Source organism: Leptodactylus fuscus, chromosome 9 (genome assembly GCF_031893055.1).
Source record: "Leptodactylus fuscus isolate aLepFus1 chromosome 9, aLepFus1.hap2, whole genome shotgun sequence".
Taxonomy (NCBI): domain Eukaryota; kingdom Metazoa; phylum Chordata; class Amphibia; order Anura; family Leptodactylidae; genus Leptodactylus; species Leptodactylus fuscus.
In genome coordinates this window covers 36,625,735-36,749,439 of record NC_134273.1, presented here as the reverse complement: position 1 = coordinate 36,749,439, position 123,705 = coordinate 36,625,735, and the positions used below count along the sequence as shown (strand labels likewise).

Here is a 123,705-nt window from a genome sequence, read left to right as displayed (position 1 = left end):
TAGTGCTATTAATAAATGCACCCATACACCTTTAGCAGTGTTTTGAGTGATTTCTGGGTGTCTCTGGGAGCTTCTGGTATCTTCTGCATTTGTTTACTTGGTTCAACTTCCTGCTATTTAACTTTCATGCTAGTTACCTCTCACCTCATCCCCTCTTCCTCCCTCCCATACACCCATTCCTGTGCCTATATCTATCCCGCTCCACTACTAGCCCTTCCCTACCTACTTAGCTCAACTCCTTACCCCATTATATACTTACCTATGTTCCATCCAGTCTTCCTCCTGTGGGATGGCCTGTCCTTCTTTTCTGACTGCCAGTGTCTACTATAGACCCAGCGCTGCTTTGTAGCCCATGAGACACCTCTACTACACAGGTCTCTGATGCTTCTCCCACACCTGCGCAGTAGAGGTGGATTATCGACTGCACAGAGCAGTGCTTTCTATAGCACGTGCCGGCAATCATAAAATGGAGAGGAGCCATCCTGCAGAAAGAAGCCTGGAAGAAAGCAGAAAGGTAAGTGTGATGGAATGGATGAGGGGGGAAAATGTAGTGACATTCCGTTTTTGGAAACGGATGGTCCCTGGATAACCAGGAAATGTCCCTGGGGCAGCACATGCCAAAGGCTGGACCCTCAGAGTGGATGTCCAGATGATAATAGTGAATGAAGGTAATTGAAGAGCTCCAGGAGGCAGCAATACAAATATCCAGGATAGATACATTTTGAGCCCATGAAGTTGTTGTGGAATGTTTAGGATGTGTCTTTGTGCAGTTGATAAAGAAATGTTTGCTATCCTGTAAGCCTTGAAAATAGTAGGCTTCATCCATCTAGCCAATGAGTCTTTCGAGGATTTCATCCCCTTCCTAGCGCCTGAAAAAAGTACAAATACATTTTTTGGTTTTCTGAAATTCTTGGTTCCATCCAAGTAGGTCAGAGTAGTTGTTCTAAGATCTAAGGTGTGAAAACCTATTTCTTCCTCATTCTCAGAGAAGGAAGTAAGAAGGATTTTTTTTATTAATATTCTGAAAAAAAAGGAACTGTAGGTATAAAATCGGGCAAAGTGGAAAGATTCAAATGGATGAGATGTCATAGCATTGAAAACAACAGATACGTCCCAGACAGGTACAGGAGACCTAACTTCCGGCCTCAGATTCCTAATTGCTTTGAAACATCTTGACACTAAGAGATGACTAGAAAATCTTCCATCAGTAATGGCATTAATTTCCATGTGTACTTTAGGTATTAAACTTAGAAATTGCAGAAGACTTGGTATTTTTACTGAATGAAATTCTGAATCGCTGAACCAGGAAAAAAATTTAGACCGTATTTTCTGATGTCTTATTTGTAGAGTGCTTATGGGCTGTTAGAAGATGAATTGGGAATGAAATGGCAATTGAAATTGAATTCCCACTCTGATGGTCGGAGAGTCCAGCAGGGCTTTGAGTTCCACCCTGCTTGTAAAAATAATAGGCCACTACCTGGTTGTCTGCTTGACTCCTAGAACTGGAAACTTTTCCCCTTTTCTAGGTTGTATGAATTGAGCCACCATTTTAAATCTTACCATGTAGCTTGGTATAAACTTATCTTTGCACCCACATCCTCTTCAGATGTCCAGTCCAATGACAAAGCATATGGATGTACCATAGCCCAAGGTAATGCAGTGACTTATTGTGGACTTCATTAGAGCAGGTAATGGGCCCTATTTACTTACAGATCCCCGCTCCTGCTCACGGCCACTTCTGCTTCCCCTTCAGCCCTCCAGGAGGCCCTGTGTGTCCTGTCCCATATCACATCACTAATGCTGGAGCATTAAAGGGGAAGCAGAGGTAGTCATGGACTGGTATTAAAGCCATGTACCTGCAGCAAGAGTATTTATTGGGAAGACAAGACAAATCTTGCGAGGTTCACCTGGTGGATTCATTCTGACTGAATACGCCAGAACCAAAACTACTATCATTGGGTCTCTTCATTCCTCAGAGTATAATGAGCAGAGGCCCAGCGGAGGTTAGCAAATATATAAAAAAAAGTGTTACTCACCTCTCCTGGGCCCAGGCACTACCGCCTACTGTCTTCGATCCTCTTCGATGATTTCCTAGACGTCACATGGGTCAGGCCGGTTACCCACACCAGATACTGTGTAGAAGGGACTACTGTAGAACATTAAACTGAAAGAAGTGATTTTGTAATGGTTCAAATTTCATTAATGTCATTCTGGGTTATAAAGGTCTGTTTGTTTTAACCAGAAACCTTGAGAGAACGGAACAAACAAACTTTTTTAAAAAAAAACATTAGAACAGGCTCTGAATATAACATTGTTCACAAATGTGGGTGCAAAGTGTAAGTTCAAAGTATTGGTGGTTACTCCTTTTTCCTTCTATGGACAACCGGTTCGCAAGAAGAGCTGTTCAGGATTTGTTTGTAGTCTGTAACTTTGGAGACATCTGAGTCTATATAGGAGATGTATACTTAAAACAGTAGGATGTATTAATCCTTCCCTACTGGCGCCACTTTTAACCATATGATGGCTTATTTTCTGTGGGACAGTTTTTATTTTTTAATGCCATCATTTTTGGGTATGATATATTGAAATACTTTGTAAAAGGTGACGCGCTGCGAGTGCGGCCATTTCCAGATTCATCACCATTTACATCAGTTTTCTGGTATATATGATGATTGAAATCTACTCTACACCAAATCTATGACCTGTGCAGATCTCAATACTGGAGGATGATCCTAATTTATGATGAGCTCCGTCCCTGGCACAGGAGTTATCAAAACTAGCATGGAATATGCCAGTTTTGATAAATCTCCCTCATTTCCTTATTATGTGAGTCAATATGATTTCAGTGATTCCAAATTAATACAGTTTTTTGTAAACATTTTTACTATGTTTTGTACAATAAAAAAAACCCTTTAAAAATCATTTGTTTTTGTGCTGGGTTTTTTTCAATTTCTTTTCATCAAATTTGTATTTTTACTACTTATTCACAAAAAACAGACTGTAATTTATATTAGCTCCATTTTATTACGGTAGTTTTTAATTCCAATTTTGGGAGGCAGAGTAGATAGAACAAGAATGTGTGGATTATTATAGTTTTTTTTACGGCAATGATCCTAGATATTAAAGGGGTTTTCCCATTTCAGCAGTCTGTCTGCAGTCTCTTCTCTTCTGTATTTCTTCTCCCTCCCTCTTGCTGAACGGGCCTGAGAAGTATCACAATACTTATGCAGATCAGATAATATGCACACGCTTGTAGAGAATGGACTTAGTGTTATCTGTGTGTTTACATACAGAAATGATAGACAGGGTGGTATAACCAGCAGTTTAACTAAAAAAAACAGTAAATAATAAATAAACAATAACCTGCAGAGCACACTGGGCTCTGAATCGCAGAGCAACCCTAGTGTGAACAAGGCCCGACAGCATCACTGCCTGGCTACACCACCATCTGGGTAATTCTCTGTTAACTTCACATAGATGGGCTCTGTAGTACAGAGCAGCCGCTAAAGTTATAGAGACAACCTAAGACTGTGTGCCCGCAGTTCCTACAGGGAGCAGCACCAACAGCAGGTACCTACTATAGCTTAATTAGCCAGGTACACTTGCAGAGAAAGGAACTAGAATAAATTGGGGAAGAGAGACCCACTTCCACAAACATAAAAGACACACCCTGGATGCAGGGTCAAACAGGCAAGACCCAAATGCAGCTAACACACACACACTGCTGTAGGGTCACACAGGTAAGACACTAGTGCAACTAGCACACCATTAGCTGCACCCACAATAACAGTTATTGAATTGAGGCTAGGGTAGCGGGCTGACAAACTAGGCTCCTTAAATAGAGTAAGGGCGGTCCCAATCAGCCAGCCCAACTGCCTAAGCCAGGCGCTCATGGGCTGACACCACTGTCAGTCAACTGACCAACCACACCCACCAGCTGCGCAGGAATTAACCCCTGCGATGCTGGACTGCCAGCAACAAGGAGGAGGTGACAGCCAGCAAGATAATACGATAGAGAAACATGCTGCGACCCAATCCCTTGGCCGCTCCTGCCGCACAGTCCTAACACAGGGCTTTATCAGCAAATTGCAATTAGCTGAACTAATTGTCCTAGCAGTGAGTGAGTAACGTCACTTGTCCTATAGGTCCGTGGTTATAGAAACGCTGTGTAAACAACGGCAGGAACAAGGTCACATAGCAGGCAATCAAAGCAGCATTTCTAAAGCAATATATTTAGGAAAAGTCTTCAATTTACATAAGCTACCAATATAGATAGGATTGGAACTGGAAGTTTGGGGCAGTCACTTTACAACCGACAGGGACTCTTTATACTTTACTGTGCTGTTTGACGCACACATTGCAATGTCATGTTACATGTTTATATTACTCTTCCAAGCATTGACTTCTGTATATACTGTTTCCCTACGTGGGTGATTTACTGTTTAGTCTCGAAAGCGTTTATATGAACAGAGAATTAGCAAATGTTGACCAAATGGTCACAAACAATTACTTAACTCAATGTTACTTATTAACATGGTTTCTCATACTGTTTTTTTATAGTTTGGTTTGTACCTGACAATATTCATAGTCAACATGGCTCGCCTTCTGCTGGTTCTTATTTTGCTGTTTTGTGTCTTATTACCAATAAACAGCGACTTTGTGATAGAAGGAATAAGAAACATTCAGGTTTGTACAAGTAATGTGTTGTATCTTAGGCTTATTATGTAATGCTGCAATATTTAAGAGGATGTTATCATATATGGACCATTGGGTTAGTAGGTAATATTAATCAATCTTGGATTGTAGGATTTTTTTTTTAATACATTAATTTTATACATTAATAAAAAAAACAAATAGAGAAATATATGTATTATATTAATGATTACTATAATGATTAAACTGCAACAAGTATTGCTATAGATTTCAGAGAGTCTGAAAATAACAATCTACTACAGAGGAGCACAGATGTGAGGGGCAAATTTCTAGAGCCTCTAACACTGCCCTTAAGACACTTCACAGTCAGGGCTATGTCACTGGTGTGTCAGCCTGCTCAGACTCCTGAAACCTATGGTGTGAACAATGTTATTATCTGTGCACTGTATAGTGTATAGCGGTATTATTTGGACAGTGTATAGTGGTATTATTTGGACAGTGCATAGCAGTATTATTTGGACAGTGCATAGCAGTATTATTTGGACTGTGTATAGCAGTATTATTTGGACAGGGTATAGCGGTATTATTTGGACAGTGTATAGCGGTATTATTTGGACAGTGCATAGCAGTATTATTTGGACTGTGTATAGTGGTATTATTTGGACAGTTTATAGTGGTATTATGTGGTAGTATAGTTTACATAGATAATTTAATTTTTTTTTTTTGTTTCGTTTCCTTTACAGAAAAGAAGCACGGAGAAGGTAAGATGTTTAAGCTCACAAAACATCTATTTGTAATGCTAAGTCTTTCAATGGCTTTTATTGTGTCCTTTATTAAGATAAACTTTGTTGCATTGTGTACATGGCTGTTGAAGTGGTTTCCACATTAATTACATTTATTGCCTATCCATATCCAAATAGACCAATACTGAAGATCTGTTCAATGCTCAGATTAAGTTGAGTGGCATTAAACTGGTCATATACATCAAATTTTGTTGGCCATTTCGGATGACAATTACAGTCCTATGAAAAAGTTTGGGCACCCCTATTAATCTTAATCATTTTTAGTTCTAAATATTTTGGTGTTTGCAACAGCCATTTCAGTTTGATATATCTAATAACTGATGGACACAGTAATATTTCAGGATAGAAATGAGGTTTATTGTATTAACAGAAAATGTGCAATATGCATTAAACCAAAATTTGACCGGTGCAAAAGTATGGGCACCTCAACAGAAAAGTGACATTAATATTTAGTAGATCCTCCTTTTGCAAAGATAACAGTCTCTAGTCGCTTCCTGTAGCTTTTAATCAGTTCCTGGATCCTGGATGAAGGTATTTTGAACCATTCCTCTTTACAAAACAATTCAAGTTCAGTTAAGTTTGATGGGGCCCTGTAGTGTATGGTGCTTGTACCTATAGGCTGCCAGTTGAAAGTTGGAAAAGCGATCAAAGTCCATGTTTATATTAGGCTTGCAAATATAGTATAAGATGGAAAAGCAATCATAGTCCTGCGACACATAATGAAGCACTAATGAAGTACCGCACTTCCTACAATGGTCCTTGGACAACAAGTCCTGTTCTGGCAAAAAAGAGAGCAGGCCTTAAGAAAACTACAAGAGGAAGAAAGTCAGCTGCATGCACAGGCACATGCTTGAGGCAAAAATACAATTCCTTTTTGCCCATTAGCAAAGCTAAATATGCTGATTTGCAAGTTTTGAAGAAATTCTGTGGTCAGGCTGCACAGGACTTCTTCAGAAAACTTCCCTCTGGTGACAAGGTTAAGGATAGCAGTTCTGAGGATGAAGCCTAGAAATTTTAAAAACAACATTTTTGAATGTTTTATGACAATATATAAAAGTTTCAACAAGAAATTTTGATAAGAAGTAGAGTTGTAAGTCTCCAAATATTATAACTGACTTTACTTAAAATTTACGTTTTTGTACCTTGACCGTTCTTCCATCTGACTCTTCAATTGCCACTAAAATTTGAATAAAAAATTATCAAAGTAATAGACATTCCCTTAATTAGTATAAATAAAAAGTACACCTGGCTTCGCAAAAAAGACATCCTATACATCCCTGTTAACGGCAACATAAAAAAGTTACGGGTGTCAGAATATGGCAACAAATATTTTTTTTGCAAAGTTTTACATTTTTGTTAATTGGTTACAATGTAAATAAAACTGTATAAATTTGATATGCGCGTAAATGTAACAAAACATAGAATAAAGTGGCATTTCAATTTGACTGCACAGTGAACGCCATAAAAACGAAGCCATCACACAAATGCACTTTTTCTCCAATTCTATCCCATTCAGAATTTTTTTTTTCCAGTTTCCCAGTACATAGTACAGAATAATAAAGGGTATCATTATGGTGAACAATTTGACTTACAAACATTAAGCCATGGGAAGAATATGCAAATCTGTCTTCCATGATGTAATCAGGAAGTCAGAAGCTGCCTCAGTGTTGCAAACCAATAGAGGGCGCTCACTTGAATGTGCAAGCCTGTCTTCCCTGATGTAGTTAGGATGACAGAATTCCAGTGAAATAACCCAATAAAGGCTGCTCCCTTTCGCATCATGCTCGACCTTCCAAGAGGCCTTTATTTTGCAATGACGCTGGGATTATTACCAGGTATAGTCTCTCAATCGAGAGACCTGGTAATAATCCCAGCGTCATTGCAAAATAAAGGCCTCTTGGAAGGTCGAGCATGATGCGAAAGGGAGCAGCCTTTATTGGGTTATTTCACTGGAATTCTGTCATCCTAACTACATCAGGGAAGACAGGCTTGCACATTCAAGGGAGCGCCCTCTATTGGTTTGCAACACTGAGGCAGCTTCTGACTTCCTGATTACATCATGGAAGACAGATTTGCATATTCTTCCCATGGTTCCTTGCGAAGTGGAGTGCTAAAGGCTTAATAAATCTCCACACACCTATATGGTGGTCTCTCCCTAAGGAGTGACAATATCCCCTTAAACATTAAGCCGTAACCTGGCTCTGCGAATGGAAAAATAAAAAGTTATGGGGCTTGGAAAACAAGAAGTCAAAAACAATAATCGAAAAATGGCACTGGCAAGAAGAGATGAAGAGGTTTGCCCGAGATTATAAAAGTAAGCAGGCAGCAGGGGATGGGTAACATGTAAAATGCATTCATTCCTGCATTGTCCTCTCCGTTTCTCCGCTGGGCCAGAGTGGCTGCAGCAGTGACATCACGTTGACAGGACTGTGGCAGTCGATCACTGCTCTCAGGGTTTAATCCCAACTCTACCTCAAATTATTGTATTTTCTGACCATAGTAGTTATAGAGATAAACTTGTCTTATAGTTTTAGATAACTACTTGTAATTTCAATTATAGCTTTTGGCTAGAAGCAGCATACAATGTGACTTGCACAAAAGCTAAAATCCAAAATCTAGAAAGTTCTATACATTAATTTGCAGACATAATGATATACACACATTTATCTATTTTGTGTCCTGCAGCCGGTGGATGATATAGAATTCTACAGTCTCACTATCAATGGTCAGGTGACATCTCGCTTTGCCCGCAATGTCATCACAAGCAGAGCCGTTAATCGAGCCAATGTGTCCAAAGAAGCCATCTTTAATGTGGATCTGCCGAAAACAGCTTTTATTACAAATTTCAGCATGTAAGTGCAATATTTCTTCAGTCCCCCCCCCCCCCCCACCATGTATGTCTGCTGTATGATTTGGCTAGATGAATGTCAGTCTGGATATCAAACAAGTGTCATCTACCTTGGTATTTAAGAGGCATAGAACAACAGGGATTAAATAGGGGGACCCCTTAATGTTTTCAAGGTGTCTCTTTTAGTCTCCCAGAGATCTTAAGTAAGAAGATCCTTACTCTTACTTATAAGAGTGTAAAGCCAGACCAGACCCGGCCCTCTAGCTGTCTCTGGCCGGCCCCCATGGGGTGTAGGATAAAGGTAGATGCTTTAATGGCAAGTCAGTTAAAGGACCTTTGATGATGTCATCAAAGGTCCTTTAACTGACTAGTATATGATGAGATTCATTAGTGGGTGGAGCCACATGGGACAGTTTGGTTGTGTTACATAAAGAGCAAGCTGCTGGGATTGAAAACTGATGGAAGAAAAAGAGGAGAGAAGAGACAGCATGCATAAGAGGAGGGAACTGCGGGCAGTTAAACTGAAGGCAGATGGAGGGTGACATTAAACTAGGGGACAGCTGGAGGGGGACATTAAACTGGGGTCCACTGGAGGAGGATTTTAAACCAAGGGGGTAGCTGGAGGGGGACATGTCTGCCTCTAGTTGCCCCCAGTTTAATGTCCCCGTCTAGTTTCTGCTATTTTAAACTGGGGCACGAGGAGATGGACTTTATACTAAGGGACATTTGGAGGGGAACATTATAATGTGGGGGCATATAATGTTCGGGTGACTGCAGGAGCATTATACTTTGTGAGAGCAGAATGGGTGGAGTCAACGTAGAAGTGAGCGGAGCTAAATTTGCCACAGTGCGTATATCCCTCTAGAACCGTTTCAATTTCTCATGTTGTCCCATGGGAAAATTAATTGCCCACCCCTGCCCTAGACCATACATATATTTCCTGGTATTCAATAGACAGTTCTGGATAATTGTCCCCAAATGCAGGGATGCTGCCCATATATAGCAGTTGGGATCAGAAGCTGCAAGCAGAGGAAAGACTGAAGAGCTGAAGTGACATACTCAATAGAGAATTACTCAGACATCAGACCCACTTGTCATCACAGCCTTCTCTGCAAAATACACTGATATCCTCCCCTGGACCCTATGTTCTCATTCCAGCCTGTCAGATAATAACCAGCTGAGCCCTGCACAAAATAGTGCTTGTGAAACATGGGTCTGAGTAATTCTCTATTCAGTATGACATTTCAGCTTTTCAGCCTTTCCTTTGCTTGCAGCTTCTGATCCCAACTGCTATATATCAGCTCACACATGGTTGCTGACTATTGTGTCTGTGAGCTTGCTAAACGTTTCTCCTTGCTTTGTATTACTGATCTCTGCTTTTTGGCTTTTGACTTCTCTATGGATTTCGATTTGGTACCGGTTTGACCCAGCTTGCTGACTCCTCTTCTGTGTTGTTTTGTCTTGTCCTGTTCTGTGTAACACTTATCTGGAGAAGGGACTGTCGCTCAGTTGTCCTCTACCGCCACATGGGCTGGGTCAAGTTTTGGAATCCCTGTCTTTGTCACTCCCTTCTTCCAAGTTTCAGCAGCAGCCACTGGGGAATTGCTTAAAAGACAATTCCATAACACTTATGTTACTATTCCTGGTCAGGATATACTAGGTTCAGCTTTCCTATCTTTTTAAGGGTGCATTCACACTGAGTAAACGCTAGCTTATTCTGAACGTAAAACATGTTTAGAATAAGCGGCGTCTAAAGCAGCTCCATTCATTTCTATGGGAGCCGGCATACGAGCGCTCCCCATAGAAATGAATGGGCTGCTTCTTTCACTCCGTGCAGTCCCATTGAAGTGAATGGGGAGTGCCGGCGTGTACGCTCCGGCATGAGCAGAGCTTGCCGTATACGCCGGCACTCCCCATTCACTTCAATGGGACTGCACGGAGTGAAAGAAGCAGCCCATTCATTTCTATGGGGAGCGCTCGTATCCCCGCTCCCATAGAAATGAATGGAGCTGCTTTAGACGCCGCTTATTCTGAAAGTGTTTTACGTTCAGAATAAGCTAGCGTTTACTCAGTGTGAATTCACCCTAACATTTGGAAGTTCCTTTATGATATATCAATAAAAGTTAATACTTATTTCCTTTTTTCACTCAGTGACATAATTTGGGACGTGGAAATACCCCTCAGTGATAGACTTTCTACTAGAGATGAGCGAACAGTGTTCTATCGAACTCATGTTCGATCGGATATTAGGCTGTTCGGCATGTTCGAATCGAATCGAACACCGCGTGGTAAAGTGCGCCATTACTCGATTCCCCTCCCACCTTCCCTGGCGCCTTTTTTGCTCCAATAACAGCGCAGGGTAGGTGGGACAGGAACTACGACACCGGTGACGTTGAGAAAAGTAGGCAAAACCCATTGGCTGCCGAAAACATGTGACCTCTAATTTAAAAGAACAGCGCCGCCCAGGTTCGCGTCATTCTGAGCTTGCAATTCACCGAGGACGGAGGTTTCCGTCCAGCTAGCTAGGGCTTAGATTCTGGGTAGGCAGGGACAGGCTAGGATAGGAAGGAGAAGACAACCAACAGCTCTTGTAAGAGCTAAATTCCAGGGAGAAGCTTGTCAGTGTAACGTGGCACTGACGGGCTCAATCGCCGCAACCCAGCTTTCCCAGGATCCTGAATGGAATACACTGTCAGTGTATTCCCGTATACCCGATATATACCCCCGATACCCGTTCCAACGGTGTGCCCCCCCACCTTCACCCCAGAAATACCCTGCAAGTCCCCTAGCAATAGAATTGGGGCTATATACACCCACTATTTTTGCTACTGCCATATAGTGCCATTGTCTCACTGGGAATTCAAAGACTATATTGGGCTTACATATAACTTCAATTCCAGGGAGAAGCTTGTCAGTGTAACGTGGCACTGACGGGCTCAATCGCCGCAACCCAGCTTTCCCAGGATCCTGAATGGAACACACTGACAGTGTATTCCCGTATACCCCATATATACACCCCAAATCACCGTTCCAACGGTGTGCCCCCCCCACCTTCACCTCAGAAATACCCTGCAAGTCCCCTAGCAATAGAATTGGGGCTATATACACCCACAATTTTTGCTACTGGTATATAGTGCCATTGTCTGACTGGGAATTCAAAGAATATATTGGGGTTACGTGCACCCACAATTTTTGCTACTGGTATATAGTGCCATTGTCTGACTGGGAATTCAAAGAATATATTGGGGTTACGTGCACCCACAATTTTTACTACTGGTATACAGTGCCATTGTCTGACTGGGAATTCAAAGAATATATTGGGGTTACGTGCACCCACAATTTTTACTACTGGTATACAGTGCCAGTTTCTGACTGGGAATTCAAAGAATATATTGGGGTTACAAATACCCTCATTTCTTGCTACTGCCATATAGTGCCAGTTTCTGACTGGGAATTCAAAGAATATATTGGGGTTACGTGCACCCACAATTTTTACTACTGGTATACAGTGCCATTGTCTGACTGGGAATTCAAAGAATATATTGGGGTTATAAATGCCCTCATTTCTTGCTACTGCCATATAGTGCCAGTTTATGACTGGGAATTCAAAGAATATATTGGGGTTACGTGCACCCACAATTTTTACTACTGGTATACAGTGCCATTGTCTGACTGGGAATTCAAAGAATATATTGGGGTTATAAATACCCTCATTTCTTGCTACTGGTATATAGTGCCATTGTCTGACTGGGAATTCAAAGAATATATTGGGGTTACGTGCACCCACAATTTTTACTACTGGTATATAGTGCCATTGTCTGACTGGGAATTCAAAGAATATATTGGGGTTACGTGCACCCACAATTTTTACTACTGGTATACAGTGCCAGTTTCTGACTGGGAATTCAAAGAATATATTGGGGTTACAAATACCCTCATTTCTTGCTACTGCCATATAGTGCCAGTTTCTGACTGGTAATTCAAAGAATATATTGGGGTTACGTGCACCCACAATTTTTACTACTGGTATACAGTGCCATTGTCTGACTGGGAATTCAAAGAATATATTGGGGTTATAAATACCCTCATTTCTTGCTACTGCCATATAGTGCCAGTTTCTGACTGGGAATTCAAAGAATATATTGGGGTTACGTGCACCCACAATTTTTACTACTGGTATACAGTGCCATTGTCTGACTGGGAATTCAAAGAATATATTGGGGTTATAAATACCCTCATTTCTTGCTACTGGTATATAGTGCCATTGTCTGACTGGGAATTCAAAGAATATATTGGGGTTACGTGCACCCACAATTTTTACTACTGGTATACAGTGCCATTGTCTGACTGGGAATTCAAAGAATATATTGGGGTTACGTGCACCCACAATTTTTACTACTGGTATATAGTGCCATTGTCTGACTGGGAATTCAAAGAATATATTGGGGTTACGTGCACCCACAATTTTTACTACTGGTATACAGTGCCAGTTTCTGACTGGGAATTCAAAGAATATATTGGGGTTACAAATACCCTCATTTCTTGCTACTGCCATATAGTGCCAGTTTCTGACTGGTAATTCAAAGAATATATTGGGGTTACGTGCACCCACAATTTTTACTACTGGTATACAGTGCCATTGTCTGACTGGGAATTCAAAGAATATATTGGGGTTATAAATACCCTCATTTCTTGCTACTGCCATATAGTGCCAGTTTCTGACTGGTAATTCAAAGAATATATTGGGGTTACGTGCACCCACAATTTTTACTACTGGTATACAGTGCCATTGTCTGACTGGGAATTCAAAGAATATATTGGGGTTACGTGCACCCACAATTTTTACTACTGGTATATAGTGCCATTGTCTGACTGGGAATTCAAAGAATATATTGGGAATACAAATACCCTCATTTCTTGCTACTGCCATATAGTGCCAGTTTCTGACTGGTAATTCAAAGAATATATTGGGGTTACGTGCACCCACAATTTTTACTACTGGTATATAGTGCCATTGTCTGACTGGGAATTCAAAGAATATATTGGGGTTATAAATACCCTCATTTCTTGCTACTGGTATATAGTGCCATTGTCTGACTGGGAATTCAAAGAATATATTGGGGTTACGTGCACCCACAATTTTTACTACTGGTATACAGTGCCAGTTTCTGACTGGGAATTCAAAGAATATATTGGGGTTACAAATACCCTCATTTCTTGCTACTGCCATATAGTGCCAGTTTCTGACTGGTAATTCAAAGAATATATTGGGGTTACGTGCACCCACAATTTTTACTACTGGTATACAGTGCCATTGTCTGACTGGGAATTCAAAGAATATATTGGGGTTATAAATACCCTCATTTCTTGCTACTGGTATATAGTGCCATTGTCTGACTGGGAATTCAAAGAATATATTGGGGTTACGTGCACCCACAATTTTTACTACTAGTATACAGTGCCATTGTCTGACTGGGAATTCAAAGAATATATTGGGGTTACGTGCACCCACAATTTTTACTACTGGTATATAGTGCCATTGTCTGACTGGGAATTCAAAGAATATATTGGGGTTACGTGCACCCACAATTTTTGCTACTGGTATATAGTGCCAATTTCTAACTGGGAATTCAAAATGCGCAAGGCTCCCGGAAAGGGACGTGGACGAGGCCGTGGGCGAGGTCGGGGGAATGGTTCTGGGGAGCAAGGTAGCAGTGAAGCCACAGGGCGTCCCGTGCCTACTCCTGTGGGGCAGCAAGCATTGCGCCACTCCACAGTGCCAGGGTTGCTTGCCACATTAACTAAACTGCAGGGTACAAACCTTAGTAGGCCCGAGAACCAGGAACAGGTCTTGCAATGGCTGTCAGAGAACGCTTACAGCACATTGTCCAGCAGCCAGTCAGACTCTGCCTCCTCTCCTCCTATTACCCAACAGTCTTGTCCTCCTTCCTCCCAAAATTCCCAAGCTTCACAGAACAATAACCCCAACTGTCCCTGCTCCCCAGAGCTGTTCTCCGCTCCTTTCATTGTCCCTCAACCTGCCTCTCCACGTCACGATTCCACGAACCTAACAGAGGAGCATCTGTGTCCAGATGCTCAAACACTAGAGTCTCCTCCATCTCCGTTCGATTTGGTGGTGGATGACCAGCAACCCACCCTCATCGACGATGATGTGACGCAGTTGCCGTCAGGGCATCCAGTTGACCGGCGCATTGTGCGGGAGGAGGAGATGAGACAGGAGTTGGAAGAGGAAGTGGTGGATGATGAGGACACTGACCCGACCTGGACAGGGGGGATGTCAAGCGGGGAAAGTAGTGTGGATGTTGAGGCAAGTGCAGCACCAAAAAGGGTAGCTAGAGGCAGAGGCAGAGGTCAGCAGCTTAGGCGAAGCCAGGCCACACCCGGAATCTCCCAAGATGTTCCAGTTCGTACCCAGCCCCGAAAAACTCCCACCTCGAGGGCACGTTTCTCGAAGGTGTGGAGTTTTTTCAAGGAATGCGCCGAGGACAGATATAGTGTTGTCTGCACAATTTGCCTCTCGAAATTGATTAGGGGCTCTGAGAAGAGCAACCTGTCCACCACTTCAATGCGCCGTCATTTGGAATCCAAGCACTGGAATCAGTGGCAGGCAGCAACGGCAGGACAAAGGCCGCCTGCCGTTCACGCCACTGCCACTGCCTCTGCCACTGCCTCTGCCTCTGCCACTGCCACTGCTGACTGTGCTGGCGATGCACTCCAGAGGACGAGCCAGGACACCACTTCATCTGCCTCCGCCACTTTGTTGACTTCTCCCTCATCCTCCCCTGTTCCTGTCTTATCTCCTTCTCCTGCACCATCAAAGGCAACATCAGGCGCTTCTTTACAACAACCCACCATCTCTCAGACATTGGAGCGGCGGCAGAAATACACTGCTAACCACCCACACGCGCAAGCCTTGAACGCCAACATCGCTAAACTGCTGGCCCAGGAGATGTTGGCGTTCCGGCTTGTTGAAACTCCCGCCTTCCTGGACCTGATGGCAACTGCGGCACCTCGCTATGCCGTCCCTAGCCGTCACTACTTCTCCCGGTGTGCCGTCCCCGCCTTGCACCAGCACGTGTCACTCAACATCAGGCGGGCCCTTAGTTCCGCGCTTTGCACAAAGGTCCACTTGACCACCGACGCGTGGACAAGTGCATGCGGACAGAGACGCTACATTTCACTGACGGCACACTGGGTGAATGTAGTTGAGGCTGGGACTGCTTCCCAAACTGGCCCGGTGTACCTCGTCTCCCCGCCTAACATTCCTGGCAGGGACACGAGAAGAACACCCCCCTCCTCCTCCTCCTCTACCGCCTCCTCCTCCGCCACCGCCTCCTCCTCCGCCACCGCCTCCTCCTCCGCTGTTAGATTGACCCCAGCTACGAGTTGGAAACGTTGCAGCACTGGCGTTGGTAGACGTCAGCAGGCTGTGCTGAAGCTGATCAGCTTGGGGGACAGACAGCACACTGCCTCCGAGGTGAGGGATGCCCTCCTCGATGAGACGGCAATATGGTTTGAGCCGCTGCACCTGGGCCCAGGCATGGTCGTTTGTGATAACGGCCGGAACCTGGTAGCAGCTCTGGAGCTTGCCGGACTCCAACATGTTCCATGCCTGGCCCACGTCTTCAACCTAGTGGTGCAACGTTTCCTAAAGAGCTACCCCAATGTTCCAGAGCTACTGGTGAAAGTGCGGCGCATGTGCGCCCACTTTCGCAAGTCGACAGTAGCCGCTGCTAGCTTAAAATCTCTCCAGCAACGCCTGCATGTGCCACAACACCGGCTTTTGTGCGACGTCCCCACACGCTGGAACTCAACGTTTCAGATGTTGAATAGAGTGGTTGAGCAGCAGAGACCTTTGATGGAATACCAGCTACAAAACCCTAGGGTGCCACAAGGTCAGCTGCCTCAGTTTCTCATCCATGAGTGGCCATGGATGAGAGACCTTTGTGACATCCTACGGGTGTTTGAGGAGTCCACAAGGAGGGTGAGCTCTGAGGATGCGATGGTGAGCCTTACAATCCCGCTCTTGTGTGTTCTGAGAGAATCCCTGATTGACATCAGGGATAACTCAGATCACACAGAGGAGTTAGGGATAGCATCCGATCCGTCACAGCTGGAGAGTAGGTCCACACATCTGTCCGCTTCACTGCGTTTAATGGAGGAGGAGGAGGAGGGGGAGGAGGAGGAAGAAGAGTTGTCCGATGATGTGATGGTGATACAGGAGTCTTCCGGGCAACTTCGAATCGTCCCATTGTTGAAGCGCGGATGGGTAGACATGGAGGATGAGGAGGAAATGGAGATTGAACTTTCCGGTGGGGCCAGAGGAGTCATGCCAACTAACACTGTGGCAGACATGGCTGAGTTCATGTTGGGGTGCTTTACAACCGACAAGCGTATTGTCAAAATCATGGAGGACAACCAGTACTGGATCTTTGCTATCCTTGACCCCCGGTATAAAAACAACATCTCATCTTTTATTCCGGTAGAGGGGAGGGCCAATCGCATCAATGCTTGCCACAGGCAATTGGTGCAGAATATGATGGAGATGTTTCCAGCATGTGACGTTGGCGGCAGGGACGGCAGTTCCTCCAGTAGGCAACCAAGTTCTCACCGGTCCACACAAACGAGGGGCACACTGTCTAAGGTCTGGGACACCTTGATGGCACCCCCTCGCCAAAGTGCCTCCACGGAGGGTCCTAGTGTCACCAGGCGTGAGAAGTATAGGCGCATGTTGCGGGAATACCTTTCCGACCACAGCCCTGTCCTCTCCGACCCCTCTGCGCCCTACACGTATTGGGTGTCGAAGTTGGACCTGTGGCTTGAACTTGCCCTATATGCCTTGGAGGTGCTGTCCTGTCCTGCCGCCAGCGTCCTATCTGAGAGGGTGTTCAGTGCAGCCGGTGGCATCATCACTGACAAGCGCACCCGTCTGTCAGCTGAGAGTGCCGACCAGCTCACTTTGATAAAAATGAACCACCACTGGATAGAGCCTTCATTTTTGGGCCCACCTGTGTAAAGCACCCCAACATGAAACTCCATGTCTGTACTCAACCTCTCCAATTCCTCCGCATCCTCATACTCATCCACCATAAGCGTTGCACAATTCTGCTAATACTAGGCTCCCTCCACCCTGATTTCCCCCAACTCTGCTGGTTAGAGGCTCCCTCCACCCTGCTTTCCCACAACTCTGCTGGTTAGAGGCTCCCTCCACCCTGATTTCCACCAACTCTGCTGGTTAGAGGCTCCCTCCACCATGAATTGGTCCAAACTGGGCTGTTTAGCGGCTCCCTCCACCATGAATTGGTCCAAACTGGGGTTTTTAGAGGCTCCCTCCACCATGAATTGGTCCAAACTGGGCTGTTTAGAGGCTCCCTCCACCATGAATTGGTCCAAACTGGGGTTTTTAGAGGCTCCCTCCACCATGAATTGGTCCAAACTGGGCTGGTTAGAGGCTCCCTCCACCATGAATTTGCCCAAACTGGCCTGTTTAGAGGCTCCCTCCACCATGAATTTGCCCAAACTGGGCTGTTTAGAGGCTCCCTCCACCATGAATTGGTCCAAACTGGGGTTTTTAGAGGCTCTCTCCACCATGAATTGGTCCAAACTGGGCTGTTTAGAGGCTCCCTCCATCATGAATTGGTCCAAACTGGGGTTTTTAGAGGCTCCCTCCACCATGAATTGGTCCAAACTGGGGTTTTTAGAGGCTCCCTCCACCATGAATTGGTCCAAACTGGGGTTTTTAGAGGCTCCCTCCACCATGAATTTGCCCAAACTGGGCTGTTTAGAGGCTCCCTCCACCATGAATTTGCCCAAACTGGGCTGTTTAGAGGCTCCCTCCACCATGAATTGGTCCAAACTGGGGTTTTTAGAGGCTCCCTCCACCATGAATTGGTCCAAACTGGGGGTTTTTAGAGGCTCCCTCCACCATGAATTTGCCCAAACTGGGCTGTTTAGAGGCTCCCTCCACCATGAATTGGTCCAAACTGGGGTTTTTAGAGGCTCCCTCCACCATGAATTGGTCCAAACTGGGGTTTTTAGAGGCTCCCTCCACCATGAATTGGTCCAAACTGGGGTTTTTAGAGGCTCCCTCCACCATGAATTTGCCCAAACTGAGCTGTTTAGAGGCTCCCTCCACCATGAATTGGTCCAAACTGGGGTTTTTAGAGGCTCCCTCCACCATGAATTGGTCCAAACTGGGGGTTTTTAGAGGCTCCCTCCACCATGAATTTGCCCAAACTGGGCTGTTTAGAGGCTCCCTCCACCATGAATTGGTCCAAACTGGGGTTTTTAGAGGCTCCCTCCACCATGAATTGGTCCAAACTGGGCTGGTTAGAGGCTCCCTCCACCATGAATTTGCCCAAACTGGCCTGTTTAGAGGCTCCCTCCACCATGAATTTGCCCAAACTGGCCTGTTTAGAGGCTCCCTCCACCATGAATTGGTCCAATCTGGGGTTTTTAGAGGCTCTCTCCACCATGAATTGGTCCAAACTGGGCTGTTTAGAGGCTCCCTCCATCATGAATTGGTCCAAACTGGGGTTTTTAGAGGCTCTCTCCACCATGAATTGGTCCAAACTGGGGTTTTTAGAGGCTCCCTCCACCATGAATTGGTCCAAACTGGGGTTTTTAGAGGGTCCCTCCACCATGAATTTGCCCAAACTGGGCTGTTTAGAGGCTCCCTCCACCATGAATTTGCCCAAACTGGGCTGTTTAGAGGCTCCCTCCACCATGAATTGGTCCAAACTGGGGTTTTTAGAGGCTCCCTCCACCATGAATTGGTCCAAACTGGGCTGTTTAGAGGCTCCCTCCACCATGAATTGGTCCAAACTGGGGTTTTTAGAGGCTCCCTCCACCATGAATTGGTCCAAACTGGGCTGTTTAGAGGCTCCCTCCACCATGAATTGGTCCAAACTGGGGTTTTTAGAGGCTCCCTCCACCATGAATTGGTCCAAACTGGGGTTTTTAGAGGCTCCCTCCACCATGAATTTGCCCAAACTGGGCTGTTTAGAGGCTCCCTCCACCATGAATTTGCCCAAACTGGGCTGTTTAGAGGCTCCCTCCACCATGAATTGGTCCAAACTGGGGTTTTTAGAGGCTCCCTCCACCATGAATTGGTCCAAACTGGGGGTTTTTAGAGGCTCCCTCCACCATGAATTTGCCCAAACTGGGCTGTTTAGAGGCTCCCTCCACCATGAATTTGCCCAAACTGGGCTGTTTAGAGGCTCCCTCCACCATGAATTGGTCCAAACTGGGGTTTTTAGAGGCTCCCTCCACCATGAATTAGTCCAAACTGGGGTTTTTAGAGGCTCCCTCCACCATGAATTGGTCCAAACTGGGGTTTTTAGAGGGTCCCTCCACCATGAATTTGCCCAAACTGGGCTGTTTAGAGGCTCCCTCCACCATGAATTTGCCCAAACTGGGCTGTTTAGAGGCTCCCTCCACCATGAATTGGTCCAAACTGGGGTTTTTAGAGGCTCCCTCCACCATGAATTGGTCCAAACTGGGCTGTTTAGAGGCTCCCTCCACCATGAATTGGTCCAAACTGGGGTTTTTAGAGGCTCCCTCCACCATGAATTGGTCCAAACTGGGCTGTTTAGAGGCTCCCTCCACCATGAATTGGTCCAAACTGGGGTTTTTAGAGGCTCCCTCCACCATGAATTGGTCCAAACTGGGGTTTTTAGAGGCTCCCTCCACCATGAATTGGTCCAAACTGGGCTGTTTAGAGGCTCCCTCCACCATGAATTTGCCCAAACTGGGCTGTTTAGAGGCTCCCTCCACCATGAATTGGTCCAAACTGGGGTTTTTAGAGGCTCCCTCCACCATGAATTGGTCCAAACTGGGGGTTTTTAGAGGCTCCCTCCACCATGAATTTGCCCAAACTGGGCTGTTTAGAGGCTCCCTCCACCATGAATTTGCCCAAACTGGGCTGTTTAGAGGCTCCCTCCACCATGAATTGGTCCAAACTGGGGTTTTTAGAGGCTCCCTCCACCATGAATTGGTCCAAACTGGGGTTTTTAGAGGCTCCCTCCACCATGAATTGGTCCAAACTGGGCTGTTTAGAGGCTCCCTCCACCATGAATTGGTCCAAACTGGGGTTTTTAGAGGCTCCCTCCACCATGAATTGGTCCAAACTGGGCTGTTTAGAGGCTCCCTCCACCATGAATTGGTCCAAACTGGGGTTTTTAGAGGCTCCCTCCACCATGAATTGGTCCAAACTGGGGTTTTTAGAGGCTCCCTCCACCATGAATTTGCCCAAACTGGGCTGTTTAGAGGCTCCCTCCACCATGAATTTGCCCAAACTGGGCTGTTTAGAGGCTCCCTCCACCATGAATTGGTTCAAACTGGGGTTTTTAGAGGCTCCCTCCACCATGAATTGGTCCAAACTGGGGGTTTTTAGAGGCTCCCTCCACCATGAATTTGCCCAAACTGGGCTGTTTAGAGGCTCCCTCCACCATGAATTTGCCCAAACTGGGCTGTTTAGAGGCTCCCTCCACCATGAATTGGTCCAAACTGGGGTTTTTAGAGGCTCCCTCCACCATGAATTGGTCCAAACTGGGGTTTTTAGAGGCTCCCTCCACCATGAATTGGTCCAAACTGGGGGTTTTTAGAGGCTCCCTCCACCATGAATTTGCCCAAACTGGGCTGTTTAGAGGCTCCCTCCACCATGAATTGGTCCAAACTGGGGTTTTTAGAGGCTCCCTCCACCATGAATTGGTCCAAACTGGGGGTTTTTAGAGGCTCCCTCCACCATGAATTTGCCCAAACTGGGCTGTTTAAAGGCTCCCTCCACCATGAATTGGTCCAAACTGGGGTTTTTAGAGGCTCCCTCCACCATGAATTGGTCCAAACTGGGGTTTTTAGAGGCTCCCTCCACCATGAATTTGCCCAAACTGAGCTGTTTAGAGGCTCCCTCCACCATGAATTGGTCTAAACTGGGGTTTTTAGAGGCTCCCTCCACCATGAATTGGTCCAAACTGGGGGTTTTTAGAGGCTCCCTCCACCATGAATTTGCCCAAACTGGGCTGTTTAGAGGCTCCCTCCACCATGAATTGGTCCAAACTGGGGTTTTTAGAGGCTCCCTCCACCATGAATTGGTCCAAACTGGGGGTTTTTAGAGGCTCCCTCCACCATGAATTTGCCCAAACTTGGGCTGTTTAGAGGCTCCCTCCATCATGAATTGGTCCAAACTGGGGTTTTTAGAGGCTCCCTCCACCATGAATTGGTCCAAACTGGGGTTTTTAGAGGCTCCCTCCACCATGAATTGGTCCAAACTGGGCTGTTTAGAGGCTCTCTCCACCATGAATTGGTCCAAACTGGGGTTTTTAGAGGCTCCCTCCACCATGAATTGGTCCAAACTGGGCTGTTTAGAGGCTCCCTCCACCATGAATTGGTCCAAACTGGGTTTTTTAGAGGCTCCCTCCACCATGAATTGGTCCAAACTGGGGTTTTTAGAGGCTCCCTCCACCATGAATTGGTCCAAACTGGGGTTTTTAGAGGCTCCCTCCACCATGAATTTGCCCAAACTCTGCTGGTTAGAGGCTCAATCCACCCTGATTTTCAAAACAAATGTTGGTGCCAACCTCAACTTACTACAAGGGCCAAATTCACTGCTGGTGACAAGCTCTCCTCACTGCAAGTGCCAAATACACATGTTTCAAGGTGTTTTCCTACTGTCAGAGAGGTGGTATTGAGTGTGTAAAGTGTGTAGTTGTTAGGCTGTGATGTTGGGGTAATAGAGGGTCTTTGGTGTGTTAGATGCCCCCAGACATGCTTCCCCTGCTGTCCCAGTGTCATTCCAGAGGTGTTGGCATCATTTCCTGGGTTGTCTTAGTGGACTTGGTGACCCTCCAGACACGGATTTGGGTTTCCCCCTTAACGAGTATCTGTTCCCCATAGACTATAATGGGGTTCGAAACCCGTTCGAACACACGAACATTGAGCGGCTGTTCGAATAGAATTTCGAACCTCGAACATTTTAGTGTTCGCTCATCTCTACTTTCTACCTGGTAGCATTTAGATTAATGATACATTTCTGTGGCAGAGGAATCTTTGTGTCCCTCTCAAATCCCAGGGCCCAGTAGCAACTGGTCCCCCTGCCACTAGACCTTCTTGATAATTCAGGCATGCCTTGTTTTAAATCTGCCCCAATTTATTTTATGGGAGCCTTTTAAGAGCTATTGTTATTTAAGCTATTGTTAAGACTTGATTTACAACTGCACAAATGGCTAATGATAACTATCCCATACATGTAAATACTAATTGTTAGGATAATAGATGGAGTGACATATCCGGGAGAAATCAAGGAAAAGGAAGCCGCTAAGAAACAGTATGAAAAAGCCGTATCAAGGGGCCAAACAGCCGGACTTGTCAGGTAAATGTTACTTCTCTTTGTGGTTGGTTTTAAAATAATTCATAGACAGAATTTGGTAATATTAAAGGAAAACTGTCCTGAAAAAAATGGCCTGTTATTTAAATATGTTTTATGACAGACATAGGATTTAAGAATTTTTGGTGATTCTTTTTTTGTAGATTTTATATATTAATATCTAATTAAAAGAAAATCCTGCAGTTTATATTCTGGCCACTGTCTAATGTCTAATTTTATTTAGTAAAAAACAAAAAACATAGATGAAACATTCCTTTTAAAGGGCGATGACTGGAAATAAGAATCGGAGGTCATGTTTACTTTGAAGAATTGTGGAATTAAAATTAGTGTAAAAATATAGCTAAAAGTTGAATCATATAAATTGGTAGTTTCCTGTTTTTGGGGAGCCATGAACCCCCAAACCATTCCAAAATCCCATCAAAGATTTGCAGGCCATTCTTCATAATGTACTGCTGCACGTAAACCACCTGTACTAGAGGTAACAAGTCTGCTAAATCACAGAGACCTTTCTTTTTGAGGAACTTGAACTTTCACAGAATCAGCATTGCTGAAATATCCTTTACACAACGTCACAACATTTTTCTTGGCGTCATTTATGATATGGTCTACACAGGGCATCCGGAAGGAAGACGGAGAAATTTACTGTGTCAGTTAACGTGGCGTCTGAAAGTAAAGTCACATTTGAGTTGGTCTATGAAGAAATGCTGAAACGGAACCTCGGAAAATATGAGATGTTCATCAAAGTTCAGCCTAAAACTCTTATCAGAGAATACAAGGTACAGTTATTGCCATAACATTTTAAATGGGTCAATAAAATTCAATGAAATAATCACTTCCTATAAATGTAGAACACGTGGCACACATTCTCAATCCTGTGACATTGTTAATGTATAGTGTTGGTTTAAAGCCTCTACATAAGAGCAAGTAAGAAACCTGGTTGTTAGAGACAGAAATTCATTGCGCACATCAAGCTTAAAGAGTAACTAAACTTTAGGACAATCTTTGATTTTCTGGCAGTATTTGTGTCAAAAATAAATTTTATAATATATGTTTTCAAGACATTTTGGATCCTTTCTGTGAAATCCTATAATTTTTTCACTCTTTCCCTTGTTTCTGTATTGAGAGCTGTTCCTGCCTCTCACTGAATGTTACTGTGAATGGAGTTCAGGCTGTGTAAGATGTAGAGAAAATGAGGTTAGGGGAGGGTCATTCAGGACTTCACAGAAAGGATCCAAATTTTTTTAAATAAAATATATTAAAGTACAAAATGTTTTAGTGACACAGATACTGCCAGAAAATCAAAAGTTGTCCTAAAGGGTTTTTTTTTATGCTTGAAAGGATACCTAGACTTTCATATAACTTTTGATTTTAATAAATATTGTAATATACTTTATTAGAACATTTTGTCTTTCCATTTAATCTTTCATTCAAATTCATTTCTGTCCCTTCTGTAATCTTTCATTTGTACCTCTCACTGGCTTCTCACTGACATATGGGGGGGTAAGGTCTCTATTATAAAATGTAGAACTGTGCTTTAGGTGCCATATAAAGAACGATGACACAACATGACACCAAGATAACAGTTTTACCAACAGTTTCCCTTCCTCCAACCCTTCCCCCACCCTGTATTCCATCAAGAGGAACAAGGCAGGGGATAGAAGTGGATTATAGAGCAGTTTTTCAAGGAAATGAGCAAAAATGTGTTAACATATTACAATACATTATTGATGACATAAATGCTGCCGTAAAATCAAAAGTTGTTTGAAAGTTTAGGTACACTTTAATGAGTGTTGGACCCAATGATCAGAAGTGTGATAGTTGCCTTGTGCTTGGCATAACTGATGGGAAAACAACAGAAAAACACAAACAAAAAAGTACACCGCCTTGGAATCCAAACTATTCCTACACTACACCCAAATAACTGTAACTAAATATACTGAGCAGATTTTTGACAAAAAAAAAGTCTAAAAGCAAAATTGTCATTGTTACCCTTCGCAACCTTACATGGACTAGAGTTCCAGAAAATAAGCCATGCTAGATAGAAAACCATCTAAAACTTAACCTATAATACCTATCCCCTGTAATCAGAAGAACTAGAAAACCTAATTTTAATATGCTTATATGCAATAGTATATTTTGTTTTAGGTAAAAATGCAAAATGTCCTTTTTTCTTACATTTTATAACATTCTTCTATGCAACTTATTTAAAGCCTTATGTGTCCTGAAAAAACATGGCAATAGTTGGGATATGCAAAGCCATTAAAAAGTTTAAAATATATTGCTGTTCAAAGCAATTCATACCAAAGTGCTAAATTTGGCCTGAGCATTGGCGCCTTGTCCTAAAAGCGCTAATATGTTTTTTGGAAGCCAAAGACTGATAGACAGATAGACAGATAGATAGATAGATAGATAGATAGATAGATAGATAGATAGATAGATAGATAGATAGATAGATAAAATTATGGTGACTTCAATAGTCGGTTCCACTGAATACGATTCCTTTAAATAAGTAACATTTCTATTTGTGTTTCAGATTGAAGTAGACATACATGAGCCTCAAGGTATCAGCTTTCTAGACGCACAAGCAACTTTTTTAACAAATGACCTACTACCTACAATACAGAAATCTTTCTCTGGGGAAAAGGTAATATTTTGTGTTGTAGTGGATTATACATGTACAGTGTCTGTAAAGAAGCTTACACATTAACATCAATGTTTATATAAGTCTATAGTGTCCAATGTAGTACCTAAGCAACTATTATGCTTTGCATGATATGTGACTGGCGCAACTTCTGGCAAGTAAACATTAATGGAGCTAGATGCTCTGCCGTGATCCTGGGTGTCAGGCACTTGCACATAGTAGTAATAATAATAATAATAATAATAATAATAATAATAATAGATTTTATTTATATAGCACCAACATATTCCGCAGTACTGTACAACTTATAGGGTTTAAGTGCAGACAAAAAGATACATTACAAAGAAATAGTCACTTCACACAATGTGGGCCCTGCTCATAAGAGCTAACAATTTATGAGGTAGAGGGGGTGACACAAGAGGAAGCAGAGGTGACATCGGAAGTAGCATTGCTTATACAGTGGTCAGATAATTTTGTAATAGAGGTTACTGTCATCACACAAACATAAAACTGTATGAGCCGTCACCAGTCGTGTCCTTTAATGTGCAGATGGTGCCTGGACATATAAAGTTAGCCTGAAAGGCATCATATCATGTGGGGTAATGTGGGAGTGTGAATAGAGGAGGGTTCGCTATTGGGATCCTAATTATGGTACTGAAGGGTTTACATTAGGAATTGTGATAGGCCTGTCTGAAAAGATGTGTCTTTAGTTTGCAACTGAAGCTGTAGAAATTGAAAGTTAAACTGATTGTCCGGGGTAGAGCATTCCAGGGAAGTGGTGCAACTCGGGAGAAATCTTGTATATGAGTATGGGAGGTTCTGATGATAGAAGATGTACACTCACCGGCCACTTTATTAGGTACACCTGTCCAACTGCTCGTTAACACTTAATTTCTAATCAGCCAATCTGATGGCTACTTTCAGCAGGATAATGAGCCATGTCATAAAGCTGGAATCATCTCAGACTGGTTTCTTGAACATGACAATGAGTTCACTGTACTCCAATGCCCTCCACAATCACCAGATCTCAATCCAATAGAGCATCTTTGGGATGTGGTGGAACGGGAGATTCGCATCATAGATGTGCAGCCGACAAATCTGCGGCAACTGTGTGATGCCATCATGTCAATATGGACCAAAATCTCTGAGGAATGCTTCCAGCACCTTGTTGAATCTATGCCATGAAGAATTGAGGCAGTTCTGAAGGCAAAAGGGGGTCCAACCCGTTACTAGCATGGTGTACCTAATAAAGTGGCCGGTGAGTGTAAGTCGTAGGCCATTGAGTGAACAGAGAACACGGGTTGGGCGATAGACAGAGATGAGGGAGGAAATGTAGGGAGGTGCGGCATTATGGAGAGCCTTGTGGATGAGGGTGATAAGTTTATATTGTATTCTGTAATGAATAGGCAGCCAATGTAGCAACTGACACAGACCAGAGGCATCGCTGTAGCGTCTAGCCTGATAGATGAGCCTGGCCGCTGCGTTCAGAATAGATTGTAGAGGGGAGAGTTTAGTGAGGGGAAGACCGATTAGTAAGGAGTTACAGTAGTCAAGGCGAGAGTGAATCAGAGAGACAATAAGGAATAAGGAAAAGGCATATTCTGGAGATAAATATATAGAAAAGTATTTGTATTCAGCTCACCATATATAGTCTATAAACTTCTTTGATCCTGAGAGCTAGGAACAACGGCATGGACTCCAAACAGTGGTAAACGTCATTTCCAATAAAAGGTTTTCTGCTCCAATCAGGAAAGAATCCAAATTAATGAATAAACATTAGCTTTATTGTTGTCCAACAATTAAAAAAGCTACATTGTAACTGCAGTGGTAGATTATGTCATGATAGAGCTACGCTTTTCAGTACAATCTTGTGTCATGAGGAAGGCACAAGGTTGTACTGAAACGCGTAGCTCTATCATGACATAATCTACTTCTGCAGTTACAATGTAACTTTTTTAATTGTTGGACAACAATAAAGCTAATGTTTATTCATTAATTTGGATTCTTTCCTGATTGGAGCAGAAAACCTTTAATTGGAATTGATATTCTGGAGATGTTTTTGAGGTGGAGGTGACATGAACGTGCTAGTGATTGGATATAGGGGTGAAGAAAAAGTCTGAGTCAAACACAACTCCAAGGCAGCGGGCATGCTGCATAGGAGTTATAGTAAGGCTGGAGATTGCAATGAATATATCAGGGACAGATCTATTAGATGGTGGAAACAGCTGTAGATCAATCTTTGTGAGATTCAGTTTCAAATATAGCAAAGACATGATATTTGAGACAGCGGAGAGACAGTCACTGGTGTTCTGTATTAGCGCAGGGGTGATGTCACAGGAAGATATGTATAATTCGGTGTCATCAGCATAAAGATGGTACCGGAAGCCAAATCAGGTGATGGCTTGTCCAACAAGGGCTGTGTAGAGAGAAGAGCAGGGGGCCAAGGACTGAGCCCTGAGGAACCCCAAAGGTAAGGGGAATTGGTTGAAGAAACAGAGCCCGCAAATGATACACTAAAAGTGAAGTCTGAGAGCTAAGAGGAGAACCAGGAGAGCGCAGTGTCATTGAGGCCAACTGAGCGGAGCATAGTGAGGAGGAGTTGATGGTCAACAGTGTCAAATGCTGCTGAGATCCAGAAGAATAAGAAGAGAGAAGTCACCATTGGATTTAGCAATGAGGAGATCATTGGAGACTTTTGTGAGGGCTGTTTCAGTAGAGTGCAGAACGCGGAAACCACATTGTAAGGCGTCAAAAAGGAAATTAGAAGAGAGATAGTGGATGAAACAAGAACAGACCAAGCGTTCCAACATTTTAAAGATAAAAGGGAGGTTAGAGACAGGTCAATAGTTAGCAGCACAGGATGGGTCAAGGGAAGATTTTTTCAATAGTGGGGTTATGACAGCATGCTTGAAAGAGGATGGAAAAATTCCAGAAGAGAGAGAGATTAAATATTTTAGTATAGTAAGTTGGAACAGCAGATGGGTTATTATTAGAGATGAGCGAACACTAAAATGTTCGAGGTTCTAAATTCGATTCGAACAGCCGCTCACTGTTCGAGTGTTCGAATGGGTTTCGAACCCCATTATAGTCTATGGGGAACATAAACTCGTTAAGGGGGAAACCCAAATTCGTGTCTGGAGGGTCACCAAGTCCACTATGACACCCCAGGAAATGATACCAACACCCTGGAATGACACTGGGACAGCAGGGGAAGCATGTCTGGGGGCATAAAAGTCACTTTATTTCATGGAAATCCCTGTCAGTTTGCGATTTTCGCAAGCTAACTTTTCCCCATAGAAATGCATTGGCCAGTGCTGATTGGCCAGAGTACGGAACTCGACCAATCAGCGCTGGCTCTGCTGGAGGAGGCGGAGTCTAAGATCGCTCCACACCAGTCTCCATTCAGGTCCGACCTTAGACTCCGCCTCCTCCGGCAGAGCCAGCGCTGATTGGCCGAAGGCTGGCCAATGCATTCCTATGCGCATGCAGACTTAGCAGTGCTGAGTCAGTTTTGCTCAACTACACATCTGATGCACACTCGGCACTGCTACATCAGATGTAGCAATCTGATGTAGCAGAGCCGAGGGTGCACTAGAACCCCTGTGCAAACTCAGTTCACGCTAATAGAATGCATTGGCCAGCGCTGATTGGCCAATGCATTCTATTAGCCCGATGAAGTAGAGCTGAATGTGTGTGCTAAGCACACACATTCAGCACTGCTTCATCACGCCAATACAATGCATTAGCCAGTGCTGATTGGCCAGAGTACGGAATTCGGCCAATCAGCGCTGGCTCTGCTGGAGGAGGCGGAGTCTAAGATCGCTCCACACCAGTCTCCATTCAGGTCCGACCTTAGACTCCGCCTCCTCCGGCAGAGCCAGCGCTGATTGGCCGAAGGCTGGCCAATGCATTCCTATGCGAATGCAGACTTAGCAGTGCTGAGTCAGTTTTGCTCAACTACACATCTGATGCACACTCGGCACTGCTACATCAGATGTAGCAATCTGATGTAGCAGAGCCGAGGGTGCACTAGAACCCCTGTGCAAACTCAGTTCACGCTAATAGAATGCATTGGCCAGCGCTGATTGGCCAATGCATTCTATTAGCCCGATGAAGTAGAGCTGAATGTGTGTGCTAAGCACACTCATTCAGCACTGCTTCATCACGCCAATACAATGCATTAGCCAGTGCTGATTGGCCAGAGTACGGAATTCGGCCAATCAGCGCTGGCCAATGCATTCTATTAGCCCGATGAAGTAGAGCTGAATGTGTGTGCTAAGCACACACATTCAGCACTGCTTCATCACGCCAATACAATGCATTAGCCAGTGCTGATTGGCCAGAGTACGGAATTCGGCCAATCAGCGCTGGCTCTGCTGGAGGAGGCGGAGTCTAAGGTCGGACCTGAATGGAGACTGGTGTGGAGCGATCTTAGACTCCGCCTCCTCCAGCAGAGCCAGCGCTGATTGGCCGAATTCCGTACTCTGGCCAATCAGCACTGGCTAATGCATTGTATTGGCGTGATGAAGCAGTGCTGAATGTGTGTGCTTAGCACACACATTCAGCTCTACTTCATCGGGCTAATAGAATGCATTGGCCAGCGCTGATTGGCCGAATTCCGTACTCTGGCCAATCAGTGCTGGCCAATGCATTCTATTAGCTTGATGAAGCAGAGTGTGCACAAGGGTTCAAGCGCACCCTCGGCTCTGATGTAGCAGAGCCGAGGCTGCACAAGGGTTCAAGCGCACCCTCGGCTCTGATGTAGGAGAGCCGAGGGTGCACTTGAACCCTTGTGCACCCTCAGCTCTGCTACATCAGAGCCGAGGGTGCGCTTGAACCCTTGTGCACACTCTGCTTCATCAAGCTAATAGAATGCATTGGCCAGCGCTGATTGGCCAATGTATTCTATTAGCCTGATGAAGTAGAGCTGAATGTGTGTGCTAAGCACACACATTCAGCTCTACTTCATCGGGCTAATAGAATGCATTGGCCAGCGCTGATTGGCCAGAGTACGGAACTCGACCAATCAGCGCTGGCTCTGCTGGAGGAGGCGGAGTCTAAGATCGCTCCACACCAGTCTCCATTCAGGTCCGACCTTAGACTCCGCCTCCTCCAGCAGAGCCAGCGCTGATTGGCCGAATTCCGTACTCTGGCCAATCAGCACTGGCTAATGCATTGTATTGGCGTGATGAAGCAGTGCTGAATGTGTGTGCTTAGCACACACATTCAGCTCTACTTCATCGGGCTAATAGAATGCATTGGCCAATCAGCGCTGGCCAATTCATTCTATTAGCGTGAACTGAGTTTGCACAGGGGTTCTAGTGCACCCTCGGCTCTGCTACATCAGATTGCTACATCTGATGTAGCAGTGCCGAGTGTGCATCAGATGTGTAGTTGAGCAAAACTGACTCAGCACTGCTAAGTCTCTGCATTCGCATAGGAATGCATTGGCCAGCCTTCGGCCAATCAGCGCTGGCTCTGCCGGAGGAGGCGGAGTCTAAGGTCGGACCTGAATGGAGACTGGTGTGGAGCGATCTTAGACTCCGCCTCCTCCAGCAGAGCCAGCGCTGATTGGTCGAGTTCCGTACTCTGGCCAATCAGCGCTGGCCAATGCATTCTATTAGCCCGATGAAGTAGAGCTGAATGTGTGTGCTTAGCACACACATTCAGCTCTACTTCATCAGGCTAATAGAATACATTGGCCAATCAGCGCTGGCCAATGCATTCTATTAGCTTGATGAAGCAGAGTGTGCACAAGGGTTCAAGCGCACCCTCGGCTCTGATGTAGCAGAGCTGAGGGTGCACAAGGGTTCAAGTGCACCCTCGGCTCTCCTACATCAGAGCCGAGGGTGCGCTTGAACCCTTGTGCAGCCTCGGCTCTGCTACATCAGAGCCGAGGGTGCGCTTGAACCCTTGTGCACACTCTGCTTCATCAAGCTAATAGAATGCATTGGCCAGCACTGATTGGCCAGAGTACGGAATTCGGCCAATCAGCGCTGGCCAATGCATCCCTATGGGAAAAAGTTTATCTCACAAAAATCACAATTACACACCCGATAGAGCCCCAAAAAGTTATTTTTAATAACATTCCCCCCTAAATAAAGGTTATCCCTAGCTATCCCTGCCTGTACAGCTATCCCTGTCTCATAGTCACAAAGTTCACATTCTCATATGACCCGGATTTGAAATCCACTATTCGTCTAAAATGGAGGTCACCTGATTTCGGCAGCCAATGACTTTTTCCAATTTTTTTCAATGCCCCCAGTGTCGTAGTTCCTGTCCCACCTCCCCTGCGCTGTTATTGGTGCAAAAAAGGCGCCAGGGAAGGTGGGAGGGGAATCGAATTTTGGCGCACTTTACCACGTGGTGTTCGATTCGATTCGAACATGGCGAACACCCTGATATCCGATCGAACATGTGTTCGATAGAACACTGTTCGCTCATCTCTAGTTATTATAAAGATTGCCCATTAATGTTAGTCCCTTCCTGACATCCGTTATACTATTATGGCAGATACTTGGTATTTGCGGCGCTAATGTCTGCAATCAATGTCTGTACTTATCGCAGGAATTATGACCTCCTCTACCTTGTTAGAAGCTGAAGGAGGCGCCATTTTCCCAGCGGCACATGGGTGCCACCACTTTTGAGAGGATCGCTGGTCAACTGAACAACATTTGGGGCTGCTGATCCCCAGCCATAACAGCCGGGAGCCTTTTGAAGGCTCCCAAGATTGTCTGGCATTAACTTCTATTACAGGCTGATCTATGCAGCCTGATCTATGCAACCTGTCATAAAAGTGCTGGTAATTTGCAATGCATTGCACTACATTAGCATTATAATGTATTGCATTAGTCATTAAATCTCCTGGGGTTCAAGACTCCTAGGGGTCTAATAGTTACAGTTAAAAAAAAAAAAAAAATACACATTAGGTATTACTTTGTCTGAAAATGCTCGTTCTACAAACTTATAAAAATATTTTTTCCTGTACTGTGAATGCTATAACAGGAAAAAAAATTCAAAAGAGCCAAAGAGTCATTTTTTTCACTGCTTCGCCTCTGATAAAAATTTCAAAAAAAGTGACCAAAGTAATAGACATTCCCCAAAATAATATAACTAAAAAGTATGTCTTTTAAAAAAAGACACCATATGCATCCCTGTACATGGAAATATAAAAAGTTCTGGGTGTCAGAATAAGTTTACTCTAATAAAAAAAATCTTTTTGTTTTGGATTTTTAAGTGGTTAAAACATGAATAAAAAAATATATAACTTTGATTTCCCTGGAATACAGGTGACATGTCATTTTGGCTGCACAGTCAACACCATAAAAACGAAGCCTGTAAGAAAATCGTACAAATACACTTTTTCTCCAATTCAACCCCATTCTGAATTTTTTCCAGCTTTTCAGCAGGAAATAAAAAAGCAGATAGCAAGCTAAGAGAAGATCACTCCACACAGAGAACTAAATGATCCTGAAGTCTTTCTTTTCTTTTTAGTTGCTATGACTCCTAGTATATTTTCTATCTGCTATGGACTTGTATGTGTTCTTTTCTTGTAATATATTACTGTTTTATCCATGCTGCTGTAGCACACTGAATTTCCCCATGGCAGGACTATTAAAGGAGTATCTTGTGTGATGTTTAGATTCAAAGAAAGGTTGTCCATTTTATGTATATGTGTTGGCATACAGTCATATGTAGGTCACAATAATTATGGCTTCATGTCTTTGTTGTCTTCAGGGCCATGTCTCTTATAAACCCACAATCGATCAGCAACGATCCTGTCCAAACTGTGATACCACATTATTGGATGGAGATTTTACTGTGACCTATGATGTTAATAGAGAAACCCCTGGAAATATACAGGTAAGGCTTATATGGCAGTGTGTACCTGCAAATTTAACTGAAATTGTATGGGAGTGCTGACTAGTTTTGCTTAACATGGGTGAGAAGTAATTTTCACAGCTGACCATGCACATTTAATTCATATAGGGTCAACCTGATGATTTTGGTGAGAGTTTATGTAAATGAGAATGTTTATGAAGCAGCATATCAATTCCAGAAATACAGTGGCTCATATTTTCAGGTTGGATTCCACAGCAATCTACCTGTCAATATATTTGGATGTAGTTTAAAAAATTTAATGCATAAAAAAATGAGGGCATGCAGATTTTCTATTATGTAACTGTAGGGCTAACAGCTTATGAATGCTGTAGTTGTTCCAATCATCACACCCTCGACTTATCCACATCAGTCTTCCTCCTAGCTTCACCTCAGTGCACATGGAGTGTACACACTAGGTCTCTTGGACCCTCAAAGGGCATGTGATTTTTCTTCCCCAGCCATTCCCTGACCATCAGGATCTATTTATAAGGCATTCTATGCCTGTGCAATATACGTACATCACTTGTTAGCTGGTACAAAGGTCTCCTGCTTCTGAGTTTGTTTGTCTACTATGTCTTTGACCCTTGGCTAGTTTTCAAACTCCATCTAGACTCTGACTTTGCTCCACAGATCTCCATGTCTAACCTTGGCTTATTAGGTTAGATGCTTTGATTAGTTACTTGCATTGACTTACAATTTAGAGAGCATTCAAGACAATCAGTTTGTAAGGAAGGTTTCTAGACTAGCATTGTCCATCCAGAACACTGTCCACCCTCAACACTTCTTCCACTGAAGCGCATAGATTATGTCAAACGTACATCCCAGGGTGCCAGCTGTGAAGCCAGATAGACTTTTGCTGAATTTGGGGTCCAAGTTATTCCCACACAAACAGTACAAGAAATATATGCTCCACAATCTGAAGTCAAATTATAACCCATGATAAACTTTTAAAGCAGATCGGAATCATTAGGATAAATCAGAAAAGTGAATACCCAGACCAATACTTAGTTCAGGGAATAATGTGAAAGCCAAAATCAGGAGAAAAATCGTTTTTCAGTTTTAAGCCAAGAGTCAGGTTTCTAGAAGTTACATCATGCAAAGAATAAGCCCTTACATAGCTATGTTGACAGCTATGTCAAAGTTTTATCTAAAACTTTCCTATTGCATCTCTGTGTCGGATTATCTGCCTCTTGGTATCCATCTATTTCCCTCCTCTTCTTGTTCAGTTTTGTTTAGACATTATTATTTCTTACTTGGCTAACATGATCATTAATAAGAATTTTAATCTTTACATATGATATATTTAACCCCTTCCCGCCGATGGCATTTTTTGATTTTCGTTTTTCGTTTTTGACTCCCCTCCTTCTAAACCCCATAACTTTTTTATTTCTCCGCTCCCAGAGCCATATGAGGTCTTAATTTTTGCGGGACAAATTTTTCTTCATAATGCTACCATTAATTATTCTATATAATGTACTGGGAAGCAGGAAAAAAATTTAGAATGGGGTGGATTTGAAGAAAAAATGCATTTCTGCGACTTTCTTACGGGCTTTGGTTTTATGGCGTTCACTGTGCAGCCAAAATGACATGTCCCCTATATTCTGTGTTTCGGTACGGTTCCAGGGATACCAAATTTATATGGTTTTATTTACATTTTGACCCCTAAAAAAAATTTTTTTTTCTAAAAGTCGCCATATTCCGATGGCCGTAACTTTTTTATACGTAAGTGTACGGGGATGCATAGGGTGTCTTTTTTGCAGGGCCGGGTGTACTTTTTAGTTCTACCATTTTCGGGAAATGTTATTGCTTTGATCACTTTTTATTCAAATTTTTATCAGAATCAAAACAGTGAAAAAACTTTCGACTATTTTTCCTGCTACGGTGTTTACCGAACAGGAAAAATATTTTTATAGATTTGTAGAGCGGGCGATTTTGGACGCGGGGATACCTAACATGTATATGTTTCACAGTTTTTAACTACTTTTATATGTGTTCTAGGGAAAGGGGGGTGATTTGAACTTTTAATTCTTTTTATATTTTTTTATATTTTTTTTAACTTTTTTTTATTTTATTTTTTTTTTGCATTTATTAGACCCCCTAGGGGTGTTGAACCCCAGGGGGTCTGATCACTAATGCAATGCATTATAATGCTAATGCATTGCAATGCATTGCAAAAAAGCATCCTTTCTTTTGCAGGCTGCATAGACCAGCCTGCAAAAGAGAGGCTTTGCAGACAAGCCTGGGAGCCTGAACAAGGCTCCCGGCTGTCATGGCAACGGGACGTCAGCCCTGGAGCATGCTCCAGGAGCCGGCGATCCCGGCCAAAATGGCGGCGCCCATGCGCCGCCGGGAAAATGGCACCTCCGGCGCCTTTGACCGCGGCGCCGGAGGGGTTAATGCCTCCGATCGGTCCGGGGACCGATCGGTGGCATTAGAGCCGGTTGTCTACTGCTTAAAGCAGTAGACACCCGGCGGCTATGGCGGCCGCCCGGCTCCCGGGCGGTCGCCATAGTTACAGACCCGACATGCGCCGTACTATTATGGCGCATGTCGGGAAGGGGTTAATGCAATTTGCTCGGCATGTTATATATATGAAATATTAATTGTCTGACTTAATTGTTTTTGGACACAAGCAATGTCTTACAACTTACTGTAACTTTCACTTTTATTCTCACTTTAATTTTCTTAATAGCCAGTATTTGGCAGAGGCCCAGAATTCTATAAATGTTTTCCGAATGAAAAATTATGAGCCGGAACTTTTTTACTTTTAGTTCATTGTGACATATTGTTTTCGTCTTGTATTATATTGTTTTTAGTTGTATAATTTGAGCTGGTAAATTAAGTCACACATTGCAACTCTTGGGATACAATACTGTATGAATTATTTTTTATTTATCTTGATATGATAGTACACTACTGTGATATACAATATTTTGTTGTCTACAGAGCCAGTATTCATACTATTCAATATTTTTTTTTTTGTTTCTTTGGGTATGAGAATAAACTGGTTTTCTCAGTACTCCAAACCCGAGGATTTCTCATACCTGCAGCCATTATCCTCTGAAATGTACTGCAAACCCACAACATTTCAGAAGGTTATTGCCATGCTGAAAATTCAGGCAAAGCCACTATTGATTTAATTGCTGATCAAGACACGGTCTGATGGGAATGGAGAGTGTTCATTTAATGGGGCGTTAAATCCAGCTGTCCAGATTGTAAAGCTCATATTAGAGCTAAGCTCAATTCCTGCACCTTGATAATCTGCTACTAGTCCATACTGACCTGACAATGATGATGATCTCCCGAATGTCCATAAGACACCCGTCCAACCATCAGACTTTTAACTTCATTTTAAACCCATGACAATGATGTGTCATAACTATACAGGTCAGGTCAGCAGAGTGGATTAGTCAGGTAGCGGGTTGGCCCAGTGATTAGCAGTACCTGGGTTCAAATCCTTAACTGGGCTTTAGTCTGAGTGGAGGTGAGAATGAAAGAGAGGGAAAGAAGTTGTGGTGGCAGTGAAAGAGTTGAGCATGGGTGGAAGATAGAGGTGATCTATGGGGCTTCCTGTGAGGTGGGAAAGGGGTCCCTGAGTAAAATAGGGGGAAGAGAGTGACAGTGGTTGGTGTAAGATAGGGGATGATCCATGGGGCAATAGGGATCATCCAGGTATTGCAAAAAGCCCTGTGATTTTCTACTTCGATACTTCAAATAGAACGGCCAATGAGCCCCTTATTTCTTCCCCAATAATGAACACCTTGAAAAAAAAAGCATGATGAAGGCAGAGATTACTGGATTTTTTTGGCAGTACTGTACTGCAAACTGGCCTGTAATTTTAGACTTGGAACAGGATGGCGAGTATGCCACTTGTCTCTTTCTCCACTAATAAACACTTTTAAATAAGTGTTAGAATAGCCACTAACTGCAGAGATTAGTGGTTAAGAATTACTGATTTTTGCCATGACTGTATTGAGAAATGGCCTGTAAATGTATACTCTGCACAAAAAGGCTAATTTGCCCCTTATTTGTGTCTCCACTATTAAACACCTTTAAAATAAGAGTGAGTATAACCGGTAACTGAGGAGATTGGTGGCTAAGAATTTTTTATTTTTGCCACAACTGTATTGAGAAATGTCCTGCAAACGTATAATCAGAACACAATGGCTAATGAGCCCCTAATTTCTTTCTTCATTATTGAATGCCTTTAAAAAGGCATGAGAACACATATGTTCAGGTATGCATGGATAAATCACTGTTTTATTGCTGCAATGCAGTGTAAAAGGCTTGCTGTGTTCCGCCTTGAACACACAGGTATGATTAATGAGCAGCAGTATACTCTGAAAACAATGGCTAATGAACCCCTAATTTCTTTCCCCACTATTGAATGCCTTTAAAAAGGTGTACTGACCTCAGTGCGGGTATTCGTTGATGATAATTCACTGTTTTTGCTGTAAAAGGTTTGTTGTGTTCCATCTTGAACACACAGGTATGAGTAATGAACACCAGTATAGCGGCAGTGAGTGCTGCAATGTGTATTAAGTTTCTTTCTGTTAATGACGCTGCAACCACCCCAAATTCTTCTTTGATTTCCTCCCTATACTATCTCTTCACTAGCAATCCACTTTTCCTGAACTTCTATCAGTTTTCTAACACTGTCCGTAGCTCCTGCTGATGTCTGTCCCTGCAGTAACAGCGATTTGATATGACTGTGCCTAAAATGGCCGCTGGTTTTTATAGGGCTGTGACATCACTGGGGTGGCTGGCTGCTGATTAGCTGCACAATTGGCATTGTGGGGGATCCTGCATATCCAGAGTTTCCTGCCCCTTGTCCTAACATGTACAGCGGCCATTCTATTAAAAAAAAATGTGATTTGATGCATCGAAGCGTGAAGAAATCTGGATTCTAGGAGAATTCAATTCCACTTCTGCAGAATCGATTCACTCATTCCTACACATAATATTTCATTAGTGTGTGCAATGTTCTCCATTTTTTTTTGCCTCATTTTGCTCAGTAAATCTCCTTCAATAGACAATGACATCTTCTTAGTCACTACTAGTGGTTTTTAAACTTGAGGAATCTCAACAAGTTGATAATCTGTGGTTGGTCATGAAGTATATTGTAGATTCACTTTTTTTTTATTAATTCACTTTATTAAAAAATAACTTTGCTTTTTCAGGTGGTCAACGGATATTTTGTTCACTTTTTTGCTCCCCCTAAATTGTCTGGTGTTCCAAAAAATGTAGTTTATGTCATTGACAAAAGCGGATCAATGTATGGTAGAAAAATCCTACAGGTAAGGCATCATTTTGTATTTTTGTTATGCGCTGTCAAATCTATAGCAGGTGTCTGCTTTATGCAATGGAGGGGAAATCCACATACCATGGGGGTTATTCACCATGTTAGTGGCTGCCAAGGTGGGCTGGCAGGGCTCACATTGCAGCTCTTTGGCTGCCAATGGGGTGCTATTGCAGCTCAAAGACTAACAATGCCCTCCAGGTCTCTCAAGTACAGAAGCCTATTAGGCTCAGCCCAGAAGATTTGCATTACATTACGTTAGTAGGTCCTTTATTAAAAGTTAAAAAAAAAGTAAAAAAAACTAATTGATGAGACTGAATCTGTAACAACTGAAGTTTATTACAATATTTATTTATCACATTACAAATTATTTATTACATTACATGAATACATAAAATACATGAAATAAATTACAACATATTCAGCAAAAACAAACCATTGTGCAGATATGTCAAAATCCATTGATAATTTAGCTTCAGGAGGGAACATTTAAGGGGTTTGTTTGTAATCTTTAGATAACAGTTACAGTTATCTCTGCTAGTAAATAGTAAAGATGCTGATCAAAGTCTTGTTACTGCTTTAGACAGAACATAAAATCCTTCTGAATCCAAATGAAATCTATCTGGAAAGTACAAACAAGATGGGAGCATATTCATTTACGTTTAATAGATCGCAATATTACATCTGTAAAAAAAAAAAAAAACATTCTTATAGTTTCATTTTTTTGCTTTAATTCCCATTTTAAAATTAGAAGGAAGAAGGAAGAGAAGGAAGCATAATCATTTATGCTTAATAGATCTCAATTTAACATCTGTAAAAAAGGAAAAAAAAATCATATTTTTGATTAATCTCCCATTATAAAATTAGATTTTGAATGTGAATTTAAGTAAAGGGTAATCTATGAAAGTGAGGACATATTCTAATATATAGGACTTAATCCCATTTCAGAACTGAATTGGTCCCTAAAAAATATGTTTTGAAAATTTGAAAAATTACTGTTAACTTGTAAGCCTTCTACTAGCATATAATATAAAAAAGTTATTAAATGTCTAATATGTGTAAAAAAGTTATACAAATAGTAAATTATTTTTTTTTTACAATTTGGTATGTTATGACTGTTTTGCAAGCAGGGAAAGTTTGAGAACTGCAGATTTTCATGTATTCTACAATGTTGTGCCAATGATTTAGGCAGAGGTGGGGAAAATGCAGCAAAGTAAGAATACTTTCAAAAATAAAAAGTGTTAATAGTTTATTATTATCAATTAACAAAATGAAGTGAATGAACAAAAGAACTCTGAGCCCTATCAATATCTGGTGTGATATTTGCTCTTTGGAAGAGGAATCCTGGAATAGACGATCTGGCCCCCACAGAGCCTTGATTTCAATATCATCCAGTCTGTCTGGTATTACATGAAGAGACAGAAGGATTTGAGCAAGCCTACATCCACAGAAAATCTATGGGACAACCTCCCTGCTGAGTTCCTTCAATACCTGTGGGCAAGAGTACCTAAAAGAATTGGTGCTGTTTTATAGGCAAAGGGCGGACACAATAAATATTGATGTAATTGATGCTAAATTCATATTGGTATTTGGCTGTTCATTGTTATGGTGCATTGGAGAACCAGAACAACGGACAAGCAGACTGCTACAATCAAAGGTATTAATGGACTCTGATGCAAATTTGAATGAAGCCTCAGGGTCCATTCACATGGAGGAAAATGGCGCTTTATTTGGCGCTGAATTTTCAGTGCTGAAAAAAAAAGCCTCCCATTGATTTCAATGGATTCTGCTAGCTTTTTTTTCTACTAGCGGAATTTTGTCTTTTGTCTTCTGTCTTTTGTTAATTGATTCAATTTTTTTTATTTGAAAAAAATAAAGTATTAACACTTCTATATCTGAAAGTATTCTGACATTGAACCATTTTTTCCCCACATTTGATAAAAACTTTTGCATATCACTGTATATCAACTTAAAAACGGTATCTGTACATAGACAAGAGAAGCCCTTCTCCGAATTCTGAATGACACGTCAGAGCATGACCACTTCAATTTCATTCTGTTTGACCATGACATCACACTGTGGAAAGAATCTTTAGTCAAAGCAACTCCAGAAAATCTAGAAGAAGCCAGAGAATTTGTGAAGACAATTACAGATGGAGGCTGTAAGTCAATTTATACTTTTTTTTTGTAAAGTTACTAAACTATATAACAGTTTTTCAAGAGCAGATGACATTCTATTTCTGGAAATTCTCACATTTTTGGAAAATCCTGACACCTAAATAACGATCTCCAACAAACCAGTAATGGGGAGTGTTTACGAGTGATACTCCTTTGACAGAAGGAGACACAGACCACTATGAATCAAACTGTTCAACTTTACTTTACAACTGCAGACACAGCGGTATACAAAGTCACTGAGAGTTGACCCTTCTCTTCATACCTCCAAACCTCTGGTTCACCAAGCCCAAAGTTAGTGTTGGACTGAAATTCCTTGGGCCCACCGGATAAACTGATTCCTGTCGCCCTCCTTCCAACAACTCCATGGAAAGAGACAATAGTACACAGAAAATTTGGACTTCTTCTATTGGACCATTATTGTATTATAACTCCAGAAAACAACTCCTCAAGTTAATATAATATAATAATAACCCTACATAAGTTGTATATCACCAGAAAAAAACTAATCACAAAAAACACTCAGAGATTAAAGATTAACCATTAATATCTATCTGTATGACATATAGAGCATGTGGTAAGGTTACATAGCTCCCACTTAGTATTGAGCGAATAGTATTTGTCGAATACCTCGCCAGCATAGAATGCGTGTAATCAGCCGAACACCAAGTGGTTAAACGTTTTGAAGATTGGATGCGTTTAACCCCTTGATGTTCAGCTGATTACACGCATTCCTGTGCTGGCGAGGTATTCGACAAATACTATTCGTTCAACACTAGTTCCCACAATTATCTATATAGTAAAATTGAGGCTCTTTAGTGATTGGAGAATCCAAATCCCAAAAATCATAATAGTGGCGATAGAGCAAATATCATGCAAAACTATTAATTATCAAATCACATGAAAATCCATCAAGGGATTAACTACACTACAGAGCCTCAGATTACAAATGAATAAATATGTACAATGGCGGCCCAAAAAAATGCACCACCTGTGGATTTTGTCTAATATATGTGATGTGTATAAATTGAGTCCCTGCAGATGATATGTATACCTCCCACTACGAAATTGACCGAAAAATGTCACGTACAAAATTGCCAAATACTCGTCATCCAGGAGAGAAGAAGATAGAAATGAAAAAAGACAAGAAATCATTTTCACGCCAATCATTACATTTTGTAAATGGTGCGGGTTTTTTGGCCGCCACTGTATATACATATTGATTCATTTGTAATCTGAGGTTTTGTAGAGTTCTAAATCCCTTTATAGATTTTCATGTGATTTGTTAATTAATAGATGTGTATGATATATGCTCCATTGCCACTATTATAGTTGTGGGAACTATATAACCTTACCTCAAACTCTATATATCATACAATTATAGATAGCCATCTGTCCCTCTACACAAATCTCTTGTGTTCTTGTTATCTGTGTTGTTCGTGTGCACTGTTTGTCCGGTGCTATTTTTAATTGATATTTCCATTATTGTGTTATAGCCTGGGTCCACCAAAAGATCTTCTAGTGGGCCAGTGTCATATCGTTTTAGGCAGGTGTGGAAAAATGCTGCAAAGTAAGACTGTTTTGCAAGAAGAATGCAAAAATAGAAGTAGCTACAGTTTATTTTTGTCCATTAAGAAAATTAAGTGAATGAACAAAAGAGAAATGTAAATCACATCAATGTTGTCAGCAGTGTCTCTTCAGCTGCTGCTTCTTTAAGGTTGCTGTGACAACTTAGGGAAGCTTTTCTGTTCTATACTTCCATGCCTTGATCTATCAAGAACTGAAGAGGCCTTTATAAGACCACTCCTTTTTGATTCAGGTGCCGACTAATTTTCACTGCTCACTAGTTTGGCTCTGACTGTCTGTGTATACCTACTTGATCTCTGACTACTAGCTCGCTCCTTGGACTCCTCTGCAAGGTGCAGCTGCAGACAAACAAACAGGACGGGATGTGCTGGACAACGGACATGCAGCACAACACAATACAAAACAAGAGAATGAGGAGAGGGATAGTGGAGAGGTGAGGAAAGGGTAAACACAGGACTGGGGCAAAATAAACTGGAACCCACCTCAAACAACCAGATAGTGCCAAGCAAACAGAAGTGAAGGACAGGGCAGAGTAGAAGTGTGGAGGGACAAACCAAACTCACACACAAACAACACTCAAACTCCTTCCTAGACAGTTGCAGCACAAGCAAAGCACTCCTCCTCCCAGGGCCACAAATTTTAGGTTGGGACCACAAAAACCAGCAATTAGTGGAGCCAGCCCTCTTCCTTATAAAGGCCCCAGAATCCTCCCATAGGTTGATGGCAATAATTAACACCTGAGTTTCGATTCCTGAAACCTCAAGTATGCTCAGAGGACTGACACCAAATACCAAAACCGATGGTCCAGTGCCAAAGAAATCACCAGCAGAACACAGGAACCCGGATCAAATCCCCAACTGATACACACACCAACATACACAAATAATAAGGTCATGACAGTTTCTCAGATATTGCTTATCTCTAGTCTTTGCTTCATACATAGTCTCCTGGTTTTTACTCTGCTAAGTATGACTTATCTGTGTCCATGTCACTTTGTAACTTTTCTGGACTTTCTGTTGGTTTCTGCAGCAGTGCATTTATTATTAGTGCATTTATTTGTTTGGTGACAATTCAGATCCCCAGATCCAGCAAAGCCCATTTCCCCTTGAGGAGAAATCTGGTGAGCCATCTGGGGGTCTGTCTTGGCTTGCAGAGGTGTGCTGGTTGCAGATAGCAGTCTCTACTGGCTGTTGCATTTATTGTGGCCTTGCATCTAATCATAAAACAACATCAATTCTTCTAGTTACACTTGCACACAGTTTAAAGACACATAGTCCTTTTGTCCTAAAGTTCAATGTCAGCAGGGTCCCCGCTGGTTCTTAAATAATTGGGAGCTTTTTTCCCAAAAAAGGGAAAAGAGAGGTGGTTGTAGAGTTCTTCCTCCCTGACCCACACTGATCTGTCATATCAGTGCAGGGCAGCAAAGAGGATAGATCAACTGGCAGACTATGGTCCCAATTTAGACCATGGCCTCCAGCAGTCTAGTCCAGTCCTGTCTCCGAAATCAGATTTGCCGAGAGGAACTAGTCACCTCCTGGCCGTTGTTCTTTAGCATGAATATGTTACTATCGCCATAGCAGAAACTGCAATTGTCCTTGCTGCCTACAAAATTTGTTTGCAGGCAGTAGGGATGCTTACAAATTTCAGCTGTAGTTGTAGTAATGCTAAAAGACAGTGGTCAGGAGGTAGGTGTATCTCCTGATCAGCAGGATCTGTGGGGGAAGGGGCTATACATAGAATTATACTGTGTGTGTATATGGAGGGGGCACTAATGGTGAATTTTACTGTGCCCCCAAGCAGTATAATGCTCCATTAGTGCCCCCCCACTATAATGCTCTATTAGTGCTTTCTACACAGTATAATGCTCCCCCCACAGAGTATTATGCCCCATTAGTGCCCCCTCGCATAATGCTCCATTATTGCAACCCACACACAGTATAATGCTCCATTAGTGCCTCTACATAGTATAATACTCCTTAGTTCCCCTCCATACAGTATAATGATTCCTAATTTCACCCATACAATATAATGCCATGTTAGTGTGCTCCTCACATAGTATAATGCCATATTAATGCCCCTCATACTGTATAATGCTCCATTAGTGCCTCTACATAATATAATACTCCTTAGTTCCCCTCCATACAGTATAATGCTTCCTAATGCCACCCATACAATATAATGCCATGTTAGTGTGCTGCCCACATAGTATAATGCCATATTAATGCCCCTCAAACTGTATAATGCTACATTAATGCTCTTATCCCTACAGTATAATGCCCCGATATATTGTGTGGGGATACCAATAGGACATTATACCATGTGGAGGCCGCTTATGGGGCTTTGTGTATGTGCACCCCAACTGTTAGGTAGTAGCGTCCTTTACCTTCTGCAGCATACCAGTTAGTGACATTGATCCCTCTACTTCATTTGAGCACCAGGTAAGGTTGAGTTTATTCTGAAATATTTTTTTCCTAATTTTTCATGTCAGGTGCATCTTACCATCCAAAAAATATGGTACTGGGTCATATATTTTCTGATGTTTATTTACAGCAAATAATGCATTTCCCAGGAAAGTTAATGTTAATATATATTGTTTTATCATAGCGACAAACATTAATGACCCCGTACTAAAGGCCATTGAGCTATTAAATACAGCACATGAGAAAAAAACTGTTCCTGAGAGAAGCGTTTCCTTAATCGTCCTCCTCACAGATGGTCAAGCCAATGTAGGTAGGTAAAACGATGTACATTCTGCAATATTCACTATTCTCATAACAAGTCTATAGTAAAGGCGACACATACTAAGAATCCACTGACTAGTAGAGATAAGAAGAAAAGTATGATGGTTACTCTTTTCAATCAGCACTTATTTTATGCTCTCAATATAGTGAAGGACATCCATCTAAACAAAGTTCCATCTCAGATTCCAAGCAATTCATTTAATGTTAAGCAATTTGCTTATAAACTGCAATTTCAAAGGCAAATTTTGCATCTTCTGTATATAAATTGTAACTACACAGCCAGAGAAGCTGAACTGCAATTCCCTTCATGCATGTGTGACAGGAATCTGTCTATTCATCAGTAATTGTGATAGGAGTTTGTGTATATCCTGTGTGTGGAAGGTAGCTCGGTAGCAGCAATGTTGCGGATCCAACCATTCAGAGACAGAGACAAGATGTCTGATGTAGACAGGTTTATTTGGGGAAAACAGCAAAAATAAATAAATTTTCATGGCAGGCACAGAATAAGCAAATTAGAATACATCCTTAACTTTAGGCAAAAACGTCAAACAAAACCCTGCTCGTCCGAGCTCTAACTAGTAACAAAACTTAACTGTACGTGTGGCTTACTAACAGTCACACGAACAAACAAATTACAGCATTACCAGAGGCGTAGCTAGGGGTTCGGCACGGGAGGGCAAGCATATCCAAGTGGGCCCCCAACACAGTTATACCAATATTATCACTATACAGTGACCATATAATGGTCAGGCCTCTACAGACCATTTAGCTGAATAAGGGGCAGTAACATTTTGTGACTTACAGGTGACGTCTCTGACTAATTGTTCACATTTCTAGTCTCTTCCCTCTGGCCCACCATTACCACTTCTTCCAGTTGTGTCTCTGTAAAGTTTGCAGCACAGGCATCTTTGGCTCCTCATTTTTCCAGCAACTTACCCACATTATCCTCACCTACACAAAGTCCTCATCCTGCTATCTCCCTAATTAGAAAATATACAGTATAGAACGAAAAACCCCTGTAAGCGATTAATGCCCCTGTGTGCCCCCTCAGTTAATAATACCTCCTGTATGTCCTATTTGAGGTTGTTCAGGGTCAGACATGTTAATACATGTAGCAGGGGAGGCTTATAAAATAAAAATACACTGACACTTACCTGCATGCTCCGCTCTGTTCCTGTGCTGAACCACCTGTCACCTTCACTACTCTGTACTGTATATGGAGCAGCTGCAGCAGTGACATTAAGCTAATGTGACTTCTTCAGGGAATCCCTACGCTCAGGAATTTAGCAGTATACAGTGTTTGGCTGCCCAGGGTCTTGTCAACATCGCCACTGCAGCTGACAGCTGATCCAACGCAGGTAAAGAGGGAACAATACATTATAAACCCCCCTTGCTGTCTGCATTAAAAGTTATTATCTGGGAAGACACCTTTAAATTAAGAGTGCCTAGCAACTGGCAACGTCTCATGTGTTCCCCCTTCTTAATAGTACTCCTGCATATCCCCTTAAAGGGGTTGACCAAGACAAACTGTTTTTGGCAAGGAGGCCAGGAAAGTGAAAAAAAAGCATACTCATCTGTCCCTGATGTCTCCCACTGCGGTTCCAGTGGAAGTCCCCGCTGCTCGTGATTGCTGAGGCCAATTAGCAGTGTAAGGAAAGGACGTTACAGGTGACATATGAGAGTGATGTTCTGGATCTTCTCCTTAGGCCGCTGACTGACCTCAGTGGTCATGTGTGGTGAGAACTTTAGCTAGAAGAAGCATTGCGGTGCTGCTGGACTGGACTGCAGACATCTGATATTCCTGGACAACCCCTTTAAATCAATAAAGCTCATCTTAAATTAATATAGCCCAATACCCCATAGGTTAATACTTCCTTACATAAATACTGCCTCTCCATATCCCCCTTATATTAATAATACACCTTAATGACCTATTTTATTACCACTGATAGCCCCAATGACCCCTTATATTAATAATACCCCATTAAATTGTTATTTCCCCCTAATAGTAAGCTACTCCTCTGCCCCCCAACCAAATTTTTTTTAAAAAAAAAATACTTACCTGCCTTCAATCCTGATGCACGGACTTGCCCCCGTCATTCCTTCGCTACCTGCTACATGTACTATCAGCGTCCCAGCTCAGGAGGTCTAGTGTAGTGGCATCATCACACTCTGAGTCTGGACGCTGACTTCTTTAGAGGTTACAAGTATATATGGAGGCCACAAGCTCCTAGAGACCTACAGCTTCCTGGTTAATAGAATAGTAGAGCAGGAAGCTGTTTTTCCTGCTCTTGAACGTATTTCAACTGTATCGGTGTCCTGAAGACGTTGATACAGATGAAATATCTGTGCGTTTGCAATGGCTTCAGATTGCGCTCCAGATTGTGGGTCTAGGGCTGCTGCCCCCTCTGCTCCTCTGCTAGCTATGCCTCTGCACAGTAGTCTCACCCATCTCACAATGTCAGGACAGACCCAGGCACTTCCTCTCACTCCCAGGATCCGCCGTGAATTGCAGGATCTGTAGCTTTTTATAGCCCAGTAATGAGCTCAGGATCCACACCTGGGTTGAGGCCTACTCAAGACCTGTCCTGGACCACACATGTCAGAAACCTGGGGCTGATATACCGGGAGTCCAGCACTCTGCATGTCACCTTCTCACACCATCTACACACTCTAGGCTTTACCACCTCCCATTCTCCCACCTCCTCACAATGTTACTCCTCTTGTTACATTTTACCGTTTATGGCAGACTTTTGCTCAGTACCTGGGACTATTGGCAATAACCAGGGTAATAGTTTTTCTATCTTCAACCAAAACTTGCAATTTGTGTTCAGAAGTGTTTTCAATTAACAGATACAATGAATAAATATTTCATTAACTCTTAGGTGAAAGAGATCCTTCAAGGATTCAAGAGAATGTAAAGAGAGCCATAGAAGGGAGATATTCCTTGTACAGTCTTGGTTTTGGTCGGGGTGTTGATTACTCTTTTCTGGAGAAGTTAGCACTGGAAAATTCAGGAATTGCTCGTCGCATATACGAAGACTCAGATGCAGACTTACAACTGAAGGTAACGTTTTATACAGTGTAGGCAGGCAGTGGGAAAGGTTGTGGAGGGAAGATAGATCCCATTAAGGTGGCTCCTCTCCACTTGGTAATGGACAAATCCATATCCAGGTTTTGGGGTTTAATGGTAGACCCGGGCCTGAAGTCTATTCTGGGGTTTGGTAACAGCAGCAGTGGGAGCCTTAAACCCTGTCCAGACAGTTGGGTATGGCTCTCTCCTTCCTGCTGCTGCTGCTGTTGCTGCCGCTGCCGCCGCCGCCGCCGCCGCCAGTATAACCCGAAGGCCCAAACACTCTGTTGTGTGGATCAGGTGCCAGCCTGGTGAGCTTTTGGACTGTACTGCCTTGTGGCTGAAGTAAGCAGTTTGTTTTATGTTTCCTTTTGCTGATGAAAGATATTTGTGTTGAACTTTGTGAACTGCAGCCGATAAAAAGCACCCGTGTGAACCTGAAGAGACCACTCTCCATGTGTTTTTTATTTGCCTGATAACCAGCCCCAAGGTCTCGCAGTTACAACAGTTTTACAGTCTAAGGGGGAGTTCACACTACTGTTGCTAAAGTCCATTGCTGCCTTTCATCATGGGATGACAGCAACAGACTTTACCTGTCAAAGAGAATGTTCATAGACTGACTGTGTCCGTTCCCTTTGACACTAATGTAACCCACATGACAGACGTTAGATTCCATCATGTCATTCATGCAGGATATGGATAGTATATGGTCATTGATTCTTTTCCATTCTTTTTTTTACACTTTAGGGCTTTTATAATGAAATTGCAAATCCAACATTGATTGATATTGAAATACAATATCCCGAAAATGTTATCGCCGACCTCACAAAGAACAATTTCAAACATTACTTTGAAGGCAGTGAAATTGTCGTTGCCGGACGTGTAACAGATAATGACTTAAATTCATTTATTGTGGATGTAAAGGCAGATGGGGTAAGTACAGACTGTGTGCTGGGAATGACATTGCAAGTGACATCATTATTCTGAAATTATTTCTTATTATTAGATTTTACTTTTGGAGGAGTCTCCAGGATAAGCTGCCATGAGTATGTACATGAGTAACACAATTTCTGGTCATTGTATGATTTTTGTCTTGCAGATTTTTTTGCAGTCTTCCAATGTGTAGGATCTCTCTTCTCTCTAGATATCTATATACCCTGACTAGAGATTAGCACCAATAGACAGCACATGGAGAAAACAGGAGATTCTGCTCCCTATCTCTCTCTCTGGAAGCCTTCCCACAGAGTAAACACGTGTGTATTTTTGCAAAATACACGTGTAAAAATAAGACTCCCATTGACTTCAATGACATTTTACAGGCGTATTTTTACATGTGTATTTTTACATGTATATTTTGCAAAAATACACGCGTGTTTACTCCGTGTGAAGGCTCCCTATCTCTCACTCACTGAGAAACACCATGGAGGATATTATGCCACAGTACGGAATAATTTTGATTAATGCTTTTTCGTTCAGACAGAGAACTTACTACTAGCTGCAGAAGTATGTATGTGCCTGTGTCTCAGCTTCTCATTTGGCTCCTCTTCCCTCCCCTCTCTTTAGATTTTTAAAAGGTAAGGGGGAAAAAAAAAAAGACACTGGTAGGTGATAAAATAAACAGGGACCAACATTGTTTAAACAGTCTGACATTTGTATCCATCATATAAACTTGGTTGGTATAACAGGCCATCAGATACACATTTTGGAAGATAAGAAAAGAAACAAAAATGATTCACTAAGTCTAGAGGCCTCTTTGGGTTTAAGGGGATAATGTAGGTTTTGAGGCCTTGGGCAATTGTCCAACTAGTCCGCTCCCCCCCCCAAAAAAAAAAAAAAAAAGTGTCTATTACATTATCCAATGTACAGTACAGACCAAAAGTTTGGACACACCTTCTCATTCAAAGAGTTCACTGTATTTTCATGACTATGAAAATTGCAGATTCACATCTGGTGTAGCACCCCATCACTCTCCTTCTTGGTCAAATAGCCCTTACACAGCCTGGAGGTGTGTTTGGGGTCATTGTCTTGTTGAAAAATAAATGATGGTCCAACTAAACGCAAACTGGATGAATAACATGCCGCTACAAGATGCTGTGGTAGCCATGCTGGTTCAGTATGCCTTCAATTTTGAATAAATCCCCAACAGTGTCACCAACAAAGCATCCCCCACACCATCACACCTCCTCCTCCATGCTTCACGGTGGGAACCAAAGCAAAAGGTGGCTACTTTGAAAAACCTAGAATATAAGACATATTTTCAGTTGTTTCACACTTTTTTGTTAAGTATATGTGGAATTCATGTGTAAATTCATTGTTTTGATGCCTTCAGTGTGAATCTACAATTTTCATAGTCATGAAAATACAGAAAACTCTTTGAATGAGAAGGTGTGTCCAAACTTTTGGTCTGTACTGTACGTATATAATAATTGTAAGTATTCACAACACATTATTATTAGAGATGAGCGAGTAGTACTTGATTGAGTAGGTATTCGATCAAATACTACAGTATTCGAAATACTCGTACTCGATCAAGTACCAGTCGCTATTCGAATGTAAAAGTTTGATGCAGAACCAGCATTGATTGGCCGAATGCTATACAGTCGGCCAATCAACGCTGGTTCCTACCTTTAGAAGTCTTCTCCGTGCAGCTTCCCCGCGGCGTCTTCCGGCTCTTCATTCACTCTGCCAGGCATCGGGCCTGGGCAGAGCCGACTGCGCATGTCCGCTTGTAGTGCAGACATGCGCAGTCAGCTCTGCCCAGGCCCGATGCCTGGCAGAGTGAATTCAGAGCCGGAAGATGCTGCGGGGGGACTGCAAGGAGAAGACTTCTCGGAGGATTCAGCCCAACCCTCACTCGTGGAATTGGTAAGTATTAGAGATGAGCGAACACTAAAATGTTCGAGGTTCGAAATTCGATTCGAACAGCCGCTCACTGTTCGAGTGTTCGAATGGGTTTCGAACCCCATTATAGTCTATGGGGAACATAAACTCGTTAAGGGGGAAACCCAAATTCGTGTCTGGAGGGTCACCAAGTCCACTATGACACCCCAGGAAATGATACCAACACCCTGGAATGACACTGGGACAGCAGGGGAAGCATGTCTGGGGGCATAAAAGTCACTTTATTTCATGGAAATCCCTGTCAGTTTGCGATTTTCGCAAGCTAACTTTTCCCCATAGAAATGCATTGGCCAGTGCTGATTGGCCAGAGTACGGAACTCGACCAATCAGCGCTGGCTCTGCTGGAGGAGGCGGAGTCTAAGATCGCTCCACACCAGTCTCCATTCAGGTCCGACCTTAGACTCCGCCTCCTCCGGCAGAGCCAGCACTGATTGGCCGAAGGCTGGCCAATGCATTCCTATACGAATGCAGAGACTTAGCAGTGCTGAGTCAGTTTTGCTCAACTACACATCTGATGCACACTCGGCACTGCTACATCAGATGTAGCAATCTGATGTAGCAGAGCCGAGGGTGCACTAGAACCCCTGTGCAAACTCAGTTCACGCTAATAGAATGCATTGGCCAGCGCTGATTGGCCAATGCATTCTATTAGCCCGATGAAGTAGAGCTGAATGTGTGTGCTAAGCACACACATTCAGCTCTACTTCATCGGGCTAATAGAATGCATTGGCCAGCGCTGATTGGCCAGAGTACGGAACTCGACCAATCAGCGCTGGCTCTGCTGGAGGAGGCGGAGTCTAAGATCGCTCCACACCAGTCTCCATTCAGGTCCGACCTTAGACTCCGCCTCCTCCGGCAGAGCCAGCGCTGATTGGCCGAAGGCTGGCCAATGCATTCCTATACGAATGCAGAGACTTAGCAGTGCTGAGTCAGTTTTGCTCAACTACACATCTGATGCACACTCGGCACTGCTACATCAGATGTAGCAATCTGATGTAGCAGAGCCGAGGGTGCACTAGAACCCCTGTGCAAACTCAGTTCACGCTAATAGAATGCATTGGCCAGCGCTGATTGGCCAATGCATTCTATTAGCCCGATGAAGTAGAGCTGAATGTGTGTGCTAAGCACACACATTCAGCACTGCTTCATCACGACAATACAATGCATTAGCCAGTGCTGATTGGCCAGAGTACGGAATTCGGCCAATCAGCACTGGCTCTGCTGGAGGAGGCGGAGTCTAAGGTCGGACCTGAATGGAGACTGGTGTGGAGCGATCTTAGACTCCGCCTCCTCCAGCAGAGCCAGCGCTGATTGGTCGAGTTCCGTACTCTGGCCAATCAGCGCTGGCTAATGCATTCTATTAGCCCGATGAAGTAGAGCTGAATGTGTGTGCTTAGCACACACATTCAGCTCTACTTCATCGGGCTAATAGAATGCATTGGCCAATCAGCGCTGGCCAATGCATTCTATTAGCTTGATGAAGCAGAGTGTGCACAAGGGTTCAAGCGCACCCTCGGCTCTGATGTAGCAGAGCCGAGGCTGCACAAGGGTTCAAGCGCACCCTCGGCTCTGCTACATCAGAGCCGAGGGTGCGCTTGAACCCTTGTGCACACTCTGCTTCATCAAGGTAATAGAATGCATTGGCCAGCGCTGATTGGCCAATGCATTCTATTAGCCCGATGAAGTAGAGCTGAATGTGTGTGCTAAGCACACACATTCAGCACTGCTTCATCACGCCAATACAATGCATTAGCCAGTGCTGATTGGCCAGAGTACGGAATTCGGCCAATCAGCGCTGGCTCTGATGGAGGAGGCGGAGTCTAAGGTCGGACCTGAATGGAGACTGGTGTGGAGCGCTCTTAGACTCCGCCTCCTCCAGCAGAGCCAGCGCTGATTGGTCGAGTTCCGTACTCTGGCCAATCAGCGCTGGCCAATGCATCCCTATGGGAAAAAGTTTATCTCACAAAAATCACAATTACACACACGATAGAGCCCCAAAAAGTTATTTTTAATAACATTCCCCCCTAAATAAAGGTTATCCCTAGCTATCCCTGCCTGTACAGCTATCCCTGTCTCATAGTCACAAAGTTCACATTCTCATATGACCCGGATTTGAAATCCACTATTCGTCTAAAATGGAGGTCACCTGATTTCGGCAGCCAATGACTTTTTCCAATTTTTTTCAATGCCCCCGGTGTCGTAGTTCCTGTCCCACCTCCCCTGCGCTGTTATTGGTGCAAAAAAGGCGCCAGGGAAGGTGGGAGGGGAATCGAATTTTGGCGCACTTTACCACGCGGTGTTCGATTCGATTCGAACATGGCGAACACCCTGATATCCGATCGAACATGTGTTCGATAGAACACTGTTCGCTCATCTCTAGTAAGTATAATTTGATCGAATGTTGCCTACCCCTGAAACGAGCATTTTCCCCCCCATAGACTATAATAGGGTTCGATATTCGATTCGCGTATAATACTCGAAACGAATATCAAACCTCGAACATTTTACTGTTCGCTCATCTCTCATTATTATCAGTAATACCAGTTATCATGTAATAGTTAACATAACATAATCCACTTTGTTCCCTGCTTTATTCCTACTAAGTGTTATAAAAAACATGCCATATTGTGACACATGACCAAATGGCGTTTTTTCGAATAGGCAGAGAAACCTATGAAATATACTGAAAATGTCCAACTTCAGACCGAGGATGATGCGAGCAAACAGCAGAAGTACATCTTTGGTGACTTTACAGAGCGACTCTGGGCTTATCTTACCATACAGCAACTACTGGAAAAACGGTTTGTGAATGGGACAAGTCGTTCACATTTCAGATTTTTTTCAAATACAGCAATTCTTTCCCAAAGGGTAAACTAGAGATTGTGATACGTTGTAGCAATCATTGTAGTCACATTTACTACTGCATCAGTGAAGAAGGAGGCTATTTTTTAGTGACATGAGTGCTTTTTATTTATGCCATTTTAAGGACTATCCAATGTTTTGCTTTTTATTCAAGTTTTATGTGAGTGAAATGGTAAAACAATGGCAGTATGGCCCTTTTGATTTTTTTTTCAGCATATGCCGTATGGGTAAAATATATAATTTGTTTGTTTGATTTTGTTTATTTATATATATTTCAAATATGGGGAAAGGGGGTGATTAGAATGTTTTAGGTTTTTATTGATTTTTTTAAATGCTTTTTTTTTAAAGTTTTTTTCTTCCGCATATTTTGCTGTGTTTTGAGGAAAATCCATGAGTGTTTTTAGCAGAAGGGTGACATAGAGCATTTATATATATATTTAGCATTCCTTTGGAAGACTCTTGACTTTGGCTCAAAAAACAGCAAAATCTGAAATAAAAAATACAACTTTTCGGTAATGTGTGACCTTTGCTCAAATGAACTTTTATGAGCTCTTATGAGAACAGAGTAAGAGAGGCTACAATGTATGTAGTGAGTAGAGATGATGGAATCTGTCTACTGTATCTGTAATCTGTAATACCATGTTACTTACTTGAAGGGTTTATGCAGACGCATCAGAAAAAGCAAACCTGACAGCAAAAGCACTCGAGCTCTCATTGAAGTTCAAGTTTGTCACTCCTTTAACATCCATGGTAGTTACAAAGCCAGAAGAAGAAGACAAGGAAGAAGAAACATTAATTGCTGATAAATTTGTGGACGGTGAGAACATTTCTTATAAGTAACAGTAGTGGAATAACCAGAATGATATAAATACTTTAAAGGAGTAGTCTGATCATATCTAGTTACCTCCTATCCTTGAGGTCCTCTTCTGGCCTCCTGGGCAACAACTAAGGCCTGCCACCAGGGTATAATAGTTTCACTTCTAGCTTGTCAAACCGTAACAAATCTTTGGGCTGAGCCATCTAAACCAGACACGAATCTTCAGAGGTTCACCCATCTCCACTACTGATTTTTAAATCCTGTACAGATTATGGATCATGGTGAACCCAAATTTGTTCCTCCAGTAGATCATCACAGTATACTGTACATAGTGGAAGTGGGCTTGGTATCTCTTTTATCTTGCTTAAAATATACATATTGTTCCTGGTTTACACAGTATAATCCCCCATCAGTTCCCCCACACACACCATTAGCAGCACTAGGGACAAACAGTCATCCCCTGCCCGCTGTCCTCCAGCCTGATACCTTACATGCTTACTGATCCATGCTGCCGCTAGTGCAGGGGATCAGGTCTTGGGGACAGATGAAGGTTTCTCCCAGCCACTGTCATAATGATAGAGCCAGGAGGCAGGGGTCCGAACGGCAGCAATTGCCTGCTTCACTACTGTACATAGATGAACTTTGGAGGAAGCTGTTTGGGATGCTTCTCCACAGGACGCCAGGTGCTGCTATATCCATCTTCAGGGTGCATTCTACTCTGCATGAATTTTAAGTTGACTGGATGGAAAAACACTGCAGGTAGCCAGAACTGATGCCTCTTGTGCCAGAACCGATCCCATTGGAAACTATGGAATACATTCTGGCAACAGTATCCCTCCAGGTTGTGTGCAGCATGCTGGAGGGAAACTGATAAAAAGGATATGCATATTAGAACGCACACTAAGTTATAGACTTTGTTGTTGGGGAACCCAAAGATCAGCTGGTTCCAGAGAAACCACAACATAAATGAATGAGACCTGCTGAAAAGTTTTAGAATTCATTTTCGCTTGCACCGTGTGATCATTCCTGTATGTAAACCCATAAATGTTTCTAATGTTTCGTTTTAATAGGGCAAAGTCAACCTTATTATATTTCAACAAAGCTAGGTAAGATATTCTTTACATAGAAGTAACTTTATTTTATATATATATGAAAGAGTCTTCACCCTTTGTGGGGTTTTTTTTTTATACATAATAAGAATTTCTCATTTCTGTTCGGTTCTGTGTTGTCATTCAGATATTTTATGGCAGTATAGCATCGAATTGGTCACTTTATTTATGTATTTGTCACTATTTGAGGCAGATAAGATGTAGATATTGGTGTGCTTGGCATATATGGATGCCGTGAAGAATTTTGAGACAGCACTGAAATAGATAGAAATCAACATGTGGAGTGTTGTGAGAGCACTGAGAGACACTTAGAAATCAGCTGTCATAGCCTTGTATCACAGAATACTCTGCCTAAAATATATACAATACCCCAACCCCAAAACTGAATGTATATCTGCACCATACACACATATATGGTACATCTTCAGAGCTGTTCACACATTAAAGTGTATCTAAACTTTCACACAACTTTTACTTTCCTAGCAATCTTTGTGCTAATAAATGTTGTAACCTAATTTATTTGGGAATTTTGGCTTTTTTTCTGTAAAATTTTGTGCTTCTTTGTTCTTTCACCTATGTTTCACATCAAACATTTATTTCAGGCATTCTAAATGTGTCATATGAAAGACACATTTATATAGCACTGTTCAGTATTTTATAATGCTTGATATGTAACTGTTTGGAATGAGCCTCAGCCTCGGCTTCTTTACACTCCAATACTGAGAGTAACAATCCAAACTAGCCAATGAGCTACTTCCTATGACCAAAGATAACCAGGACCACATTCTCTAAACCCATTGATACATATACAGAGGTTCCTCTACTTAGTCATCTGTGCCACTGAAAGAACAATGCTGATAAAGCAGCCCTCCACCACTATTAGTGGGTAGGTGTAGTGTACAATATGTAAGCGCAATAGTTTCTGATGCATGGTTTGCAGAGGCCACACATCCGAGCACATATCTAAGGTTGTGTTTAACTACATGGAAAAGGCTTTATTAATGTGCTTTTATTCTCTTTCTCCAGTTTCAGCAACTTCATCTCAGCCTCCAGCATTTGGTAAGGAATTCTTTATACTTAAAGTGGTTTACCCATCTTGGATATATATGGCATATCCATAAGATATACAATATCTGGTAAGACCTGCAGCTGCAATGAGTGGAGAATATGTCCTGAATCTGTGGCAAGTCCTTTTACGTCTATTGGACTTCCTAGGGTAGATGAGCCTCCCTGTTGGATCCGCATCTATGATCTATTCATGACTTATCCTTTGGATACATCATCAATACTCCAGTGAAGATACCCCATTACTAAAACATAAAACCTCTCATCCATATGGTTGTATTGCTGTTTAAAGCAACCTCCAATAATTTAATATCACTAGTTTTATACCCAGAATTTCTATATAACGCTATGTATTACTCAAACTAGATGTTTAAAGTGAAGATCCATATTTAATTGGCTATATAGGTACAGTATATTAAAAAGTTTACATACCCTGGCAGATTTTTGGGGGGTTTTTGGCCTTTTTTCAGAGAATACGAAAACTTTTCCTCCACTCATGGTTAGTGGTTGGTTGAAGCCATTTATTGTCAAACGTCTGTGCTTTCTCTTTTTAAATAGGTAATAAAAAGAGCCCCTTCATTCTCAGGGTTTCTAAGGATCCTAAAGGTTGGATTGTATAGTGATACGCCATCAATATATGAGAAGGGAAACCTCCTATAACTATGTCTGTATACAGACATATTACTGTATTGTTCATGTGCTCTGGCTCTGCTTGCACTAAGTGTTTTTTTTTTTTTTTTTTACAATACATTCTACATGCGAACAATGACTAGTATAACCATATACTCATTCTCATGCTACTACTTCTATTAATAGTGGATTCTGACCCTCATTTTGTGATAAATATTCCACAAAAGAATGACTCACTGTGCTTCAATATTCAAGAGGAGCCAGGTGTGATCCTAAATCTTATCGAGGATAAAGAACTAGGTAAGATATGTTTTTTTTTCTGTTAAAATTCTGCTAAATCTGTCCAGGTCCAGAATTTGTTTTATTGAGAAAAGCAGTGACCCTGAAGTTCAAGTTGTTTTAATTAACGTAAAAAAGGTGAATCAATGCTGGTTCTGCAGCAGGCTCATCCTTGCTAGTTGGGAGAGCTGGTAGCTTGCTGTTATGAGGGAGCTTACTTTTTCTCATAGGAATGAATTGACCAGCGTTGATTGCCCAGTGTACAGCATTCGGCCAATCAATCTGGTTCTGCTGGAGGCTTGTCTGTGATGAGGCGGAGTCTAAGATTGGACCACAGCCACAGGCTCATCTTTGCTAGTCTGGAGAGCTGGCAGCTTGTGGTTACAAGAGGAGCTTACTTTTTATCAGCGCAACTGCAAGCACTGTGCAGTTAAAGCGCACGGACCCCATAGAATATAATGGGGTCTGTGCGCCTTAACTGCACAGCGCTCCTCCTAAACCCTCTCCTCCTGCTACTCGTGGACTTGGTGACTCTCCTTTAGTCTAATAGTGGTTTCCCCTGAAAGGAACATTTTTAACCCATAGACTATAATAGGATTCAATACTCGATCGAGTAGTTGAATATTGAGGCTCTACGCGAAACGAATATCGAATATTTCACTGTTCGCTCATCTCTAGTCTTGAATAGAACTCAGCCCAGATGTAGGTCCTGGGCTCATTACTGGCTATAAAATCCTGCAGAGCCTGCACTTCAGGGCAGATCCTGGGAGCAAGAGGAGGTGTCTGGGTCTGTCTTGAAACACTGAGAGTCTGGTGAGACCGTACTGTGCTACTTTGTTTTGTTCATGTGGTTGAAAGTAAGCCACACATATAGTTAGTTTTTTACTGTTTAGTTAGAGCTCGGACAAGCGAGGTTTTGTTTGCCGTTTTGCCTGAAGATAAGGCTGTATTTTATTTTTGCTTATTCTGTACCTGACGTGAAGGTTTATTTATTTTTGCTGTTTTTCCAAATAAACCTGTTTGCACCAGACTCTGTGTCCCTGTCTCTGACTGATTGGGTTCGCACCACTGCTGCCACCACGAGCTAACTTCCCCACAATATATATTTAGTTTTTTACTTAAAAAGATTTGCTTTATTTGTAAAAAAAATAAATAAATCCTGATGTCAGTAGTTTCTGCTTCATTTAGGTATTGCAGTCAATGGGGAACTTATTGGAAACAAGAAAGTTGACAATGTCATATCAAATGAAACTTATTTTGGAAGATTTGGGATTATACACAGAGAGATGAAGATAAGAATTGAGGTGACCACGGAGAAAATCACAATCCTGAACCATAAAGACAGAAAAACCTTCTCATGGGAGAAAACAAAGTCTATAAGCAAGGAAGGGTAAGACATGTATAATTCATTTGAACTAGTAATAGTAGACTGGTGCAGTGATCAGCTGGTCAGTGCCGATTCAGTTCCAGAAAGTTACGACCGGCCACAAATTAATTCATACCTGGCAACTTCATAGAAAGTCACCTGGTCCACTGCAATGATCGACCTACTATGAAGGTCTGTTCATCTCATTTCTACATTTCTTCTGCTCCAGGTTTAATCTGGTAGTCAACAAAAGAAGTGATGTGACCTTTTCATTTGGAGAAGGAGCAACTTTTGTTATCATTCTGCATGAAGTTTGGAAAGGTCACCCTCTCCACAGGGATTTCTTAGGTTTTTACACGTTGGATGACCATACATTTTCTGATGGAGTCCATGGACTGCTAGGTAACCTTTTGTTTTTTACATGATATACTCAGGATGTTGCATATTTATCATGAATTTATGGTGCATGTTCTACACCAAATATCTGCAAAGATTTACTGTACATTTCATGTGGATAGAGATTTTAAATCCCATTCACATATATCCGAAAATACTGGCACAAAATTCAGGGCATGCTATGGATCTGAAAAATGTCAAAAATACATGACATCTAATGTTTGTAGCTAAAACTGATATCCAAGCAGAGACTCTCAAAAAGCTGAAACACTCGGCATGTAACGTCTGATCATAAATTTACAATTTTGATTCAAAAATATATTTTCCACACAACAAAAACCTATACTAACAAAAACTGTATATTTAAGTTCAAGCGCTCAAAAAAGCTATGCTCTCTGTACCACTAACCACCCCTACAAAAGCGTATAAGTAGACTCCCTTTAATGGAAATTTTGCTCTTCTTTTCTCATGTTTCTACTTTCTTAATATTACTTTTCAAGGACAATTCTTTCATGGAATCAGTTATGAAATATCTAATGTTCACCAAACGGATAACCCAGATAAACCAGATGCAACAATGAAAGTGAAGAATAAGCTGCTGACAGTGACAAGGTAGGTACATAATACTGATACATAATCACAGGCTATGTGGACATAAAGTAGGCCGAGATCTCATGTTAAATCCCAGAACATTGTATTGGGAGTAGGGTTGAGCGATCGGGATTGGAAAAGATCGGATTCCAATCGGTGATCGAGTAAATTTCATGATCGAGATCGGAATTCCGACCCGATCTTTTCCAGTGGGATCGAGATCGGAGGTTATCTCAAGATCGGCTCAACCCTAAAAGTGACTTTTCCCATAGAAAAGCATTGACTAGGGTTGAAGATCGGGATCGGAAAAGATCGGATTCCGATCGGCGATCGAGCAAATTTCACAATCGAGATCTGCTGGAAAATGATCGGAAATCGGATTTTAATATCGATCTTGAAATCTCAAGATCGGCTCAACCCCAAGGGCCTATTCACACGGTGTGTAATATGGAGTGTAATTTTTACACGTGTAAAAAATTTACACGTGTATTTTGGAGTGTTTTTTTTTACACGTTTTTTTTCAGTAGCGTTTACGGAGCGTTTTTTGGAGCATTACGCGTTTAAAAAAAACGCTTCCGTAAACGCTCCAAAAAACGCTCCGTAAATGCTACTGAAACGCCACGTGTAAAAAAAACATTCCAAAATACACGTGTAAATTTTTTACACGTGTAAAAATTACACTCCAAATTACACGCCATTTTTACTCTGTGTGAATAGGCCCTAATTGGGAGCCTTAGTTCAAAAATGAGGACACCATTGTCCAAAAACTGAGCACTCCTTAGTTCACTGTCTTAAAATAATCAAAGTTTTGGATCATAAATCAATTGTGCAGGCAGATTACAGTTCTTGTGTGATAAAGGTGAACTGGTACAAACACATATAGGAATACATTGTTTGTATGATATACAGTGCAGCATAATGTAAAGTTTACTCTGGTGCAAAAGTATGCATTCTTCTGAATTTGCTTTATTAATGGTAGTTACTTTCCTGTTGGTGCTCAAACCGGTAGGTTGGGGCTTATCCATTGATTGAGAAATCTGTCCAACGGCACTGTGATGATGTCATCAAACCTCTGGCACAATAAGGGCTTAGCAACACTAGTGAATGGCTCCAAGGCTACTGCACCTGGCCTGGAATCATACATAGACTTCAGCAGAGCATAGACAGAACTACTAACACAACCACTGCTACTGTATGGTGGTGGTCATCCTAGCCCTAGACAATGAACAGTGAAGAGAGACCAATATCTGGCAAGATGAATACGACTATCAAATGAATGTATCCAAATATATTAATATTTTAATAATAGCTTTCCCATGTCTCCCCTAGATGGGAATACCCCACTATAATCTGCCGCTGACCCTCCCTAGGGATTACGTGTCCTTTACTTTTTAGGCTTGGACTGATTGGAAATGCATCTTGGTATTGTAGTTCCGGAACAGCAGACATTTAGTATATAGAAATAGTAGTAGGATTTCACACTTATATTTTTTCCTCCATTAGTGTTAAGTATTCAGACTCCTATAATATTTGTTTATTTTATTATGGTGTCGTTTTAGGGGTGTACAAAGAAACTACCAAACAGACCACAAGAATGGCATGAAAATTCCCTGCTGGTTTGTGCATTTCAATGGAAATGGTCTAATTGATGGAACCCATACCGATTACATTGTACCTGATATTTTCAGTATTTCTTATTAGAAGTGATTCTAGAATGTTAGTTTAATGATTCTGTATAATTTAGGACACAATATTCATCTAATTAATTATATTGGAATATTAATTAATGAAGTGTCCCTGCAGTCTTATTAAACTTTTCAAGTCAAGCACAACTTAACATTTAGAGTACCTGCACAGGGCACCTACTTACTGGTTTGTTTCTTTCAAGACATCTTTCAAACACCTTAAATCAAAGCAGGATTCATTAAAACGGAATATCTTACAGTATTGTATTAGAGAAGATAACTGTAACATGACAATGCTAAAACTGTTCTTATACAGTATATTGAATAATACTATAATTTCTATATTATATATTTTGTAATGGAAATTAAATACATTTATAATTCAATGACTTTCCTTGTCTTGATCTATTAAATGGTTACTCAATTTTCAGACAACTAATTTAATACACCATGTGGTTCTGGACTAAAAATAAAATAAACTTCATTTAAAAATGGCCAACGGACATGCGCAGTTGGTGCTTTTTGGAGAAGTGAACAGGAGAGAGAGAAGAAGACAGAGGCTGTCGCTGGAGAGTTTTCAAGCAGCACTGGGAACACCCCCAATGCTGTTTGAGCGCAGGGAATGCCCCCAGTGCTGCGAGAAAACTCATTTGCATAAGCAAGAATGAAGATATTTCTAAGGAACGATGACGCAGATCAGGGTAGTAAAGGTAAGAGGAGAATAGCCTTTCTTAAAGCTATTCCTACATGTATTTAGTTTAAAAAAAAAGGGTATTCTAGTGATAGAATCCCTTTAAAGGGGTTGTCTGGGATAAAATAATAATTAACCCCTAAATTAAACCCCAACCCCCTGGCTAGCTTCCAATTTACTTTTATTTAAAAAAATATATATAATTACCTATATGCCTGTCCCCCAGGGACACTTTTTGTTAATCCAGTGATGTTCCGTTTCCCCATTTCCAAAACGGAAGGTCTCCATTACTGTCTCCTTCCCCCAACCCCATCAATACTTACGTGTCTTCCTCTCCAGGAACGGCTTCTCCCCTCTTCCTCTCTGCAAGCGATTGCGCAGTCTGGAGGTGCCTGCAATACATAGTGCAGTAGAGTTGGCACTCCATTGTTACTGTGCAGGCATCAGAGGTAACTTCTGGTCTGTGCACGGGCCAGGAGAATGGAAGAGATACGTCTCCTGCGTGCGCACAGTGAAAAGGAGGAGAGGAAGATTGGTAAGTATGATGGGGTGGGGGAGTGGGCTGAGTTAGTTACTTGTGAAGGGCTAGTAGTGGGTGGAATAGCTAGAGACACAGGGAAGGGGTGAAACAGATTGAGAGAGGAGGTGGGGCAGTGAGAGAGCTAGTGTGGAAGGCACACAGGAAGCTAACACTCTGTAAACAAATACAGAAGATTCCAGGAGCACCCAGAGAGACCCAGAAATCACTCAAAACACTGCTAAAGGTATATGGGTGTACTATTAACACATTAATAGCACAAAAGACCTTTTTTTAAATAAAAAAAAAAATACCTGGGAAACCCCTTTAATTCTCAACAACAGTTGTATTGTTATGATAGGGATGCAGGTGGTACCAAAGTAACCAACTCTGGAATACTGAATTGTAGGGCAAGATAACACTTTATACAGCTCTCTCACTAACATCTTCCTCAACTTTTCTGTTCCTCCTCTTTAAAACCTCACTGTTGTCATGCAGAATATACAAAAACGAACTACAAAAGCAACTACAGATCAGCAACACAAAAGCAGAACAGCCATAACATGAGCACATACAATCTGTATCTCTTTGTAACTCTTCTAGTAAAAATTGAATATGTACGGATGTGTGATATGTAAAAAATCTTGTTGCTCAAAACAAGTAAAGCATGACATAACATAACCTAATCCCTACAATAACAGACATGCGTGGGATCTGACTCAAGGGAATGTTGTTGTTGTTGGGACACATTACAATGGACACTGGATAGCTGGGAGGGAGGAGGTCCCGATGTCCAGCTCTATTCCAGGTTTCACCACAGTTAAACAGTGAGTAGTATTACAGATATGCCGATGTTATGTTAGTATGTTTTTTGCCATAGGTATGTTGTATTAAAAGGATACATTGATAGAACAACAGCTGCCTGCTTTCAATCTGAGCGCGCATGAACTACAACCATTTGGACGGTTAACCCTTTAATACCACGTGCTTTTATTTTTAAAGGGAGTCTGTCAGCAGTAACTTGGTTATAAACCTACTCAGAGTCAGTATCTTGTAGAGGTGATTCTACGTTTTCTAACAACACCCCTGTTACTCAACAATGGAGCCCCATTTTCATGTAGTCATTGATTATTCATATGTAAATGAGTCAAAAATGAATAGACTAAAGCCCAGGCAAAACCAAGGGACAACCAACAGATTTCCTAGAGCCATATAAGAGCTTGTTTATTTTATTTTAATTTGGGGGGAGGAACAATGCACAAAAACAAAAATAGTTTTTTGTGTTTTTTTTTAAAATGCTGTTTACCATGTGGTAAACCATATTCTATGGGTGTTTTTTTAATTGTTTATTAAGCTTTATTATCTTCATTATACTTTTTTTCCTTTCTTCCCTTAGGTAGGGTTCACACTACCATTGGTGTCCGATCAGAAGGTGTCCGTTTAATCGCTATCAGTTACTGTCTGTTGCCCATAGACCTCAATGTTAAAAAAAACCAAAAAAAAAACGGACACTCAAGATAAAATTGCATTAAAATTAATGGAATTTGAAAACAGACCAGCTAGTGTCTGTTGCTAAAATCTTGTACGGACAATATTCATGGACACTGCTGAGCGGATGACAATGGTAGTGTGAATGCCACCTTAGGGGACCTGAAGAAGTAATTGTTTGATCAATTCTACAATACTTTGGAATATATCACATTGTATCTTATCAGTGATTACTGATCCGTAGACCTATATTAGGTCTATAGCTGCCACAGTAAAACATCCATCCCCCTTTCTAAAGATTGGACCACCAAAACCTGATATTGATGACCTATCATATGGATATCTTATTTTAAGGATAGATCTGGGGATGTCCTGGAAAACCTCTTTGAGGCTAAGGCCGCACATAGCGAGCTGCAACCAAAAAGCGCCAGTGTTTCTGTAGGTATGCGACAATTTTTGAAATCGCAGCATGTCACCTGCAGATATTTTTCTGCAGTGTGTGGAAGGCATTATCCAGAATCCCATCCACTTTGCAGTTACTGTAAAATGCAGTGTTTTTTGCAGCAAAATTGGGGTGGATATACTATATGGAGCCTCGGCCTGAATGGCAGCTGTAGACCCACCATACAGGGTTAAGCATTGCTATGAATATTTGTATTTATATAAAACTATCCGACATTCCTTACTAAATCCCTTGAGGAATGCAGTGAAACATCTCATGCTGTTTGCTTCCAGTTTGTGTTGCAGAAAGGAAACAGTTCTTGTTCCTTTTGGATATTTTGGACATTTATCTGTTGGATTTTTTATTTTTTAATTATAAACTGGATACAAAATACTTAAGACATCACAAAGGTAAATGATAAGAATATACAATCACAAGCCGCAATAAATCACATCAGTCCTAAACTACAATGTCACAATTAAAAGAGAGAGATCCATGTACAGTATAATAGTAAGTGTAATAGTATCACGTGTTTCCTGTTTACTCCCAGCAAATGTAAAGGTGAAAAACCAAACCAAATAGGCTGCAATTCATTTATCTGAACAAGGAAGAGGCAATGCTAGTGTGAACCTAACATCACCTTTATAAATTATTAAATGATGTCTACCTTGCTCAGTCGCCTCCAGCCCGCCGTTCCGTAGAAATACCATTTTTTACCGGTATTAAAATGAGTTCTCTCAAAGCAATGGGGACGGGCCCCAGCAGCACTCGAACGGCAATGGGGGCATCCCCATTGCTGCCAGAGAACTGTCTCCAGAGAACGCCCCCATCTTCAGCTGCATCCTCCCCTTCTCTCGTCATCTTCCGTCTGGGTCAACTGCGATGCCTGCGCAGTCGGCTCTACAAGTGAGACACAAGTAGAGCTGACTGCGCATGCCGGCCGGCGGCCGCCGGCCGGCATGTGCACTCGGCTCTGCTGGTGTCTCACTGGCAGAGGCAACTGCGCAGGCGTTGCAGTTTGACAGACACGGAAGACAGAAGAGGCGGTTGCAGCTGAAGATGAAGGCGTCGCTGGAGACAGTTCTCTGGCAGCAATGGGGATGCCCCCATTGCTGTTTGAGCGCTGGGGCCCGCCCTCATTGCTGTGAGATAACTCATTTGCATACTGGTAAAAAACGGTATTTCTACTGAACGGCGTAGATCACTTCTGTGCGTAGTGATCTCCTTTTAACCTGATGTTGATTATAGAGCCTGACGTAGTTGGGAGTAAGGATCTCCGATAACGCTCCTTCTCACACTTGAGGTGAAGCAGTCAGTCACTGACATTACTGCCCAGTGCTGTCACGGTCTCATACAAGGAATGGGAGTTGATCTCCAGTATGGAACTCACCACGGACTGTATCCTTCTGTCACCCACCACCTGTACTAGGTTTATTTCTTTCCTTTTTGTCTTAAAATTAAAACACTTTTAAATTTACTTAGTGAACTTTACCTTAAAAAAACGCAGTGGAAAAAATGAATCAGAAATGCATCGCATTTTTTTCTGCAAGAGTTTTCATTGTATTTTTGATGCATTTTTCTCTGCAGTTTTTCTTCCCTTATTAAATTTGTAGGAAAAACACAAGTGTTTCTGGAGGTAAAATTGACATTTTTTTCAAAAATGCAGCTTTTCAACTGGATTTTTTTCTTCAATAAGTGGATGAGATTAGCTAGATTCTCATTAACTTTGCAGATTTTTTTTCCACTGCCTTTCTGCAATGTCGGGCCTTAGCCTAAAACTGTTCTTTAAATGTCTGCAGTGTGAAAAAAAATGAAAAAATAAAGGGCTATGTATTGATATACATAAGCTGATTAAAATGGTCATTGGATTTCCCTTAAGTAGTTAAAGAGGCTCTCCAAAGTATATATATACATAATAGGAATAATAGGAATGGCAGGTAGGTTGGTAGTGGGACCTGTCATTCCACCCCCCTCCAGTCCACACTTTGGGATGTTCCAGCAGAGACTCAGCTGTTGAGAGTCTGCTCATCAAGGAGGCTTAAGAAGTCAGCTCCAGCAGCAGACTGTCGCAGAGCTTGGGTGGAGAGCAAACAGAGAGGTGATATTTTTGGAGCTGTGTCCTGAATGATTCTACTGGCTTTTGGATTTCTGTTATTCTAGGTGAGGTAACCTATTCTATGTTTAGTTAGAGCCTAGCCGGGCAGGTATTTATTTTTGTATTGTTTCCTTTTGTTGTTACACTACTTTCTTGCGTGAAAATAAACTCTACCTTTGTTTTGGATTAAAGAAACTGGACTTTTGTGTTTATGCCACCCCACCTTAAGTGGGGAGGTGGAAAAAAAAAGAAGAAAAACATACTCTCTTGTCCTTGGTGCTCAGTTGCCTCCCATCGTGGTCTGGTCCAGCTGCTCTGAAGTCTTCTTGTCTTCTTACTGACTGTGAATTTCTGGGTTCCCTTCCTTAGGCCCCTGATTGGCCCCAGCAGTCACATGTGGCAGGGACTCCCATCGACTGGACCACACTGGGAGGCATCAGGGACAGGTGAGTGTTTTCTTTTTTTTTTCTTTCTTTTTTTTTTTTTTAACCTCTCCTGGCCTAATTTAAATAAAAATAAACCCTTTTAACTATAAAGTGTATCCAATCTTTCAACAAACTTTGCATATATCAGTAGTACAGTGTTGGAGGAGTAACATTATTTCTGACCATTGCGTTTTTTACCAGTTTTTTTTTGTGGGCTACATCTCTAATTTTTAGTTCTCCCTAACCTGCTGGGTGAACACTGAATACAGAAAGGGAAGGAGAATCTGATTCATAACTCTCCTCTCTTACATTCAGAAGTATCAGCAGGATTATATAGCACATAATAGAGCTCAGTCCATGCTCATTTATTCCCCTCTCCTCTCCATAAATATTTATCATGAGCTGTAATAGAAAAGCTCTGTGGTTTTCTGCACTAGCAAAACAGAATCCAGCAGAGATTTCAGAGTGAATGTCAGCTTATCAGGTAGGAGAGGTGGAAAGAGTCTAACTAGGAAGCATTTTCTCTACAAGATATATTACAAAGTTTTGTATAGAAGGGATAATGTGTCTCATTAGGGAGAGACGGGCACAAGGATTTATTAATCCATGCATGCCCTGCTAATAATTCTGGAATTCTGGGTAATGAATATAACACCTTATTGTGCCAGTATAACTTCTCCAGAAGGAATATGTTCCCATCCGCAGACAGCTGTTGCAAGGTTTTTGCCTCTCATCAGTATAGAGTAGTGTACTGGTTTTCTGTGTGAGAGGTCTAGACGTGAGTTAGAAGGGGTAATGACTAATGGGTAATGGTCTAAGGGCTAATGTTTTGTATAGCCACTTGTACTATTATTTTATGCAAAGTTTGTTAAAAAGTTAGTGACCATTTAAGCAACTAAATACTTTAAATTTGTGGTCAACCCTTGGCTGTGTCCTACTGGTAGATCTCCACAAGCAAAAGATATTGTTCAATGTTTTTATTCCAATTATTTATTCACGTTTTTTTAATCTCGCCTATAATAGGTATTAGCCAGGTGATGCAAATTTTCAAGATGGATCATCTTTTACTGCTTTTCACAGTATTGATATGTTTTCTGTCTCCGATAAATGGCGACTTTCTGATTAAAGGACTTAAAAATATTCAGGTTGGTAAAAGCTTTATTATGCCTATTGTGCATGTATTTACCTAATATATTTTTCCTTTTGTTTAGCACCAGCCCTCTATAATGACAAAATTCTCTGTCCATGAGACTATTTCTTGGGGAGAATTGGTTAGTTTCTTTTTGGCTGAATAACTTTCTTCTTTAGTCTCCCCCTGAGGTTATATGCAGGTCTGTTCTTTGCCTTGGTCATCAAACACCAGCCATACTGGTTTCCTTGGTGTTTCGAGGTGGCTGCTATTCATGAGGTCAGTGTGTTTCATACATCACTTTGTGGAGCACACAAAACTCAATAGGGTGTTTTGGGCAATACGGGCATTGCATCTAGTATGCCATTTGTGAATGGTAACAGGTCCATGCGCACATCGAGGTCCATGGGCTTTATAATACTGCCAAAAGGCCCATTTGGTTAAGGCAGCCATTTTATCCTTATTTAGTACTAAGCCTGAAGATATTCGTAAAAATCTGAGTGAAGATAAAATCTCTTCCTTTCCTAACACCTAAGAGGTCCAATTTCAGGTCCTTTTGTTACTGAGCTTAAAAATTCCCCAAGATTCCAGGATAAATACCTTGAATAAGCAGAGATATTCAGAATCAAGTAAAGTCTTCTCAAAAAATTCTCCTCTGGCCAAAAAAGTTAAAACGAGTTAACCCATCTTGTCACTTTCTGTGGGGGAACAGACTCATGACCTTTGCCAGTCAAAAGCTCTGTTCCACTATTTAAAAGGATATTTTCCTTAGCTGTCTGAGGTCAAATGCTCTGCTTAGAAGTCACTTGCTTCTGCTCCCCAAGTCTTCACCAAAATGGCAGTAACGTGGCAAGCAGCCCTAAGATTGAAGGAATTACAGTAGGTGTGACCCCATATTTGGATAAATTGCTAGTCAAAGTTTCATCTTGAGAAAATCTTCTTTGTCTCAACATTATACTTCAAATGCTGAAAGACAATTGGGGGAATTTATTTATACTGTTTATTCATATGCCAGTCTTTATTCATTTCTAAACAGGCGCACAATGTGCTGGAATTTCTAAGACGCCCCAAATTCTTAGTACTGTCATTCTTGTGCGTGTAAGTGCACCTTCTCTGGCCCACCTTTATTTGTGCTCCTCTCCACTCACTGTCCAAAAAATGTCAAGCAGGGAGCAAGAGATGAAGTGTGCCTTCATTCCCCAATAATTCCCCAGATGTGAATTTTCTTCCACTTTCTAGGCAGATCCCAAAAAACTGGACATCTGTATTTATAGTCAGCTTGTAGAAATGCCATCTTTTCCCATCAACCAGATTGAAGAATTTTGGATTCATTATAGATGAGGATCTTGGGTCCCCTTACTTAATAGAGGTGGTCCCTTAGGCAAACTTCATATTTGGATATTATAGACAAAGCACTTGAACAGCTAAGGCTAGCTTCACATCTGCGCTCGATGAGTGTTTGGAGATTCTGTCACACATTCCACTTGAAAATTTCGGAGAGACTTTTCTCTTGGGTGGAAATCAGGCGGACCCCATTATAGTCTATGGGTGACCACTTTGAAGCAGATTGGATTTCCAGTTTTTGGGTCTCCAAGCAGACCTGAAGAATGGAAACCCCAACGCAGGTGTGAACCTAGCATAAGAGACAAACTAGATTTAACAAAAGTCAACCACTAAGCTCCAAACCTAGCCTAGAATTCCTTTGTCCACCAAGGAAATCTTAACTGAAATGAAATATTTCTTTCTATATTTTTTGGTATGTACATCTGAAGTGCGTCCTATATCAGGTGTCTTACTGTATAGTCTGAAAAATATGGTGTTTATTTTAAATGCTATATAGTGTTGCATATTTTCCACGTTTGATATGCAATTTTCCTTTTTCTATTTCTCTACAGAAAAGAAGCACTGATAATGTAAGTACTGGTACTCAAAGCAGGGTGGCCATTAAAAATTTACATTTCTATACATTTACGTACTATACGTTGTTGAAAAATATAGCATGCTAATTATAGCTTCCAAAAATGCTGCATTTTTCCCCACATGGGATGATAAAAGCAAACACGCAAAAAAAGGTGTTTGGATTTTTGCTTCATTTTCATCTATGGGGTGTGTGGCCTTAGCCATATAATAGGTGATAAAAGTCTGATCACTGTTGGGTCTCATCACTGCAATCCTCACTGATAAGACTAGGGGTTCTACGTCCCCCATTCAAATGCAGGGTTAGACGTACAGAATGTGCAAATTGGTTCTCCATTCCATCTCTATGTGACTGATGGAAATAGCCAGTACAGTGATCAGATATCTTCATCAGTCCTATAGACGTCTAATGGATCAGCAACACTTAGGCAATTGCCATTCCAATCAAATAGAGGTTCCATTGCTAAGACCCCGCACTGATCAAACACAAGCATATCCTCTGGAAGCGCATGGGATTCACGACCAGCGTAGATAATGTCGATCTTGATAATTCTCCCCCATGTATATTAGAACATTCCAGAACTTTGACTATACAGTGTATATGATTTATTAACATACAATCTAAATATTCTGATGATGGATAGACCTACGAGATCCACTCCCTATATTAAACTCATTAGATACCACATTTATTATTGACAATCCTTTAGAATACAAGTGCACATAAGAACATCCATTCTATATATGCTTCACAAGGGATTAAAGACAGTACAAGTTTATACAAAAAGACTCAAGAATGGGGCAAAACAGTGGCTCAGTGGTTAGCACTGCAGCCTTGCAGCGCTGGAGTCCTGGGTTCAAATCCTGCCAGGATCAACATCTGCAAGGAGTTTGTATGTTCTCCCCGTGTTTGCATGGATTTCCTCCCATTCTACAAAGATATACTGATAGGAAAAAAATGTGCATTGTGATCCCTATATGGGGCTCACAATCTACATTACAAAAAAAAAGACTCAAGATTATTGTATTACTTTTTCATACTAAAATTATTTATTTGTATTGTTGCGTCATTCAGCCGGTGAATGATATAGAAGTCTACAGTATAGACATCAACAGTCAGGTGACATCTCGCTTTGCCCATAATGTCATCACAAGCAGAGCCGTTAATCGAGCCAATGTCTCCAAGGAAGTCATCTTTGATGTGGATCTGCCAAAAACAGCTTTTATTACAAATTTCAGCATGTAAGTGCAACAGGGGTATATGCAAAGATATAACACTGTGGGTGCCCCAAACTAAGGGTATAACTAAAAGGGGGTGCCAAGGTTGATAGTACGTTAAGGCTAAGTTTAACACGGGCTTTTTTGGACCGTATTTTGATGCAGAGGCCACCTCAGAATCCGGTCCAAAAAACGGCTAGCCACGACTGGATGTCAGTGCAGTGCACCGGCATCCAGTCTCGGCAATCTGCTCCAGATTAGGCCCAAATGAATGGACCTAGTTGGGAGGGAGTGTCGTGCTGCAGCGGATTCAGACGCAGAATCCGCGTCAAGATAGGGCAGCTCGCTTCTTTTTTCGATTCTTTAATGGAAAAAAGAAGTCAATGGTTCCCATTGAAGTCAATGGGAGGCGTTTTTTGGAGCCGGATTCTGAGGCAGATTCTGCGTCAAAATCCGGACCAAAAATCCCCATGTGAACTCAGCTTAAGTCTGAAAGGGCCACATAAGGAAACTCCACTGATTACTATCTGGTTCCTAGCAGCCTCATAACCAGGGGCAGATAAAACTACCTTGTGTTGTATGAACATTTTGGCTCACCAAATGGGCTAAGGCTTTCACTGTTTTTTAATGGGATGATTATCAGGTGAATGGTAATTCATAGAAATGCTCATTCTCAGTCAATTCCCTGTGTCAGGCCCCATGTAGTGGGCTGCAGAAAAAAAGAGCTGCAGGAAAAAATGCGGCACTGAGGTTTTTCTCGCAGTGCTTTTCACAGAAGGTCTGCAGAGGGTTCCATTATATATATATATATATATATATATATATATATAGTCCTATGAAAAAGTTTGGGCACCCCTATTAATCTTAATCATTTTTAGTTCTAAATATTTTGGTATTTGCAACAGCCATTTCAGTTTGATATATCTAATAACTGATGGACACAGTAATATTTCAGGATTGAAATGAGGTTTATTGTACTAACAGAAAATGCGCAATATGCATTAAACCAAAATTTGACCGGTGCAAAAGTATGGGCACCTCAACAGAAAAGTGACATTAATATTTAGTAGATCCTCCTTTTGCAAAGATAACAGCCTCTAGTCGCTTCCTGTAGCTTTTAATCAGTTCCTGGATCCTGGATAAAGGTATTTTGGACAAACAATTCAAGTTCAGTTAAGTTAGATGGTCGCCGAGCATGGACATCCCGCTTCAAATCATCCCACAGATGTTCAATTATATTCAGGTCTGGGGACTGGGATGGCCATTCCAGAACATTGTAATTGTTCCTCTGCATGAATGCCTGAGGATTTGGAGCGGTGTTTTGGATCATTGTCTTGCTGAAATATCCATCCCCGGCGTAACTTCAACTTCGTCACTGATTCTTGAACATTATTCTCAAGAATCTGCTGATACTGAGTGGAATCCATGCGACCCTCAACTTTAACAAGATTCCCGATGCCGGCATTGGCCACACAGCCCCAAAGCATGATGGAACCTCCACCAAATTTTACAGTGGGTAGCATGTGTTTTTCTTGGAATGCTGTTTCTTTTTGGACGCCATGCATAACGCCTTTTTTTTTATAACCAAACAACTCAATTTTTGTTTCCAAAATGAAGCTGCCTTGTCCAAATGTGCTTTTTCATACCTCAGGCAACTCTATTTGTGGCGTACGTGCAGAAACGGCTTCTTTCTCATCACTCTCCCATACAGCTTCTATTTGTGCAAAGTGCGCTGTATAGTTGACCGATGCACAGTGACACCATCTGCAGCAAGATGATGCTGCAGCTCTTTGGAGGTGGTCTGTGGATTGTCCTTGACTGTTCTCACCATTCTTCTTCTCTGCCTTTCTGATATTTTTCTTGGCCTGCCACTTCTGGGCTTAACAAGAACTGTCCCTGTGGTCTTCCATTTCCTTACTATGTTCCTCACAGTGGAAACTGACAGGTTAAATCTCTGAGACAGCTTTTTGTATCCTTCCGCTGAACAACTATGTTGAACAATCTTTGTTTTCAGATCATTTGAGAGTTGTTTTGAGTAGCCCATGATGCCACTCTTCAGAGGAGATTCAAATAGTAGAACAACTTGCAATTGGCCACCTTAAATACCTTTTCTCATGACTGGATACACCTGGCTATGAAGTTCAAAGCTCACTGAGGTTACAAAACCAATTTTGTGCTTCAGTAAGTCAGTAAAAAGCAGTTAGGAGTATTCAAATCAATAAAATGATAAGGGTGCCCATACTTTTGCACCGGTCAAATTTTGGTTTAATGCATATTGCGCATTTTCTGTTAGTACAATAAACCTCATTTCAATCCTGAAATATTACTGTGTCCATCAGTTATTAGATATATCAAACTGAAATGGCTGCTGCAAACACCAAAATATTTAGAACTAAAAATGATTAAGATTAATAGGGGTGCCCAAACTTTTTCATAGGACTGTATATATATATATATATATACAGTCCTATGAAAAAGTTTGGGCACCCCTATTGATCTTAATCATTTTTAGTTCTAAATATTTTGGTGTTTGCAGCAGCCATTTCAGTTTGATATATCTAATAACTGATGGACACAGTAATATTTCAGGATTGAAATGAGGTTTATTGTACTAACAGAAAATGCGCAATATGCATTAAACCAAAATTTGACCGGTGCAAAAGTATGGGCACCTCAACAGAAAAGTGACATTAATATTTAGTAGATCCTCCTTTTGCAAAGATAACAGCCTCTAGTCGCTTCCTGTAGCTTTTAATCAGTTCCTGGATCCTGGATAAAGGTATTTTGGACAAACAATTCAAGTTCAGTTAAGTTAGATGGTCGCCGAGCATGGACAGCCCGCTTCAAATCATCCCACAGATGTTCAATGATATTCAGGTCTGGGGACTGAGATGACCATTCCAGAACATTGTAATTGTTCCTCTGCATGAATGCCTGAGGATTTGGAGCGGTGTTTTGGATCATTGTCTTGCTGAAATATCCATCCCCGGCGTAACTTCAACTTCGTCACTGATTCTTGAACATTATTCTCAAGAATCTGCTGATACTGAGTGGAATCCATGCGACCCTCAACTTTAACAAGATTCCTGGTGCTGGCATTGGCTACACAGCCCCAAAGCATGATGGAACCTCCACCAAATTTTACAGTGGGTAGCAAGTGTTTTTCTTGGAATGCTGTTTCTTTTTGGACGCCATGCATAACGCCTTTTTTTATAACCAAACAACTCAATCTTTGTTTCCAAAATGAAGTTGGCTTCTCCAAATGTGCTTTTGCATACCTCAGGCAACTCTATTTGTGGCGTACGTGCAGAAACGGCTTCTTTCTCATCACTCTCCCATACAGCTTCTCCTTGTGCAAAGTGCGCTGTATTGTTGACCGATGCACAGTGACACCATCTGCAGCAAGATGATGCTGCAGCTCTTTGGAGGTGGTCTGTGGATTGTCCTTGACTGTTCTCACCATTCTTCTTCTCTGCCTTTCTGATATTTTTCTTGGCCTGCCACTTCTGGGCTTAACAAGAACTGTCCCTGTGGTCTTCCATTTCCTTACTATGTTCCTCACAGTGGAAACTGACAGGTTAAATCTCTGAGACAATGTTTTGTATCCTTCCCCTGAACAACTATGTTGAACAATCTTTGTTTTCAGATCATTTGAGAGCGGGCTGTCCATGTTCGGCGACCATCAAACTTAACTGAACTTGAATTGTTTTGTAGAAAGAAATGGTCCAAAATACCTTCATCCAGGATCCAGGAACTGATTAAAAGCTACAGGAAGCAACTAGAGGCTGTTATCTTTGCAAAAGGAGGATGTACTAAATATTAATGTCACTTTTCTGTTGAGGTGCCCATATTTTTGCACCGGTCAAATTTTGGTTTAATGCATATTGCGCATTTTCTGTTAGTACAATAAACCTCATTTCAATCCTGAAATATTACTGTGTCCATCAGTTATTAGATATATCAAACTGAAATGGCTGTTGCAAACACCAAAATATTTAGAACTAAAAATGATTAAGATTAATAGGGGTGCCCAAACTTTTTCATAGGACTGTATATATATATATATATATATATATATATATATATATATATATATATATATATATATATATATATATATATATATATATATGGAAACCTCCAGTGTTTCTTTAGGTATAATTGGCATGCTGTGATGGTTTGGAAATTGCAGCATTTTCGCTGCGTGTATTTTTATGCAATATGTGGATGTGGAAGCGTTCCATAAACTTTGCAGTGCCTGTAAAACGTTGCGGTTTTGCAAATTATCTGCAAAGTCCGACTGACCTCTTTTATTCATCAACCCTGAAAACTTTCTCTATGACACCTGGTCTGCCGAGTGCACTGAAAAGGAGAGTATAGGGACTGGGACAACAGGGAGCACAAGCGTGTGAATATTCATAAAGGGGAGATGGTACCTGTATGAACAGTGGGGCAGAGTTTTTTTGCACAAATGGGGTTTTTAAGCAAGAAATTGTGACTTTTTAACTCTGTGCTATCAATAGCATTTTTGGCACTGTCAGATTTATCATTATCCCAGAAACTAAAATCAGAATTCTCCTCATGGCTTTTGTCTCATTGGACACTTTAGTAATATATTGCTATCTTGCATAATATATTTTTGATATCTGTTTAAGGCAGAGGCCCCACGAAATGGAATCGCAGCGTTTTTTTTGCTGCAGATTTTCTGTAGTTTCTTGAACCTAAATCTGCAGTGGATTTAGCAGAAGGGCAGTGGCATAACTAGGAATGGCGGGGCCCCTTGGCGAACTTTTGACATGGGGGCCCCCCCCCCCAACCGACACCGACGCCGAAGACCTCGACTGACCCCCTCCTCCGCACTCTATTATGTCCCTTAGTAAGCCCTGCACACAGTATTATGTCCCATAGTGGCCCTTGCACACAGTATTATGTCCCATAGTGGCCCTTGCACACAGTATTATCCCCCATAGTGGCCCCTGCACACAGTATTATGTCCATTAGTGGCCCTTGCACACAGTATTATGACCATTGGTGGCCCCTGCACACAGTATTATGCCCCATAGTGGCCCCTGCACACAGTATTATTTCCCATAGTGGCCCCTGAACACAGTATTATGCACCATAGTGGCCCCTGCACACAGTATTACGCCCCATAGTGGCCCCTACACACAGTATTATGTCCATTAGTGGCCCTTGCACACAGTATTATGACCATTAGTGGCCCCTGCACACAGTATTATCCCCCATAGTGGCCCCTGCACACAGTATTATGTCCATTAGTGGCCCTTGCACACAGTATTATGACCATTAGTGGCCCCTGCATACAGTATTATGACCATTAGTGGCCCCTGCATACAGTATTATCCCCCATAGTGTCCCCTGCACACAGTATTATGTCCCACTGTGGACACCCATAAACAATTATTATACTCTGGGGTCTTTTCAGACCCCAGAGTATAATAATCGGAGACCCGGAGGAATAAAAACATTAAAAAAAACCAGTTGCTTACCTGTCCCCCGACTCCTATGCTGTCGGCCGCCGCTCTCGTCCTTCTGCAATGACGTCGGACGTCACATGACCCAGGAAGCAGGCCGGGCTCATGTAACGTCAGACAAGTATGAAGGAGGCCTGGCAGGATCGTGGAGAGGTAAGTAACAGTATTTTTTACGTTCCCTTACCTCTCCCGGTCCGCCGATCATTATACTCGGGGGTCTGCAAAGATAGGGCCCATAACGGCCTATTAAAAAAAAAAAAAAAAAAAAAAAAAAATGCCGCGGTAGCGGCTGTAACCGGGCCCCCTAATGGCCCGGGCCCTGTGGCAGCCGCCTCTGCTGCCTCTATGGTAGTTACGCCCCTGCAGAAGGGAGATGTATAAGAGCTTCCAATTTTCCATTTCTTTTCTATCCACTCCTGGCTTTGACTCAAAAAACCGCAGCAAAATCTGCATCAAAAAAGCTACATGTGGCCTTAACCTTAGTTACAAATAAAGCTTAAAAATCAATACTATTTGGGTAAAATGTTGTGAGACAATTTGGATATGTTCACATGACAAAGTCTGGCGATGATTTTGGGGTGCCAGAAAATGAAGAAGTGGATGTCTAGATTAAATTCCTCTTCATTTTCGGTCATGTGAATAGCCTTTAAAAAGTTTATTATAGGCTGGATTAATAAGTGTAATGAGGTCATTCATAATGCATAAGCACCAAATCCATTTTGTAGGATAATAGACGGAGTGACATATCCAGGAGTTATTAAGGAAAAAGAAGCTGCTAAGAAACAGTATGAAAAAGCCGTATCAAGGGGCCAAACAGCCGGACTTGTCAGGTAAATGTTCCACATCCTCATATGATATACATTTATTTTGAATTTACTGTCCACGATAGATACAAGACTCCTTGTGCCTTCACACTGTCAGATGGTAGAATTACATGTCGTATGAAGTGGCCCATTTCTGAGGATGCAGTTGATGTATCTTTTTTGTTTTTGTTTTTTTTTTATGTAGATTGTGAGCCTACATTGTACATTTTTTCCCTATCAGTATGTCTTTTTGGAATATGGGATGGAGATCCATGCAAACACGGGGAGAGCATACAAACTCCTTGCAGATGTTTTTTTGCCCTTGGTGGGATTTGAACACCAGGACCCCAGTGCTGCAAGGCTGCAGTGCTAACCACTGAGCCACCGTGTGGCCCCTTTTTGGTTGGTGTATCTTTTATGCCTGTGTTACTGTAATAAAGTTTTGTGGAGTGTTCCGTTGAGCGCCATAGTGTTTTACCTTATTTGATGGATTTGCATGGACTGCTTTTGGATTTCAGCACCTCAGATTCCCAGGTCTGATTCTGCTTTTGACCTCGCAGTGAACTAGATGGAGTCTCTTTTGTCTATTTTTCTTTTACTCACATATATACCATGCGTACTACTACTCCTTTGATGACTTATTTTTCCTTTGCTCTCTTCTATTTACCGTCTTCACAAAGTAATATTAAGTAGATTATACAATATGCGTGTTATGTATGATGCTTCATATGACCAATTGAATGATTTACACAGAGCCTCTGGAAGGAAGACGGAGAAATTTACTGTGTCAGTAAACGTGGCTCCAGCAAGTAAAGTCACATTTGAGTTGGTTTATGAAGAAATGCTGAAACGTCATCTTGGAAAGTATGAGATGTTCATCAAAGTTCAGCCTAAAAACCTTGTTAAAAGTTTCCAGGTACAGTTTGTTTATTATCATATACTATGACAATAATTAGACTTATATCCAAGTTGTCTTTTTAATGTGCCTCGTCCCAACCTTTGCCCACCTAAGACAAAGTAAGGGGGGGGGGGAGAATTAAACTGGAGCAATCAGCCAAATAGGTTCCTACAGAAATTACAGTTTTTTTCTTGGAGGCCGGGGAAAGCGAAACCCCCCCCCAAAACATACCTGTTCCCGGTGGTCCAGTGTTCCCTGCCGCTGTCCAGTCCTGCAGCACCCCAGGCTTGTTTCAGCAGAAGTCCTTACAACACATGAAACAAATTAGTAGCCCTAAGGCCTAAGGAAAGAACACAGCTTACATGCATCACTGGTGACGCCCCTGGGCCCTTCTTGTGACCACTTAGGCCAATCACGTGTGGCGAAGACTTCCACTGTAACAAGCCCCTGGGCGCCAGTGGATCAGACAGGGGCAGGGGACACCAGAGCGCCAGGGACAGGTGAGTTTTTTTTATTTTTCACCTTCTTTGACTTCCTAGAAAAAAGTTGTAATTCCTGGACAACCCCTTTAAAAGATGTCTTTGGGGAGGCAATCAGTTTAATGTGACAAAAATAAGCAATTACACATCAACTATAGCTCTGTTACAATTGTCATCATGTCAAAATGTAATTGTCTATTTATATATATACAGTAACTGAAATATAAATATATACATATGTACATAAATATACATCTACAGAATATATATACAGTGGCGGCCAAAAGAACAAAATGTAATAATTGTAGCAAAAATGATTTCTTGTCTTTTTCCTATTTGTATCCTCTTCTCTCCTGGATGACGAGTATTTGGCAATTTTGTACATGTCACTTGACATTTTTCAGTTGATTTCATACTAGGAGGTATACATATCATCTGCAGGGACTTAATTTATATGCGTCACATACATTTGACAAAATCCACTGATGGTGCGTTTTTTTTGTCCGCCACTGTATATTTTGCATTTATTTTACTATGCTATCTGAATATTTGTCTTGAATTTTTTGTTGGACTTACACTACTCTGAAGGCTATTTTAATTGTAATAAAGTATATGGATACTTCTTGTCCTGAACACACTTCTCTATGCCTAAACTCAGATCTAAATGTGGCCACCTGGTCAGGGCAGATGGGTTCTCACAATTTGATCAAATAGTGTACTAAGAACCTCACATTTTAATACATGAATTATGACTTATGTTAAAAAAAAGCTAATTCCTTTCAATGTGCTTGACACCATAAAGAATTTATGCGTAAAATTGAGGGATGTGCATGAGCACTGTATGGCAGTATAGCCTATAATGGATTTGCATAGTCCCCAAGTCATACAGGCTCTGGTGATGCTGTATTTATAGATTTATTCTACCCCAAATACCCCAGACTACCTATGAGACCAAACAGATATTACATGTAACAGCAATACATACAGTCATGTAAATACACCTTAGTAAAGATGAGATCCTGAAAATCCTCTGTAATATTGTTGTTGCTGCTGTATATTCACAAGTTCAATCCCATAGACTATACTGTATATTGTGTGGACAAACTGAATGTATTTTTCTCATGTTTAGATTGAAGTAGACATACATGAACCCCAAGGCATCAGCTTTCTAGATGCTAAAGCATCTTTCATCAACAATGACTTACTACCTGCCATCAAAAAATCTCTCTATGGAGAAAAGGTAATGTTTGTGAGATATGAAGTAGCACAAATATATATATATCTGTATCTATATACAGCTTCCGTCTGTTTTCCTAATAACTAGAGATGAGCGAACGGCGCTCGATCGAATTGATATTCGATCGAATATGAGGCCGTGCGAGGTATTCGATTACAACTAAATACCCCGAGGCAAATGCACTAAAAATTCGTATCCCTTCCCACCTTCCCTGGTACTTTTTTTGCATCAATAACTGTGCAGGGGAGATGGGACAGGAACTACGACAACGGAGGCATCTAAAAAAATCAGAAAAAGTAATTGGCTGGCTAAATCAGATGACCTCCAATTTATAAGAATAGTGGATTTAATATCCGGTCATATGAGACTGAACTATGTGACTGTGAGACAGGGATAGATGTACTGGCAGGGTTAGCTAGGGATTACCTTTATTTAGGTGGGAATGTTACTCAAACAGCTCTTTGGGGCTCTATCTGGTCGGGATCCCTGTCAGCTTGCGATATGCGGAAGCTGACTTTTTTGCCATAGGAATCCATTGACCAGCGTTGATTGGCTGAATGCCATACAGAGTACAACATTCGGCCAATCAACGCTGGTTCTGCTGGAGGAGGTGGAGTCTAAGATCGGTCCACAGCAGTCTCCATTCTGGTCCGTTCTCAGATGAAGCAGTGTTGAGTGCACAGCTTTGCTACACCGGAGATGTAGCAGAGCTGGCTGTGCGCTGAGCTCTGCTACACCCGAGATGTGTCAGAGCTGAGTGTGCGCTGAGGTCTGCTACATCCAGAGAAGTAGCAGAGCTGAGTGCCAGAGGAGGCAGAGTCTAAGATCGGTTCACAGTCTGATCTCAGATGTAGCAGTGTTGAGCGCACAGCTCTGCTACACCTGAGTTGTAGCAGAGCTGGCCGTGTGCTGAGCTCTGCTACACCCGAGATGTGGCAGAGCTGAGTGTGCGTTGAGCTCTACTACATCCAGAAATGTAGCAGAGTTGAGTGTGCGCTGAGCTCTGCTACACCCAAGATGTAGCACAGCTGCGTGTGCACTGAGCTCTGCTACACCAGAGATGCACAATGCTTTGCACAAAGGTCCACTTGACCACCGACGTGTGGACAAGTGCATGCGGAAAGGGATGCTATATTTCACTGATGGCACACTGGGTGAATGTAGTAGAGGCTGGGACTGGGTCACAAACTGGGGCGGACTACCTCGTCTCCCCACCTAAAATTCCTGGCAGGGGCTCTGAACCACCACCCTTCTCCTCCTCCTCCGCCTCCACCGTCACATCGACCCCTGCTGCAGCACTGGTGTTGGGAGATGTCAGCAGGCCATGATGAAGCTCATCAGCTTGGGGGACAGACAGCACACTGCCTCCGAGGTGAGGGATGCCCTCCTCGATCAGACGTGGTTTTCACCGCTGGACCTGGGTCCAGGCATGGTCGTGTGTGATAATGGCCGGAACCTGGTAGCAGCTCTGGAGCTTGCCAACCTCCAACATGTTCCATACCTGGCCCACGTTTTCAATTTAGTGGTGCAACGGCTTTTAAAAAGGTACCCCAACGTTCATGAGCTACTAGTGAAAGTACAGCGCTTGTGCGCCCACATTCACAAGTCTACAGTAGCCGCTGCTAGCCTCAAATCACTCCAGCAACACCTCCATCTGCCAGAACACCGGCTGTTGTGCGACGTCTCCACACGCTGGAACTCGACATACCACAGGCTGAGCAAAGTGTGTGAGCAGCAGAGACCCTTGATGGAGTACCATCTCCAAAACCCAAGGTTTCCTCAGAATCAGCTCCCGCAGTTTCTTGACCATGAGTGGCCATAGATGGCAGACTTATGCGACATCTTGCGTGTCTTTGAGGAGTCCACCATGCACTTGTGAGTGTAACAATCCCGCTCCTGTGTGTGATGCGAGAATCCCTCTTTGCCATCAGGGATAACACATTGTATGCTGAGGAGTTGGGCATAGGAGCAGACCCATCCCAGCAGGATAGTCAGTGCACACTCCTGTCTGCTTCCCAGCGTATATTGACAGAGGAAGAGGAGGAGGAGGATAACGTAGTGGCAGATGATCTCATTGTCACACAGGAGGCTAGCGGGGAAGTTCAGTGCGTCCCATTGCTGCAGCGCGGATGGGGTGAAATGGAGGAGGAGGAAGAGGAGGAAATGGAGAGTGACCATTTCGGTGGGGGCAGCGAAGTCATGCCAAGTAACACTCTGGCACACATGGCTGAATTCATGTTGGGGTGCTTTTCAAGTGACAAACGCATTGTCAAAATCCTGGAGAGCAACCAATACTGGATTTTTACAATCCTCGACCCCCAGCATAAAAATAATATCTCTACTTTTATTCCGGTAGAGGGGAGGGCCAGTCGAATTAATGATTGCCACAAGCAACTGGTGCAGAATATGGTGGAGATGTTTCCATCAACTCTCGTTGGCGGCAGAGAGAAGAATTCCTCCAAGAGGCTAACAACTGCCATCTGGTCCACACCCACCAGGGGAACACTCTCCAAGGTCTGGGGCACGTTAATGGCACCCCCTCGCCAAACTACCGCCACTGAGGGGCCTAGAGTCACCAGGAGGGACAAGTATAGGCGCATGTTGTGGAAAAACCTGGCCGACCACAGCCCTGTCCTCTCCAATCCCTCTGCGCCCTACAGTACACTTATTGGGTCTCCAAGTTGGATTTGCGGCTGAAACTCGCGCTGTACACATTGGAGGTCCTTTCCTGTCCTGCTGCCAGTGTGCTATCGGAAAGGGTCTTCAGCGCAGCTGCTGTTGCAAGGCTCTACTCATTCCAGGGGCCAAGAACACTGCTGTTGCAAGGCTCTACTCACTCCAGGGGCCAAGAACACTGCTGGTGCAAGGCTCCACTCACTCCAAGGGCCAAAAACACTGCTGTTGCGAGGCTCAACTAACCCCAAGGGCCAAAAAATAAAACACTGCTGGTGCAAGGCTGCAAGGGCCAAAAATCATATTGGCCACGTTAGATGCCCCCAGGCATGCTTCCCCTGCTTTCCTAGTTGCATTCCAGAGGTGTTGGCATCATTTGCTGAGGTGTCATAAAGGACTCGGTGACCCTCCTGAGTCAAATTTCGGTTTCCCCTGAAACAAACTTTTTTTCCCCCATAGACTATAATGGGATTCGATATTCGTTCGAATAGTCGAATATTGAGGGGCTATTCGAAACGAATATTGAATATTTCACTGTTCGCTCATCTGTAGTTAATAGCATCAATATTTCATGAGGATTTCAAGTATTTACTAAAATGAACATGTCAGGAGAGCTGACATTTCTCATTTGAGAAGACGTTTTTGCAGATGTTCGGCAGAAATGTGATACATCTCAAGTTGTTCATTATCGTTCTGTTGACAATTGCAGTTTAGCGTAAGATATTGCAATGATAAGATGTTTGTTGTGGATTTTTGCCTTTCTTTGTTCTGCCCTTTTCAGGTATACAGATTTGTGCAGTACTACATAAGTTCTGTGCATCTCCTCGTCTAAAAGCAGTCTGTCATTCTGCCATGGACTCTTTCTGCAGGAAGGTTCTCATTTGTGCCATCTAGTGGTGTTAGAAGAATTCACATGTAAATGGCTTATGACTAGCTGGCTGAATACAGGAGGAATCTAGCAAAGGCTCATAGAGCAGGAGAGTACTAGCAGCAACATGGATTTTGGGGCACTGTTTAGGGGTCACTACCTTGAGGCACATTTACAAAAAGACTTCTTTTCTTTCTTTGCTTTTGCAGCACTGCTATCTCTTGTTGTAACCCTTTCTCTGCTACTGTCCTCTAGCCTGCTTCCCCCCTTACAGCCAATGCTACCCTTACTGTTCCTAATAGCCCAAGACTTTGCTTCCTGCCACCTGCCATTGTTGCCTGCTGCAATATGATTCCTGCTGATGCCCCTTATACAGTTTTACACTGGCACATCCAATACTGTACAGTCTGCTCTCTCTAAAACTGTGCTATGCCTGTTTGCCAGTACTACCCTAGGTGCCCAGATCCCATCACACAGACATACCCTTCCATGTTTCACCAAATCTGAAGGGGTCCCTTGAACCAAAGATTTAACGGAGTACAAAACTGAAGTGATTGCAGGTGCATGTTTACCCCACATTCACACAACCAAGTTTTATCCATGAAACTGTATGTGTGCCAGATTTATCAGCCTGAACATGATGTGATTATAGTATGGAAAAGTGTGTTCCTGTCTCCCAACATGATGTTCAGGCCAGAAAATCCAGCACAAACGCAGACTGAGTGAAAACACCAGCATAGGTATAATTGATATGCTGCGATTTACAAAAACACGTTTTTTTAAATCGCACCATTTCGGCTGCGGATATTTTTCTGCAATGTGTGGATGGGATTAGCTAGAATCCCATCGACATTGCAGGTAATGTAAAACGCTGTGCATTCGCAATGTGGTGCCCCCAGCCTTTATAGGGTGGTTTAGTTGTTTATGTTGGGATCATTTATACCAATGATCCCATCATCAATAGACCACCCAAAATCTACTGTGTATGGCCAGCTATAGAGCAAACCTAACCAGCGCTGCCAGGGCACGTAGAAGCGTCAGTCGGTGACAGTATGTAGATTTTATTATTAGGGCTGAAACGTTGCCGCTGTAACATGTAAGTAACCTGTCTACATGGTATCTCGCGTCTAGATTTCTGAAAAGGAGGTACTGTAGATGCTCATGCTATGAAATATATATTTTTTTGTCTTTTTCTTGACATTTCTGGTTTTATCACAGTACATAAAGAAAAAAAATAACACCATGAAGTATTTAACGTTTCCTTTGTTGTCTTCAGGGCCATGTCTCTTTTAAACCCACAATCGATCAGCAGCGATCATGTCCGAACTGTGATACCACATTATTGGATGGAGATTTCACTGTGACCTATGATGTTAATAGAGAAACCCCTGGAAATATACAAGTGAGAGGTTCTCTATAGCTTGTGGCTGGCAAGTTATACTGTTATACTACTAACACAGCAAGACCTGGCCCTCGTACTTACTAACAGAACGCTGCTGTAGTTATACTGTGTATGATCTGCGCTCTGCATAAACAGCCACATTCTATATGGTGCATATGGCAAATTTAGCCCCGCCCACTTTTGCATTGACTCCGCCGATTCTCATTAATTTTTCATGTGCCCGCACACAGTATAATCCTCCTACAGTCACCCGTAAATTATATGTTCACCCTCTATCTCTCCCCCAGTTTCATATACACCCTTCATCTGCCCCCAGTTTCATGTCCTCTCCATCTCTGCCCCCAGATTCATGTCCCCATCTCTGCTCCCATATTCATGTCCCCCCATCTCTGCCCCCAGATTCATGTCCTCTCCATCTCTGCCCCCAGATTCATGTCCTCCATGTCTGCCCTCAGATTCATGTCCTCTCCATCTCTGCCCCCAGATTCATGTCCTCTCCATCTCTGCCCCCAAATTCATGTCCTCTCCATCTCTGCCCCAGATTCATGTCCTCTCCATCTCTGCCCCCAGATTCATGTCCTCTCCATCTCTGCCCCCAGATTCATGTCTCCTCCATCTCTGCCCCCAGATTCATGTCCCTCCATCTCTTCCCCCAGATTCATGTCCACACATCTCTGCTCCCAGATTCATGTCTCCTCCATCTCTGCCCCCAGTAGGCGGCGTTCAGCGGTGAAGCAAGGAGCTGAACTGTGACAGCTCCTTGCTTCAGCCGCGTATGTGTTCAACTCAGATCTGCATCCGCCTCTGGACGCAGATCTGAGATGAAATCGGGACATACCTCCCTCCAACCGGGACCGCGGGACATGTCACCGGAATCATGAATGTCCCGCGGAAATCAGGACGGTTGGGAGGTATATACATACGTATACAGTATATATATATATATATATATATATATATATATATATATATATACACACACACACACATACTCCATATAGCTAACAAGGCTCCTCCAAATCTTTGTCTCTGATCTTCCGAAGGTCTGGCAATGCTGAGTGTCCCCATGCCTACTTTATTCATATGCAATGATATGTTATCTATATAACAATAATAAGATATCTTTGTTCTGCTTCTTTTTTAGGTTGTCAATGGCTATTTTGTTCACTTTTTTGCTCCCCCTAAGTTGGCTGGTGTTCCAAAAAATGTAGTTTACGTCATAGACAAGAGTGGATCAATGTGGGGTAAAAAAATGGATCAGGTAAAGTATGCCATATTAATAGTCATTTGTCTCTCAACCTATTTTCTATTATTTAGATATTTTTATATCACTAAGCTATTATATAAAGAAACGTTATGCAAGTTAGGGTATGTTCACATGGCGGAAACCTTTTCCGTCGTGTGACTTTTCTGCGTGGCTAGCTGCAATGGGAGGCCGTTGTAAGTGCATCCCGCACCTGATTAGATCCAAATGAATGGTCCTAATTGTGAGTGAGTCTCAAGCCACAGACTCTTTGCGGAAATTGCGGTGTGTCCGCACTGCGGTTTTTACCACAAAGTGAGCATGGGATTCGCTAGAATCCCATCCACTTTGCCTTTACTGTAAAACTACGCGATTTTTCAAGTCGCTGTGTTTCTGTCCCATGGGGCCCTGGCCTTAAGCTAAGGCCCCACGTAGCAGGCGACAGCGAAAAAAGCACTGCAAGAAAAACCGCAGTGGCATTGCATCACATCCCCCATCGCTTTCCACAGAAAGTCGACGGAGGTTTTCTCTGTGGACCTTCTGCTTCCATTATACCTATAGGGAAACCGCCAGTGTTTCCATAGTTATAATTGACATGCTGAGATTTCCAAAAACACAACAGTTTTAAAAATCATAGTGTGATTTTTCTTCAAGGTGTGGATGTGATACGCTAAAATCCCATCCAGTATGCAGTGACCCCACATGGTGACCCCACATAGCAAGATGCTGCAGAAAAAAAAGTGGCAGAAACGCATCATGGCTTTTTTCTACAGAATTTTTCATTGCATTTTCACAGCGTTTTCCTTTGGTAACTTTCTGCTCCTATTATACCTAATCCACATAAAAAGCGTTTACCTTAGGAAACCTGAAAACCCATAGACTATAATGGGGTCCGTGTGGTTTCTGTTTGGTTTCTGCCCGAATAGGGAAAAAATGCAGAGAGAAAAGCGCTTCTTGCAGTGCTTTTTTCTACGCATTTTTCATTCGTAGAGGGGAACGTAATCCCTGTACAGAGTGGCAAGCAAAGATGTGAACCGAGCCTAAGGCCTGGAATGAAATAAATGCTGTTAATATATGGAAACTTTATTGTCAATTACTTATGTGTCTGTCTTTAGACAAAAGAAGCCCTTCTTCAGATTCTGAATGACACTGCACCACATGATCACTTTAATTTCATCCTGTTTTCCAATCTTGGTCAAACTTGGAAGAATTCTTTAGTGAAAGCAACTCCAGAAAACCTAGAAGAAGCGAGAACATTTGTCAAGAATATTTATCCAGATGGCTGTAAGTGACGTAGTCTAATGTGAACTGAATCCGCATGTTAAATAGAGAGACATAAACTACCTGCAAGTGCTGTGCACTCAGCCATGAAGAAGTATTGTATTAGTGTTATACCAGAGGATAGCCGTTTTCATGAATCCCTCATATATAGTGATGAGCAAACTCGAACTGTATAGTACAGGTCCGTGCCAAGCATTGAGGGGTCGGGTACCTGAACCCGAACTTCAACGCTGAAGTTCAGATTTGGCTCATCCCTAAAGCTGGTTGATTGACTGTTTAGCATACTATGTAGACTGCTGAGTATACTGTATATACTGTGTAGACTACTAAGCATACTGTGTAGACGGCAGAGTATACTGTATATACTGTATAGACTGCTGAGCAGCCAATGAAACAGCTTTAAAGGGATTCTATCATTAAAATGTAATTTTTGTGACTAACACGTGGGAATACCCTTAAGAAAGGCTATTCTCCTATCTTTAGTTGTCTTCTCCGTGTTGCTGTTCAGTAGAAATCCTGGTTTTCTTCAGTATGCAAATGAGTTCTCTCGCAGCACTGGGGGCGGTCCCCAGCGCTCAAACAGCACTGGGGGCGTCCCCAATGCTGCCAGAGAACTCTCTAGCGACACCTCCATCTTCCTCTGGAATGGCCTCTTCGGGCGTCTTCTTCTGGCCTTGGTTTGAAACTTCTACACATGTGCAAGTCGGCTCTGCTGTCGGGCCTCGGGCAGAGCCGAATGCGCATGACTGCCTGGTGTAAGCAGCCATTTTTTTGTGGACACTTACAAGAAAATGCCTGCTTACAGCAAGTGGCAGAGCCGACTTGTACATGCATAGACGTTTCAAGCCAAGGCCGGAAGAAAACGTGTTCTTCTGGAACAGTCTGACGCATTTGCATTATGTGTACCATTGCGTTTTTATGACAACTATGTAATCAATAAAGAAGAAGAATTTTTTATCCCACCACGGACCTTGCTGGATCTTTTTATGTCGAGGATTTTCATATACATCGCTCCGAACCGAGGGAGCAGTTTTCCGGGCAGAGTCAAGTTGGATATATACGGGTGGTGATCAATTAGCCGCAAGGAAGTACGAGTCACATTTGGGCTGAGTATTATCTTTATTTTCTCCTCTATTTTTTCAGTCAATTCATAATACTTGGTAGCACAATCTTTAGACAAAATAACTGCAAACAACCGCAGTAACCATCAATGAGTTTCTTACAATGCTCTGCTGGAATTTTAGACCATTCTTCTTTGGCAAACTGCTCCAGGTCCCTGAGATGTGAAGGGGGCCTTCTCCAAACTGCCATTTTGAGATCTCTCCACAGGTGTTCTATGAGATTCAGGTCTGGACTCATTGCTGGCCACTTTAGAAGTCTCCAGTGCTTTCTCTCAAACCATTTTCTAGTGCTTTTTGAAGTGTGTTTTGGGTCATTGTCCTGCTGGAAGACCCATGACCTCTGAGGGAGACCCAGCTTTCTCACACTGGGCCCTACAGTATGCTGCAAAATTTGTTGGTAGTCTTCAGACTTCATAATGCCATGCACACAGTCAAGCAGTCCAGTGCCAGAGGCAGCAAAGCAACCCCAAAACATCAGGGAACCTCCCACAAGTCTGACTGTAGGGAGCGTGTTCTTTTCTTTGAAGGCCTCTTTTTTTTTTTCCTTTAAACTCTATGTTGATGCCTTTTCCCAAAAAGCTCTACTTTTGTCTCATCTGACCGAAGAACATTCTTCCAAAACATTTTTGGCTTTCTCAGGTAAGTTTTGGCAAACTCCAGCCTGGTTTTTTATGTCACTGGGTAAGAAGTGGGGTCTTCCTGGGTATCCTACCTTACAGTCCCCTTTTCATTCAGACACCGATGGATAGTACGGGTTGACACTGTTGCACCCTCGGACTGCAGGGCAGCTTGAACTTGTTTGGATGTTAGTCGAGGTTCTTTATCCACCATCCGCACAATCTTGCGTTGAAATCTCTCGTCAATTTTTCTTTTCCATCCACATCTAGAGAGGTTATCCACAGTGCCATGGGCTTTACACTTCTTGATGACACTGTGCACAGTAGACACAGGAACATTCAGGTCTTTGGAGATGGACTTGTAGCCTTGAGATTGCTCATGCTTCCTCACAATTTTATTTCTCAAGTCCTCAGACAGTTCTTTAGTCTTCTTTCTTTTCTCCATGCTCAATGTGGTACACACAAGGACACAGGACAGAGGTTGAGTCAACTTTAATCCATTTCAACTGGCTGCAAGTGTGATTTAGTTATTGCCACCACCTGTTAGGTGCCTATGGTAAGTAACAGGAGCTGTTAATTACACAAATTAGAGAAGCATCACGTAATTTTTCAAGCAGTGCCAATACTTTTGTCCACCCCCTTTTTTATTTTTGCTGTGGAATTATATCCAATTTGGCTTTTTGACAATTATTTTTGTGGTTTTCCATTGAAGACAAATTAAATGAAGATAATAATACCAAAGAATTTGTGATTGAAATCATTACCTGGAAGAAAATGAGTATTATCTGACAGAATTGCAGGGGTGCCAATACTTTTGGCCAACACTGTAGCATATATCATACAGTAGTAGCTAGCAAGGACTGTCAAACTGTACTGTGGGCTAATACCAGCACTTGTAAATCCCATAAGCCCTGTATATTGTATATTGCCCTGGGTATAACATAAAAACTCTGCTTCTCTTCTACTGAATTCAAGAGGTTGGCAAACAAAGAGGGTAGCAGTGGGAAGTCTGCTTAGTAAAAAGCTGAGATCTGAATACTCCTTTAACTTTTACCCAGCTGTGATGTCCATGATCAGAGTTAGTTCTTATCATGGCATATAATGTATATCTGTCTTGTAATGGGGAATTTGCAAAAATGCAAAGAAATTGAAAAAAAAAAATCTGTGAAATGTATAGAAATGTCATAATCATTCTAATATGTTTTATTATAGCTACAAATATTAATGATCCTATATTATTGGCTGTTGAGCTGCTGAATAAAGCCCATGAATCTAAGATTGTTCCAGAGAGAAGTGTCTCCTTAGTTATACTGCTCACAGATGGAGAAGCCAATGCCGGTAGGTTAATACTTGTCATTTTCTCTGGCTTTATACTGTTATAATATTGAGGTACAGTAGATATGTATCTGTGAAGAGGGGCAAAAATAGGGCATGTCCTAATTTTTGATAGCCTGTTAGAACGAACCATTACAAATAGGTCATGTATGTAACCCAATTGAAATGAATTGACTTTAATGCAGTCATGTGACAGCTGTTAAAAAATTTGCCTTTTATATAGAGCTAATCCTTAATTTTATTATATATTATATTTATTTTTATTGAGTGGTAGAAGAAAATACAGGATATAAGCATAGAGCAACACGCACAATACTTGTGTGATGGGGGAACCATGGATCTCTCTGAGCTGCCACACATGGTCTGTACACATAGACAATCATAAAAATAGAACAATCATATCAACTTCTTTTATTTAAGGTGAGTCTAATCCTGCAAAAATCCAGAAGAATGCAAAGAAAGCCATTCAGGGGAAATACACCTTGTACAGTCTTGGTTTTGGCTCAAGTGTTGATTATCCTTTCCTGGAGAAGTTAGCATTGGAAAACTCAGGGGTTGCCCGGCGCATATACGGGGACTCCGATGCGGCGTTACAGTTGCAGGTACATTGTTTCATTGCAGGAATATTATATCATTAATCACTAAAACACAAGATTTTAATTAATAAAGACCAGCAGGGATGTTAGTGATCAAACAGAGCACTAGATAACTAGGGATGTCTGAAACACCAATTGATTATCAGCGAGAGACATAAAGCACTGGGACATTGAGGATAACCTATACTGTTTATCAGTAGCCCACTGGATCAAGCAGGATTGCACCTTGGATCCATAATTCAGGCGTGCATAGGCTTTTATGTGCACTGCAAGGAGCTCCTTCTACTAAACCTCAGATGCTGCATGTATGTTGCATCGATATGGCATCATTTTCTCTATAATATGGTGTCTGATGGATCTGTCTGGCAGTGTGTTAGGGAAGTGCTAGACAGCAGTTCCCCAGTGCTGTAGATGAACCCTGGAGGAAGGGGCACAAGAGACAGTTAGTCCTGGTCTGAAACCCCCCACTGTCCCTTCCTGCTTGCCGGTCCTATCCTATTTAATAGGCAACAACTGGACGATGGACCCTTCCTAAATACCGGACACACAAAACATGGACAAGACAAGTAACAGCAAGAGAGGTCAGCTAGCCAGGGGTCAGTAACAGTCGAGCAATGCAGTGTCAAAATCGATATCCAAAAGAATAGTCAATAGGGAAAGCCAGAGGTCAAGAATAAGAATACAATAATAAACAGCTAAAGCAAAGCCAGCTCGCACAAGGTAATAGCAAGCACCATTGTGAATGTGAGCCAAGAATAAATAGGGAGGAAGAACCCGCCCTGGAGTTGATAGGAAGGCAGGCTGTCAATCACAGGGCAAGGCTAAAATTAACCACTTCATGAACAGAGGCAAACAAGGGCAGAAGACGGGGGTGGTGGAAATTCAATTACAGAACTAGAACCGTGTTCACACAGTGCAACCAAAAACTCTAAGCAAGGAACTAAACTGCACACACTTCCTGCACCGGCTGCAGCAGAGGGTGGCGCAGTGACCCAAACAGGCAGAGGCGTTACACAGTGTCTTATCTTCTGTGGAAACTAAGGATTGCCTATATTGAAATGCAGTATCTTGATCCTTCTTTGTTACATGCCACTGAGGGGAATCAGGAGGCCAGTCACCTATAAAGCTGGTGGTCAATCTTGCCAGAATCAATAATAAAGATGAGTGAATCTCCCGAGATTTATTTCTTGTCAAATTTGCTTGAATCAGCTGCTCATTGGATTCTGTCCAAATCAAGCATGCAGTTTAGATCATGTGGTTTAGGTTAATCTCAGTCATCGAAAATAAAAACATGACAATGACAGCTATAAGCTGGGAATCTAAGCCTGCAGCAGTCCTTGTCTGGTTTCTCGAAGTCACTCATCTACATTTGAAAGTAGGTCAAAGATCACAAGTAACCTTGGACCACATTAAACCAACCAATGACATCTGCAATTGTGTTGCATCATCTCAGGTAATCCAAGAACCGGAAAATAGTCTAGATCAAGGGTGCCCAATACGTCGATCGCGATCTACCGGTCGATCGCAAAGGCCGTATGGGTCAATCGCGGGATGCAGCCAGGGATCCCCGGTGTCTGCTTGTTCACACCGCAGGCTAAGAATCATCTCTGGACACTGGCAGGCTGGGGCCTTGCACTCGTTCGCAGTCAGGGCTGCGGCGGCCCCGCCTGCAAGTGTCCAGAGATAATGCTCAGCCTGCGCTATGAACAAGCACTCTGGACACTTGCAGGCCGGGCAGCAGCAGCTCCGGGGAATAACGCGCTCCCCGTTCTTAGGGATGAAGGGAGCCGGGGTGCTGCTTCTTCACAGCGCAGGATGAGAGTCAGCTCCGTACACTGGCAGGTGGGGCCGCCGCAGCCCTGACTGCAAACGAGTGCAAGGCCCCGGCCTGCCAGTGTCCAGAGATGATTCTCAGCCTGCGCTGTGAACAAACAGACAATGGAGAGCTGTCTCCTGCTCTCACGCTACGCCCCGCCCACAGGCCCCGCCCACCCCCCGGTGGGTAGTAGATCTTATCCCTTGGTCAGTATATAAAGTAGCTCACATGCTGAAAAAGTTTGAGCACCCCTGGTCTAGATAGACTTAGTTGTACTCATTGAACTAAGTTTCATTGTAGTCATAATGATCATAACACAGACCATGCGTAGTTCAATGTGGTTCAGATTTCTGAGTCATTTTATCCTATGCGGCCTGGGTTACTTGGGTCATTTAAGAACGTTCTAAGGAATTTACTAGTTATTAAGGTGTCCACCATTTTGAGTGATTTGTGAGAAAGAAATCCGATATGAGAGTTTCACTAGAATCCTAAACTTATGGAAAATTTGGCGCATCACTAGGCTTCAGTTGATGTGTGCACCCATATTTTCTTGAAGATTTACTCAAGTAATACTTTGTTCTTAAATGCTAGGGCTTCTACACCGAAATTGCAAATCCAACATTGATTAACATCGAAATGCAATATCCTGAGAATATTATCGCCGACCTCACAAAGAACAACTTCAAGCATTACTATGAAGGCAGTGAAATTGTTGTTGCCGGACGTGTAACAGATAATGACTTAAATTCTTTTCCTGTGGATGTAAAGGCAGAAGGGGTAAGTACAGACTGTGTGCTGGGAATGTAGATATTACTTTCTCTATGTCAATTTAATTCTTTCCATTAGTAACTGGTTAAATTGGAAACTAGTCATTGGTTGGAGCTAAGGGTATGTTCAGGTTTTGGCCAATGGATTTGATGCAAATGGGTGCCAGACAGAAACAAAATTATGTTTTTTGTGTCCAATAAAAAAGTAAAACAATGGATCTTTTATTTTAATATTGAACCCTATACAAATAAATGGAACTAATTTGTATCCATTGTTAGCGGATCCACTAAACATATGGCCAAAACTCTAGAACTATATTGCTTAAAGGGAGTCAGAGCTAGTATGAAATTAACTTGTACATCATTAGCATTATATATATATATATATATATATATATATATATATATATATATATGGAGGTAGGCTCAGCGGTAGCAGCAGCGGACCCAGACAGTCACAGACAGACACCAAAATCAGTTTGAACAGGGTTTTAGCCCTGTGTGTTTATTTTGCAAAAAGGTTTAAAGGTGTTGGCAAACAAAATAAACAGGCCTTTACTTCAGGCAAAAACAGAAACACAAATACCTGCCCGGCTAGGCGACTAACTACACAGAAGCAATCTGTCTATACATGTGGCTAGCTTCAACCACACGGACAAAACAAATCAACAAAAAATACAAGCTGTGGAGCATCCACTGGTCTCACCAGTTCTCAGTTAGGATGGACAGGACCTGGCTCCACCACTCTCCCCCAGGAACTGCCCAGGACTGAAGTCTTGAGAGGTTTTATAGGCCTGTGATTAGGCCTAACTGTTCCCACCTGAGCACAAAACTCCTTCCTGCAGTAGGATGAGAAGAGGTTAATACTGACAGATGCCTTACTACAGCTATTGACGCCCTCACTCACCACACATATGAGAGGACTCTGGGGGAGATATAGTGTCCTTCCAGGACTTTTCCTGTCACTTTCTTTACATACCCTCCCCCTTTGTTCGAACCTATAGGGGCGAACACCTTTCGCCACCATACAATGTGTCCTGGATAAAGCGTCTGCATTCCCCTGTAATTTACCAGATCGGTGTTCGACCTTAAATTTAAAATTTTTTAAGGTAAGGAACCATCTCGTAACCCGGGTATTTCTCTCTTTAGCCTGAGACATCCATGTGAGAGGGGAGTGGTCAGTAATCAACCGAAACTGTCGGCCTAGCAAATAATATCGTAGGGACTCCAGAGCCCATTTGATGGCCAAACACTCCCTTTCTACAATACTGTAATTTTTCTATGCATGAGTCAGCTTTCGACTCAGGTATGTTACTGGATGTTCCTCACCTTTAATCACTTGTGAAAGGACTGCCCCTAACCCTACATCTGAGGCATCAGTCTGTACCACAAACTCTTTGGCATAATTGGGAGTGACCAAGACTGGTTGTATACAAAGGACCGATTTTAACTTTTGGAATGCCCCCTCAGCCCCTTCACTCCATTTGATGAGGCCAGTTCTCCCTCCCTTGGTCAGATCAGTCAGGGGAGCTGCAATGGAGGCAACATTGGGTATGAACCTCCTATAGTACCCCACAATTCCCAGGAAAGCCCTCACCTGCTTTTTACTTACGGGACGGGGCCAATTCTGGATAGCCTCTACTTTATTCACCTGGGGTTTGATTACTCCTCTTCCTATTGTGTACCCCAAATACCGGGCTTCCTCAAGGCCCAACGCGCACTTTTTGGGGTTAGCAGTTAATCCGGCTGCCCGAAGCGAATCTAGTACCGCTTGGACCTTCGGCAAGTGGCTCCCCCAATCAGGGCTGAAGATGACAATATTGTCAAGGTAGGCTGACGCATACCTGCGATGTGGCTTGAGGATTTTGTCCATCAACTGTTGAAAGGTGGCGGGAGCACCATGTAATCCGAAAGGCATAGTTACGTACTGGAAGAGACCATCTGGGGTGGCAAATGCAGTTTTCTCTCTAGCACTCTCCGTAAGCGGCACCTGCCAATACCCTTTTGTTAGATCGAGAGTAGAGAAATACCTGGAAGTCCCTAACCTCTCGATCAGCTCGTCTATTCTGGGCATCGGATAGGCATCAAACTTTGAATTTTCATTTAATTTACGGAAATCGTTACAAAATCTGATTGTACCATCGGGTTTGGGAATCAGGACAATAGGATTTGACCACGCACTTTTTGACTCTTCAATGACCCCAAGAGCTAACATATTGTTAACCTCTTTTGTTATGGCCTGTCTACGAGCTTCAGGTACACGGTAGGGCTTCAGACTGATTCGTACCTGCGGCTCGGTTACAATGTCGTGCTCTATTAGATTAGTACGCCCAGGGGTCTCTGAAAATACATCAGTGTTTCTCTGTACTAGTTCCTTTGTCTCTTGTGCCTGTACCTTAGACAGAGTCACCGCTATCTGTACATCAGGACAATGATTACCAATTGCACCTCTGCCTTTAGTGGCAATCTCTCTAGGGGTACTTAGGGCTGACAAGGATTCCCTCTCTTTCCAGGGTTTTAACAGATTCACATGGTAGATCTGTTCAGGTTTCCTCCTGCCTGGTTGGAAGACCTTGTAGTTTACATTTCCCACTTTTTCAATGATCTCATATGGACCTTGCCACTTGGCTAGGAATTTACTCTCTACGGTGGGCACGAGCACTAACACCCGGTCACCTGGGTTAAAGGATCTGAGCTGAGCCTTTCGGTTATAAACACGGCTTTGTGCCAACTGAGCATGTTCCATGTGCTCCTTTACGATGGGCATTACTGCGGTAATTCAGTCTTGCATTTGGGTTATGTGCTCTATAACGCTACGGTAGGGAGTGGGTTCCTGTTCCCAAGTTTCCCTAGCAATATCTAATAGACCCCTTGGATGTCTTCCATACACTAGCTCGAAGGGAGAGAATCCGGTGGAGGACTGGGGTACCTCTCGGATGGCAAACATTAAATATGGCAGCAAACAATCCCAGTCCTTACCATCCTTGCTAACCACCCTTTTCAACATTCCTTTAAGGGTCTTATTAAACCTCTCAACTAGGCCATCGGTCTGGGGGTGGTAGACAGAGGTTCTCAAGTGCTTAATACCCAGGAGCTTACACATTTCCTTTGTAATTTTGGACATAAAGGGGGTACCTTGATCCGTCAGGATCTCTTTAGGGATACCAGTCCGGGAAAACATAAAACAACTCCTTGGCGATTAGCTTTGCTGAGGTATGTCTGAGGGGCACGGCCTCAGGGTATCGGGTAGCATAATCTACTACGACCAATATGTACTGATGTCCCCTAGCAGATTTCACCAGTGGTCCCACCAAATCCATAGCTATACGCTCAAAGGGCACCTCTATAATTGGGAGGGGTACTAATGGACTCCTGAAGTGGGAGATTGGTGCAGTCAATTGGCACACTGGGCAGGAGCTACAGTAATCTCGTACATGTCTGTCCATCCCCGGCCAATAGAAACGTTGTAATATACGTTCTTTAGTTTTCTCATACCCCAAATGTCCTCCCAGTGCATGCTTATGGGCTAAGTCTAGAACCACTTTTTGGAAGGGTTGGGGTACCAACAATTGCTCAATAACATTATCTCTTATTTTGCTTACCCTATACAGTAAATCCTGGTTCATAGCAAAATAAGGAAATTCTTGATCTGCCCCTGGATATTGGGACTGACCATTTATCACCTTTACATTTTCTCGTGCCCGAGACAAGTGTGGGTCCCCGAGTTGGGCAGTACCAAAATTGTCATGGGACACCTCAAGTTCTGGTAGGTCAGACACCTCCTGCTGACCTTCAGTGTCACCAGCTAACACAGTAAAAGGTGAGCTAGTTTCTTCTGGGACAGCGGCTATTGCTGGCCCACCACAGTCCGGGTCGAAAGGTTCAGGATCCATTTTCGGCAACCTTTCACACCCATCCTGCTCTTTATCTTGGTTTTTCCACAGGCTCCAGAACCCAGGAAAATCTCTTCCAAGAATGACACTGTGGAACAGGCTCTGCACTACACCGACCCGGTGACGGACTACCCCACAGGTAGTCTCGATGGGGACTTCGGCTATTGGGTACTTTCTGATGTCACCATGGATGCACAAGACCCCCACCGTACGTCCATTGTATTGGGCAGGGTCCACCAGAGTTGCACGTATCAGGGTCACCACACTACCAGAGTCCATGAGAGCAGACAGACTGTCCTCCCACAGTTACCACACACATTGGAGGATCCTCATCCATCGGCAGTTCGGCTAAACAGGCAGGTTGAGAAAACAGCGAGACTTTCTGGACACTGCTACAGTCCATTGGCTCACTGGTCAGAGGGCAACGTGCAGCCACATGACCCATCTCATGGCACCGCCAGCACCGTAAATGGGATTGGTCGCCATTTTGCGTTTTGAATCTAGGGAACACGGTTCCGGCTGCCTGCTCCCCGGGTATACCACCTTCCAGTCCAATCCTCCTCACACCCCTATTGGTGGGTATGATCTTGCCAGATTTCGGGGAGGTTGGCCGGGAGGGTGTCTGGAGGAGTTCCTCAGTGGCCTGATATCTCTCCACCAGGCAAACCAGCTCCTCTGCCGTCGTGGGCCCTGCTTGGCCAACCCAGCGTTGGATTTTAGGAGGAAGGGAGCGTGTGTACTTGTCCAGCACTACCCGTTCTACCATCTTGGCAGGGGACGCTTCTTCTGGCTGGAGCCACTTTTTCACCAGGTAGACCAAGTCATGCATTTGAGACCTGGGTGGGAGACTTTCAGAAAAAGTCCAGTGATGTACCCTTCCGGCTCGTACATGCATGTTTACATCCAGTCGGGCTAGGATTTCTCCCCTTAGCTTGGTATAGTCCCTGGCGTCTGTCTCACACAGATCATAATACGCCTTTTGTGGCTCCCTGGTTAAAAAAGGCGCCACGACATCTGCCCACTGTTCTCTTGGCAGCTTTTCTCGTTCTGCAACCCGCTCAAAAACATGTAAATACGCTTCCACGTAGTCTGTGGATGTCATCTTTTGTAGCGAACTCTGTACAGCAGCTCGAGCATTGGGTCTCACCTCCCGGGACTCAGCAGAAGACTCTCTCCCTGGCTTTTGAGCAGCCAAGGTCTCACTTAACGCAGTCAACTTCTTCATGAACATCAGATTCATTTCTTGTTGCCATTTTTCAGATGCCTCCATTGCACGCTGTTGCCGCCTCTCAGCATCCACCTGGGCCTGTCCAAGCAACTTAACCAGGTCTTCCATTGCGGCAGCGTTCATCTTTTGTTCTACCACCGCCTTCACCCAGGACATCCGGTGATAGAGCGAGAGAAAAAAAAAGGTATCTGTCTCTTTAAGAGCTGTTTTAAACTGGGCTTGCCCGCATCCAAAGCACCAAATGTGGGGGAGGTAGGCTCAGCGGTAGCAGCAGCAGACCCAGACAGTCAGAGACAGACACCAAAATCAGTTTGAACAGGGTTTTAGCCCTGTGTGTTTATTTTGCAAAAAGGTTTAAAGGTGTTGGCAAACAAAATAAACAGGCCTTTACTTCAGGCAAAAACAGAAACACAAATACCTGCCCGGCTAGGCGACTAACTACACAGAAGCAATCTGTCTATACATGTGGCTAGCTTCAACCACACGGACAAAACAAATCAACAAAAAATACAAGATGTGGAGCATCCACTGGTCTCACCAGTTCTCAGTTAGGATGGCCAGGACCTGGCTCCACCACTCTCCCCCAGGAACTGCCCAGGACTGAAGTCTTGAGAGGTTTTATAGGCCTGTGATTAGGCCTAACTGTTCCCACCTGAGCACAAAACTCCTTCCTGCAGTAGGATGAGAAGAGGTTAATACTGACAGATGCCTTGCTACAGCTATTGACGCCCTCACTCACCACACATATGAGAGGACTCTGGGGGAGATGTAGCGTCCTTCCAGGACTTTTCCTGTCACTTTCTTACAATATATATATATATATTAGTACAGGTGATAGCATTGTATACCTTCTCTAAGTACACCAGTATTTATATATAACCATTATATGGTATTGGTGATTTCTTTTATGCTTACATGAATGTTACTGTGTGAATAGGCAAAAACATCTTTAAAGTACACCGAAAATGTTAACCTTCATGAAAAGGATGATGTGGGTGAACAGCAAAAATACATCTTCGGAGACTTTACAGAGAGACTCTGGGCTTATCTCACAATACAGCAGCTCTTGGAAAAACGGTATGTAGAGGGGTGGGATGCAATGCATAAGTATAGACGTCTTCAGGATTATAGGGGAGAATCAAATTAAACCGTTTCCTCCACATGGATAAAGAGGAAAGACTTTGAGCTATTACTTTTCTGGCTAGAAATAAAGATTCACGTAGAAAGCTTCTAGTGTGCTGCCACCGGGCCTCTTCATCTAACATACCAAACAGGTAAACTTTTGGAGATAGATGAACAGGCATTCAAAGTACCAGGAGATCCACAGTCCTATATACTGTAATTTGCCAAAATTCTGAGTTATGACAGGGGCATCTAAGATACCCCATGTGAGATATACGTTCCATCCTACACAGGCGAGAGGGCATCAAGTAATCTTAGCGGATAGGGAGATTAAAATGACTCCAAGATTTCCTGAGAGGTATAATCAATGAGACTAGGGATATAGGTATGCTATTGTACCAGGATTGGTATATCCGAAAGGGACAAGGGTATGCATAGAGACTAGGGTTGAGCGATCGGGATCGGATTCCAATCGGCGATCAAGTATATTTCATGATCGCGATTGGAATTCCGACTCGATCTTTTCCAGCGGGATCGAGGTCGGAGATTATTTCAAGATCGGCTCAACCCTCAAGTGACTTTTCCCATAGGGAAGCATTAACTAGGGTTGAGGATCGGGATCGGAAAAGATCGAATACCAATCGACAATTGAGCAAATTTCACGATCGGGATCGGCTGGAAAATGATTGGAAATCGGATATTGAAATCGATCCTGAAATCTCAAGATCGGCTCAAACCTAATAGAGACCCCATATCAGTCCACAGGTCCCTGGATATTGGAGTACTCCAGTAATAGGGTAGTTAGAGATCTGACTCGCAGGCTGTTGGAGCTTTCAACAGAGTGTGTGCCTGACCTGAACAATCCGAAACAAAGGAAATCTCAGAATGTTATGAGAACATGGGAAGAATATGCCATAGTTGCCATCAATTTCTCAGCTACGGACGGCACCGTTCTTGGGAGACAGATTTGCATATTCTTCCCATGTTCCCTTGCAGTGGAGTAACTATGCCTGTATAAGTCTCCACACACCTGAGAAGGTGGTCTCTCCCTAAGGATAGACGTTATCCCCACAATCTGGTCTCACAGCCTCTCACTTAAACCAAATCAATTCTCTCTAGGCTGTGCTGATGAAGTCCAAAGAGACAGAAATGGTGCCGTCCGTAGCTGAGAAATTGATTTGGTTATAACCTCGCACAGTGGCGTAACTAGGAATGGCGGGGCCCCGTGGCGAACTTTTGACATGGGGCCCCCCCGACACCGAAGATCTCGACCGAGTCCCTCCTACGCATTCCTGCGCGCTCTATTATGTCCCATAGTGGCCCCCTGCACACAGTATTATGTCCCATAGTGGCCCCTGCACACAGTATTATGTCCCTTAGTGGCCCCTACAGGACTAAATACTGTCACCGCTGACCGCTATACCAGGACAAATTGTGGATAAAAAAAAATCTGGTCCTGTGCATTACAATTTAGTAACTCCATGTGCCTCATATTAATAGAAGTTAACCCCATCATCTCCCTCACATTAACCCCTGTCTGCCTCACCATAAGAGTTACTGATATGTGAGAGACATGGAGGTAATAATAAAGTATCTTCATTACTATTACCCCCAAATGTCTCACATATCAGTAACTCTTATGGTGAGGCAAACAGGGGTTAATGTGAGGGAGATGATGGGGTTAACTGCTATTACTATGAGGCACATGGAGTTACTAAAACACAAGTAATCCCCCAAATGCCTGATAGTAATAAGTATAGTAACCCCAGTACGTACCTGTGTATCTTCAGTTTCATTTTCCTAGAGCAGCTTCTTCCTCTTCTCTTCTGTGCTGGACGGAAGGGATAAGCCCCGCCTCCTCCTCTCATTGGTGGGCAGAGGACAGCAGAGAAAGGGAGGGGGGAGAGAGGGGGGGAACGTCCTGCAGCGCTGACAGGAGCCAGACCTGCAGCTCCTGTGTCTCAGCCGTTGCTGCAGCTTCGGGGCCCCCTGTTGGTGGAAAGTATTCCACCAACAGGGGGCCCCGATCATTATACTCGGGGGTCCGAAAAGACCTCCGAGCATATTGATAGCAGCGGTAGCAGCTGTCACCGGGCCCCTAATGTCCCGGGCCCTGTGGCAGCTGCTACCGCTGCTATGGTGGTAGTTACGCCACTGACCTCGCATCATGCAGGATAGACGTTATCCCCACAATGTTATGAGAGGTAAGGACACCTATTTTTATGACTGGAGAGGATCCAAATAGTGGGACCCAAGCTATCATGTACTATTCTTAATCAGACCTGTCCACAGACACAATATTGTCGGTAATAAGATTTTGTGACAATTGCTTTCAATGTGATAAAAGATCCATGACCATTAATTTACTATTAAAACACATCTTTATTCATACAATCTGTAGGTTGGGATAAATGTAGGTCTCTAAAATTATTTTGTTCAATCTAAGACTTCATGCGGAACCATCTGAAAAAGTGAACCTAACGGCACAAGTGCTTGAGCTCTCCCTAAAGTTCAAATTTGTGACTCCATTGACATCGATGGTGGTCACAAAACCAAAGACGAAAGACGAGGAAGAAGAAACATTAATTGCTGATAAAGTTGTGGAGGGTGAGCGCATTCTGCTGGAGGTGATATAGCAACTACTATGATACTACTACTGATATTGTATTGTATCAACTGCAGTTTTAAATGGATATAATACTGTACTTATAGTGGGGGATATATCAGTTTTCCATGATGTTTAATAAGTGCTTTGGCATTCAGAGCTTTATAACATACAATATCATGATTGCAATATGGTAAAAGAAAAATGTTTGGTACTATGTTAGATGAAAAACAGGTCTTATTGCAATTAATAGGAGAAACAGCATAATAGTATTATGAGACACCAAGATGGATTAAACATATTTGAGAGGGAAGCAGGAAGGAGGGTGGGAGGGAGTAGGAAAAAAGCCTAATACATGGAGAAAGAAGCTTTTCTATCTGATGAGATCCATTACGAAGAGTCTTATATTTGCCTGTAGTGGGAGTGGAAGTGGAAGATTGCACCGACAACTGAGCTGAGTCTGTAGGAAATGTGAAGGTAGCAGAGCTGTGTAGTGGAGGTATGAGAGCAGTACGTGGACTAGAACATGGAAGTATCAGAGCTGTGTAGTGTAGGTATGAGAGTGGTACGTGGACTAGAACATGGATGTATCAGAGCTGTGTAGTGTAGGTATGAGAGCGGTACGTGGACTAGAACATGGAAGTATCAGAGCTGTGTAGTGTAGGTATGAGAGTGGTACGTGGACTAGAACATGGAAGTATCAGAGCTGTGTAGTGGAGGTATGAGAGCGGTACGTGGACTAGAACATGGAAGTATCAGAGCTGTGTAGTGGAGGTATGAGAGCAGTACGTGGACTAGAACATGGAAGTATCAGAGCTGTGTAGTGGAGGTATGAGGGCGGTATGTGGACTAGAACATGGAAGTATCAGAGCTGTGTAGGGGAGGTATGAGAGTGGTATGTGGACTAGAGCATGGAAGTATCAGAGCTGTGTAGTGTAGGTATGAGAGCGGTATATGGACTAGAACATGGAAGTATCAGAGCTGTGTAGTGGAGGTATGAGAGCGGTATGTGGACTAGAACATGGAAGTATCAGAGCTATGTAGTGTAGGTATGAGGGCGGTATGTGGACTAGAACATGGAAGTATCAGAGCTGTGTCTGTGACAGGCGTTTGTGAAAGAAGAATAAGCAGAACAATATGCAGCTAAAAAGCATAATAGAGGATAAATATTGCAGACTTTTTTTTTCTAATTTTATGCTAGTGAACAGTTCTGAATGAAAGTTTTGCCATAAAGGTGTCCCGTTCTCAAGAAGATTGGGAACCACTGGTTTACTACTTTGACTAAAATTTATAAGATGTGATTGTGTTGTGGTACGATATTTTAAAATTTTGAGGCCCCATTTTTAATTTTGCCCAGGGCAAACTTTATATACCATTGGCTTAGTTTAGTTACTTTTTAAACTCTGACTGGTACAGAGATCTACGTAAGTAGCCTTAAAAGTTTACCTTTAACAGCAATTTAATTCAGCCATTTAAAAATATTATAATGTATGTCTTGTTTATCTTATTAAGAGCAATAAGACTTTGTTATTGGACACAAACTTGGGAAGCCTGTGCATTATACTGCAGCTGCAGAATACCCTAAAAGTATTAAATATTATGTATTAACTTTAATTCTGTTGTTTGCAGAGAAAAAAGCTCCCCTTCAGAGATACCAGCTATCAAAATTTCTTAGTAAGTAGTTAAAGGTGATGTTAATAAAATCTGTGAAACAATCATAGGATCAAAATATTCACTATACCCCTTGATAAACTCTGCGAGGGGTATAGTTTCCAAAATGGGGTCACCGTAGGGGGGGGGGGGTCCATTGTATTGGTACTTTAGGCACTCTGCAAATGAGACATACTCTGCCCTCCAAATAGCCAAATAGCACTCTTTCTATTCAGAGCACCACCATGCACCCATACAGCTACAGTGTTGGCCAAAAGTATTGGCACCCCTGCAATTCTGTCAGATAATACTCCTATTCTTCCAGAAAATGATTGCAATCACAAATTCTTTGGTATTATTATCTTCATTTAAATTGTCTTCAATGGAAAACCACAAAAAAGAATTGTCAAAAAGCCAAATTGGATATAAATCCACACAAAACATAAAAAAGGGGCTGGACAAAAGTATTGGCACTGTTTGAAAAATCATGTGATGCTTCTCTAATTTGTGTAATTAACAGCACCTGTTACTTACCATAGGCACCTAACAGGTGGTGGCAATAACTAAATCACACTTGCAGCCAGTTGAAATGGATTAAAGTTGACTCAACCTCTGTCCTGTGTCCTTGTGTGTACCACATTGAGCATGGAGAAAAGAAAGAAGACCAAAGAACTGTCTGATCTCAAAAACAAAAGGGGACACCGAGCCAACCGTGAAGCAACCAGCCCAGCGGTCACGGAAACTAATACACCTGAGGAAGGGCGTAGTATAACGCCCGAAACGCGTTGTGTGAAAGTTTGTCTGAAGTCAATAAAATCGTGTACTTTTAACCACTAAATAAGAGAGCGCAGTTCCTCAGTTTCGGATTCAGAACAAATCTTATATTTGGTCCTTATACCAAAGAACTGTCTGAGGACTTGAGAAGCAAAATTGTGAGGAAGCATGAGCAATCTCAAGGCTACAAGTCCATCTCTAAAGACCTGAATGTTCCTGTGTCTACTGTGCGCAGTGTCATCAAGACGTTTAAAGCCCGTGGCACTGTGGCTAACCTCCCTAGATGTGGACGGAAAAGAAAAATTGACGAGAGATTTCAACGCAAGATTGTGCGGATGGTGGATAAAGAACCTCGACTAACATCCAAACAAGTTCAAGCTGCCCTGCAGTCCGAGGGTACAACAGTGTCAACACGTACTATCCATCGGCGTCTGAATGAAAAGGGACTGTATGGTAGGATACCCAGGAAGACCCCACTTCTTACCCAGAGACATAAAAAAGCCAAGGTGGAGTTTGCCAAAACTTACCTGAGAAAGCCAAAAACATTTTGGAAGAATGTTCTCTGGTCAGATGAGACAAAAGTAGGAAAAGGCATCAACATAGAGTTTACAGGAAAAAAAAAAAGAGGCCTTCAAAGAAAAGAAAACGGTCCCTACAGTCAAACATGGCGGAGGTTCCCTGATGTTTTGGGGTTGTTTTGCTGCCTCTGGCACTGGACTGCTTGACCGTGTGCATGGCATTATGAAGTCTGAAGACTACCAACACATTTTGCAGATATATCTGAAGCCCAGAGTAAGCTTCAAAACGTCATATTCTGTCATCATTATGAGTTAGCCATTAAAAAAGGTATCACCTACTGAAGACTTGCAAGTTTTTTGTTATTTTATATTTCATAACCACTGGCTAACACGGTACAAAAACAAACATTTTCCTTATAGAACATCTGTGGAGAGATCTCTTGATGGCAGTTTGGAGAAGGCCCCCTTCACATCTCAGGGACCTGGAGCAGTTTGCCAAAGAAGAATGATCTAAAATTCCAGCAGAGCCTTGTAAGAAACTCATTGATGGTTACCAGAAGCGGTTGTTCGCAGTTATTTTGTCTAAAGGTTGTGCTACCAAGTATTAGGCTGAGGGTGCCAATACTTTTGTCCGGCCCATTTTTGGAGTTTTGTGTAAAATGATCAATGATTTGACTTTTTTTTCATTCTCTTTTGTGTTTTTTTCATTGCAAGCAAAATAAATGAAGATATTAATACCAAAGAGTTTGTGCTTGCAATCATCTTCTGGAAGAACACGAGTATTATCTGACAGAATTGCAGGGGTGCCAATACTTTTGGCCAACAGTGTACCTACATACAAACATACATACTCACACAATATACAAGACATAAACTTTAAACAAATGTAGACATATATACATATTAAATAGACAGATTTTACCAAAATAATATACTCACATTTTCCAGAAGAGTGAACCATCACAGCAGACTGCTTCCAGTATTCCCCACATGCTCCGATGTGAGAGACGACTCACTGTGAGGAGGAGGGAGAGGGGAGGGAGGGAGCAGGTCCTCACAGGAATGCAGCTATAGCTGCAGCAGGTCAGTGAGAGGGTTACGAGCAGCCATTATAGCTGATGCTGAAGCTGCTCGTTGTGTCCTCTGATGTACTTTCCCTATATTGGGAGGACATAATGTACAGCTTCAGCATCAGCTAATGGGGGCCCCTGTGTGTTGAGGCAAATGCAGATGCATTGGATCAGGTGCTCGATTGGGAGCCCCGACCAATGTATCTGCATTAATAAAATGAGGACATAACAGTCGGAGCTCGGGGCCCACCGGGGGATTCACCGGTTCCCCGGGGGGCCAATCCGACCCTGTGCTTGACAGATGCTATCAAACTATTTTAATAACCCTAAAGTTTCTATTACTGTTCTAACAGGAATGACTGATCGTCAGCAAATTTTACCAAACAGGGGTAAGATTTTCTTTACATGTATGACAAAACAAAAATTACATTTAGGGATTAAGTTGCACTAAATTTTAGGCTGCAGTCTTATGCAAGCTTTCTCATGTTGTCATGTCCCTACCTGTATTACACTCATTGACAACTAAAAATAAAGCACCCAGATAGAAATGTCAGATTGCTGCAAATCTTTATTTCTTCCTCTGCTGCCCTATAATAAAGGCTCTCAGACGCTACTTTTGGGTAGTGTACTTCCTAGTGAGAGATTGTTGTCTGCTAGAAATGCCTATATGACACTTTCTAAGAACTTTTACACAGTTAACAGATGTTGTAAGTGACACTTATAGTCCACTAAATCCCTAGGCATGCTAAAACAGAAAAAGATACATATACCACCTTGGTATGTAGTTGTCAGATGCTATCAAATTATTTTGATAAACCTAAGGTTTCTATTACTGTTTTAACAGGGTGGAGTGTTCCTGTCTCTAAGTCACCAAACTGGGGTAAGTTTATCCTTCATTATATTTATGCGACACCAGTGGCGTAACTAGGAATGGCGGGACCCCGTGGCAAACTTTTGACATGGGGCCCCCCCGACCAACGCTGAAGATCTTGACCAACTGACCACTATTCCCCCCCCCCCCGCATTTCTGCACATGCTATAATGCCCCATAGTGGCCCCTGCACACAGTATTATGCCCCATAGTGGCCCCTGCACACAGTATTATGCCCCATAGTGGCCCTTGCACACAGTATTATTGCCCCCATAGTGACCCATGCACACAGTATTATTCCCTATAGTGGCCCCTGCACAGTATTATTCCCCATAGTGGCCCCTGCACACAGTATTATAACCCGTATGCTCCATTGTGTACACCCATAAACAATTATTATACACTGGGGTCTTTTCAGACCCCATAGTATAATAATGGAAGACCCAGGGAGGATAAAAAAAAATAAAAAACACTGTTACTTACCTCTCTCCCGACTCCTCTGCATTCCCCGGCGCTGTCGGCTATCTTCAATGAGGGTCGGGACGTCATGTGACTGGGGGGCCTGCGTCATGACACATAAGGATGCAAGCCCGGTCATGTGACATCACGCAAGTAGGCTCCAAGCATGCCCGGAGCGTGGAGAGGTAAATAATAGAGATGAGCGAACACAATTCGAAACAGCCGTTTCGAATAGCACACTTCCATAGAAATGAATGGAAGCGGCCAGCACACACACTTTACTGGCAGCTGGCCGCATAACCCTCCACGTGCCTACGTCCATTCATTTCTATGGGAGCGTGCTATTCGAAACAGCCTATTAAGAAAAACAAAAAACGCAGCAGCAGCGGCTGTCGCTGGGCCCCGGTAGTTACTCCACTGTAGGACACCTTTGACGTTGGAAAAATATTTTTACATAAGCTAAGGATTAAGTTGCACTAAATATCAGGCTGCAGGGTTATACAAACTTTCTCATATGGTCATGTCCCTCACAGTAATATACTCCCTAACACACCTAAATATTAGATTGTTGCATTATTAACTGCTAGACTTCACTCTGCATTTTGCCCAGTTAACAGATTTTTGGAAGGGCAAATCCCTAGACTGAGATAAGTAGGATGGTTGTTTTGACAAAATGCAGACCTGTTAGGAGGTGTTGGTGTAGTGGTTACGTGAAGGCATGCACACACAGTGACAGTCTCCAGAGAGACATAACAGTATGATACAGATTTTACCCTTTACATTGAAATGAGCAAAATCTATATCAAGAGTTGGAATTAATCTGTGTCGTATAGGACATTTGAAAATTTGCACCATGACCTTTATATCCACCCAATATATAGTGTATTTTGTTTACTTTAGCTTATCCTCTTATTCTGCATGTTCAATATTAGATGATAAAGTAATAACGTTTTTGTTGTCCACCTTTACTCCGTACATGAACAAGATCTAAGTGAATGCTTATATGTTATTCCAATTGTGCTGTTTATTTTTACCACTTGTATGGACAAGACCTAAGAATTAGTCTTCATGAGGTTCTCAATAAGCGGAAGTTTGAATCCTGACAGAAAACATTTCTTATGGTTACTTATTGTTTGTAATCGCAGTTGATTCGGATCCTCATTTTGTGATAAATGTTCCCCAAAAGAATGATGCTTTCTGCTTTAATATTCAAGAGGAACCCGGTGTGATCCTGAATCTTATTGAAGATCGAGAGCTTGGTAAGCTATAGCCCTATATAAGACATCCACACCCAAAAAGTATAAAACATATAAATTTATTAATATCCTGAATAAAGGTATGGATACGAGCCCTTGTAAATGAAGAAAGATAGCACATTGGTTACAGTTTATTTTCTTATATTTACTCTTTTAGCCATAGAATGCCATCAGAAATTTGTAAAAAGCTGTATTAGAAATTGGTACATTGGGCATTAAATGCTTCAAGTTTAAAGCGGTTTTCCAGGCAGAAAATCTTTCTTTTTTTTTTTTTTATAAAGGTGTGTTAGTGCTACTGATGGGTTAATAAATTACACCCATATACCTTTAGCAGAGTTTGGAGTGATTTCTGGGTGACTCTAGTTGCTGCTGCAACAACTGTTGTGTTTGTTTACTGGTGTTACCTTCCTGCTGTGCAGTTTGGTGTGTAGCTGCTGCACTAACTCCCTCTCTTTTAGCTCCCCTCCTCCTCTCTCACTCCATTATAAATACTGCATCTCACTAGCCTAATCCCTCCCACCCTGCCTGTGCCACTAAGCCTAGCCCCTGAAACCCTGCCTGTGTCCCTAAACCTTGCCCTTCCCACTCTCACTGACTAGTGATCCCACCTATTTACTAGCCTCTCCCACCCTTGCTAGCTCACTAAGTCCATTGCTAGCCACTCCCACTCCCCCCCTTCTGTCTGGCTAAGCTATTCTGCCCACTACTAGAAGACAGGAAGAGAAGGAGGACCCGTTCCCCAGGCAAAGGAAGCCTTGGTAAGTAGGGGGATAGGGGAGAGGGAAGAGTGATGGTGACGTTCTGTTTCTGAAGTGTTTTCTATTAGCTCCAGCTACAAGATAAATACAGGCTCCCAGCATATACTGCAGAGCTTATCTGGGTCCTCTAGGGCATGATCTTGGTGTTCTCTGCCACTCTGCAATCCCATGCCCACTGGGCAAGAAGGAAACTGCCTCATGGTGGCTTTCATAGCAGTATACTGATAGACTGAGTACTGTGTACACATCCATTGGTAAGACTATGTTCTCATCTGAGACTATGTTCTCATCGGACTCCGTAGCAGTGTCTTCTGCAAATTGGTGGAGGGAATAGTCCTGTTTGGAGGATTTTTAACTCTTCAGTTTCAGTTTAAAATCAATGGACACCCAATGGACTCCATTATAGTCAATAAGGTATGCCGGGTTCCGTGTGTAACCGCTGTTTGCACAGTCTTCCAGCAATGCCTTCGAGTCCCGTCTTCCTCCGGCGCTCGTGAACTGCCATTGATAAAAAATGGTGCAGGTGCATGTGCATTAGCAGCAGTAGTAGTAGTAGCAGCATGCTACTGCACATGCACCCGCTCCATTTTTTATCAATGGCAGTGCGAGAGCGCCGTAGGAAGATGGGACTTGAAGACATCGCTGGAAGAGGAGGCGTGGCTGAAGATGACGTCGGACCGTGCATGATAGATAATTTGAACATATTCTTTTTTAGGGCTTTGTTTTAAAACTGGGGGGGGTAGTTTAATATAACTTTAGCGGTGCCTGGATAGCCTTTTTAAAGGCTATTCACGCATATTTGGGGCTCTATCAGCATAATTTTGCTGATAGAGCCCCTTTAAAAAAAATGCTATATTTTATTGTATATTAGAAGATGCTTGTCTTATTCCAAGAAAAAAATAGCTTGAGATTAGATTTGTGTTCTTCTGCTTCAGGTATTTCAGTAAATGGAGAACTTATCGGAAAAGAGCAAGCCGGCAACAATGGGACATCAAATGCAACCTACATTGGAAAGCTTGGGATTATAAATAGAGACATGAAGATAACAATTGTGGTAACAACAGACAAAATTATTGTCTATAGTCATAAAAACAAGGAAACATTCTCATGGCAGAAACCAGGCTCTATAAGCAAGGAAGGGTAAGGACATTTTAATGTAACAATAATCTATTACAGAACAGTAATAACAGAGGCACTGTCTCCCTGTTTACATCTTGGGAGACATATTTGCATATTCTTCCCATGTTCCTTTGCAGTGGAGCAACTATGGCTGTATAAGTCTCCACACACCTGAGAAGGTGGTCTCTCCCTAAGGATAGACGTTATTCCCACAATCTGTTCTTTCAGCCTCTCACTTAAACCAAATTAGTTCTCTGTAGGCTGCGCTGATGACGTCCAAAGAGACAGAAACGGTGCCATCCATAGCTGAGAAACTGATTTGGTTATGATGGGGTCATAATAGCCCCAGAGATATGCTGCCTGTAAAGGAAAATTAATTAACAGGCCAAGATCGGCTACAGCCATCTTTGACCTGGAGAATCAACAGAGACACATGGTGGTTGGTGTTTCAAATGGATTCTGTTTAATGGTGGCTAGAACAACAGTATATATCACATGGCATAGACAGAACAGGATTGGCTAGTATAATTAGCATAACATCCATTGGTGGAGAAGTTTGTAACCATAGCCCTGATGCATATCTATTGGATAAGAAACTGGAGAGAGGTCACACCCCCCAAAGGGCTAGCTCAAGTCTAAAATGGAGTCTGTGTTTCCGCATGGTCTCACAAAATGGCAGCCATCAGCACATGTCTCAAATACACACCCTAGATGTCTATCTCATGGTATTCTAAAGACAATAGACATCCTTGTTGGAGACAATTAGCTTAATTACCCTTCTCTTGTCCCTTTATCTTTAAAAAGGGTCTTTCGTCTTTGATCCTTTCCTAACAATGCCCCTGGTCCCAGACAATCTGTCTCTGGCCTTGGTAAGGTAGCATCACCCAATACACAGAGCATAGTATCTACATAACCAGTCTGGCAAGTTCCAAATTGCTCATCTCTGGACAGATAGAACAATCTCAGCCCCCACCTCTATACACAGTTTTTCATAAGATATTATTAGCCCCCCACAGTTATAACCTCGCATCATGCAGCAAAGGCTTCTGGGAAGTCGGGCATGTTGTTCAGGGTTGCTTGCTATAGAGGGCAGCATAACAGAGGCACTGTCTCCCTGTTTACATCTTGGGAGACAGATTTGCATATTCTTCCCATGTTACAGAACAGTAGGCATTTATGGGCATATCCACAAGATATGGTGAGAGATGTAGGTCCCACCTCCGGGACGTTCTTCAATCTTGAGAACAGAGATCTCATGATGTCTGCAGTGAAGGGAAAGATGGCAACGCATTCATGGGTTTTCCCATTCACTGAAATGAAGATCCAGGGCTGGGCGCTGCATCTGTTGGGCATTTATGGCATATCTTGTGGATATCTATATATAGAAAAGTCAAATTCTGTAGTAGTCCGCTCTATACAAATCCACAGTTCTTGCCCTATTTGGGTGAAATTTGGCACACTCCCTCTCCACTCACAGGAGCAGAATACTGCGCACGTTACATCCTGCTAGCGTCCCCCTGTCATGAGATTGGGGACCCTGAAATTAGGCCCTATACATATAATGGGGGAAAATGAAAGCGAAAGTGCTGAGGGAAAAAAAGCAGTTGTGACTTACAGGAACGGATTATAGCGACGGTCCCAAAGAGTCGCTGCTGAAGGGGCCACACCACCACACACAACACACAAACATTTCACAAACACCATATAAACATCACACAGACAGCACACATACACCAACCCACAAGCACAACATCACACAAATACCACAACACACCACACAAACACCAGACCACTCTAGACTTACACAACACAAACACCACCCCACAAATACCGCCTCCCATTGAATTCAATGGGTTCCTTTTTCAACGAGCGGTTTGTTCCTGTTCGCGGAAAAAAAGAAGCGGCACGTCCTTTCTTAATGTGGATTCTGCAGCTGAATCAGGGACGGATGTCCACAGCGCAACACTCCCTCCTGACTAGGCCCATTCATTTGTGCCTAATCCGGAGCAGAATGCCGCGACTGGATGCCGATGCACTGTATGCACTGTACCAGCATCCAGTTGCGGCTACCCGTTTTTTACACCGAACTCTGAGGTGGCCTCTGCGTCAAAAACTGGTCCAAAAAGCCCTTTCTGAACCCAGCCTAAAGCCTCTGGGAAAGCTAAGGTATTACAAATTTGCAAAGTAATTGTTTGGGATGAATGTACCATGACGCACTAGAAAGCGGTCAAGGCCCTCGATCATCGGTTTTCATCGGTATGCAAATGATTTCTCTTGCAGAACTGAGGGCGGGCCCCAGCGTTCAAACAGCACTGGGGGCATCCCTAATGGTGTGAGAGAACTCTCCAGTGCCGCCTCCGTCTTCTTCAGGAACGTCATCTTCACGCGTCTTCTTCCAGCTTCAAACTTCTAAGCCTCGGGCCTAGGGCAAAGCCGACTGCGTATGCCCGCTGGCCACAAGAAAATGACTGCTTACACAGTATTGTAAGTGGCCATTTTCTTGTGGCCGGGGGGCATGCGCAGTCGGTTGCCCGAGGCCTAGAAGTTTGAAGCCACCGCCGGGAGGAGACGCGAAGAGAGCCCGTTCCTGAAGAAGATGGAGGCAGTGCTGGAGAGTTCTCTCACAGCATTGGGGACGCCCACAGTGCTGCGAGAGAACTCATTTGCATAACAATGAAAACCGGCATTTCTACCGAACGGCGGCGCAGAGAAGACAACAAAAGGTAGGAGAAGAATAGCCTTTCTTAAGGCTATTCCTACATGTTGGGGACAAAAAATTGAGTTTTAATGATAGAGTCCCTTTAAGAGTCTTATGCCCAATGTTATTGAAGCCACTGTTCTTTTTGGAAACTCTAAGGGAGCAAATTTTTTCATTCCATGTATTCCTTTGCTACCAAGCGACATGCCCTTCAATTTTAAGTGTCTGCAGTTCCCAATCCGACTTGCATTTGCTATGACTAGAAACAAAGCACAAGGTCAATTACTTAAAGTAGCCGGCCTTAATTTGAAGAGCCCGTGTTTTTTACGAGGACAGTTGTACGTTGCTTGCTCTAGAGTGGGTAATCCCAAAAATATTTTCATATACAGGTATGCACCTGAAGGTAAAACCAGAAACATTGTTTAACAAAAAGCGCTACAATAGATAGTTGTGTAACTGTAAACTAATGTTACTCTTTTGTCTGTGAGGTACTTATAGATTACACTGAAGGAAGGGGGAAGGGCTGTATTTCATTGGTATTTGGTACTATTGCCCTTAATTTGTATGACTTGGGTCAAAAGTTTGTGATATCCTTCCACAAGCTTCTCACAATAGTTTTTAGTAATTTGGGCCAATTCCTCCTGACAGAACTAATGTAACTGAGCCATGTTTGTAGGCCGCCTTGCTCGTACCTGCCTTTTCAGCTTTGCCCCTAAATTTTCGATAAGATTGAGATCAGGGTTTTGTGATGACTAGCCCAAAGCAATGACTTTGTTATCCTTAAGCCTCTTTGTAACCAGTTTGGCAGTATGCTTCGGGTCATTATCCATTTGGAGGACCCATTTGCACCCATCCTGGCTGATGTCTTGAGATGTTGCTTCAGTATTGCCACATAATGTTCTTTCATTGTGATGTCATCTATTTTGTGAATTTCACCAGTCCCTCCTGCAGTAAAACAACCTCACAACATGATGCTGCCACCCCCATGTTTCACAGTTAGGATGGTGTTCTCAGACTTGAACATATTGACCATCATTAGATTTGGAGGAAATGGGGAGAAGCTTGGAAGCAGAGTGATGTTGTGGGATTGTTTCGCTGCAGGAGGGACTGGTGCACTTCACAAAATAGATGTATCATGAGGAAAGGACCTTATGTGGCAATACTGAAACAACATCTCAAGACATCAGCTAGGAAGTAGAGATGAGCGAACACTTTTCGGATCAGCCGTTCCGAACAGCACGTTCCCATAGAAATGAATGGAAGCACCTGGCACGTACACTTTGCCGGCGACCGGTCACCGTGCCGGGTGCTTCCATTCATTTCTATGGGAGCGTGCTGTTCGGACCGGCTGATCCGAACAGTGTTCGCTCATCTCTACTAGGAAGTTAAAGCTTGGGTACAAATGGGTCTTCCAATTGGACAATGATCCGAAGCACACTGCCAAACTGGTTACAAAGTGGCTTAAGGATAACAGAGTCAATGTTTTGCGGTGGCCATCACAAAGCCCTGATCTTAATCTCATTGAAAATTTATGGGCAAAGCTGAAAAGGCAGGTGCGAGCAAGGCGGCTTACAAACATGGCACAGTTACACCAGTTCTGGCAGGAGGAATGAGCCCAAATTCGTACCAACTATTATGAGACGCTTAAGTCATACAATTTAAGGGCGATGGTACTAAATACTAATGAAATGTATGTAAGCTTTTGACTTTGCAGAAAGTAATAAAAATGCCATAAAATTCTCTTACTCTCTCATTATTCTGGTATTTGGCAAATATGAATAATTTTGGTAATCCTAATTGACCTAAAATGGGAAAGGTATATTCTGATTTCATGTCAGATAGTGAGAAAAACATGCTTATGTTGTTTTATATAGTGTATCTAAACTTCTGGTTTCAAATGTACATACATAACAGATGGACTGACTAATGGGGGAGCCTTACACACCTACTTAGTGGGTAAAAGAAGGTGGGTTTTAAGAGAGACCTTCTGATGATGTCCATATAATTTATGGAAAGCAGATTGTGTTAGTGAGAGATATAAAACAAATTGTAATAAAACGCTAAATTGACTATAATCAAGGTCCATTAAGGTTCTCATGCATGAATATGTACGAATTCTTTCAGGTTTAATCTAGTGATCAACAAGAAAACAAATCTGACGTTATCATTTGGAGAAGGAGCGACATTTTATATCATTTTGCATAAAGTTTGGAAACCTAATCATTTGCCAATGGATTTCCTAGGGTTTTACACTATAGATGATCATGCATTTACTAAAGGAGTCCATGGACTGTTAGGTAAGCATTTTCATTCTATTATTTTATTTTTTATTTTAGTATTTTCTTTTCCACTGATTTCTCTTTTTTAAGTAATATGTATCTGTGTTGCAGATTTTAGTTCTCATCATCTTTAGTTATATTGCTTATTGTATTGCTTTCCAGGGCAATTCTTTCATGGTATTGATTATGAAATAACCGACCTTCACAAGAATGAAAAATCAGACAAACAAGTTGCAACAATGAGAGTGAAGAATAAGCTGCTGACTTTGACAAGGTAGTGAATAATTTGCTGTATATTGTGAGGGGGAAGTTAGCTCGGTAGAAGCAGTGGTGCGGACCCAAACAGTAGAGACAGAGACACAAAATATGCAGCAAATTGGTTTATTTAGAAAAAAAACAGGAAAATAAATAAACCTTAAATTCAGGCACAAAATACAGCCTTAAGTTCAGGCAAAAACAAAATAAAACCCTGCTCGTCTGAGCAACTAACTAAACAGAACTGATAACTTTAATTATACATGTGGCTTACTTCCAGCCACACGAACAAAAGAAACACAATATAGTCTCACGTTTACAGGACAGAACCATACACCTCCTTTCACCTCATGGAACTGCACTTGATCTGCAGCCTTTTCTAGCCCAGTAATGAGCCAAGGATCTACACCTGGTCTGACGTATATTTTCCTGCAATGTGAGATGGGATCTACTAGACATTTTGGACCTGATAGTCTACCTTTAAATAATGTATACAAATAATGCATATAAAGATGTATTTTTATATTTTAGGAGTTCACAAAAAGACTACAGATCAGACTCCAGGCATGGCAGCATAACTCCCTGCTGGTTCGTGTGTTCTAATGGAGAAGGACTGCTTGATGGAACCCATACAGATTACATTGTACCTGATATCTTTAGCATTACCTACTAGATTTAATGGGTTTAAATGCAGAGAATATTGGGAAAATACAACTTTATTTTATGGAATGAAAATATCTCTGTGATGCATTTAAAATGGGTTGTCCAAAATGCATGGGTGAAAGAGCATGGTAATCTTGGTAACATCTGTACCCATGGCAATATCATGTAATATTCTATATATCAACTGGGGGCATATACACATAATTTAGAATATTCTCCACTCAGGATCCCCCCTAGTATTGGTTTTAGCAGGACTGTCCGGTTATCCATATTGCTAATGTGACTGGCCTACAGTATATGTATTACTACAGAAATGTGTAGTGACAACAAACTAGTCAATGAAGATATAAACTATATTTTAAGTGTATCCAGTATGTTTAGTTGTTTAGTATATGAAACATTTTATGCATGTTTATGTTTTAAGGCTATTGTTATAAGCAGGGGACTGGGTGACTACCCCAGTGTACAGCCAGCGCCGCACCTCCCATGAGGCGACCTGAAGCGACCGCTTCAGGCAGCGCTATGCCAGGGCCTCGGGAGGGCAGCATTTTTGCTGACCTAAGCCAGTCCAGGACAAGCTGTCCTGGACTGGCTTAGCGTTACCGTGTCTGCAGCCCGACACGGGAAGCGAGCGGTTTATTGGGGCGGCCTTGCTGGACGCAGCGCTGCTCCAGCGGCCGCCCCTCACACTCAGGCAGAGAGCAGGTCCTCTCCCTGCCTGCTCTCTGCCTGCGAACGCCGCTCGGCCATGCCCCCTTTCCACTCGACCCCGCCCCTTCTGCCCCGCCCCTTTCTTGTGACCCCGCCCCCTCAGCTCCGCCCCTCCTCCGGGGGGGGGGCTGCTTTCTGACACCGCTTCAGGCGGCAGAAAGCCCAGGTTCACCCCTGCACAGTTTTACGAAGCTGCAAATGGGGGTCAGGTAATATTTACATTATAGTTGTACTGTGGACCCGAGAACGAATTTTACTGGTGGGCCCTAGGCACCCCAATCAATACTGGTTATGAGGCTTATATTATAACACATTTCTTGGTGAGTATAGCATTCCCTGGGAGATAAGAACACAGTCTAGACCTTGATGGCACTTGGCAGCACTGTAAGTGACCGACTACTTCACCCCAAGTGTGATAAGGAGCGCTATTAGAGGTCCTTCCTCCCAATTGTGGTCAGGCTACATAATCTACATCAGACCAAGCGAAGAGAGAGCTAAATGATCCTGAAGTCTTTCCTTCTTTCCATTGTTCTTTCTTTCTTTCTTTCTTTCTTTCTTTCTTTCTTTCTTTCTTTCTTTCTTTCTTTCTTTCTTTCTTTCTTTCTTTCTTTCTTTCTTTCTCTCTTCCTTAACTGCTATGGATTCTTAGTATTTTTTCAGCTTATGTGTGTCTCCTTCTGTAATATATTACTGTTTGTTATCCCGTATCTGTATTACCATGCTGCTGTAACACTGAAATTTCCCCACGGTGGGACCTTTAAAGGATTATCTTATCTTATTTAGATCATTGCATCTTAATGTGCCCACAGTCCCCCTTTATTCTAGTACACAATGTGGATGTCTACACCTACACCTGAAACCCAGGAAGACATTGTACTTTCCAATAAACCACTGAATTCATTTACATTACCTGGTGACAAAGGCATTATGTCATAAAATGTCCTTTAGTCCATGAGAAAATATCATTTATCCTGATCATATGCCGATATCCAATGGTGTATTGTCAGTTATAGAGCTGGGCCTGGGAAAAGATCACAGGTAGGAAGGATACAATCTTTCATACTGGATCACTTCCAGCAACACACACACTCCCTTGAGAACACAGTCTAGGCAGTTAAAGTTAGGATATGTTCACCACTCTCCCACTCATTTCAGTGAGAGTCAGGAGCTAATATTTTTCCTCTACCTAATTTTTCAGCTAGAAGAAAAAAGAAGTAGATTGCAAACCCCCATTGAAATGAATGGGAGTCAGAAAAAACACTAGCATTTTTTGCAGTGGTTTTTAGAGTGTTGTTTTGCTATAACTGCATTTTTTTTCAGTCTTCTATTCAATTTAGTGAGCTTCACAAGGCAGAATCTGCCTGGAGACAGATCTGACACTAGGTAGAAAAATTAGCTAGAGAAAAAAAAATCTTCTTTTTTGTAAAATCGAAAGTTCTACAATTTTCCAACATTTTCCAATTTTCTACAATATTCCAATCGCTGCTCAGCAATCAGACGTATGTCTTGTAATGAGCTGTGCACCTGTGTGTCCATCACATGACCATGGACTGTATATCACATGACCATGTGTTGAGGTAGTGACCTCCGCCAGAATACGGGTCACTTCCAGTGGTCAGTCACCTGCTCCAAATCAATCATGCATGTGCGCGCTGACAAAGATAAACACTGACGTTGATGCAGTTTCAATCTCAGTCCATGCAATGAGCCGGTTTGCCCACTCACACAGTACTGAGGTTTATTGAGGAAGTTACAGTTTTTATACAGGAATGCAAGAAAGATAAGATAACAGCAGGCTGTAAGCATATACGTCTTGTATCCAAATACACTGGCGATCAGTCATTGGCTCTTAAATTTCAACATCTCTTAGCTTTCGATTTCCCGAGAAATGATACTGCCTTTCTTGTAAACCACATGACGATCATGTGCGTCAGCATCTGGGTGCGGTACTGGATACGGGCGCCATCTTAATGTATAAACGTTGCACAAAGAAAAATATAATTTCTTAAGCAGTATAAAGCATGTATAAAAATAAGAATGGACATGGTCTACCTTCACACATGGACTGTAGATCACATGCCCATAGACTGTATATCACATGACCATGGACTGTAGATCACATGACCATGGACTGTAGATCACATGACCATGGACTGTATATCACATGACCGTGGACTGTAGATCACATGGCCATGGACTGTATATCACATGACCATGGACTGTATATCACATGACCGTGGACTGTAGATCACATGACCATGGACTGATTTTTATCCACTAGAAGTAAACAAGGAATAACATAAAACAGAGATCTGAACAAGTGAGGAATTGATACAATATACAGCATATTGGAAAATTCTATGACTATGTGCTGAAAGTGGACAATCCCTTTAAACACTTTAAAGTAAAAGTGTATTACTTACAATTATGATTTGGAAAACTAAAGATAGCAATCCACTGAAAGCAATATATCAAAATGTAGAGCAAACTTTTTCATTACTTCAAAGACCATTCTACAAAACAAAACCTGAACACTAGTGTGAATCTATTGTAATATTTTTATGTGTGGTTTCTGGTATTGTATTGTACCTATATAGTAAAGTCAGATCAGTTACAACAGATCGGGGACTCACAATCTGAGTACAACCCAGAGCCCATGGCAGGCTTAAACCAACCACCCCAGTGGCATCCATTGCCAGCCACTAGAGCTATGGCACACTCATATTGGGCTAACAAATTACATTTCATATCTTTTTCTATTATCATATATAACACAGCCTGAGAAATCTCAAGTCTCAAAGGGAGCTTTGCACACAACACTGAATGTATCAACCACAAAGTAACATTTAATGCAGCAAGATTCCTGCTGTTTCTTGTATTCTCCATCTTCCTACATTGACCGAGGACATTCTGTTATTCTGGTGCTCATATAAACACAAAGCCGCAAGATAATGGAACCTCACTCTCCGAGAAAGGGAAGAAACTGTGGGCCGGGGGGTTAAGTACATTATAGCAGTCATACTAACCTCTAGAAAGGACACAGAGTGACCTATTGCTAACAATAAGATTTACCCTCTCCATAGGAACAATGTATTTCTCTCACTGAATATTGGGCATGTCCATTACTGGTTAATAATTATTTTTGTTTAATGATCACAGACTTAGATTACCATCCAGTATGTATTATTCTTTGCAATGGGACAGTTATCTTTATTAGAATGGAAAGAATTGAGCCTTTCTGCTTAATACATGAAATTAGGATATTATGTCCAAGGTGAGTAGTCCCTGTACATTACTCTGATGGTTGAGGCGTCGATGTTTGATTGTGCCACTAGGGGGAGATCTAGTATTTCTTACATGCACTCAGCTAGTATAATGTCCCAGCCTCTGATTTTGTAAGGATAAAAAACAAATCATCATTGAAATTTAGCAAGAAAGTACAATGTCAGTGAATGTAGTCTTAATAATCTTCTTATATAATTTCATTGATGTGCCAAACCAGAGACAGGACAAGTCAAAGGAGAACTGCAGACACTTTAGTGAAAAGGAGGACTAGGTGAGTATTTTATTTCTTTTCTGACATGACTTTAGTCTAGGGGCCACTAAGGGAATATTATATTATGTAAGGACCACAGAGGAGGTATTATGCTGTGTGAGGACCACTGATAGGTGGGAGAATTTAGGGGAATTATAAATTACTTTAATAAAGTTTATTCATTTTATCAATCCCACCAGAATGAACTGACTCTCCTGCCAGTTTTTGATATTCTGTAAATGGTTTGCTACTTTTCCATTTGATATACTATCTCAGAACACAACAAAATATTTCATTAAAAAGTCATCGAAGTTACATTAACGGGGTTTTACTATCTCAATGTTTCAGCAGTCTGCCTGCAGTCTCTTCTTCTCACTTCCTGTAATTTCTCCCTCCCCCTTCCCAACTTGCTGAGATGCACACTATGAAGTATGCCATTTATGCGGTTCAGATAATATGCACATGCTTGTAAAGAATGGGCAGAGTGTTATCTGTGTGATTACATAGAGAGATAACAGACAGGGCTTTATCAGCAAACTGCAATTAGCTTAAATGATTGTTCTGTTATAGAACAGTGAGTAAGTGATGTCACTTGTCCTATCTCACAGGTCTGGGTGTATGGAAATGCTGTGTAAACAATGGGAGGAATAATTTCACATAGCAGGCAAACAAAGCAACATTTCTAAAGCAATATATTTAGGAAAAGTCTTCAATTTACATAAGCTACCAGCATAGATAGGATCCTTGAGATGGGACAACCCCTTTAACTTCTATATCATATTACTGACCAGTTCCTGCCAATATGCTGGCTTTTCACATCCTAATTACCAAGTGAATTTGGCATTAGGACATAAAAAGGGGTAGGAGAACCTCCCGACACTTCTCCTTTCTCCCTCTCACTACCTGCCACTAGTACCAGTCACAGCAACAAGTAGGAAAGCAGAGAACCTCTGATCCAGCATCATTTACTCCTTACATATTGCCCCTGCCCGTATCGTGTTCAGGGATGCTGATAACCAAGGTGTGATCAGTGACCCCAGGGCTGCCTGAGCCCACATACCTTTATGATCCTACCTAGAAGGAAGGCTACCAGCTTGTGCATCTGCATAGGATTAGCACCTGTATACACTGCACTATACATATTTTGCAATTTGTGAAACAACAACAACAAAATTGAGTGTGTTTAAAATAAAAGGATAAATAAAGCTCCAAAATACCTCTCTCCTATGTAAGGTTAATTATTATGTAAAACAAAACACATATTTGGCATCGCCATGTTTATACTAAAAATGTATTTAACCTGCACATGAACGCTGTGAAAAAATCATAAAGAACCACTGGAAGTCATGATTTTTTTTCCCATCTTGCCTCACAAAATATTGTATACAAAGTGATCAAAAAGATCATATTTATTCCAATAGGGTACCAATAAAAAGCTGGTCCGGCAAAAAATAATTCCTCAGTCATGTCTGTCACATGACTGCCCCAGCATATCGGTAAATATAATTTTATTTTTAAAGGGTGTAAATTAGAAGTTAGGCAGAGGAGTGATTTTAGCTTAGGGGTAAAGTTTTACTTTATCCCGGACACCCCTTTTATTAGGTGTTACCGTAACCATACCGACCTATAGAATAAAGGTAACATATCACTTACACTGTATGGCATAAGAGGATAAAAGATAATGCCAGAAATTATGGGGTTTTTTTTTAAACCAAAAACAGTTAATAAAATTTAGTCAATAAGTTATAGGCACCCCTATAACTTACAAAATGCAACTAATCCTGCAAAAGAAAAAAAACAAGCCTATGGCTTCATCACCAGAAAAAAAAAAAAATATGGCTTGTACAATGCAAAGACAGAAACCCCCCAAATCTCTGCATATT

The 123,705-nt window shown here is 42.4% G+C and overlaps 2 protein-coding genes across 3 annotated transcripts; both read left to right on the top strand.

Moving 5' to 3' along the window:
* The first annotated feature begins 4,593 nt into the window (after positions 1-4,593).
* LOC142218315 (inter-alpha-trypsin inhibitor heavy chain H3-like) lies at positions 4,594-62,106 on the top strand. The gene is made up of 21 exons (XM_075286940.1): positions 4,594-4,686; positions 5,397-5,414; positions 8,142-8,308; positions 22,589-22,693; positions 23,322-23,484; positions 25,242-25,352; positions 33,087-33,212; positions 38,411-38,527; positions 40,522-40,690; positions 44,895-45,020; positions 47,917-48,098; positions 48,852-49,037; positions 53,667-53,806; positions 54,524-54,684; positions 55,755-55,790; positions 56,820-56,852; positions 57,675-57,788; positions 58,956-59,157; positions 59,363-59,535; positions 60,030-60,141; positions 61,680-62,106. The coding sequence occupies exons 1-21, from the start codon at positions 4,594-4,596 to the stop codon at positions 61,819-61,821; spliced, it is 2,676 nt and encodes an 891-aa protein (XP_075143041.1). The 3' UTR covers positions 61,822-62,106.
* Positions 62,107-63,757: 1,651 nt separating this feature from the next.
* On the top strand, positions 63,758-121,441 carry LOC142218314 (inter-alpha-trypsin inhibitor heavy chain H3-like). Of its 2 annotated transcripts, XM_075286937.1 has the most exons (24): positions 63,763-63,840; positions 67,408-67,484; positions 68,487-68,608; positions 70,488-70,505; positions 71,585-71,751; positions 77,948-78,052; positions 78,779-78,941; positions 80,532-80,642; positions 85,457-85,582; positions 86,727-86,843; positions 87,941-88,109; positions 91,057-91,182; positions 91,600-91,781; positions 94,183-94,368; positions 100,417-100,556; positions 103,048-103,208; positions 104,836-104,880; positions 107,572-107,607; positions 108,063-108,098; positions 109,694-109,807; positions 111,498-111,702; positions 116,504-116,676; positions 116,821-116,932; positions 117,445-121,441. In XM_075286937.1, exons 1-24 carry the CDS (start codon positions 63,803-63,805, stop codon positions 117,584-117,586), a joined length of 2,871 nt encoding a protein of 956 aa, XP_075143038.1. In that variant the 5' UTR covers positions 63,763-63,802; the 3' UTR covers positions 117,587-121,441. The 2 variants fall into 2 exon arrangements, with proteins under 2 accessions (XP_075143040.1, XP_075143038.1); XM_075286939.1 differs by lacking the exon at positions 67,408-67,484 and having other exon boundaries at positions 63,758-63,840.
* Positions 121,442-123,705: the final 2,264 nt, after the last annotated feature.

Coding starts and splice junctions, on each gene's coding strand:
- LOC142218314 (XM_075286937.1), top strand. CDS start 63,803: ATGTCCAGCTCTATTCCAGGTTTCACCACAGTTAAACA. Junction 88,110..91,056: donor GAATATTTATCCAGATGGCT/GTAAGTGACGTA, acceptor GTTTTATTATAG/CTACAAATATTAATGATCCT. Junction 104,881..107,571: donor CCAGCTATCAAAATTTCTTA/GTAAGTAGTTAA, acceptor CTGTTCTAACAG/GAATGACTGATCGTCAGCAA.
- LOC142218315 (XM_075286940.1), top strand. CDS start 4,594: ATGGCTCGCCTTCTGCTGGTTCTTATTTTGCTGTTTTGTGTCTTATTA. Junction 22,694..23,321: donor CAAACAGCCGGACTTGTCAG/GTAAATGTTACT, acceptor TGGTCTACACAG/GGCATCCGGAAGGAAGACGG. Junction 55,791..56,819: donor TTATATTTCAACAAAGCTAG/GTAAGATATTCT, acceptor CTCTTTCTCCAG/TTTCAGCAACTTCATCTCAG.